This window comes from Pleurodeles waltl, chromosome 7 (assembly GCF_031143425.1).
Source record: "Pleurodeles waltl isolate 20211129_DDA chromosome 7, aPleWal1.hap1.20221129, whole genome shotgun sequence".
Lineage (NCBI taxonomy): Eukaryota > Metazoa > Chordata > Amphibia > Caudata > Salamandridae > Pleurodeles > Pleurodeles waltl.
The window spans coordinates 471,182,097-471,326,275 of NC_090446.1; the positions used below are offsets into that span (position 1 = coordinate 471,182,097).

At 44.9% G+C, this 144,179-nt stretch overlaps 1 protein-coding gene across 2 annotated transcripts; it reads right to left on the reverse strand.

Annotated features, from left to right (window-relative positions):
* Positions 1-22,238: 22,238 nt before the first annotated feature.
* Positions 22,239-64,140, reverse strand: LOC138304209 (adapter molecule crk-like). Of its 2 annotated transcripts, none has more exons than XM_069244075.1 (4): positions 62,837-64,140; positions 62,312-62,542; positions 60,477-61,001; positions 22,239-27,520 (listed from the first exon to the last, which is right to left on the reverse strand). In XM_069244075.1, exons 2-4 carry the CDS (start codon positions 62,471-62,473, stop codon positions 27,386-27,388), a joined length of 822 nt encoding a protein of 273 aa, XP_069100176.1. In that variant the 5' UTR covers positions 62,474-62,542; positions 62,837-64,140; the 3' UTR covers positions 22,239-27,385. The 2 variants fall into 2 exon arrangements, with proteins under 2 accessions (XP_069100176.1, XP_069100177.1); XM_069244076.1 differs by having other exon boundaries at positions 64,013-64,123.
* Between the last annotated feature and the right edge of the window lie 80,039 nt (positions 64,141-144,179).

Here is a 144,179-nt window from a genome sequence, read left to right on the forward strand (position 1 = left end):
TTAAAGAAAGGGTTGTGTACGTAGGAACAAAGTTTAAACCAGAATCTCTTAACCGGAAAATACACTAGAGCCATGAAAGGATTTATGCCCTCACCTTTTATAGATCTTAGCAATGCATTTGACTGCATTAATCATGCTAAACGTTGGCTTATTATGAAGCAAAATGAGGCGGACACAGCTATAATTATTTTGTAATGCTATCTATATTCAAATGCAACTAAGGATGATATGGACGAGATAGTGAGTGTATTACCCCCTTTCGGGGTTAAAAGGAGCGTTAGAAAAGCATGTGTCCTTGCCCAGTTTTTATTCTCACTTTATATAAATGGCTCAGATAAATGTTTGTCTCCACAATGTACTGGTCTACCCCTAGTAAGCAGCACCTAATCTCAATTTTATTGTATGCGGACAATGCAGTCTTAATGGCCAGAAGAGCAAATGATCTCCAAAAACTTAGATGGTGTTACACTATTTATGGGTCAATTGGATCTTAAGACAAACATAAGTAAATCACATATCATGGAGTCCAGATCAGTAGTACACAGCTTTTTGTAGATCTTCAGGAAGATCCCTTGGGATAATGGGTACAGCAGAGAACCTCTATGACACAGCCGTTTTCTAAACTGGAGCTGAGTTCAGATTTTCCACACAGCTGGGATTGAAACCAGTAAAGATGTGTATGATTCATAGTGGTAAATGTGTAATCGGCTGTATGTTATGGGGTCAGAGAGTAGAGATACACTGAATGTGAGATTCTTCAAGAAGTTGAGAATGCCTACTTCAGAAGGTTGCTTGCCGTTCCACAGGTAGTTCAACCTATATAGGTCATCAAGAACTGGAAATGGACTATTTGGAGGACTTTGTTAAATTACCATCTCTTTTGTGAAGGCCTTTTATCTGGACCAAAGACGAGGCATCTTTCAATACAGTAATCATACAGGAATGTTTATCACGTGATCATGGTTTTAATATTATCTGACTGGGCTACATTCTAAATATGTATAGTCTATCTGATGAGTGTACGTACAGAAAAAAAACAATCAGTTATTTCATACTTCAAACTCAACCTTAAAAGCATATTTAATGTTAGGAACAACAAGAGGGTAACATGAGTTTAAAAAGGCAACAAATGGAGTACATTTGTTTATAATTTCTAGGAACGTATTCAACTTTACAGTTTGATGGGACTAGCTTGCATTTAAATGTGATGTATCATATGGTGACTTTTTTAAAGACCTATCAACGGTAAAGGTATTGCCATCCATGTCCTTGTGATGGGTATTCTGAACAAGGCATGTTGCGCTTTATATTGTTTTTGCAAATATGTAGTTTTGCAAAAGCGTTACCTGAAGCTACTTTTGCGTAAAGAAACATTATTACAATGTAGACCAGCTTTAATATATCTTCAGCAGTTGGAGTATTTGCCTGTGCCTTGCAGTCATTAGCTATATCCAGCAAGCTCTTAGACTAAGGAATGTTCTAACTTTATGAATTTTCATGTGTCACTAAGGATAATTTTAATGCTTATTTATTGATATTTAAATGTATATATTGAGACAATTTTACAGATGTCTTTATTGTCTTATCTTTTATGGCTTGCTTTATGGACTGACTAAAGATTAACTGATGGACTTAGCTGAAATCGTACTTTGTCAAAGCCAATACCAATGACGAACCTCATTCCGGTACCAACACACATCAAAATGGCTCCTTTCCATAACACCTAACTGTGAAAAGCAGAGAGGACTAATAAAGAGGTAAAATACTCGACGCGAGGTCCCGGTCACTAACAGGAACAATGCGATACTGCGTACCCATTTGTGGGAACGTGTATTCCTAGGGAGCCATTATCATAATTTGGGACGGGCAACCTTTCGACTAGACTGACCAGATGTGCAGTTGGTATGAGTAAGTGACCGGAGCATATTTGTTAACTTTAATCCCACTAGGGTCCATGCAATTTTCTAAGGAGAAGCTATGTTTTTGGTACTGATGAAGCATCACTGGATCCTTTGTGACCTCTAAGACGTGAAACATGTCGACCTAGCATTAAAGGAGATTGAATAGTGTCCATCTCACTTCGATCACATAAAGTGAGAGTGTGTTTGAGCATTATCTCTATCAGCACTCTCTAACATTTTTAATCTTGGCCTAAACCGAGTTCTGAATTAGTAAATATTATTTTTCTTCTCCCCTGACTACACCTATAGTTTGTGTTCATCCTCGGCATAACTATACTTGGTAAAAGGTCTCCAGTTAAGAGCCCCCCTTTTCTAAGGGGGGCCCGTCAGACATTGCAGTGCCGGTCTGACAAGGAGCTTGCCCAGTGATGAAGCTTGACATCCTATAGGGTGTGTGAGGGCTTTCCTGCTCCTGGCAATAGAGTTCCCCTGTGCCTTATTTGTGTCTCCACTCTTTACATTGCTGGAACAGTGTACTTTATGACTTTAATAGGTTATATTCGTGAGGTTGTACACTGGACCATTAATTTCCCTGTCCCCCACGTTTTCGAGTTACTACTAAATCATTATCATGTTGTCTTACTTTTATCGCCCTTTTAGGAAGCTCCTTTCTGTGACCCTTAAAACCAAGCATTCACCAAAATGCACTGTAACAGGATATAAATGGCAGACCCTAGTTATAAAATCAACATGTATGTTTATTGTAAATGTTCACCTAAATAGCCCAATGAAACACAATGTCCAACTATTTTGTGAATTTTACCCAATTTGTAAGAATCTGATGTACAATAGGAAGATTATCCAAATTGGTGGGCACTCTCGGGCATTTACCGATCACAGCAAGAATGGCACTTGGCTTCACCTCGGGCCTCTAGCTCCACCCTGGAAAACAGCTTCCAGGGAGTGCCCTCTTCTTTGCACAATACTGCTATAATAGTAATTAAGTGCAAACGTAGCTAAAGCAAGATTAACAAACTTGAGACGTTTTCCATTTGTTCTCAACTTGTCCACAAGACTTATGTGCATGCACTTAAGAAGGATGTTGGATCTAGTGAGTTCTCATGCCTCAAAAATGTAGAAGGCCACTATCTTGGGTCGGAGATTCTATATCGGTTTAGAGACAAAATTGTGCCTCACTGCATTTTTATTGTTATAGGTTAAGAGCAGAGGTTGAAGAATCTGCCCTCTTAAATCCAGTGTATAAGAACATAAAAGTATAAAATTAAGCAGCCGCTTGGCCTTCCATCTTGCATGTACACTGGTACAGATTGGCTGAATTATTTACCCATTTTCTAATACAGGCAAGCACTGGCAAGGTAGCCAGTCTAAATTTCAAGTACATGGTTCACCTTTCCACTGTGGCCAAGGTGCTTAAATATGGTTCAGAGGCAAATGACGGAGTAAGTGCAAAAAACGAAAAACATTTGATCAGTGACACCCCTTCAGGAACCACTGTGCTCTGGTAACAGTTCACGTGAAGCTTTGACAATCTTTGTGCTATGCGAGGCCATTAAGTGAGGTTTGGTCCAAGTCAAGCCATCCTGTTTTTAGGGTGGTGTCAACATGGTCCAACCAAGGCAGCTTTGTCAAACCTCAGTTGTAGGAGGCTGGACTGGCTTGTAGTGAGTACCAAGGGGTACTTGCACCTTGCACCAGGCCCAGTTATCCCTTATTAGTGTATAGGGTGTCTAGCAGCTTAGGCTGATAGATAATGGTAGCTTAGCAGAGCAGCTTAGGCTGAACTAGGAGACGTGTGAAGCTACTACAGTACCACTTAGTGTCATATGCACAATATCATAAGAAAACACAATACACAGTTATACTAAAAATAAAGGTACTTTATTTTTATGACAATATGCCAAAGTATCTTAGAGTGTACCCTCAGTGAGAGGATAGGAAATATACACAAGATATATATACACAATAGCAAAAATATGCAGTATAGTCTTAGAAAACAGTGCAAACAATGTATAGTTACAATAGGATGCAATGGGGAAACATAGGAATAGGGGCAACACAAACCATATACTCCAGAAGTGGAATGCGAACCACGAATGGACCCCAAACCTATGTGACCTTGTAGAGGGTCGCTGGGACTATTAGAAAATAGTGAGAGTTAGCAAAATAACCCACCCCAAGACCCTGAAAAGTGAGTGCAAAGTGCACCAAAGTTCCCCTAAGGACAAAATAGTCGTATTAGATGGAGAATGCAAGGAAAACACAAATCAGCAATGCAACAACGATGGATTCCTGACTGAGGGTACCTGTGGAACAAGGGGACCAAGTCCAAAAGTCACAAGCAGCTCGGAGATGGGCAGATGCCCAAGAAATGCCAGCGGTTGGTGCAAAGAAGCTCTTACTAGGCTGAAGAACTGTGAATACTGCAGGAACGACAAGGGCTAGAGACTTCCCCTTTGGAGGATGGATCCCCCACGCCTTGGAGAGTCGTGCAGAAGTGTTTTCCCGCCGGATGGACGCCAACAAGCCTTGCTACACGCAAATCGTGCGTTTGGCGTTTTTGGACGCTGCTGGGGCCCAGGAGGGACCAGGAGGTCGCAAATTGGACCTGCAGAGAGAGGGGACGTCGAGCAAGACAAAGAGCCCTCACTGAAGCAGGTAGCACCCGGAGAAGTGCCAGAAACAGGCACTACGAGGATGCGTGAAACGGTGCTCGCCGAAGTTGCACAAAGGAGTCCCACGTCGCCGGAGACCAACTTAGAAAGTCGTGCAATGCAGGTTAGAGTGCCGTGGACCCAGGCTTGGCTGTGCACACAGGATTTCCGCCGGAAGTGCACAGGGGCCGGAGAAGCTTGCAAAGTCGCGGTTCCCAGCAATGCAGCCCAGCGAGGTGAGGCAAGGACTTACCTCCACCAAACTTGGGCTGAAGAGTCACTGGACTGTGGGGGTCACTTGGACGGTGTCGCTGGATTCGAGGGACCTCGCTCGTCGTGCTGAGAGGAGACCCAAGGGACCGGAGATGCAGCTTTTTGGTGCCTGCGGTTGCAGGGGGAAGATTCCGTCGACCCACGGGAGATTTCTTCGGAGCTTCTGGTGCAGAGAGGAGGCAGACTACCCCCACAGCATGCACAAGCAGGAAAACAGTCGAGAAGGCGGCAGGATCAGCGTTACAGAGTTGCAGTAGTCGTCTTTGCTACTATGTTGCAGGTTTGCAGGCTTCCAGCGCGGTCAGCGGTCGATTCCTTATCAGAAGGTGAAGAGGGAGATGCAGAGGAACTCGGCTGAGCTCATGCATTCGTTATCTAAAGTTTCCCCAGAGACAGAGACCCTAAATAGCCAGAAAAGAGGGTTTGGCTACCTAGGAGAGAGGAAAGGCTACTAACACCTGAAGGAGCCTATCAGCAGGAGTCTCTGACGTCACCTGGTGGCACTGGCCACTCAGAGCAGTCCAGTGTGCCAGCAGCACCTCTGTTTCCAAGATGGCAGAGGTCTGGAGCACACTGGAGGAGCTCTGGACACCTCCCAGGGGAGGTGCAGGTCAGGGGAGTGGTCACTCCCCTTTCCTTTGTCCAGTTTTGCGCCAGAGCAGGGGCTAAGGGGTCCCTGAACCGGTGTAGACTGGCTTATGCAGAATTGGGCACATCTGTGCCCAACAAAGCATTTCCAGAGGCTGGGGGAGGCTACTCCTCCCCTGCCTTCACACCATTTTCCAAAGGGAGAGGGTGTCACACCCTCTCTCAGAGGAAGTTCTTTGTTCTGCCATCCTGGGCCAGGCCTGGCTGGACCCCAGGAGGGCAGCTGCCTGTCTGAGGGGTTGGCAGCAGCAGCAGCTGCAGTGAAACCCCAGGAAGGGCAGTCTGGCAGTACCAGGGTCTGTGCTACAGACCACTGGGATCATGGAATTGTACCAACAATGCCAGGATGGCATAGAGGGGGCAATTCCATGATCATAGACATGTTACATGGCCATATTCGGAGTTACCATGGTGAAGCTACATATAGGTAGTGACCTATATGTAGTGCACGCGTGTAATGGTGTCCCCGCACTCACAAAGTTCAGGGAATTGGCTCTGAACAATGTGGGGGCACCTTGGCTAGTGCCAGAGTGCCCTCACACTAAGTAACTTTGCACCTAACCTTTACCAGGTAAAGGTTAGACATATAGGTGACTTATAAGTTACTTAAGTGCAGTGTAAAATGGCTGTGAAATAACGTGGACGTTATTTCACTCAGGCTGCAGTGGCAGGCCTGTGTAAGAATTGTCAGAGCTCCCTATGGGTGGTAAAAGAAATGCTGCAGCCCATAGGGATCTCCTGGAACCCCAATACCCTGGGTACCTCAGTACCATATACTAGGGAATTATAAGGGTGTTCCAGTAAGCCAATGTAAATTGGTAAAAATGGTCACTAGCCTGTCAGTGACAATTTGGAAGTAATGAGAGAGCATAACCACTGAGGTTCTGGTTAGCAGAGCCTCAGTGAGACAGTTAGGCACCACACAGGGAACATATACATGCACACCTATGAGCACTGGGGCCCTGTGTGACAGGGTCCCAGTGACACATACATATAGGCCACAAACCTATGAGCACTGGGGTCCTGACCAGCAGGATCCCAGTGACACATAACAAACATACTGAAAACATAGTGTTTTCACTATGAGCACTGAGGCCTGGCTATCAGGATCCCAGTGAGACAGTGAAAACAGTGACAAACACCCTGACATACACTCACAAACAGGCCAAAAGTGGGGGTAACAAGGCTAGAAAGAGGCTACCTTATCACACAACCCCCCCCCAAACGAAGGACAATAAGGCTAACCTTGGCCAGTTGAGACTTTATTGTCTAAGTGGTGATAAGTAGAGAGTAGCTCTGCAATAGACTGGTTACTCCCTTTATCATCCACTATATGGTTACTTCCCTGTGGGGATGTAAACCACCCTGTTTGAAGTTGTTTAGCTAACCAACAATGTGAAGATGTATTTTCAGAGTTTCTATCAGTAAGTTTTAGTTTAGAGCAGTGGGAATTATCCACTGAACCTATTTGTAATGATGGAAATGCCAGACAGGGATGCTGTCTCAGTAAAGCCATAGCTGGGCAAAAACTTTGTCCATTTGGCTGGAAGAGAGAACAGGGATGCTGTTTCTCTTGAGTTGGAGCAGGGCAGGGATGCTGTCCTATGAGCTCCACACTAGGGCAGGGATGCTGTCCTAAGTGTTGTGAGGTAGTGCAGGGTTTCTGCACTAACGTTTCTCTGGGAGGGTTGGAGGGATGCTCCATGTTAACTAAAATGGTGCTCTTTTTGTCACCAATGTTAGTTATCCCACAGAGAGGTACTTCCACCTCAGGGAGTCCAGCTTTGCCAGCTGATGATTCCCTTGGAACAGGTGCCACCCCAGGAGAGGTTTCTCCCACCACAGGAATGGTATCCTGAATGGTAGGGTGGTTAGGGGATACTGTGATACCCTTTTTACCTGTTGATGGAGAGGGATCCTGAGTTTTCAGGCCTTCTCTCCTTTGCTTTTTCATTTCACTTGAAATGAGAGGGAACAATTCCTCAGGGATGCCCAGCATGGCTGCATGGGCATAAAACTCTACATCAGCCCAACCTGAGGTCTCTAGGTCATTACCTAAGAGACAGTCTACAGGTAAGCTAGGTGATACCACCACCTGCTTAGGGCCAGTAACTCCACCCCAACTAAACTGAATTATAGCTAAGGGAAGAAACTTAGTGGAGTTATGGACATCAATAATCTTATACTGTTGTCCAATGATGTGTTGTTCAGGAGGCACTAGGTTTTCAGTCACCAAAGTGAAACTGGCACCTGTGTCCCTGTAGGCCAAGGCCTCAACACCATTTATTGAAACTGTCTGCCTGTACTTATCCATTGTAAGGGGACAAGCAGCCAGTGTGGCAAGGCCAATGCCACTAGGTGTGACAGAAACTGTCTTGGGACTGATTACATCAGTTTCCACTATGGACCCATAAGTGAACCCAACTACACCCTTTGCTTGACTGTTGCCAGCAGTCCCACCACTAGTACCACTACTGCTAGGGGCACTAGAGCTTGATGTATTAGTGGTGGTAGGCTCAGGGGGTTTACCTGGACAGGACTTATCCCCTGGCCTATGGCCTCTGTTTTTACACACAAAGCACCAAGGCTTTTTAATGTGTGCAGGTTGAGAAGAAGAGGAAGAATTAGTTTTATTCCCACCCTCTGAAGAGTGTTTAAGATTTGAAGTGGGATCTTTGGTTTTACCCTTATCCCCATGCTTATCTTGAGATTTTTCACCATCTTTCTTCTTATTGCCATCTTTGTCACCCCCTGTATGAACTTTTCTGTTCACCCTTGTTCTGACCCATTTGTCTGCCTTCTTTCCCAATTCTTGGGGAGAGGTCAGATCAGAGTCTACCAGGTACTGGTGCAACAAATCAGACACACAATTATTAAGTATATGCTCTCTCAGGATTGTGTTATACAGGCTTTCATAATCAGTAACTTTACTGCCATGTAACCACCCCTCCAAGGCCTTCACTGAATGGTCAATGAAATCAACCCAGTCTTGTGAAGACTCCTTTTTGGTATCTCTGAACTTTATCCTGTACTGTTCAGTGGTTAAGCCATAACCATCCAGGAGTGCATTCTTAAGAACTTGGAAATTGTTAGCATCATTTTCTTTTACAGTAAGGAGCCTATCCCTACCTTTTCCAGTAAATGATAGCCATAGGATAGCAGCCCACTGCTTTTGAGGGACATCCTGTACAACACAGGCCCTCTCAAGTGCAGCAAACCACTTGTTAATGTCATCCCCCTCCTTGTAAGGGGGAACTATCTTATGCAGATTCCTGGAATCATGCTCTTTTGCAGGATGACTATGGGGAATACTGCTGCTGCCACCATGGGTATCTAAACCCATTTTCTGTCTTTCCCTCTCTATTTCTAAAGACTGTCTATCCAAATCCAGCTGTTGCTTCTTGAGCTTCAGTCTGGTTTGCTCCACTCTCAATCTATTGAGCTCCCTTTCTAACAATCTGTCATCAGGGTGGGTGGGAGGGACATTTCTAGATACAGAGGTATGATGGGAATGAACAGAAGGAGACCTGTCCCTTACAGAGGGCACCCTAACAGCTTGGCTACCAGTATAATGTGAGAGCACATCATCAGTATGATGTGATTCAACCTCTGTACCAACTATGCTAGACTGTCTAGTAATGGGCAGGCTGAGAAGTTTCTTTCCTGAACCTTTTCCTGGGGGAGTCCCTGGATCAGATTGAGAACCATTAGCTACTTTTTCTACAGATTGGGCACTTATGGCCTTATCCTGTACTCTAAGCATATTAATTAACAGTTCTAAGGAAGGATTCTTCCCTACACTCAAACCTCTCTCTATGCAGAGACTCCTTGCTCCTTTCCAGCTAAGGTGATCATATGCAAGTTTGGACAGTTCAACTTTTTGGCCTGTGCCAGACATTTTTTAGAGAGAGTTAAAGTGATAGACAAAGAGAAAAAAGTTTTCAGAACTTTTTGGAAAGACAGAAAAAACTTTTTAAACTTTTAAGAACTTTTTGAAAGTTTAGAAGTACTTTTCAGCACTTAGAAAAGAGTGAAAAGAGGAAATGCAAAACTTTTTGGCTATGTGTATATACACTGACCTTGTTTTGTATATTTTTCTCTTATGAAAAGTACAATGACAAGAGTGGTAAGTAGTCTCAAAGCACTTATCCCACCACTGCACAACCAATGTAGGAGGCTGGACTGGCTTGTAGTGAGTACCAAGGGGTACTTGCACCTTGCACCAGGCCCAGTTATCCCTTATTAGTGTATAGGGTGTCTAGCAGCTTAGGCTGATAGATAATGGTAGCTTAGCAGAGCAGCTTAGGCTGAACTAGGAGACGTGTGAAGCTACTACAGTACCACTTAGTGTCATATGCACAATATCATAAGAAAACACAATACACAGTTATACTAAAAATAAAGGTACTTTATTTTTATGACAATATGCCAAAGTATCTTAGAGTGTACCCTCAGTGAGAGGATAGGAAATATACACAAGATATATATACACAATAGCAAAAATATGCAGTATAGTCTTAGAAAACAGTGCAAACAATGTATAGTTACAATAGGATGCAATGGGGAAACATAGGGATAGGGGCAACACAAACCATATACTCCAGAAGTGGAATGCGAACCACGAATGGACCCCAAACCTATGTGACCTTGTAGAGGGTCGCTGGGACTATTAGAAAATAGTGAGAGTTAGCAAAATAACCCACCCCAAGACCCTGAAAAGTGAGTGCAAAGTGCACCAAAGTTCCCCTAAGGACAAAATAGTCGTATTAGAGGGAGAACGCAAGGAAAACACAAATCAGCAATGCAACAACGATGGATTCCTGACTGAGGGTACCTGTGGAACAAGGGGACCAAGTCCAAAAGTCACAAGCAGCTCGGAGATGGGCAGATGCCCAAGAAATGCCAGCGGTTGGTGCAAAGAAGCTCTTACTAGGCTGAAGAACTGTGAATACTGCAGGAACGACAAGGGCTAGAGACTTCCCCTTTGGAGGATGGATCCCCCACGCCTTGGAGAGTCGTGCAGAAGTGTTTTCCCGCCGGATGGACGCCAACAAGCCTTGCTACACGCAAATCGTGCGTTTGGCGTTTTTGGACGCTGCTGGGGCCCAGGAGGGACCAGGAGGTCGCAAATTGGACCTGCAGAGAGAGGGGACGTCGAGCAAGACAAAGAGCCCTCACTGAAGCAGGTAGCACCCGGAGAAGTGCCAGAAACAGGCACTACGAGGATGCGTGAAACGGTGCTCGCCGAAGTTGCACAAAGGAGTCCCACGTCGCCGGAGACCAACTTAGAAAGTCGTGCAATGCAGGTTAGAGTGCCGTGGACCCAGGCTTGGCTGTGCACACAGGATTTCCGCCGGAAGTGCACAGGGGCCGGAGAAGCTTGCAAAGTCGCGGTTCCCAGCAATGCAGCCCAGCGAGGTGAGGCAAGGACTTACCTCCACCAAACTTGGGCTGAAGAGTCACTGGACTGTGGGGGTCACTTGGACGGTGTCGCTGGATTCGAGGGACCTCGCTCGTCGTGCTGAGAGGAGACCCAAGGGACCGGAGATGCAGCTTTTTGGTGCCTGCGGTTGCAGGGGGAAGATTCCGTCGACCCACGGGAGATTTCTTCGGAGCTTCTGGTGCAGAGAGGAGGCAGACTACCCCCACAGCATGCACAAGCAGGAAAACAGTCGAGAAGGCGGCAGGATCAGCGTTACAGAGTTGCAGTAGTCGTCTTTGCTACTATGTTGCAGGTTTGCAGGCTTCCAGCGCGGTCAGCGGTCGATTCCTTATCAGAAGGTGAAGAGGGAGATGCAGAGGAACTCGGCTGAGCTCATGCATTCGTTATCTAAAGTTTCCCCAGAGACAGAGACCCTAAATAGCCAGAAAAGAGGGTTTGGCTACCTAGGAGAGAGGAAAGGCTACTAACACCTGAAGGAGCCTATCAGCAGGAGTCTCTGACGTCACCTGGTGGCACTGGCCACTCAGAGCAGTCCAGTGTGCCAGCAGCACCTCTGTTTCCAAGATGGCAGAGGTCTGGAGCACACTGGAGGAGCTCTGGACACCTCCCAGGGGAGGTGCAGGTCAGGGGAGTGGTCACTCCCCTTTCCTTTGTCCAGTTTTGCGCCAGAGCAGGGGCTAAGGGGTCCCTGAACCGGTGTAGACTGGCTTATGCAGAATTGGGCACATCTGTGCCCAACAAAGCATTTCCAGAGGCTGGGGGAGGCTACTCCTCCCCTGCCTTCACACCATTTTCCAAAGGGAGAGGGTGTCACACCCTCTCTCAGAGGAAGTTCTTTGTTCTGCCATCCTGGGCCAGGCCTGGCTGGACCCCAGGAGGGCAGCTGCCTGTCTGAGGGGTTGGCAGCAGCAGCAGCTGCAGTGAAACCCCAGGAAGGGCAGTCTGGCAGTACCAGGGTCTGTGCTACAGACCACTGGGATCATGGAATTGTACCAACAATGCCAGGATGGCATAGAGGGGGCAATTCCATGATCATAGACATGTTACATGGCCATATTCGGAGTTACCATGGTGAAGCTACATATAGGTAGTGACCTATATGTAGTGCACGCGTGTAATGGTGTCCCCGCACTCACAAAGTTCAGGGAATTGGCTCTGAACAATGTGGGGGCACCTTGGCTAGTGCCAGAGTGCCCTCACACTAAGTAACTTTGCACCTAACCTTTACCAGGTAAAGGTTAGACATATAGGTGACTTATAAGTTACTTAAGTGCAGTGTAAAATGGCTGTGAAATAACGTGGACGTTATTTCACTCAGGCTGCAGTGGCAGGCCTGTGTAAGAATTGTCAGAGCTCCCTATGGGTGGTAAAAGAAATGCTGCAGCCCATAGGGATCTCCTGGAACCCCAATACCCTGGGTACCTCAGTACCATATACTAGGGAATTATAAGGGTGTTCCAGTAAGCCAATGTAAATTGGTAAAAATGGTCACTAGCCTGTCAGTGACAATTTGGAAGTAATGAGAGAGCATAACCACTGAGGTTCTGGTTAGCAGAGCCTCAGTGAGACAGTTAGGCACCACACAGGGAACATATACATGCACACCTATGAGCACTGGGGCCCTGTGTGACAGGGTCCCAGTGACACATACATATAGGCCACAAACCTATGAGCACTGGGGTCCTGACCAGCAGGATCCCAGTGACACATAACAAACATACTGAAAACATAGTGTTTTCACTATGAGCACTGAGGCCTGGCTATCAGGATCCCAGTGAGACAGTGAAAACAGTGACAAACACCCTGACATACACTCACAAACAGGCCAAAAGTGGGGGTAACAAGGCTAGAAAGAGGCTACCTTCTCACATCAGTTAGCTAGATTATCTGAGAGTGCTGCTCTACAACTTACCCCACTCAAGTTTGGCTCATAGACCAGTTATAAAATGGGATTAATGGAAACTAATGGTTATATCACAGAAAGACCCAACTCAGATTTTAGTACCACGATTGATGTTCTGGGGCCTAAGCTGCCACAGGCATTTATTTTCTTGTATTTTTAAGTTACAGCATGGCATACGCCTCTATAGTTCTGCATAAGAAGCAACCAACAAGGCTTTGGAAGCATGAATAACTGACTCAAGAGATCTTCCTACAAAGTTATTACCAAAACAAATAATTGTGCTGGTACTTTGCCTCATTAAAGCCTGAGGCACCCAAGACAGGTTTTCATCAAATCGTATGGCTAGGTAGGCAAAAAGTTTTGACTCTTTCTAGTTTACCTCCATAAATTCTAGAGGTTGACCTTAGTATCGTGGAGGTTTTTAGTACCATACATCTCCTTTTATCGATATTTGTTAATCTTTTCTTAGTGCAGTGTTTCGCAAAAACCCCAGGACCAGCTGATGCATCAGTTGTTCGGTTTGGAACAAAACCGCATCATCAGCAAATAATATGGGCAATTCAGTGCCCACTTATTTTGGGACCCAGACATGTGAGAATTTTCCCAAGACATTAATAAAGATGTTTTAAGTGTTTTAACTCACTGCCGCCTATTACCTTTAATAGGCAAACCTTGAGCCTTGGCAGTAACCAAGAGCTAAGATGGGGCTCTAAGTAGGGGGTGTTTACTCTCAGATGTCACAAGTTTAGCCGTTCATAAAATAAATCTGGCTTTGAAATTAATATACAGCTTTAATCATTCTCCCTCTTATAGGCACACCAGTAAAAACCTTTAGCAATGCAATGCATATACATTCTACATCCATAGACCAAACCCATACAGCAAAGAGTTTATTTGCATAATGCATCAAACAAAACAAGTTACCCCTAGTTGCTCTGGTAACTTTTTTCCAGATGGGTGTCAGGTGGAGAACTATGTCCGCAAGTTTTACAGCAGGCCTCTGGGATTAAATACTTTGCGTGAAAACTGCCTTAATGGGAGACTGAAAAATACAGGGCGGGATGAATGATAAAAGGATGGGCAGATGGATTTCAAGGAGAGGGATTATGAATTTTGAGACTGCAAAGAAAAGATGCACTCAACCTAAAGTCTACAGCTAGGAAATAATTTAAAGTTAAAAACAGGACCTAAACAAGAACCAACAAGGGTGGGTGAACAGAAAGACAAAACAATTAGGTGAATCAGAAAGGCTTTGATGCACTTACAGGTCATTGTATCATGTACAAAGCCAGTCGGGAATTATGCATCCACTGATTCTAATAACAAGCACTGGCATAGCCAATAGGTTTCGCTTCTGCAAACTCTTGTTTTTGTCAATTCTTTTTAGATCTGTTACATGCAGCACGCCTTAAAGTTAAAAACAACTATTGGATGATTATTAATAAGTGTATTTGAGTAATCCCTACAGACTGTCACAAATGTGCAGCCATTATCAATATTCTCAAATATCAGTAATGTGGAGTATCTGAAAAGCATAGGTAGCTGGGTTGGCTTACATAGTTTCACTGTGCAGACAGCGGAAACAAAGTTAGTTTTGGTATGTTGTTTACCCTTCAAATGAACAGCAATGAATATGAAACCATTTACAAATTTTACCAATAGGAAAATGGTAAACAAGCACTCACAATACAAGCGCTGTGCTGGTGAATCCTAATAAAATGAATGTGTCCTTGTATAATATAATTGGTGCTCATGAAAAGCGCTCAAATACCTCCGGGTCAGTTCACACTATATAAAACTGCTGTGTAGGGGGCCGGGGGCGTGAAGGAAAGGTGGGCAAATCGTACATAAGAGTGCAGGCCCCTCCAGCTTATAAACAGAGTGACATATTCAGTTTACTCAGTCTCTTAATGGAAAGGCAGGTCTGAGGGGGTGAAAATTGAGATTGCTAAAACAAAGAGTGAGAGCAGAGGTTCTAAATCACAGTCAGGGCGCTTATATGTCTTTATATTGTGTAACATTTGTGAGGCCTGTGCAGGAGAAACCTAAAAAGCTGCCTATGCCATGTCAACAGTGAAATCAGAATTAACGAGCAGTAATCAGCTACAACTAATGGTTTGCCCTCCAGAGCAGAACAGTTGTTCACTCGTGGCAACTCTCATTTCAAGACACTAATATGCACAATAAATTAATATTTTTTTTATTTAAAAGCCATAAAATGCGTGTTGAGGGAAGACACCAGTGCAACAGATGGTTACCTAAGGCAGGGGGTTTCTCAATCTGTGCGCCGCGGCACCATGGTGTGCCATCAAAACAAGCCAGGGCCGCCGCACTCAGTTTGGGAACCACTGACAACGCTTTGCTATCAGTAACAAAAGACCACTTTGTGCGTGAATGTACGATTTCCAACAACCATTGTGTTATTTGTGACAGCTCACTACTCAAAGAGGTACTTATTGTGAGTGTAAGAGTAAAATAAACACAGATCAAAAATATGAAACCAATTTAGTTTGCTTCTCACAATGCAGCATTTCCCACACCCAGAGCAGGGATTTTTCGAACCACATGCCTAATTGAACCGTGGTGTGTTCTAGTCTCCCGGTAGTAGCCATGGTTGCTCTCATTTATTGCAATCTAGCGCCCTCTTGCGGCACACTAAGGGAACCGCCTATGGATGCCTTAATTGCACTAAAACTAATATATCTGCGGGCTTCTTACATATTTTGAAGGCCTTCAACCACTTGTTCAATTACTTCAGAAGCAGGTGTCAGAAACTCAAGAGGAGGAAACGCTTGTAAAGCTGGTCCCTAAAATCAAATGTTTTAAAGGACAAACACTACATTAACTGTGATCCTAGGCTCTGAATCAGTGGCTCAGTGAGGGAACACAGCGAACTGGACTTAATGCAGCACAGCGTGGCATGCTCTGTGAGTGTTTCACTATTTTGTCATTTTAACACATTACTAGTTGAGCAACATTTTACCCACTAAGGTGGTATCTGTAAAGATTAATCCTGCCCAGATTATTATCTCTCAAATTAGTAGGAATCTTTTTTTGCAGTTTTATATAGCGCTCACTCCAAGGTGGGGTGATTTACATGAGCAACAGTTACATCACGCATGGGTAGTTTAAGTGATTTGCCCAGAATAACAGGATGTTGATCTGGCGTCTAAGACTTGAACCTGGTTTCCCAGTTCCAAAGTCGGCAGCGCGGACAACCTCTTAAAGCCATATTATTGTAGCTCCCAACTGCTTCATTCAAACAAATAAATGCTTTCATTACATCTTTTATTTGGGGACACAGGAGGCTCAGAAGATCTCTACAACACTTGGAGCTCCCAATCCAGAGGGGTGGATGGGCCTTCACTAGCACGAGATTTGATTACTGGGCTGCTACTTGAAAGAGGCTCGCCACATTGATCAAAGACCAGGACCCCTTCCACCCCATATCTTCCGTCCACCCAGCATGCAGACATGGACCATGACTTGATGGACCATCCATTACTTTGGCAAATGAAAGCATTTGGATAAAGCCTCGAAAACATATCCTCTGATTTGTGGGAACATAGTAATGTGCAGCCGGGATGAGATTACCGTGACCAGCCTCAAGTGTTAAAGCATTCCGGATTATAACTTGTATATGCATTGATTCAGCAATCTGTCTTCTTTGTTTACTTTTGCTGAACCTTTGGCCTGAATAATAATAATAGCAATAATAATAAGTCTGCAAGTAAACGGTGAGCAGCTAAATTTTTACAAACGTCATGCCATTGTGTGGCATTACGATCAACAATTTTTCGTTGTACCTTCTGATATGTTTGTGTTAGAAACACAATTTATGTTGAAATCTGTAAATCATGCAGCAGCTGGTGGGTGGTAAATCTATTATGCCAAAAATTCATTGACCACAGGGTTGGTTCTTTCAGAGGCTCTGGGTATGAGCGACTGAATACATTGGTTTTTGATTTATAAAAATATAGTAGCTAAACAGGGACATAATTACGAATTGGATTCAGTTGGGCCCCGCGCTGCAGTATGTGATCAAGTCACCCCAGGAGAACGAGACAGAGGCCTATTCTGCGTCACACAGAGACACAGCATTGTATACCCTCTCTGTGAGCTTCAAAGGGAACAGTATGCTCTATGCAAGAGGTTTCCTTGGCCCATACTCTACACGATTACAGCTAAATTAAAATGTTATGGTCTAGGATTATAATGTTTTCATCCGCTTCATCAAAATTATTTTCAGGGAGAAAAGTGAAAGTACTACTCCCAAAGCCAGGCTTACATCACCCTACCTGCCATTAAAAAGTAACATAATGGGGAACCACAGCCAATAAGTCCAGGAGCTGCGGGACGAAAACGTTTGGGAACCAATGACCTAAAGTATGCACCATTTCGTAGTATCCCTAAAAGCTAATAACTGAAATTATTTTCTCTCTCCTGCGCATAATTACGGAGTGGCAGCTGGGTCATTAGTGACAGCAAGTACCTTATCGATGGGCTTCATCGTCCTTAGTCCATAAATTATACCAATCGAGCCCTAATGACCGCAATCCTTTCCTTGCTTGATGGCGCTAAATAATAACTCGCGCTGCCTTAATGATCTCCATCTTCTACTGGTTGTTCAAAGCATTAAATGAGTCTATAAACTGCTGGTGCACCCAAAGAAGAGCAGATGAATATTCTGGAAAAGCTGTTCCAATTTAGTTTAGTAAACACAAAAATAAAACCAGGAAAAGAAAATTTGGGTGAAGACAAATGTGAATCTGCATGTATAATTATTCAAAGAAATGGTGTGAAACGGAGCCACTTCAGAACTCAAAGTGACTGATTTTCATTTCTAACAGAATCTCTCTAAAACGGCGTAATTACGCTGCTACACTTAACCCTCCATGTAATAAAAAAAAGAAACTCGCTTTGGAGAAGTGACCTTTAATCATTGGTTTTACAGTGCATTCATTTAGCGTTGCAGATAAAGTGTTGACCGGCTGATGACATACCAATTCTGCTACGTTTCCATGTTTAGGTAATAAATATAGTTGTGCCTGGCACCAAGAAGAAGGGAAACGCTGCTGTACAGAGAACATTTCTATATGAACAGTGCAAAAAATGGAGTACCCATATAGCACACCCTTCTCTATATGTAGAGGATCGCTTGAGACCAGTTACAAAAATGAATGCAACCGAAGGAGCACTGGTAGTAATAGGAAAAAACTATATAGCTACAAAACGACGAGTAGCTAGCCGAAGGACACTGGTCAGTGGCCATTGACAGAGACCAGAAGCTGTACTTTGTCCAGTGTCCATGTGATGGCAAAGCAGAGCAGGAAGTCAAAGCAGATGACCTGCTGTCCAATCAGAAGCCGGTGTATTAGAGTGACGTTGGACTGGGCCAATGGTAAGTAAGGGACGAGGTCTAAGCCTTTTTAAATATTTTTTTGTTAACAAAAGACTTTGCAAGCACAAGCTGTGTAGGCAAAACCTAAAAACACCAGTTTAGATTGGAGACAGAGACTGAGCAATTTATTTTGAGCTAGTGTTTGGTTCTTGTAGAAATACCTTGTTGCTATGCTTGCAAAGATTTCTGACCAACACCTCACCTCTTTCAAACATGGGTCAGAGTGTAAAGGAGTGTGGTATGAGGAAACTGTTACATGAGGAAAGGAAAGCTTGGGACTATTCTAGACTCAAATGGTGTGCATTCTTTTACCACCTCGTCACAGCACACAAAGGCGGCATGTTTTCATAGCGAGTATTTTGGGTGTTGCGCCAAGGGGGTGGGGAGTCAGAATGACTTATGAGGATGACCCAAAGCCTAAAATGCTCCAAGTCATTTTTCACGTGGATTTAACAGGAAATTATATTAGGTGTGACGTGGAAAATGAAAAAAACACATAGTATTTCATGGTGTGCCATGAGTCTAAAACTACTGATGCCCACACACACCACATATACTTATTCTAGACTCACATGCAGGACATCAATTGCTAAGCAGTGATCCCATCTTATGGTGTGATCAGCAAGTTGAGGAAAGCAGTATTGTCTGCTTAGCTCTAGATGCCTGGTGTGGCTGAGAAACCACAAAAAGCTCTGTAAGCAGATGACAAAATTACTGGCTCACATAGTTCGGTCATGAACAATCCCACGGAAAGCTGAGGAAGGTGCATGCCGTGAGCACCACATCTAGCACGGGAATTCTGTAACCTAATGAGTAACAAAACCAAATGAACTTCAGGATCAAAGTGCTACAGTTTTCCATAGAATTGGCGTGGGGTGGTGTGATAGGTTATCTACCATTTTATAGCCTGCAGCTAAAATTAGTGGGCCCTTCCAACATTATTAACAGTCAGCATGTGACATACAAGGTAAGACTTCCTTATGGTTTTAGTACTGTTGATATACCATATAAAAGGGCATATCTGCCATACTAAATATGTAAAATCTCTTTTCGTTTGACTTTGGATCTGCAAACATGAATGGTAACTCGTTTAATAAAGAAGATACCCTCCCCCACCCAGCTTATGAATGAGCTATTACTTGTACGTTTAGTCACTGTATTGAATACACAGTTATTGGAATGCACATAGTGAAGTAATAGTGTAAGGAAATGCCTCCTTGGCATGGTTGCCCCCTGACTTTTTGCCTTTGCTGATGCTATGTTTACAATTGAAAGTGTGCTGAGGCCTGCTAACCAGGCCCCAGCACCAGTGTTCTTTCCCTAACCTGTACTTTTGTATCCACAATTGGCAGACCCTGGCATCCAGATAAGTCCCTTGTAACTGGTACTTCTAGTACCAAGGGCCCTGATGCCAAGGAAGGTCTCTAAGGGCTGCAGCATGTCTTATGCCACCCTGGAGGCCTCTCACTCAGCACAGACACACTGCTTGCCAGCTTGTGTGTGCTAGTGAGGACAAAACGAGTAAGTCGACATGGCACTCCCCTCAGGGTGCCATGCCAGCCTCTCACTGCCTATGCAGTATAGGTAAGACACCCCTCTAGCAGGCCTTACAGCCCTAAGGCAGGGTGCACTATACCATAGGTGAGGGTACCAGTGCATGAGCATGGTACCCCTACAGTGTCTAAACAAAACCTTAGACATTGTAAGTGCAGGGTAGCCATAAGAGTATATGGTCTGGGAGTCTGTCAAACACGAACTCCACAGCACCATAATGGCTACACTGAAAACTGGGAAGTTTGGTATCAAACTTCTCAGCACAATAAATGCACACTGATGCCAGTGTACATTTTATTGTAAAATACACCCCAGAGGGCACCTTAGAGGTGCCCCCTGAAACTTAACCGACTGTCTGTGTAGGCTGACTAGTTCCAGCAGCCTGCCACACCAGAGACATGTTGCTGGCCCCATGGGGAGAGTGCCTTTGTCACTCTGAGGCCAGTAACAAAGCCTGCACTGGGTGGAGATGCTAACACCTCCCCCAGGCAGGAGCTGTGACACCTGGCGGTGAGCCTCAAAGGCTCACCCCTTTGTCACAGCCCAGCAGGGCACTCCAGCTTAGTGGAGTTGCCCGCCCCCTCCGGCCACGGCCCACACTTTTGGCGGCAAGGCTGGAGGGAACAAAGAAAGCAACAAGGAGGAGTCACTGGCCAGTCAGGACAGCCCCTAAGGTGTCCTGAGCTGAAGTGACTCTAACTTTTAGAAATCCTCCATCTTGCAGATGGAGGATTCCCCCAATAGGGTTAGGAATGTGACCCCCTCCCCTTGGGAGGAGGCACAAAGAGGGTGTACCCACCCTCAGGGCTAGTAGCCATTGGCTACTAACCCCCCAGACCTAAACACGCCCTTAAATTTAGTATTTAAGGGCTACCCTGAACCCTAGAAAATTAGATTCCTGCAACTACAAGAAGAAGGACTGCCTAGCTGAAAACCCCTGCAGAGGAAGACCAGAAGACGACAACTGCCTTGGCTCCAGAAACTCACCGGCCTGTCTCCTGCCTTCCAAAGATCCTGCTCCAGCGACGCCTTCCAAAGGGACCAGCGACCTCGACATCCTCTGAGGACTGCCCCTGCTTCGAAAAGACAAGAAACTCCTGAGGACAGCGGACCTGCTCCAAGAAAAGCTGCAACTTTGTTTCCAGCAGCTTTAAAGAACCCTGCAAGCTCCCCGCAAGAAGCGTGAGACTTGCAACACTGCACCCGGCGACCCCGACTCGGCTGGTGGCGATCCAACACCTCAGGAGGGACCCCAGGACTACTCTAAGACTGTGAGTACAAAAACCTGTCCCCCCTGAGCCCCCACAGCGCCGCCTGCAGAGGGAATCCCGAGGCTTCCCCTGACCGCGACTCTTTGAATCCTAAGTCCCGACACCTGGGAGAGACCCTGCACCCGCAGCCCCCAGGACCTGAAGGACCGGACTTTCACTGGAGGAGTGACCCCCAGGAGTCCCTCTCCCTTGACCAAGTGGAGGTTTCCCCGAGGAACCCCCCCCTTGCCTGCCTGCAGCGCTGAAGAGATCCCGAGATCTCTCATAGACTAACATTGCGAACCCGACGCTTGTTTCTACACTGCACCCGGCCGCCCCCGCGCCGCTGAGGGTGAAATTTCTGTGTGGGCTTGTGTCCCCCCCGGTGCCCTACAAAACCCCCCTGGTCTGCCCTCCGAAGACGCGGGTACTTACCTGCAAGCAGACCGGAACCGGGGCACCCCCTTCTCTCCATTCTAGCCTATGCGTTTTGGGCACCACTTTGAACTCTGCACCTGACCGGCCCTGAGCTGCTGGTGTGGTGACTTTGGGGTTGCTCTGAACCCCCAACGGTGGGCTACCTTGGACCAAGAACTAAGCCCTGTAAGTGTCTTACTTACCTGGTTAACCTAACAAATACTTACCTCCCCTAGGAACTGTGAAAATTGCACTGTGTCCACTTTTAAAACAGCTATTTGTGAATAACTTGAAAAGTATACATACAATTTTGATGATTTGAAGTTCCTAAAGTACTTACCTGCAATACCTTTCGAATGAGATATTACATGTAGAATTTGAACCTGTGGTTCTTAAAATAAACTAAGAAAATATATTTTTCTATACAAAACCTATTGGCTGGATTTGTCTCTGAGTGTGTGTACCTCATTTATTGTCTATGTGTATGTACAACAAATGCTTAACACTACTCCTTGGATAAGCCTACTGCTCGACCACACTACCACAAAATAGAGCATTAGTATTATCTATTTGTACCACTATTTTACCTCTAAGGGGAACCCTTGGACTCTGTGCATGCTATTCCTTACTTTGAAATAGCACATACCGAGCCAACTTCCTACAAATAGCAACAAAACAGAAAAAATATCGCACTTCAATGTAAGACGTTTGAGTGAAAATATCTGCAACAATTCAAATGGAGGTTTTATTCGGCAGTTTAACTTCCAAGACAGTGGTAACTATACACATTTTAATCACAAGGAAGGACTGTAAAATTGACATGCAAAAACAATGGAATATCTTTGTCTTAAGCTAGGTGATATAACAACTCAAACTGAATTGGGCTATAAACCACAATGTAAATGAAACAAACAAGATATGTCCGATAGGAAAAAGAGCAGATCTTTCTCCAAGGCACAATATAACGTTTTCTTTCATAAGCACTTCTCATATTTCCAAGAAGACTTCAGGAGCCCAAGTTGCCAAATTAAATGACCCAGAAACTCTGTCTTGCTTGGCTGCAAGGCCGACACGTTATTGAAGAGTGAAAATCCCATCGGGCTGGCTCATGTTGAGTGTTATGAAGATTACACTTACAATTGATTGTCACATTTTATAACTACCTAGGGACTCAGTGGAAACGGGAAAGGTTACCAATCATCCTGAACAATTCATCTTCAGAACCTATGATCTAGTTTGCAGGTACACGGAGACACAGACTATAAAGCATGTTTTGTCTTTTATGTACCATGTATTTGTCAATGTTCTGTACCACTTGGTGATCCAGTTCCAACTAACGGGAAACATTTGCATTTCTGCTGAATCTATGTTCAAAACTGTGTTCTCTTGACATCTTTTGGGCTACTGCATGTGCTTGGTTTTTGAGTAGTCGGTACTAACCGGTTTTCATCTGCCTGGACAGAGTTACTGACTTTGCATATCCCGGATTATTGAGGAAAATCACCACAAATAATGTCGTCTTTTAGGAGTTCTACATCACCTTTACAACCTAGCCTTAAAAAAACGTCATCAATACCAATATAATCATCCAAAGGTAAGGAGGAACAAATGTATTGAACAGTGGCAGCAGATGCCATCTAACTGCTGTCCGCTCTCCAGCTGGTTTTGAGGAGTCTGTGATGATGGTCTCTGCTACATACATCCTTATGGGTTGACATTAATCTCTTCCAAGTACTACAGACCCTGAAACCACTGATCCATTAGCTTCTCCTAAAAGAGATGCATTTGTAGGCAATCCTGGGAACCATAAAATGCAAGAAGCTATCATGGTTAAACTCATTACAGCTCTATTCGAGGCTGACATCTGGTACAGAAGAATTGTATGCCAAATTGCTGGAGTTCCTACCTCTTTTAGAGAGTTTAGACACGCCCCTCAACCCCAAAGTTATCTTCACCTGACTAGGACTCAGGGAGAACATTTGATGAGAGTTTAAAAACTAAGCATTATGCCAATTGAATTTGACTTTTTGCGCTGCACAAGATTAACTGAACTAATTTCCCCTGCACCAAAGGCCATGTGTATGGATGCACATTTACAGATGGTAACCATATAAACTAGAATGCAGCAAACGTACAACAGAACTAATGACCATTTGAAAGCATTCCAAAAAGCCAGGATAGCACAGAAAACTAAGTAGGTAGTTTCCTTAGTTCTAGGTCTAACTAACAGGTGAAAGGTTTAAAATATGGCAGGGATGAATCAGTTTTATATCTTTCTCTGGCTGATTACAAATAAAATAAGAACCAGTGAGATGGGTGGTACCAACATCTAGATGAGTCAAATGGTCATTACATGCTTTCTAGAAAGTGCCATTTTCTTTATAATACTAACTGTAACACCCTCTGAGGCAGGAAAGAGGTCAACCATGGCTTGAAGATAAACATTTGCATTATTAAACAAACCTTAACTGTGGAAAGGAATACAGCAGACATGGAACCATGAAGCATTCCCCAATGATTCTTAAAGCCACTACGAATATTAGAGAAGCATTAAGATGGGTCAGTACAATTAAGCACTTCACTTATTAACTGCCAGAGGAACGTACTTCATAAAACTGAAAAATCAGACAGTTTGCATTGAGTTTTGTATGTTTGTAGTATCTGTATAGCGTGAACCTAGCCAAAAGGCAAAGGAGCTGTCAAAAGCAAACACACAGTGGAGTGATAAGAAAAGTAGCTGGGTTGTGACGGCTGAAAGAACAGCTACTGTACCTTGATGTGCTCTTCAAAGAGGTGGGTCTTCGGCTTTTTCCCCAAATTGGATCAGCATTGGGGCAGAGTCTGCAGAAAACTGAGTTGCTGTTCCATGATGGGCTTTACGCATACATAACCAGTGCTTGCATTTTGGGAGGATTATATATTTAGCAATGTGATGTGCTTCCTCATTAGCAATGAAAAGTTGTGGTAATTTAAGTATCACACCTGGGGACCACCTAATTGATTTAAATTAATTTAATATGAAAAGTAATACATTGAGTCTGTAAATTGATGGAAGTGAGACAATCCTCCCAACTTTTAAACCTTTCACTTGCTTCCAGGGTAGGCTGTGAAACAAGCTTTTGAACGAACAGAAAAAGAATTTCCTTCAGAGATCAATATTTTCCAGCAGATTTATTGTTCATTTTGTAACACGTGTTCCAACCCTCCCGCCCCATTTAACTCTTCCACACTCCACGTTCATTTTGTTCATGGCCCATCTGAAGATGCTCCCGACCACACTTTCTTGCCTGCTTCACCCTCAAAGGGCAATGACAGACACATCAAATGTTAAACTGTGGAAAAAGTGCTATATTAAATCCAACCCCTAATCGCACCCGCAAAAAAAACACACTCACTCCAGAGTACACCTCCCGCCCCACAAACTCCGGAACCATTTAATCAGATTCAATGAACACTCTGTCCTCGTTTCCTGTATTTCACTCAGTCATCTAGCTGGCCTACTGCTGAGGCACATTCACATTAAAGAAATTACCAGGATCTTTCAAAGAGAGGCCAGGGTTTACAGCCCCCTGAAAATCCTTATAGGCGTCACAAGGGTAGCTCCTACGAAAGCAGATAACTAATGCAAAACTAAGTTTGATAATAGGATATCTGACTTCATAAACAAAGGCTCCATATTATGAGACCAGAAGATGCCAAAGGCACCCTAAAAGTCTGTTAGGAACACATGCGAGCTGTGACAAATCATTGCATAAAATATGGCTGCGCACCCTGAAGTGCAAATATACACTAATACTCAGGTGAAAATCGCAATGAGAGGAGAAGCATTAGGAGACACCTTCAAAGTATGACACCTCAAGGATTACTTCAGGGCAGATCACAATTGTCTTCTAGCCTTCTGAACCCAATGCCATGCAAAATTCCCTGTATGACAAACTTGATTTGGCTACTAAAGGGAAAAATTTCCTTTTTTAGGGGCTACTACAATACTAAGTGGCAAGGATCCTTGTATTTTCGCCCACCAAGTTGTTCTCAGGTTGCGTTTACTGCATTTGCAAATATGAAATGCAAGAAAGGTGCCGACAATGAGCCTCTAAGTATAAAACTAGTCTGCCGCCCTACAGATGTGTGCAAGTGCAGCTCCAGATTGCCACAAGGCCCACGAGTAGCCACTTTGGCAAGAACGACTGCACATAGCAATCCAAGGGGGCCTTATGGCTAGAAAATTCACTATGGAGCGAACATTTCGACACCGATTTGGAATATTTATGAGCCAGCTGGTGAAAATCGGTTTCACCTGCAAAGAGGCGGCAGAGTGAAAGGATTCTCAGCAACAAACAGCATAGAGTCCACAAGATGATAGTGACTCAGGCTTGGGAGGCTGGAGAACTGGGAGCTGAGAAACACAGGAGTGTAAGGGAATGATGAGCGAGTGAAGGGAGTAAATCCAATATGCAATTAACTGCTCCAAGAATTATAAGCTGGCGTCCACTCAAAACCAATATGTAAATTTCCCGCTTTCTAAAAAACAATATCACAGATCAGAGCTCAGATCAAGGGACGTAGACAAGGCATTGTGCCAAAATTAGTCATTGCCCATTACTTTGAAACTGTAATAAATCAAGACATCTTTGCAGCAAAAGCCATGCCATGACATTAAGTGGATCTGTGTTCACTTTCAGAAGCATGTTCTGCAAAATGAAGGAAGAGGGAATCAACTACATGAATGATGAGGGAACAAAAGACCTTCAGTGTGCCCTTGGTCAACACAAAAGGAGGTGGACTCAAGTGAAATACTAAAACTCATTTTCTATCCCACTCTACTTCCCCTTTAAAAGAAAACTAACTTCAAACAACAGGCATACATTGAGGGGAGGGTCAAAGTTTAAATGTTTTTAATTGAGAATCATGATTTGGCAAGGAGGCAGGAGATCAGAAAGAGCTGGACTGAACAGCTCCTCAGGGAAAGAGGCCTTTGAAAGATTAGTGAACTTATTATAAGCCCGTGACATGAGCACCGGAAATGGTGGGGCAACAATAAGCAGCTACGGTCAAACACTGAATTGTGAACAAAGGAGCCACGTTTCTTTCTTGCCCCATTAATGAAACCTCAGTGTTTTAAACAAGCATAAGTTCTCATCCCCAAGATAGACAAGGACAGGAATATACATAGTGTGCAAAGGCAAATTCTTAGTGTTACGGTGAATAACAAGGAGGTCCATTGTTAGAGACACTGCGAGCATCAGTCAACAGTTACGCAAAGAACCAACGAATGCCAACTGCTCCTCCCCATTCAAAAAACGTCAGAATTCCCTCTTCTGCTAACATTGAAAAACTTCATCTTAACCGGAGATCAGATCCAGGTCACCATGGTGATAATCCATAACATTCGTTGGTGAACGGCATCCAATATAATTCCTATTCAATCTCACCTTCTACCAGTTCAGAAATAGAGAACAGCTTCTCCAATGCTCCTGTGAAACTCCCTTGAGGATCGAACTGCCCATAGCACTCTCACCTACAGAGCAAGCAAATGGTCTTGCTACAGCCTTATGTCAGTGTGAGTTCTACCATGTAGTACTGTCATGGTACATTCAATCCTCTAGCCTAAGCGGTGTGTGAGCAGTCAACCTACAAGTAGTACAATAGAGATTTTCAAAACAAAGGCATCATTACTGTGCCACCTAAGTCAGGTTCAAAATGCTAGTGTGACCTATCTTTTTTCTGAAGCAAGGCCTGTAGTGCTTGAGGGCTAAAAATGTAGCTGAGGCATGTTGTGGAGAAGAGTAAATGCATCAGCCTCCTCTTTGAGCTACACTGCTGATGTTATGGGTATTTTCCTACCATGAACTCTACCAACTGGGGTCTAATGAAGATGTGTCCAAGCTTGTTTTGCCCCCAAATTGACGGGCACATGCCATCCTCAGCTGTTTTCATCTGGATTCTGGGTGTCAACAATCTTGACGTGGGTAAAAGGAAAGTGGCCAGTACGGCCATTGCTCTCGCCCTCCCACTGCCCATTGATGTTCATCTTGGTGACGCGGATGAGATCGCCGACCTGAGGAAGAAACAGAGAAGCTGTTAGAGAAGTCTCTTCAGGTACATGTGAGAGAGAACAAACATTAGAAAACACGGTCACCGGAACAAAGAAAGCAGGCATTAAGTGTACCAGAGTGCTGCCCCTCAAGGACCAAAGAGAGAAGTTGGGTCAGAAGAGACCAAAATGAGCAACTGTGAATACGGGGCACTTGGAATAATATTAGAAGCATGCGCCCCCTATACAGCAGAACTAAACAACTGGACTGCGAATCTATTCCTCAGGGGAAACATTCTTATTCCACAAAGTACTCTCATAGGCAAGTATGCTTCCAGCTAAAGTGTTCTCCCCAGTAGTAAAGGTGTCTTTTACAAATTACTTTCACAGGGGTGAACATCTCAGGGCTTTGGTGAGACGTCCATCCTCTCTTGAAAAGAAAAGGGCTGGCGCTGTGAACGAGCTCCACCTGTATCATTATTGTAAAGAAATGGCTCCCTGTTGCAGTTACCCCCCACTTTTTGCCTGATACTGATGCTGACTTGACTGAGAAGTGTGCTGGGACCCTGCTAACCAGGCCCCAGCACCAGTGTTCCTTCACCTAAAATGTACCATTGTATCCACAATTGGCACACCCTGGCATTCAGATAAGTCCCTTGTAACTGGTACTTCTAGTACCAAGGGCCCTGATGCCAAGGAAGGTCTCTAAGGGCTGCAGCATGTCTTATGCCACCCTAGAGACCCCTCACTCAGCACAGACACACTGCTTACAAGCCTGTGTGTGCTAGTGAGAACAAAATGAGTAAGTCGACATGGCACTCCCCTCAGGGTGCCATGCCAGCCTCTCACTGCCTATGCAGTATAGGTAAGACACCCCTCTAGCAGGCCTTACAGCCCTAAGGCAGGGGGCACTATACCATAGGTGAGGGTACCAGTGCATGAGCACTGTGCCCCTACAGTGTCTAAACAAAACCTTAGACATTGTAAGTGCAGGGTAGCCATAAGAGTATATGGTCTGGGAGTCTGTTTTACACGAACTCCACAGCACCATAATGGCTACACTGAAAACTGGGAAGTTTGGTATCAAACTTCTCAGCACAATAAATGCACACTGATGCCAGTGTACATTTTAGTGTAAAATACACCACAGAGGGCACCTTAGAGGTGCCCCCTGAAACTTAACCAACTAGCTGTGTAGGCTGACTGGTTCCAGCAGCCTGCCACACTAGAGACATGTTGCTGGCCCCATGGGGAGAGTGCCTTTGTCACTCTGAGGCCAGTAACAAAGCCTGCACTGGGTGGAGATGCTAACACCTCCCCCAGGCAGGAGCTGTGACACCTGGCGGTGAGCCTCAAAGGCTCACCCCTTTGTCACAGCCCAGCAGGGCACTCCAGCTTAGTGGAGTTGCCCGCCCCCTCCGGCCACGGCCCCCACTTTTGGCGGCAAGGCTGGAGGGAACAAAGAAAGCAACAAGGAGGAGTCACTGGCCAGTCAGGACAGCCCCTAAGGTGTCCTGAGCTGAAGTGACTAACTTTTAGAAATCCTCCATCTTGCAGATGGAGGATTCCCCCAATAGGGTTAGGATTGTGACCCCCTCCCCTTGGGAGGAGGCACAAAGAGGGTGTACCCACCCTCAGGGCTAGTAGCCATTGGCTACTAACCCCCCAGACCTAAACACGCCCTTAAATTTAGTATTTAAGGGCTACCCTGAACCCTAGAAAATTAGATTCCTGCAACTACAAGAAGAAGGACTGCCTAGCTGAAAACCCCTGCAGAGGAAGACCAGAAGACGACAACTGCCTTGGCTCCAGAAACTCACCGGCCTGTCTCCTGCCTTCCAAAGATCCTGCTCCAGCGACGCCTTCCAAAGGGACCAGCGACCTCGACATCCTCTGAGGACTGCCCCTGCTTCGAAAAGACAAGAAACTCCCGAGGACAGCGGACCTGCTCCAAGAAAAGCTGCAACTTTGTTTCCAGCAGCTTTAAAGAACCCTGCAAGCTCCCCGCAAAAGGCGTGAGACTTGCAACACTGCACCCGGCGACCCCGACTCGGCTGGTGGCGATCCAACACCTCAGGAGGGACCCCAGGACTACTCTGATACTGTGAGTACCAAAACCTGTCCCCCCTGAGCCCCCACAGCGCCGCCTGCAGAGGGAATCCCGAGGCTTCCCCTGACCGCGACTCTTTGAATCCTAAGTCCCGACACCTGGGAGAGACCCTGCACCCGCAGCCCCCAGGACCTGAAGGACCGGACTTTCACTGGAGGAGTGACCCCCAGGAGTCCCTCTCCCTTGACCAAGTGGAGGTTTCCCCGAGGAACCCCCCCCTTGCCTGCCTGCAGCGCTGAAGAGATCCCGAGATCTCTCATAGACTAACATTGCGAACCCGACGCTTGTTTCTACACTGCACCCGGCCGCCCCCGCGCTGCTGAGGGTGAAATTTCTGTGTGGGCTTGTGTCCCCCCCGGTGCCCTACAAAACCCCCCTGGTCTGCCCCCCGAAGACGCGGGTACTTACCTGCAAGCAGACCGGAACCGGGGCACCCCCTTCTCCCCATTCTAGCCTATGTGTTTTGGGCACCACGTTGAACTCTGCACCTGACCGGCCCTGAGCTGCTGGTGTGGTGACTTTGGGGTTGCTCTGAACCCCCAACGGTGGGCTACCTTGGACCAAGAACTGAACCCTGTAAGTGTCTTACTTACCTGGTAAAACTAACAAAAACTTACCTCCCCCAGGAACTGTGAAAATTGCACTAAGTGTCCACTTTTAAAACAGCTATTTGTCAATAACTTGAAAAGTATACATGCAATTTTGATGATTTGAAGTTCCTAAAGTACTTACCTGCAATACCTTTCGAATGAGATATTACATGTAGAATTTGAACCTGTGGTTCTTAAAATAAACTAAGAAAAGATATTTTTCTATACAAAAACCTATTGGCTGGATTTGTCTCTGAGTGTGTGTACCTCATTTATTGTCTATGTGTATGTACAACAAATGCTTAACACTACTCCTTGGATAAGCCTACTGCTCGACCACACTACCACAAAATAGAGCATTAGTATTATCTATTTTTACCACTATTTTACCTCTAAGGGGAACCCTTGGACTCTGTGCATGCTATTCCTTACTTTGAAATAGCACATACAGAGCCAACTTCCTACATTGGTGGATCAGCGGTGGGGTACAAGACTTTGCATTTGCTGGACTACTCAGCCAATACCTGATCACACGACAAATTCCAAAATTGTCATTAGAAATTCATTTTTGCAATTTGAAATTTTTCTAAATTCTTAAAAGTCCTGCTAGGGCCTTGTGTGTTAAGTCCCTGTTTAGCATTGTCTTTTAGAGTTTAAAAGTTTGTTAAAGGTTTGAAATTAGATTCTAGAAACAGTTTTAGATTCTTTAAAAAGTCTTCCAACTTTTAGCAAAATAATGTCTGATACAGAGATGAATGTGGTGGAACTCGACACCACACCTTACCTCCATCTTAAGATGAGGGAGCTAAGGTCTCTCTGTAATATAAAGAAAATAACCATTGGCTCCAGACCTACCAAAATTCAGCTCCAGGAGCTGTTGGCAGAGTTTGAAAAAGCCAACCCCTCTGAGGATGACTTCACAGAGGAAGAAATTAGTGACTTGGAGGGCAATTCCCCCCTTCCAGTCCTAAATAGGGAGACCAGGGCCTCTCAAGCCCTGTCTCCAAAAATGATAGTCAGAAATGTTGCTTCCCTCACAGGAGGGTCCAGCATTTCTGAAATCACTGAGGATGCTCTCAGTGAGGATGACCCCCTGTTAGCCAGGATGGTCAAAAGATTGGCTTTGGAAAAGCAGCTCCTAGCCATAGAAAGGGAAAGAAAAGAGATGGGCCTAGGTCCCATCAATGGTGGCAGCAACTTAAATAGGGTCAGAGATTCTCCTGACATCCTAAAAATCCCCAAAGGGATTGTAACAAAATATGAAGATGGTGATGACATCACCAAATGGTTCACAGCTTTTGAGAGGGCTTGTGTAACCAGAAAAGTGAACAGATCTCACTGGGGTGCTCTCCTTTGGGAAATGTTCACTGGAAAGTGTAGGGATAGACTCCTCACACTCTCTGGAAAAGATGCAGAATCTTATGACCTCATGAAGGGTACCCTGATTGAGGGCTTTGGATTCTCCACTGAGGAGTATAGAATTAGGTTCAGGGGGGCTCAAAAATCCTCGAGCCAGACCTGGGTTGATTTTGTAGACTACTCAGTAAAAACACTAGATGGTTGGTTAACTGGAAATGAAGTGTGTGACTATGTTGGGCTTTATAATTTGTTTATGAAAGAACACATTTTAAGTAACTGCTTCAATGAAAAGTTGCATCAGTATCTGGTAGACCTAGGTCCAATTTCTCCCCAAGAATTGGGAAAGAAGGCAGACCACTGGGTCAAGACTAGGGTAACCAAAACTTCCACTGGGGGTGACCAAAAGAAAGGGGTTACAAAAACTCCCCAGGAGAAAGTGGGTAACACTAGAAACCAAGAAAAAGAGTCCTCTGTAGGCCCCCAAAAACCAGAACAGGTGGGTGGGCCCCAGGACACAACCCAAAACAAAGGTGGGTACCAGGGTAAGAACTGGGATGCCACTAAGGCATGGTGCCACAACTGTAAACAGTCTGGGCACCACACCAAGGACACTTCTTGTCCCAAAAACAAACCCCAGAACAAAATTCCTGGGGTAACCAGTGTAGCCATGGGAGATGACTCCTCAGATGAGGAGGTCTTCCTAGCCTTCAACTGGAAACAGGGCCCAACAGGTGAGTTGGAGATTCCAGAGGGAAGCAGACACTTCCACCACCTACTGGTGAATGGAATCCCAACCACTGCCCTGAGAGACACTTGTGCCAGTCACACTATTGTGCATGACAGGCTGGTGCTCTCAAACCAGTACATCCCAGGTGAGACTGCCAGGGTAAGAGTTAGCCTAGACAGGGTCACTAAGAGGCCTGTGGCTTTAGTGCCCATAGAAGTGGGTGGCACTCTTAGCTGGAGAAGGGTAGTAGTCAGTACAGACCTCCCCCTTGATTGTCTCCTTGGAAATGACTACCCAGAGGTTAGTCAGAGCTCAAGAGAGGAACTGGTCCAGTGCCAGTCCTCTCCCAAGGATTCTGGAAGTCCTGCCTCTGCAGTAAATGCAAGCAGGCCCCAGAAGAAGAAGAAAAGAAAACAGAGTAGGAAGGGTGGACAACCTTTAGCCAAGGTTACAGCAAGCCAAGGAGATTCTGCTCCAGTAGGGGAGAACTCCAAAAATGGCCCTGATAAAGTCCAACCTGACCCACAAGAAGTCCTGGCTAGTCAGGCAACTGTTAAACCTGAGTGGGTGGCTCCTCAGCTAACAGAAGAAAGAGTGGAAGAAGGGTGTTTACTACAAGATGTGGTAACCCCCCACTCCAATACAGCAGACAGGCAACCTGAACCCAAAGAAGCCTGTAACTTAGCCCCTTCCCTTTTAGGTGAAGAGCTAAAGGTGTGGTTCTGGGCACTGACAGCTGTCAGTGGCCTCTGCTGGGTGTTAGCCTTTGTGGCTGCACTATCCTTGGCATGGTGGTCAGACCCCATGCCAAATAGCAAGTTAGGCCCCCTGACCCTGTTGGTCATGGTGGGGTTACTCCAGCTCTGGGTAACCTCTTTGGGTAAGCTAGGGATGACCCTGGCTAAGATAAGATTAGCAGAGGTGGATACCTCTAAACCCAAAATAAAAAGAATGGGTGGAGACATTGAAGAAGCAGACAAGAGGCAATTCAGACTAGGTCCTATCACTGTGGAAGTGGGTCAGTTCCCCAAAGGGAATGACCTGAACAGAAGGATGTAAGGCAGAGTAGGCCCTGCAACTAACCAGCCTATTTCTCCTACTCTTCCTCGCCTGACAGACTAGGAAGACTCTCCCAGCTTGGGCTGAGTCTCCTGGCCTGTGGGCTGGGGGGGGCTTGTGTAAAGAAATGGCTCCCTGTTGCAGTTACCCCCCACTTTTTGCCTGATACTGATGCTGACTTGACTGAGAAGTGTGCTGGGACCCTGCTAACCAGGCCCCAGCACCAGTGTTCCTTCACCTAAAATGTACCATTGTATCCACAATTGGCACACCCTGGCATTCAGATAAGTCCCTTGTAACTGGTACTTCTAGTACCAAGGGCCCTGATGCCAAGGAAGGTCTCTAAGGGCTGCAGCATGTCTTATGCCACCCTAGAGACCCCTCACTCAGCACAGACACACTGCTTACAAGCCTGTGTGTGCTAGTGAGAACAAAATGAGTAAGTCGACATGGCACTCCCCTCAGGGTGCCATGCCAGCCTCTCACTGCCTATGCAGTATAGGTAAGACACCCCTCTAGCAGGCCTTACAGCCCTAAGGCAGGGGGCACTATACCATAGGTGAGGGTACCAGTGCATGAGCACTGTGCCCCTACAGTGTCTAAACAAAACCTTAGACATTGTAAGTGCAGGGTAGCCATAAGAGTATATGGTCTGGGAGTCTGTTTTACACGAACTCCACAGCACCATAATGGCTACACTGAAAACTGGGAAGTTTGGTATCAAACTTCTCAGCACAATAAATGCACACTGATGCCAGTGTACATTTTAGTGTAAAATACACCACAGAGGGCACCTTAGAGGTGCCCCCTGAAACTTAACCAACTAGCTGTGTAGGCTGACTGGTTCCAGCAGCCTGCCACACTAGAGACATGTTGCTGGCCCCATGGGGAGAGTGCCTTTGTCACTCTGAGGCCAGTAACAAAGCCTGCACTGGGTGGAGATGCTAACACCTCCCCCAGGCAGGAGCTGTGACACCTGGCGGTGAGCCTCAAAGGCTCACCCCTTTGTCACAGCCCAGCAGGGCACTCCAGCTTAGTGGAGTTGCCCGCCCCCTCCGGCCACGGCCCCCACTTTTGGCGGCAAGGCTGGAGGGAACAAAGAAAGCAACAAGGAGGAGTCACTGGCCAGTCAGGACAGCCCCTAAGGTGTCCTGAGCTGAAGTGACTCTAACTTTTAGAAATCCTCCATCTTGCAGATGGAGGATTCCCCCAATAGGGTTAGGATTGTGACCCCCTCCCCTTGGGAGGAGGCACAAAGAGGGTGTACCCACCCTCAGGGCTAGTAGCCATTGGCTACTAACCCCCCAGACCTAAACACGCCCTTAAATTTAGTATTTAAGGGCTACCCTGAACCCTAGAAAATTAGATTCCTGCAACTACAAGAAGAAGGACTGCCTAGCTGAAAACCCCTGCAGAGGAAGACCAGAAGACGACAACTGCCTTGGCTCCAGAAACTCACCGGCCTGTCTCCTGCCTTCCAAAGATCCTGCTCCAGCGACGCCTTCCAAAGGGACCAGCGACCTCGACATCCTCTGAGGACTGCCCCTGCTTCGAAAAGACAAGAAACTCCCGAGGACAGCGGACCTGCTCCAAGAAAAGCTGCAACTTTGTTTCCAGCAGCTTTAAAGAACCCTGCAAGCTCCCCGCAAAAGGCGTGAGACTTGCAACACTGCACCCGGCGACCCCGACTCGGCTGGTGGCGATCCAACACCTCAGGAGGGACCCCAGGACTACTCTGATACTGTGAGTACCAAAACCTGTCCCCCCTGAGCCCCCACAGCGCCGCCTGCAGAGGGAATCCCGAGGCTTCCCCTGACCGCGACTCTTTGAATCCTAAGTCCCGACACCTGGGAGAGACCCTGCACCCGCAGCCCCCAGGACCTGAAGGACCGGACTTTCACTGGAGGAGTGACCCCCAGGAGTCCCTCTCCCTTGACCAAGTGGAGGTTTCCCCGAGGAACCCCCCCCTTGCCTGCCTGCAGCGCTGAAGAGATCCCGAGATCTCTCATAGACTAACATTGCGAACCCGACGCTTGTTTCTACACTGCACCCGGCCGCCCCCGCGCTGCTGAGGGTGAAATTTCTGTGTGGGCTTGTGTCCCCCCCGGTGCCCTACAAAACCCCCCTGGTCTGCCCCCCGAAGACGCGGGTACTTACCTGCAAGCAGACCGGAACCGGGGCACCCCCTTCTCCCCATTCTAGCCTATGTGTTTTGGGCACCACGTTGAACTCTGCACCTGACCGGCCCTGAGCTGCTGGTGTGGTGACTTTGGGGTTGCTCTGAACCCCCAACGGTGGGCTACCTTGGACCAAGAACTGAACCCTGTAAGTGTCTTACTTACCTGGTAAAACTAACAAAAACTTACCTCCCCCAGGAACTGTGAAAATTGCACTAAGTGTCCACTTTTAAAACAGCTATTTGTCAATAACTTGAAAAGTATACATGCAATTTTGATGATTTGAAGTTCCTAAAGTACTTACCTGCAATACCTTTCGAATGAGATATTACATGTAGAATTTGAACCTGTGGTTCTTAAAATAAACTAAGAAAAGATATTTTTCTATACAAAAACCTATTGGCTGGATTTGTCTCTGAGTGTGTGTACCTCATTTATTGTCTATGTGTATGTACAACAAATGCTTAACACTACTCCTTGGATAAGCCTACTGCTCGACCACACTACCACAAAATAGAGCATTAGTATTATCTATTTTTACCACTATTTTACCTCTAAGGGGAACCCTTGGACTCTGTGCATGCTATTCCTTACTTTGAAATAGCACATACAGAGCCAACTTCCTACAATTATTCAATAGAAAATATATGGGGGGTAGACCAAGAGAAGGTAATTAACGGGGAACGAAAGTTCAGGTGTAGCAAGAATAAACAAAAACTTAAGGAGTCCAACCTCTCACACTCATGTGCACCACAGAAAGGAAGGCCATAAGGGAGAAGGACAGCTTTTGCTCTAAGCAGTCACTTTGCCGCCACTAGTAAGTCCTTACAGGAGGAGGATCCTGTCTGAAAGAAAGTTCCTCTAGAGGAATAACTTCTTTCTTACAGTCTTCTCAATCCTACATCTGCCGTAGAAACTATCCACCCCTTCAAAACCCAACATAGATACAGGAGGAACCGATCCATGCCAGATTTTTATGCTGACTGGCTATAAATATAAATTCTATTTGGATTTCTTTTATGTACACATTTTGTTTAAAAACATGATAAGCTGGCATGGACCTAGCTCTACAATGAACAAACCTGTCCTAGATCCACTGCCACTATTGTAGACATTCATATTTTAACTTAACTCGCTGTGTGCAAGTAATCGAATAGTGTTTTGTAGATTTTGTCTGTCTGTTTTGTGTTGATTAGTGTCAAACGACCACCAAATAGAAAAATAACCAGGGTGCACTTTAACACAATCTATTTTCAAGTTGGGAACTACGTAGTTATCTACAATTGGGTTTCAAGGTCAGTGAACATCTATGGTATCCAACCATGGTGAACAATAGGTAATAGCATTAAAATGTTATAACTGCAGTCATTTTAATGTAAGAGGAAAATGGAATGCATTTGGTAAAAACTTAACATTTGTTATTATTTGAGCAATATCCTTTAGGCAAGCGAATTACAGCAGGATGACTTGAAATTCAGCAAGAAAGACTGTGGCAAAATTAACAACATATCATGTGAAGGTGAAAGTCGGATGAAGCTTCCTGAGCTGGCGTATCTTTGAGCACAAACCGCTCATGCCCACAGAGTTCATGACTAGTAACCAGCAGCTTCAAAAGAGATAGTTACCTTTGTTGGAATGGAGATCATATACATCACAAAAAATGAACACATCTGGCTAGCCTCAACATGTTTCATCTAGTCTCAGCAGCCAGCTGTGGTGGTAAGGGTGCTCAAATAGACCACAGAAGATGTCCTACAAGCAGACATCTGCCTAGCAGAGCCTCAGCAAATGGAGTTAAGAATAGAGACTGCTATTGCTCAGCCATCCAGCATAGAAAGGGAACATACACTCAAAAACAAAAAAAACAACAACAAAAAATGACATGAAGATGGCCAGCCCTAGTAGTGAAACTTCAAACTAAAAAGCTCCCCTACATTGTGACTACCACTAATAGAGTGATGGTCCTTAAAGTTTAAGCGAAAACACACTGACAAGTGGGTGAGAGAAACTTTGAAGGGCTAGTTGTTCGATTGGCAAGTGATTAACCTGCAGAGCTGTGCCTCCAGCAATTTGAGTCCCATCCTGCTTTAGTCAACAGAAAAAAAAAAACTTAGTTGATGTGTTGTTTTCAGGATAACCCCCGCCTGAAATTCAAATCTATTTAGAGTTCTGTAGCCCACCCCCACTTAACAGAGGTATCCTTCACCTTCGGAAGCTGGATGGACAATGAGCATTAACAGCAACCCAAATGCTTCAGTACTCTTTGGCCCACCTGTTTCTCCTTGTTCATCTGAATGTCCAAGAAGTAGGGTTTTATGAATATATGAATGGATACCTTAATACAGGTTCCAATTTTGGTTTAAGATCGCCTACCCTACCTTCGGTAACCAAAAATATGGAAGATTTAAAGAACAGACATGTCCTTTTGACTACCAGATTCTTACTGGCACCTGGTACCTTTACGCTTTAAAGGCAAATAAGATATAGGCGGTCACAATAACACACAGAGGAAGGTTGTGAATGTATGTGAGACAACGTGGAATTAGGCTTTAATGTTGAAAGCTCTTTGGGTGACTACGTGCGACTTAAGATTAAGTGGCTGTACTGATGAAGGCAATTCCGCCGAACCTCCCGTACTTCTATCTTTAGCCACCTAGCGAGGGCATACGTGTCATCTCAGTAACCATCTAAGGAACACAAAAGGTCTGCAGCCATTGAAGGATATGTGAAAATAATAGTCAGGTCATTAAAGGAATGTATACGACCAATACCTATTCAAGAAAAAAATAAATTGTAAATAGAGAATTGACCATTTGCCATTATTGTTTTGGTTATTTGGTATATTGTGAGAGCTACATTCTGTACTACACGGCTGATTTGTTTTTATTGAATGTACGTTTGTAATGAATTACAGGGATTGATTGGTTGTGGCAATTAGGTGGTGGTGACAGTGATGGTGAGTATGCTGGAACGGTTTTAGAGAAATTTAGGTAATGGGATATGATCAACAGATTTGTCTAGCATGGATCGTCATTAAGATTGAGATACATTATACAGCATTTTGTCAAAATATGAAATTAATATGATGCAATAAATGTAAAGCAAACTGTATAAAAACCTCTTTATACAAAATGATTTTGAAAAATATGTAATTAAATGTATGCATAAAAATTCGTTCTTTTGAGTGTTGTAAAAATGGTGATTTGACGATTGAAATTGATGAGGGGAAGACGAGGTGTTTTCTTTATTCAATTACATTTTCCCTGCCCAGGTTCCCTATTGATGCAGGCAGTCCTTTTTTGATTATATGAAGAGATAACTATGTGGCAGCCGTACATGTAATTTAACGGCACTTTTGCTAGGAAGGCTAGCGAGGCTCCTTTTTTCCTTGTGGAATGTGCTCTTCTAGGTCTTGTGTCTCGTTGCATGCCTGCCTTCTTGTGGCAGGTTTGAATTGTCTGGACTAGTTTGCGGTGACGCCCTTTGTTATTGGCAAGCTCTTCTTGTGGTTTACCTAGGATACAAAGAATTTACTTCCTTTCCTGAAGTCTATTGTCCCTTTTAAGTAATAAATCACTGCCCTACACACATCAAGTGTATGGCCTCTGCGTTTGGTTCTTGGAAGAACCCGATCAGTTGGGTCGCAGGGTTGACGTAAAACTAATATTACCTTGGTAAGAAGTCTGGGGTTGTTTTCATTAGCACTCTGTCCATGTGCATTTGAAGGTAGGGTTACTGAGAGGTTAGTGCTTGTAGCTCACTTACCCTGCATAGCTAGGTGATTGCAATAAGAAAGGCTGTCTTTAGAGTGAAGAACTTCGATTTTGCCTTGTGCACTTGTTCAAAGGGTTCCCTCAGTTGCGTCAGCACCAAGTTGAGGTCTTACAGTTGTGTGGGTTCTGCTCTGGGTAGAGCTACTCTTTTTGTTCCTTCTACAAACCTCTTGAATATATGCGCAGGAAAAAAATTCTCCCTAGATATCCTATTATGAAGGCTAATATAAATACAGTGTACCTCTAATGAGACATTGATTAAACTCTTGTGGAGTAGGTGTGATCGGCATCTGATCACTCTAGTATCCTGCAACCTGTCGCAGAAGTGTCATCTTTCCTTGTGTTTGGTTGTCCCTTGCTCTCTTTGGCAGCTGTATATGTCAAACTCGATGTCCTCAGGAGCCATGCTGCTAGACTCAGGGTTGTGGTGTTCCATACCCTTTTGCATGGAGATGAGGTCTGAAGTGGCTGGAGATGGCATTATATCCAGATGCACAATTTCTACCAAGTCTGACATCCATGTCGTTCTTATCCCATCACGGTGTAATTAGAATTAGCGTCATGCGTGACTGTTTGCACTCGTTTATCACTGGAGGTTTGAGGGGAATTGATGGTATGGCTTATGCAAATTTCCAATACACATAAAAGATGTGGAGGGGAAAACAATTTTAGTTGTTTCGGGTACGCTCACTTGAGGCTTGACCCAAACACTATTACTGGTTCCACAGGCAATATTATATTGATAGGAACATCAGGAATTACTCCTTTTTGGAAGAGGTGGTCTCACACACTTAATAGCGTTATGTTTCATCATAGACCACCTCTACCCACTCCGGTTGGACAATGCCACCAGGTCAGACTTAACCTCTTAGTTCGGGCCTACAAGAGTGAGTTCTTGTATGAGGTTTTCTGGATAATGCTGTGATCCAGATCACTAAAAATACCTAGTGGACTATAGATAATTTTACCTTTAAACAGTGGTGTCCACTGGTATGGTTAAAAACAAAAGTAGATGGTAAACTTGAGTGTAATGGCTCAGTTAGTCACTAAAATAGCCAACATGTTTCTGCCCGCACTCGGAGCCTGTACTGGTCTGCGGCATTCATCAGGGCTATAGATCTCTATGTCTTAACGGAATCTCACCTAACCTATTTTAGGGGCAGAAACAAATAAAGAGGAACACACAAGTCCTACCCGAGTGGTAATGATCATCTGAGAACCTATTAGGGATAGATCACAAGTCAGAAAACAGGAGGACAAATTATGTCGTAATCTGAGAGAACTATACAGTGAGCATGCAAGGTGAGAAGGACATTGCAAACCACTGCAAACATCAGTGCTTCAATTGGTGTTGAAGGAAAAAAAACATGTGTCCCTATCTTTTACAGACTGGGCATTTACCAAAACACATTTCTAAAAGGTATATTGTGTGCATTGTGACACAGCGCAATACCGCATCGGGCACACCGTGCTAAAGTGAGCTCACTAAGACATCTCTACCCTAATACAATGGGTTAGTGGCCTCTAATCTGGGACGGTGGATGCCGCTTGAAGTCACACACTGATGAGAGAAGGGAGTAATACAGAAAATGCTGTAATTACAGGTACAGCACATGAAAGATTGGAAGATTGAGATACCCAATGAAAAAAAACGTCTGTTGTCATCTATATTGATCATGGGCCGAGCTGTGACTCCAACAGGGCCAATAGGTGCAGGATCATCAGGTGTCTTCCTTTATTAAGTTTAAATAATGTTTTCTAGGTGTTTTGAAACAAGCTGTTAAACTCATATGCAGTGCGAGATAGGGAATGGAGGGGTCGTCTTCGTCACAGCTCCTCTCATACTTGTGTGGCCAGAATATGTGTGTGGGGAACAGAATATACTCTCAAGTGGGGTACCCACTTGCCCTGCTAATTGCTATGGAGTTAAGGTGCTGGTTGTTCATGGGACCTCATTCCACCTGACCCATCCTGGACATCTCGATTCAACCTGTGCGGGCGGAGATCGCCCCGTGGCGATCCCTGTAAACGCTGTACGTCCCACAGGGCTGAAAATGCAAGCAGGGAACAGGATACTGTAATCTAGAAAGGGGCTCCTCTTGCCCCATCGAATGCTGTGGCGCTCGGATGCCAAATGATAATAGTAAAGCTGCATCTGTCGGAATGCCTTGTATATAGTTGGGTCAAACTATGCAAGCAAAGATACGTTCTAGGTATCTGTGTTATTCATGCCCCCCCAATATAAATATCTGATGAGTAATATGCAAGCAGGGAAGGGAATGTGTGTGCAGGAAAGAGTCATAAGATCATGTATTGCTCCTCCCGTTCCACCCTCAGACCATTAGAATGCCAGAATATCAAGCCAAAAGCTTGAAAGTGTCATCCCCCAGGTTGCAAAGGACTTATAACAGATAACAGGGAAGCTCCCCATATGTTTCCCAAATGTACTAACTAGAGAGCTAATTTCCCCAGCGCATAGGAAAAAACATTAGTTATATGTGTAAAGCAGATATCTGCTTCTACACTTAGTTACTGGACGCTATATTAAAACTGAGTGTACAAAGAATGGTGAATATGATCTACTCTCCATGTAGGTTGCTTGTGAGAGTATAATATTGGGAGTGGTTCATGGATGACCCAAGTAACGTATTCCGGATTCATACTAGAACGGTGGGTGGGGTGAGTGTGGGTGGGAGTTTGAGTCAGTCAATGGTTTGACTAGAAATACTTCCTTTCTATGCCCCTTCCTTCATTACTAGGGCATGGCACTAGGATATGCAGTTACACCGTATTTCACATGCAAAAAAATAATAAAAAACAGCACTCTCCTGTGCTCTAACTTTTAGTTGGCTGAATAACACATACTGGGGAAATACTAAAACCTAACTATCAACCCTAGCTCTCTAACAAGGACCAAGTAATCTCATTGCTCAGGCCATTGCAGTTACTGCGTAGTTTCCACACCCACCTTTGTTCATACCACAAATGGATCTGGGTCATATCTTGTCTGGTTTTAGTTTTTCTATCACGCACTATTCCATCTTATTTTATCAGTGCTGTGATTCTTCATAATGAAATGGCTTGAGAGTTTTGTGGAATCACATTTGCACCGGATTGTACTCCTGTGCTCACAGATGCCTGTTCCAACTCTTAGAATAGTCATCCCGATCGCTGGGACACCTGATCACATATATTACATTTTTTGCTATTGCAGTTCTATAGGGATCTCAGTACCCAAGTCCCAGATCAAGGTAGGTGGTGCTCTTCGTGAATCTACAAAAGCTGTATTTTTCCCACACGGTGAATTTCCTGATGGGCGTGGTAGATTCCACAGGGTCGGTTGACTCTCGGTAGTTGGTCTGTTTCTAGACTGAGGATGTGCAAACATATCCTGGATGCTTTTAGCTTTTCTGAAAGCATGCATTAGTTGAGGAAAAGTTAAGCCCACTGAAGGCAGTATCTTCCATTTATCTTTGATGATCTTCTGCACTTCTTTGGAGAGAGGGCTAAAAGTAGATACACAAATCAATCTCTCTTATGCAGGTTTTTCAAAAGACTCAAGTAATTGTTCTGTTATTTCGAGCCCTCTTGGCAGCTCTCCATATCAGATTTTTGGGTTGTTGTTTGCTGCTAGCTTATTCAAGAGTTTTTTTTTTTTCATTCAATGTGTATTCTTCTAAATTCGAGCAGTTGCGTCTCAGGCGCAAGAACTGGCCTATTTGTAAGTTCTCTCTCAAAGCTTGTGGGCAAAAGCTCTTGAATCTCAGTAAGTCGTTCCTATCAGTTGGCTTGTAATATACTTGGGTCTCAAGGAGTCAGCTCTTAGCCTGTCTAAGGAGATCAAGAAAGGTTAGTTCCTTATCTCCTAAGGTGATAGCAAACCATCGGTATGGGTTAACTGGATTCAGCCAGTCAGCGAATACCATGGTCTCGTCCCTTGTACAGTTCCAAATCAATAGTATATCGTCTATGTAGCTCTTCCATGACCTGATTTTTTTCAACCAAGTGGTTGGAGGTGTGTAGAACATAGTTCATTTCCAACAAGTGGACATACAGGCATGGCTCTAAGGTTTTGCCCATCGATGTCCCATGGACCGGTAAGAAGAAGTTGCCTTCAAATTCAAAGTAATTCCTAGTGAGTGCTAGTTGTGCTGCGTCTACATTCCGATTTGGTATTGCTCAAGATCTCGCCTATTACTCCTAACACAGCTTCTTGAGGATGCTGGTATACAAAAAATCTAAGTCTAGACTGATCAGTAACTCCTCGCTGTCAAGTCATTTTTCACCCCCAACTTATTTAGGAAATTTTTTGTATCATACAAGTATGTTGGCATCTATTTGACTACTGACACCTTCAAACTCCTCACCCACGCTCACAAAGCACTGCACAACACCGGACCAGAATACCTCAGACAGCTTCCCTTCTACACCCCGAACCGGCAATTCTGCTTTGACAACCTCGGACTCTCCCTCACAACCGTCCCACACATCCGCAGAACTACAACCGGCGGCAGATCATTCTCGCACCTCGCCGCCACAGGTGAGTAGTGCGATTTACAAATTCCTTGATTGATGGACTAGTGGTCGAAGGAAGGTGTCACAGAATTGTGACAGGAGTTCAAAAGCCGAATCGATCCCAGAGACAACACGTCTTCGTGGGGGGAGGGCTTCTTCCCTTGTGAATCTTAGGGAGTATGTAAAAATATGGTATTTTTGGATTCCTCTGTGTCAAGAAGACTGTCTCGTGTTTGGTAATCTATTGTGACTCCAGGCCTTTACAGACAAGGAAGTTGATCTCTTCATCAACTTCTGGGGTTGGGTCTCTAGTCAAGCACTTGTAGTTACGGGGGTCATTCAGTATACGTAAGCATTCCTCTGCGTACATTTCTGTGGGTATTATCACTATAGCCCAGCCTTTGTCTGCGTGCTTGATGGCAATGATAGTATCGGATGCCAGTTTCTGCAACGGCTCCATCTCTACATTACTTATGTTGTGAAAGACATGTAATTTTTTTTACTACTTAGCTTGTCAATTTCCTTGTTAACGGCCTTTTCAAAAGCCAGTACCTCTGGTAGCATGGGGCACCCAGGTGGTAGAAAAGCAGACTTAGGGCAGAGGCCTGTATTATTTTGTTCCTTACTAATCAGTCATGGGATCTTCTAGAAAAAAAGGTTTTTATTCTGAACTTTCAGTAGGTGCCTGGATGCAAAGTCTCAACATTTTCTCTTTTCAGGTGCTGCGAATAAATCCATTTCTTATACACCCTACTGAAAGAATGACATCTGAAGTGCCTATTTATTTAGTTCCTACTTGTGTGTGAGAGAGAGATGCCTGTCGGCTTCTACGTTTCACACCAGTCAGGTGAATTGCTGCATAGGTATCCTCAGTGGATGACCTTTCTCCAGATTTCCCAAGCAACTTTGACAGTGCATAAGATTTTGCTCCTCCTCGTTTGCTGAGGTAAAACACAGTATTTGTGATGTACGTTTGGACTTGTACATTCATACCCATCTCCTGTGTTTGGAAGGCTTTTATGGCTAGGTAGACCGTCTTGAGCTCCAGGAGATATGCGCTAGACTGCTTCTTGTGCTTTTGATAGTCCCCTGATGTTGAGATTCCTCCATGTGTGCTCCCCATCCCATGTGGGATCAATCTGTGATAATGGTCACAGTTAGGTGTGGCTGCATGAAGGGTCTCCCCACTGTTAATTTGTCTGTGTGCCACCATGTCATCTCTTCCTGTATCTTTTGAGTTACAACCACTAGATCTTTCTAATTCCTCATTGCTTTTGACCATTGGTATTGGACACCCTGGAACTGGTCTTGTGCAGTCTTGCATAAAGTGGGATGCAGGAGGCCATCACATCCATCATTTTACCTTCATTGTCAGGGACTGACCCTTGCAGAAGGTGCAAGCTTACTTGTTAAGCACCTCAATCCTCTTGGGTAACGGGAAGGCTCTTGCCTCCAATGAACTGATCCTTACTCCTAGAAACACTTTTCCTCGCTCCGTTTGTGGTGATGACTTTCCTAGGCTTGTTGTAAACCTTTGAAGTGTGTCCATGAAAATCCTGATGTCCCTCATGCACTTAGAGAGCAAGCTTGCTATCACCAGCCTTTTCGTCTCGGTAGAGATATACATGTTTCCTTTTCTTCTGAAGTGTGCTGCTACACCGGCCAGAAACTTTAAAGACATCCTTTGTACTGATATGATGCAAAAGAAAAGTACTCCGAATTGGTAATGGACCTCTATTACAAGATAGCACAGGTATCTTTTGTGATTGATGGGAACAAGCAAATAAGCATCCTTTCATCTATGGTCGCCATATGGTCCTTTCCTCCCATCAATGGACTAACCTCCTAAAGTGATGTCATTTTGAATCTTTGCATCTTTATGAATTTGTTTGGGAAGCGAAGATCCAAAAAACTGTTGCAGTGATTTGTCGATTTTGGGACAGAAAATATATTGAGTAGTTTCCCTGGTTGACCTCTGCTCAAGACATTTTTTCTATTGCTTGATTTTGTAAGAGTTCTCCTCCAGGGCATTGGAGGTATAGCCTCTCAGTGCTTTTTTTTCTTTTTGTCGTACATCTGGTAGCGGCAGTGTCACTACTATGTAAGAAATTGATGATTACTCAATCTCATCCATTTGGCAGATGTGACTTTCCTCCATTCTCGGAAAAAATTATTCTACTCCCATTGGTGTAATGTGGTTAGAACATTGTTGTAAGGAAATGCCTCCTTGGCATGGTTGCCCCCTGACTTTTTGCCTTTGCTGATGCTATGTTTACAATTGAAAGTGTGCTGAGGCCTGCTAACCAGGCCCCAGCACCAGTGTTCTTTCCCTAACCTGTACTTTTGTATCCACAATTGGCAGACCCTGGCATCCAGATAAGTCCCTTGTAACTGGTACTTCTAGTACCAAGGGCCCTGATGCCAAGGAAGGCCTCTAAGGGCTGCAGCATGTCTTATGCCACCCTGGAGACCTCTCACTCAGCACAGACACACTGCTTGCCAGCTTGTGTGTGCTAGTGAGGACAAAACGAGTAAGTCGACATGGCACTCCCCTCAGGGTGCCATGCCAGCCTCTCACTGCCTATGCAGTATAGGTAAGACACCCCTCTAGCAGGCCTTACAGCCCTAAGGCAGGGTGCACTATACCATAGGTGAGGGTACCAGTGCATGAGCATGGTACCCCTACAGTGTCTAAACAAACCCTTAGACATTGTAAGTGCAGGGTAGCCATAAGAGTATATGGTCTGGGAGTTTGTCAAACACGAACTCCACAGCACCATAATGGCTACACTGAAAACTGGGAAGTTTGGTATCAAACTTCTCAGCACAATAAATGCACACTGATGCCAGTGTACATTTTATTGAGAAATACACCACAGAGGGCACCTTAGAGGTGCCCCCTGAAACTTAACCGACTATCTGTGTAGGCTGACTAGTTTTAGCAGCCTGCCACAAACCGAGACATGTTGCTGGCCCCATGGGGAGAGTGCCTCTGTCACTCTGAGGCCAGTAACAAAGCCTGCACTGGGTGGAGATGCTAACACCTCTCCCAGGCAGGAATTGTCACACCTGGCGGTGAGCCTCAAAGGCTCACCTCCTTTGTGCCAACCCAGCAGGACACTCCAGCTAGTGGAGTTGCCCGCCCCCTCCGGCCAGGCCCCACTTTTGGCGGCAAGGCCGGAGAAAATAATGAGAAAAACAAGGAGGAGTCACTGGCCAGTCAGGACAGCCCCTAAGGTGTCCTGAGCTGAAGTGACTCTAACTTTTAGAAATCCTCCATCTTGCAGATGGAGGATTCCCCCAATAGGTTTAGGATTGTGACCCCCTCCCCTTGGGAGGAGGCACAAAGAGGGTGTACCCACCCTCAGGGCTAGTAGCCATTGGCTACTAACCCCCCAGACCTAAACACGCCCTTAAATTTAGTATTTAAGGGCTACCCTGAACCCTAGAAAATTAGATTCCTGCAACTACAAGAAGAAGGACTGCCCAGCTGAAAACCCCTGCAGCGGAAGACCAGAAGACGACAACTGCCTTGGCCCCAGAAACTCACCGGCCTGTCTCCTGCCTTCCAAAGATCCTGCTCCAGCGACGCCTTCCGAAGGGACCAGCGACCTCGACATCCTCTGAGGACTGCCCCTGCTTCGAAAAGACAAGAAACTCCCGAGGACAGCGGACCTGCTCCAAGAAAAGCTGCAACTTTGTTCCAGCAGCTTTAAAGAACCCTGCAAGCTCCCCGCAAGAAGCGTGAGACTTGCAACACTGCACCCGGCGACCCCGACTCGGCTGGTGGCGATCCAACACCTCAGGAGGGACCCCAGGACTACTCTGATACTGTGAGTACCAAAACCTGCCCCCCCCTGAGCCCCCACAGCGTCGCCTGCAGAGGGAATCCCGAGGCTTCCCCTGACCGCGACTCTCTGAACCTAAAGTCCCGACGCCTGGGAGAGACCCTGCACCCGCAGCCCCCAGGACCTGAAGGACCGGACTTTCACTGGAGAAGTGACCCCCAGGAGTCCCACTCCCTTGCCCAAGTGGAGGTTTCCCCGAGGAACCCCCCCCTTGCCTGCCTGCAGCGCTGAAGAGATCCCGAGATCTCTCATAGACTAACATTGCGAACCCGACGCCTGTTTCTACACTGCACCCGGCCGCCCCCGCGCCGCTGAGGGTGAAATTTCTGCGTGGGCTTGTGTCCCCCCCCCGGTGCCCTACAAAACCCCTCTGGTCTGCCCTCCGAAGACGCGGGTACTTACCTGCCAGCAGACCGGAACCGGGGCACCCCCTTCTCTCCATTCTAGCCTATGTGTTTTGGGCACCACTTTGAACTCTGCACCTGACCGGCCCTGAGCTGCTGGTGTGGTGACTTTGGGGTTGCTCTGAACCCCCAACGGTGGGCTACCTTGGACCAAGAACTAAGCCCTGTAAGTGTCTTACTTACCTGGTTAACCTAACAAATACTTACCTCCCCTAGGAACTGTGAAAATTGCACTAAGTGTCCACTTTTAAAACAGCTATTTGTCAATAACTTGAAAAGTATACATGCAATTTTGATGATTTAAAGTTCCTAAAGTACTTACCTGCAATACCTTTCGAATGAGATATTACATGTAGAATTTGAACCTGTGGTTCTTAAAATAAACTAAGAAAAGATATTTTTCTATACAAAAACCTATTGGCTGGATTTGTCTCTGAGTGTGTGTACCTCATTTATTGTCTATGTGTATGTACAACAAATGCTTAACACTACTCCTTGGATAAGCCTACTGCTCGACCACACTACCACAAAATAGAGCATTAGTATTATCTATTTTTACCACTATTTTACCTCTAAGGGGAACCCTTGGACTCTGTGCATGCTATTCCTTACTTTGAAATAGCACATACAGAGCCAACTTCCTACAATTGTTGTCTTCAGTCACTTGTTTGGGGTGCTTGCTCCTCTGGAAGGTTGCCCCCCTTGTGGTGTCTGTAGTGGGGCTGTGTGCCGATAAGTGGTTTGCTGTGTTGAGCTCCAGAAACTCCCCCTTCTTACTGGTCTTCACGTGAGGGTTACACACAGCAGCCACACAGCCTTTGCTGAGCCATTATCCTTTTTTTAATTTGCTCCAGTGTGTCGTCCACTGTAGGTCCAAAAGCTGCTCTGCTGTGAAAGATGTATCTAACATGCTGCAGGCACCTCATTTTTAATCCAAATACCCGCAACCAGGAGTGCCTTTCTCATGGTTGTCCCTGTGACCAGCTGCCTGCCTGCTGTGCTCACAGCATCTTGCTGAGTTTGGACAACTGTTTTTCCTTCTATATGGGAGGCTACTCTATTTTTGTACTGCATGGAGAGGTGTTTCATGATTTCTCCCACCAACCCCATTGTTGGTGGGCTTAGCGGTTCAGAACTGCATTTGAGTTGGCAATTCTCCAATGAGTTGCTGTTTTCTCCACCATTCGATCTACCATTTTCACTCCTTTGCTCTCCTTCTCCGGAGATGGGCCTATGGATGTTGGAACCTCGGCCCTCTTTCCTGCAGTGGCCACTATGAATCTGCCACTGGATTGCTCCTTATTCACAAAGGACCTTTGGAAGAGTGCTTATATGTTTCTCTATCCTTGGGGTGATAGCCTTGCAGCTTGCCAGTTCCCTGAGCACCTCTCTACCCTGATACAGCAGGCCTGGCAGCATGGGGGGGAAATAGTGTCCTTTGCTCTGTGAAAGTAGTAGGGTCTCTAGTATACAACATGATTGTGTTCCCCTCCTACAACTGCACAGTGTAATTATCTGCAGTCGTTTTGTTCACTGTATTGTACATCACAATGTTGAGGGGTGGAGTTGGCCTGAAGGGGCAAGTGTTGACTGCTTCCTCTAGAAATTCTGTCTCAAGGTCTTGCCATTCTTTGAGGTTTCAGCATGTTTGAAGATCTCTTGACCATCTAGGACCCCGAAGAAAAATCTTGTTCTTAATTTTGCAGCTCAGAGGTTGTGGGTGGTTCAAGTTCTCCCTGCTCTTCTCCACCAGACCCTATGAGGGGATTCAGAATTCTGGGAAGACTGTGTTGAAATCCCTCTCGTTTTGGAGGATGACCTCCATTTGGCCTCTAGGCTCTGCTTTTTTGGTTGCTCAACTTAGCGTGCTCTTTCTTCATGTCAAGTGTGCTCAACTGCCTTTTCTTCAGGGAAGGTGCTACCAGCTTCAGCCCCCAAACTCCTCCACCTCAATCCGCTAATCTTTCGGTGTCAAGAGTTTTTCCAAGGGACATCATCTGTGTCCTTGTGATAGGACCAGAGGGGTGCCTTTTGTTTAGTCATCCCTTCATCACAAGGGTTTCGGCTTGGGCCCAGGATGTTTTCTTATTTATATTTTTTCCTCAAATGACGCCAGAGAAGGCTTTCTATGTTCTACCTCCTTGTGCTTCTTCGCCCATCGGCTCAGTACTACCTCTGCGACCTCTCCTTCAGCATCAGACTCTTCTGTCTGAGCGACCACTATCCAATGTTGCCCTCAACTTCGCTCGATAACCCAAGTTTCCCTCAGCAGCAAGATATTCTTCTGCATTTGCATGGTATTATAGTGTGCCTGCCTCTGCTTCTCCCTGGCCGCTAAGGTCTTCAGCGGAAATTTGTCACACGCTTCACAACCTTCAGCACTGGGGTCTCTAGACATGGAGAGGTTACACACTGTGGCTGTCCCTTTGGATGAACTTCTGATGGGACTTGGGGCACATTCTAAAAGGTGTATATTCTATCCTCTCCCCCTAGCAACTGCTACTCCCTGTCTGTGCATTCTCCGACCCTGCAGTCACCTGCCACATGATCCCCCTACTTTTTAATGATCTTCAGTGTTTTCCAGGTTTTTTTCTCTTCCTTATAACAGTGTACTCTGCAAGTTGTTTTCCCCTCAATTTCTATGATGGTATTCCTCTAAGGTCTATTTTGGCACCTTTGGATTTTCAGATGTTTCTTCGAGACCAAATGGCCTGAAAAAATAATCTGAAGATGCTTATCACACACAGGGTCTTTCGTGGCGCATCTAAAGTCAAATGGGGGCGAACACAGCTCCTAATAATACCAGAAGATGCATGGTGAGGGCTAAGTGGAGTATTCTGGACCCAAGTACTAGCTGGGGCAAATCCAGAACAATTGCTACAAAACTGTGCATCCTGGGAAAACTATGTCAGAATGTTTACCTGTGGGGCACTGCATCACTACCAGAACAACCCCAAAGCAAGGTGTAGGACAGCTAAATGTGATATATTTGCCTTGGTTTCATTGGAGAGTTATTTTGAAGCATGTACTGGAGAGTTCTCTAAGAAACTATCTGTGAACCTGGCCACAGTTACTATGCTAGAAGGACCAAAAACAGCAGATAGCATCAAATGTATGAACTTCTTACAATCAGTTACAATGGGTCAATATTCTACCAGTGAAAGGAGCAAATGCCCATTGACGTCCACCCGACAGGGTGAGTTGGTCCTGGAGCAAGCCTGGAAAAACTGCCACTTTGAGACACTCTTAATGTGTAAAGTTTTCCCCCAGACATTCTCTGAAGTAGATAAGATGGTTGATCACAGCCCAACTGTGATAAACCATGGTTCATTCAGGGAAAATTCTCAAGTAGGATTTACATGAATATTCCACAACCAATAGCGGCATTTAACTGCCAGACCCTTTGTATCCTGGTTTTTCATATGGTGGATATCTGGATAACACAGTTGGGAGAAGTATCTCGTGGCTCCTATAAATTAGGTTCCATATAACAGATTTCCTTGGTGCTGAGGCCACTGTGACTTCAGATCCCACTGCAGGGCACAAGTGCAATCTGATGTGGTCCACGAGAAGGATGCAGGAGTAGGGTGCAGGCCAAGAGGTCTCAGAGTCTGCATCACTGCGACCCAGACTGCAGGTTGGAACATCAGGATGTAACTTCAGCACGTTGATAGTGAAACCCAACAATGTCACCAGGCTGTCCCGTCTTTAGCACCCAGTCAGAGGTATTGGAAGGCTTGCATTCACAATGTCCGCTGATGGGCTTTGACCACTATAATCACCTTTGTGAACACGCCCAGTGCACTGGTGGACCCAAAGGGGAGCACAGAAAATTGGAAGTGCCCTTGACCTTTCTTCCTTTTAAGGGCTGAATGGATTTGGCTCCAAGCAGCCTAGAACCATCAAAAGGTGTGTCCATAATTGATTCTTGGACATCAGTGGAGAACCGTGCAGACCAAATCCAGGTGTGGCGCCTAGACACTGCTTTGGAGTCAACTGCTTTACCCAGAGTCAGTGTCCAAACCTGAAAAGTTTGCAGCATCCAGTATACCCAAAAATCAAACGCGGTAAGATTTTGCAGACTTCATCAGGAACCACCAACAGAACGTCACTTTGACCCTTAAGGAGTGAGAGTATCTACCCCTGAGACGAAGTGTATATACAGACATGAGGGCACAGCTAGTTGAATCCTTATCTGAAGGAGTGGCATGGAAAGTATTCAGGTTTTAACAAATTGTAAATTCCTGAACTGCAAGACTCTCCAGAATAGAGTATTATATAAACTCCTTGTAGTAATATTGTTATTTTCTATTATACTGCAGTTTTATTATTGATTGCTTAGCATTATGTTATGGTGCATTTATGATTGTATGGAACTCAGACCTCACTGGTGACGCTTGAAGAGTTCTGCAACTCTGGCCGCGCAGGTAGTGGTTGGACCATTATTCCAGAGACCGGTCGCCGCTGCTGTGGTCGTGGGTCCCCGTTTGCTTACGGATTAAACTCTTCTTACACCATAACCCTGCTTGGTGTCTCGTTCTACTTTTCCCCTTTTTTCCCCCTTTTTCCCCTGCCATACACAAGCGCCTCTAGCCTGCCACAATTTGGTACCAGGAGTGGGATACGTTATGTTGATACTCTGGAGGGGGAAGGACCCATCGACAACTTTTGTGGTTCCATTGTGAAACCACAGCTTGTTCTTCCTGCTGTGTGTATTGTGGAAACCAGCTTCCCGATATCAGCAGACCTATGAGGTTTTGTTTTCTACATATTTTGACAGACTGGCGTTTTTTTTCTGTCCGCAATCCTGCTTGTTTTCAAGCTTGCATCACGCAATGCGCACACTCCATCTAGTGTGTTGCTTGGGTTACTTTCAAGACGCATTTATGCAGCTATATTGGATTGTCCTTTTGTTTTTATTCTTCCTTCACCAGTACTATATTGGCGCATTACAGCAGCCACATTGGATTGTCCTTTTGTTTTATTTTATTTCTCATTTTACCAGCACTATAATGGAAGAAACTGTTTAGCGACCTGCCTCAGTGGCCTTCAGATTTGCTTCATATTTAACGTGTTAACCATCATGGCAGCCAATCAAGGAATTATTCAACCACCACCATTTTTACAGAAACCTGGGAAGCCTGATATTAAATGGTCTGAGTGGCTACACATTTTTTAGAACTATCTCACTACTATTGATGCGAATGGTTACTCTAACAGGAAGATGGCTTTATTATATAATCATCTTGAGGTTGCCGGTCAACATGTATTTGACAACTCACCTGTGATTTCTTCGCCTGGAGGTGGAGATACGTCATGGGACAGTTACATTGAAGGGAAAGAAAAAATTAAGAGACAGTATTCAGATGACGCTAATGGGTTATTAGAACGGTTTAATTTTGCCATGTGTAAGCAATTGGGTGATGAAACCGTTGAAGAGTATATAGCCAATTTGCGTGTTCTAGCTTCCAAATGCGAAGTTGGTAGTAATGTTGATATTTATATATGCAATCAATTTATTTTCTATTGTTTCCATAAGAAAATTCAGGAGAGACTTTTAGCTTGTCACAATCCCACACAATGAAGTTATTGATATAGCGAAGGGAATCGAAAGATCAATAACTACTTCTAGGGTATTCGGGAACCAAAACACTTCTCTAGATAGTATGAGCAAAGGAGTAGTAGTGTGCAGTAATAAACAAGGAAAACAAAGTAAAGCATGTCGCGGACAAGAAGGAAGGCAATCTAGGATTTGTTTCCGTTGTGGTGCTAAATATCCTCTTGGAAATGATTCCTCTTGTCATGCGATAGGGAAAGGGTACAATCGTTGTAAAAAAACTGCCCATTTTCAAAGTGCATGTTTGGCGCAGTTAAGTAACAAGGGTAGTTATAACAAAGTGAGAATTTGCAATATGTAGGTGAATGAAGATATTGCACATTGTTCTAATCAGCTCTCAAATGTTTTATTAACAGTGGATCTTCCAGATGAATGTTGTGGTAAACCTGAGAAAGTTATTAGAAGTGTGATATGTGATGTGCTCATTGATAACAAAAACATTTCTGTTTTTGCTGACTCAGGGGCTCCCAACACCATTTTAGCTGATCATACGTTCTTGAACTTGTGGAAAGACAGTATCGTCTTACAATCTCACACCAACCCTAACGCGTTTAGGGACCATGACATTGATTTGTTAGGTTATTTTTGGTCCAGTTTGCAATGTTTGGGCATATCCATATCTACCAAAGTATATGTTTCTGTCGAAGGTCGGGACATTATAGGGTGGAAGGATTTGGCTTGTCTTGGAATTATTTTGCACACTGGTCATGATGTTCCAGTAACTTTAGGAGATTTACCTGATTTGGGTTTGAATGACCATGTTTCGAATGTGTCTATGTTTAATGACATTACTGATCACATGGTCACTTTATTCCCTGAAGTCTTTAAAGATCAAGTGGGTACTGTATGTGGCTTTGAGCATCATATTAAACTAAAGACTACTGCGATTCCACTGGTGCACAAGGTCAGGCCAGTACCATTAAGCTTTAGAACGGATTTAAAGAATTTGCTACATAAATTACAATCTGAAGGCATAATTGCTCCAACTGATTCTCAGAATGGGTTGCTCCTCTCCCACCGGGATTACTAAGAAAACGAGCATTTACAATGCAACGGGTCTCGCATTTTCTCGAGTTAGAGCTATTAGCGTTGTAAACTCTTAACCCGACGTTTCTTGCCACAAAAATTAAAAGAAAAAAACGAAGCGCAATCACGACATGTAAAATGCAGCGCAAGCACGCTGAAAGCGAAAACGGAAAAACAGAGCGTGATCGTGCTATGTAAACCCCAGCGTGATCGCGCTGCGTGGAAAATAAAAGGATAAAGTAGTCTGAAAGCCATGCTGAAAACATGGAGCCTCGTATGTTTTCAGTAGTTTCCCGGTGTTGTGTAGGTGGGCTAAACACCAGAAAAGGCATGCCGTATGCATGCCTTTCATGAATGAAAGCAAGCGGATTTTAGAAGGCAAGCCAACGAACCAATGAAAGTGACTGACGCGACATAGGCGTGGTTAGAAGCCAGAGATTACTGCAGGGGACGGAGAGCTTTGCGCTCGGCCCTAAAAAATGTGAGTTAAGATTGTGTGTGGATTTGAGATCGATCAATCAGAACATAGTGGTGGATTGTCATCCCCTTCCGCATATTCATGAAATGATTTCTAATATTGAGCGTTCAAAGTTTTTTTCAACCATTGATCTCCATTCTGCATATCACCAGTCTGCTTTGAGTGAAGATTCCCAAGAGTTAACCACATTTGTAACTCCATTTGGAGCATTCAAATGTTTACGTTTGCCGTTTGGTCTTGCTTCTGTGGCAAGTGTTTTCCAAAAACTAATGGATGAGTTATTGTGTAATTTACCACAGGTAAAGGCTTTCCAAGATGATATATTGATTTTCACAGAAACCCATGAAGAGCACTTAAGAGTTTTAGACAAGGTTTTGAATATTTTAAAAAACAAAGGTATGACGGTTAAACCTAGTAAATGTAAACTGATGGTTACTGAGGTGGAATATTTGGGTCATACTATTTCCCGTGAAGGAATTAAGTCAAAGTTTAGCAATTTAGATGCTGTTAAAAAATGCATGTCCCCCCCCACCCCCCCCACTTGACAAAAATGCTTTAAGAATGTGTTTAGGGCTTTGTGAGTACTATGCCAGGTTTGTTCCTGGTTATGCCATGGCGGTACAGCCACTGAGAAGTCTTCTTTAAAAAGGAGTCAAATTTGAGTGGAGTGATGATTTGAACACTGTTTGAAGATATTAAGAGCTTCAGCTTTACAAGCATTTGATCCATCTGGAAAACCGTTTATTATGGTTGACGCTAGTTTGAAAGGTATAGGTGCAGTTTTTGGGCAATGGGTTGATGGTTGTGACTTTTGCTTCTAGGACTTTGTCTGATGCAGAAGTACATTATAGTACTATCAAGAGAGAAGCTTTGGGGTGTGTGTGTGTGTGTGTTTTTTTTTTGGGGGAGGTGGGGTCAGAAGTTTAAAATGTATATATGGGGCACCATTGGTGAATTATAAACCACTTCTGTTTTTAATGAATGGTAATGGTTTGGACAGGGCTTTGGCACGTTTGCTATCCAAACTTCAGGAGTATAATTTGGTTACCAAATACATACGGAGGGGTGGGGTAACATTTTTCGGGCTGATTGTCTATCCTGCATACCGTTGCCTTATGATGCTTCCTTGGATATTAAATCTGAACAAGAGTGTGTTATAGGGTTGATGGATGTGCTGGCTGTGTCTGACAATCACAACACAGAACATGAGTGGTTGACATCCATGGGGAATTATGAGGTATTAGTAATAGTATTTTTAAGAACGAAATGGCCAGTGGAGAAGAAATTAACAGGTGAACTCAGATGTTTTCAGCAAGTAGTCAAAGAGTTAGCTTGTGTAAATAACATTTAAGGGGTGATCTTGTGGTTTCACCTAAGGAACTTAGGGAACAGAATCATCATTATTGACACTGCCAATGAAATCTCAGCAAACTCTGGGTTATCAAGAAGTATTACAAAACCTTCAAGTGAAGATTTGAGGGGTACTAATAAGTCTGTTTTTGGCAATACTTATGATGAAATCCATGATGCTTCCAGCGGTACTGGTGAATTTGAATCTCAGCATAATACTATGAGCAATGTGGATTACAGTTCCAGTGAGGCCCGATCAGAACCGGTATCTACACGCAGTTCCAGAATTATTAATCTACCTTCAAGATTTTGTGATTATACTCTTGGTTGATTTGTGTTGCTTAGTATTGTTTCTTTCTAGGAAGGAAGGTGATGTAGTAATAGTTATTTTCTATTATATTGTAGTTTTATTATTTATTGCTTAGCCCTATGTTATTGTGGAATTTATGTTTGTATGATTGTATGGAACTCCGACCTCATTGGTGATGCCTGACGGGTTCTGGAACTCAAGTCACATAGGTAGTGGTTGGACTGTTGTTCCAGAGTCTGTTCACCGCGGCTGTGGTCGTAGGTCCTCGTTTGCTTACTGATTAAACTCTTCTTACACCATAACCCCCTGGTGTCTTGTTCTACTTTTTCGCCTGCCATACACAAGCGCCTCTACCTTGCCACACTCCTCCCGAGAATAATAAGGCTTGGATGGGGTAGTGAGTCTAGATTAATGCTGTGGAATGTGTGTCTCAGAATCTGAGACAACAGTTATATTCCCAACCGGCGACTGATCTTACCATTGTCAATCCGTCATGTCAACAACTGTGACGCAGTACCTGCAACCGTTAATGAAGCCAAAGCTGTGTGATCCAGAATCAACTGAACCGGAGCTAAACTTGGAACCTGCATCAGAACGAGGTCAAAGGACACAGCTGGCATCAAGGTCAAGTCCACTGACAGTAAATCAGCTGGAGGGCCTCTAAGATCTGTATAAAAAATTAGCAAAAAGTAATAGCTGTTGAATTACAGTTAAAGCTACGGAACTGCGTCAGTTGGCGCAGTAAGGAACTGACACACCACACAAGCAGGTGATGTATATATACTGGTCAAACCGTCACACCCATGTGGAACGATGCAGCGTGAAGTAGAACGAGGCTGCAGGACGCCACCTGTTGTAGCGTGAGGGAATTACTATGTAAAAGTTTCAGGATCCAGTCTGATGCCTGGAGTTATTCAAAAGGTGAGAAATCTGCGGCTAGAAGTATTGAACTGAAATAAGTAACCAGAAATTCTTAAGTAACCTCCTAGGGCAACAGTTATTTTACCAGAATCTCTTGCTTCAAGAAAAGCATCTACTTTTTTTTACTAGAAATCTTTGCTTTAGCATGCAATGTGAAACAGTGAACTCCGAAGTATCAAATTGACAAGCAAAGCTGTGCAAAACATTCAAGGTGGAAATGTAGCCAAGTGAGCCTCTGAGGGCACTGGCATACAATGTCTCTGCACGTATTGTCTCCAGAATGAAGCCACCTATCAAAACTGCTTTTCTAATGTAGTGACCAAAAAAAACTTGCAGTTGCAATAATTACCCATTCCAAAAACTTCGGTTTAATGTTCTAAGCATGGTCGAGATTTTGAATATCGACCCATAATCAGAACACCCCGCATCAGGTAGCAATTACCTATGGCTTAATTGGGGAGCCCTATATGGGACTATGTTGCTTTGTAGCGTCCACAGATTTTGTGATTTTATGTTTCATTACTTGGTTATGTTCTGAATTAGTACTTACTCTTTAGCACTTGGGAGGGAGATTATTAAAGGATATGCAAGGTGTGGTATAAAATTTAAAAACACAAATGCAATACAACTTGAGTGCAAATCAAAGACAACAGAGTCAGATCGTATTCCTGCATTTCTCTGCCCCGTTATCTCATGCTTTGAAATTCAATTCAGAAGGCTGCTTGGTGCCAGTACGACATCCAAAGACATTAGAACAAACCATGCTGTACTTTAATCAACGTAAAAATGCACCATACCGAACTATCAATTATGTTCCACTTCAGGCATGAAAAGCATGTACTTTGGCCAGACATGTCTTTCCAATAAAGGGCCTGAGGGTGCTTTTTGTAGGAGAATTTCCCTGAGGCAGCCTTTGCTTACACAGCCCTCAATCGGTTGTGTAATAAGTTCACCAACTGGTCTTTTCTTTTTACTGAGCAGTGGGTGACAATTAGGATACATGGGCTCCCTCAAAAGCCCTCATTTGTGACCCTTATGCCTCAGAACCATTGAAGCTGCGATGATGGCAATGTGGCTGAAGAAAAATTGTAAAGGTATCCCTGCACTTACGAGCTCAATCCCCAGAATGGGAAATAATCTTGCAAACCCTTTCCACATGGTGATCCCCAAAATTAGCTCTAAGCATGTGTTATATGAGCAGCCAGGAGACACACCAGGGCTTTTTTTTGGGGGGGGATCTGCTCCCACAGCTCATTCCTGCGTCCAATAAGACGTATGTAAATATGTAAAAGCAGAAATTCGTCAGATAAATATTAGGCCCAGTGTTCCCATACCAGGTAATTCAGCTGCTGGAACACCAAGGCTCACTGAATTGGAACGAGTAGTATTCTTGGAATCCAGCTCCAGCAGACTTGTAATCAGTACACAAGAGGAGAGTGAGCTGAATAGGAGACATGACAAAAATGATTCCTTTGGCAGGGGGATTGCATTTCTTATAACAATTATCTCCACAGAAACTGGATCAACAGGGTTTCACGGAGATTTTCATTCAACTTAATATGTTCTTAAGTGCTTTTCTACCACACGATCTTATATTCATCAAGCACTTCTATTCTACTTGCTTGTGGATTTAAGTTTTTTGCCTGAGGCTGGAAAAAAAAGTTCGATTTTAACCCGATGTTTCTTTACAAGGGAAAACTGTTTTGTTTTTTTTGCAGATAGTCTATTAATCATATACCTATAAGGACCACTGAATTATCTTTTTTGAGTTCTAGTCATTCGAGCGTTCAACAAAAGAATAATTTAGAGCTAAGCACTTGAGTAAGTTTGCACAGGTATTGTAGACCTTTTGTACATGCCTTGTTTTTGAAAAAAATTGACTATTTGAGGGATGAACAAAAAAATTAATTAGCGCTATGCACTTCATCAAGTTTGCAAATGTTTTGCACGTTTTACTGAAAAGTAATGATTTGTTTTAAACTAGCAGATGCTGAGTTTAAAGTCTAATAATCACACGACTTACTATTGGCTACAATCCTGTTAGGCACTGTTACGATTATTTCATGGTATAAACACACTGCACTTTTGGGATTTGCCTTGTCATATAGCACAATAGGGTTTAAATTATGGGGAAAGCTTGGTTGGAATGCCATCAATGTCTTTAGTAATGTATTTTAGGACTAAATTCATTTAAAAATTACACGTACTATGACATAACTTTTCCAAGCATCTATGCCAGTCAAGAATTACTCTGAGTTGTACTTAATAATATGCCCTTTGGCTTGTTTGCACATGTTCAGCGAGTTATTTGCACATGTAAGCTTAATATGGAAAGCAGGTGTCAATTTGGTGATATAGTCTCTCTTTTTATTATAAGCTTAGTTGTTTGTAAGACGGCAGCAAGTTTGCAGGTAAGTTCATATGCCGGTATCAATTACTTCTCTGTTGATAAGTATATTGCATTTTTGTCGTTTTTTTTTTTAAACTAAGGTTTTGTTATATTTACTATTATGCATTAAAAGACTAATGAGTTGAATTAATCAAGCATTAAATCTATACATGCATACCACAGTAAACTGTTGTGCTCTAAGGTCTTGTATTTAAGTAAAAAGAATATACACACGAACATCCACGTTTTAAATCTAAATAAAATAGCCACACCAGTCATCGTTTCTCTGGGACAAAGACACTGTACGCTGCTACTCCAAGCACATACCTCGAAGGCCAGGGCTGTCTTATCGTAAGCATTTGGCACTCTTCGCTGGGTGGCCCGGGCCACAACTGGACCATTTTGCAAGCTTGGGAGCGGATTAACGTTGGGCTGGGCATAAGGGCCCAGGAGGGTGCCCTTGGGCAGAGCTTGTGGCTTGCAGACCTGAACGTAGGGCACAGGTATCATGCCCATGCGACCGTCTGCCCTCTGAGCCGTCCACCACTGCTCCTCCGGCTTGGCCAGCACCTTTAGCACCTCACCCTTTTTAAATGGCAAGTCCTCTTCGTCATTGCCTGCAAAGTCATACAGAGTCCTGACCCACTCTCCTCCATCATCACCTTCAGAGGGGGGTCGCAGAGGCACCCCGGGACCGCCGCGTGGGGGCAAGCTCCTGGAGACAGGCTCAATCAGAGTAGTAGTGTCCAAATAGTGAATTTTGTAGAACTCCAAAAGGGAAGGCAAGCCATCAAACTCCTGGTCTCCAATCTTCAGTCTGCCTGGCACACTGTTAATGATGTAGTGTGATACCTGGTGGGCAGAGAACAGATATGAGTGTAGCCAATATTAAGAGGACAACATCATTAAAAGCATCAAGGTGGCAAGAAAAATGTGGCTAAGTGTTCTTAGTCCTCGGGAAGGAACGGCAGGCTAACGCGTTCACCAAGAGTGATGTTTCTGCGTCAAAAAGAGAGGTGTCAAATCATTTTTCAAGGAAGGTCTGAGTATTTTCAGAATGAGCTAAAGCAGTGTTTCTTAACCTTTCGACCTATGTGGACCCTACTAAATCATTACTAAACTGGGTGCCCCCAGCGAGTCATTATTAGAAGTCGGGATTCCCGGACTAAACATTTTTTAGGATATGAATCTCAAAATACACAAAAATACAAAAACAAGGATACAATAACGAAATTATGAAATATTTTGTTTCATTCACAAGTACGGAAAAGGTTTACACAATGTTCAATTCCGATTGTCTAGTTGCACACACTTTATTGAGTGTTATATTATTTAATTTTGTAATACAGCCACCGCCCCTAAGTAGGTCTTGAGGAGTCCTTGGACCACAAGTTAAGAATAATTTAACTAAAGCTAAAGCTCACGACAAAGGGATATTTTTGGGGGGGCGGGGAGAACCACATATCTTGGGAACCGAAAGAAGGCTGTTTTTTGACCCGCAGTTCGCATAAGATTATCTTCTTTTAACCAGGACCAGAAGTCAAACCATGGAAGTTCTAAACACCATTAAATATAAATTATAAAAGCTGTGTTGTACTTCCAATTATGCCTGCTGATGAGTCCCTTACTTTACAAATCAATAACCGACCTGCAAACCGGAAAAATACCGCCGTGGCAAATACATAAAAAACACACCACGTCTATTTTAGCATACATTAAACGTGCAACGGGCACGTTATGTTCCTTTTTCTGCGACAGCAACGTCACTAATGTTGGTGACTTAATAGGGATGACAAATCTGGACCTACAACTAATAAACAGATGCATGTAAAATATACACAGAACACAATTTATGAGCTACGTTTCGAGTAGGGGAAACAGCTGCCTTTTAAGTTTTTAAAAGTCTCTGCTGCAGATATGTATTAACCTCGATCTATACTAGTATACTAAGACCGAGCACAATGGATTGCAGATTGCGCACAGATTTCTGAAATTGGTGCATTTATCTTTCACACATTTCACAAGAATGCTAACGTATAAATGGGTTATTGAAGAAACCTATGTGCAGACACATCAACCCACACATCTATCTAAACAGAAGTGAGCATTGCTAACATAGTTACGTGAGTCCTACGATGAGCAGTATCCATTAACGAACTCACTTTTTTGTTCTCACTGACGGAAAGAACGAAATCCCCTGGGCATGTGGTGCTGTCCCTCACCAGGAAGGTGCCATGCCGATGCCCTTGCAACAGGGCTACTGCTTCTTGTCGGCTCAGCTGCCCGAAGTACCAGTCATATTGATCTCCGAAACTGGAAGCCATTTCGGCAGCGCCCCTTCACTCGAGTGTGTCCTCCTTGAGAGCAACTGGGCGTGAAGTTTCAACGGCAGTCTGTGAACAAAGTAGACTAGGTTGAAGTTAAAAGGGAAGCTAAATAAAACTCAAAGCCACAGCGACCACACTGGCTTTCGAGTTTGACTGCGCTGGTTACGTTTGAGTAAACTTCTAGTAACTTTTGCCAGTCTCATCTAATACCACTACATTGTACATTCGACCACAGGTCCTAGCCACAGGTCCTACTTCGAGCTTCCCACCAGCACTGCCCGACAAAATGTCTACACTGTGTAGTACGCTTTCTCTCAAACAGCAAGCACGCAACGGTAAGACATAATAAGTTGTAAATACCTGGGAGATTGTATTGAGGATAACCGGCAGGTGCGATGCTTTGGCTTTTTAAGCTCTTGGCACTCATAGAACCATGTTTCTGATGAGGAAAGGGAAACCGCACACACCTACATCAGGGGGTGAAAGCACCGTCTCCCGATCGCGGGCTTTCTGGATCCTACCAGGCCTTTGGGTTCTACCTGCATACCCTTGAGGCAGCGCCACGGAGTTCTGTTTAGACCGTTGAGTGGCAATCTTAATATCCTGGGGAAACGTTTGATTGTACTTTAAACATAAGAGACGTAATGGGGTGACAGGCAAGTTTTTCCAGAAGCCCTCGGTGATCGAATGCTGCCCATAGCCCACTGTAAGCGTTTTCAAGTACTGACAGCACCATGGGGTGTCTCCTAGGACTTCTTGGCACCATTGGGGTGCCTCCTGAAATCTTCTACACGCCTGGACCCTTAACCCTACACGGCTGAGTACACATAGCTTCATTAACTGCACAACGGGGTCGTGCCAGCTTGTTTCTGCAATAAGCCCTCGGCTGTTTAGTGCACCGCACCTTTCTGCTGTATTTAGGTGCCCGTCGCAACTATGGAATATTTTCCACCCAAGTGAGCACACACTGGTGGCGTGTGCCCTTTGACAGGATCTTAACCCTTTAATACATTACGCAGGGAATGGTTTCTCATCACGCTAGAGAGGTGGTGGGTCATCTAATTCCACTGGGCGTGTCCGCAGGTCTTGCCCTCATCGGGAATGTGTTATTTTTTTCCTAAACAGCGAGGAACCCTGCCAAAGCACTGGGGGTGCCTCTGCAGCGCCCTTGGCTGACTTCGTGACCCACCCACCATCCAGGTGTCCTGTCTATCTCTATTAGGCGCCTCCCTCTTTCTCCCAGCCCGTTTCGGCGCTCCCCTAAAATGATTCACAGGAGCACTGATTTCTCCTGTGGCTCCTCCCACTGTCTCCCGAAGTCATTCTTTTCCACATACAGGTTCAGTGCAGCTCTGCTTTCAATACCTTGCAGCCCCGGAGCCCTTGAGGCTCCTTTACCCTAGGTCTCGTTTTTCAAAACCGTTTTGGGTGTCCACCCTCTCTTCCCGGGGGCCTCCCTTATCACGACACTACTTCAACGCCCTCCTTGACTTCACTTCCGACCGACAGGGACGCCACCTACTACAGTGTCACTACCCTCTGCGCCTCCTCAGGTGGTGCCCCTCCAGCGCTCTCTGCTTCCCGCTACCTTCCGCAGCACAAACTTTTCCAGCAATCCCTGCTGCAACAGGGACAAGATGGCGGAGCGGAAGTGACGCGCCTGTGGGCGGGCACCATACTTGCAGCGCACAGGAAGTGAGATTTTAGCGGACAAGGATGGGTATGCGGCCATCTCTATGAGGACAAACCTTCTCATTGTTAAGGAATAGATATTAATAAGCACTCAAGAGGCCGAAAAATAAAGTAGCTCAGAAAGTATAAGCTGCATGAAATATAATACAGGAAGTACTAACTCCACAAATAATAATACATAACTAATAGACGTACTCGAACTTAACAGAAAAACAAGAATAAATAATACAAACATGAAAGGGCAAATCAAAGGCATAACACTAGCTAATAAAGTCAGTCGCTACAAGTAGAGAAATGCATAAACAAACAGTTAAAACAAAAATAAAAAGGGTGACCCTAAGTACTATTTCTAATAGCAAAACACTTAATACAGTAAAATAGAACACAGGATCATGCAAACGACAGAAAAGGAAATTAAAGAAGATCCCACAAAACTGATAAATCAGAATTCACATGAACAAGTAGCAACTTAATATACACTCAAAATATGAAGCACACGTATCAAAGAATAAACTACACTGAAAGCAATACTATAAACACCAACAACAAAATAACACAGATAACACAATAGAGAAACACCAAACCCAAATAAAATTAAAACAACAGAAAATACACAACTACAACACAAAACATAGCAACAATAGCACAAACTGTAAGAAAATGGATTATTATTTAGGGTTGCCGAATGCATACCTCAAGGAATAATCACAACTTTTATTGGGTGAGCCCTCCAAGTCTCTAAATTAACCTGAGCTAAATCCCCTTGTAGCTATGGTACAGAGCAGACAGGCTTAACATGGGCAATGTGTAAAATATTTATGTAATATCAAAACAGTAATAAAATAAAAATGTCAAACAATAAAAATCCCAAACCCAATTTGAACAGAGTAAAAGTTAACAAACAAATAACCTAAAAATGACAAAAAATCAGTTTAATAAACAAATAACACCAGATTGATAAACTTCCAATAAAAGGAACCAGATATATGAATTTTTAAAGCTGTAAGTAGAAATAGCACCAAAAAGCAATATGCATCAATGATAGTCTGTGGTCACTGTAGACCAGGACCTAAGTGGAATTCATGCTGACTGTGATGAAGTGCGGGTTGGATACACTGACCAGAATTTTCTGGCACAAAGAATGTACCTTCTGACTTCGGGCCTAATTTAGAGTTTCAGCGAATAGGGTTACTCTGTCACAAACGTGAGGGAAATCCTGTCCGCCGTATTACAATTCCATTATATCCCATGGAAACCTTAATACGGTGGATGGGATATCATTCACGTTTGTGATGGAGTAACACATCCACCAAAGGCCCTTAGTCTTTTATGTCCTAACTTTTCAGGGTTTCTGAACCAGTTCCTGTGGGTCACTTTGAAGGCTTCCAGGACTTCAGGACAGCACTTAGGAGCCAGGACAGAGGCCCCCAGCAAGGTACTGTTAAGGTTGCCACATGGATGGTTTTATACTGGCATTTTAATGTCTCGGCCGGTTCAAATATAAGAAAAATCACCTAAAGCTGACATTTTTTCCCCTTATCAATACATAGTTTTGATGACAAAAAATAAAATATCATTATTTTGCTTAAATAGCATGTTAATCTGTAAAGCACATTAACTCTAGTATATATGATTTAATCATTATGTACTCAAATTATGTCATGTATTTGCTTTCTGTTATTCACATTTTATAATTAACAGGTTCAACAGTATGCATAAATTCAATTAAATTTAGTTTGCCAGTAAGCATTTAAATTTAGCTAGAGTGGGCCGAGGTGCTCCATACCATTTTGAAATACATTTTGTATTTGTGCTTGTTGTGCAGGATTTTTTGAGATGCCAAAGTCACAATGTGTTCATTTAAAATATTATTCTTTGTTAGCTTACATTTTGAAGGTCACAGGACAGTGATTATTTGATTTAGACCAAAACCTCAGCACCTACAAAGGATGAGAAAGCTATGGAGTTGATAATACTTTATGTGACATCATGAAGATCGCCGTTGGAGAAAGAGTTGGCATTGTATTGTTTTGTGAGAAGGGGGGCGATTCCAGGGACGGAGAGAACACTGGTGTTAGACCTGGCATCCTTGGCATGGTTTCCCCTGACTTTTTGCCTTCTGAGGTCCTGTTTTTCTGACCTCATTTTTGCTGGCTTTAGGATTCTGTGTACTGTACCACTGCTAACTAGTACTAAAGTGCAGGTGCTCTGTACTCTAAAACATGGTGGCATTGGCTGATTGAATTTACTTGTAAGGCCCTAGTAAAGTGCACTACTTGTGTTGAGGGCCTGTAAATTAAATGCTACTAATGGGCCTGGAGCACTTTTTGTGCCACCTACTACAGTAGCCACCTAAACATGTCTCAGGCCTGCTACTACAGAGCTGGTGTCTGCAGGTTTAAACTGCCATTTTGACCTGGAAAGTGTACCCTCTTGCCAGGCCCAAACCTTCCTTTTTATTACATGTAAGTCACCTCTAAGGTTGTCACGACTCACGTGCTGCTTGCGCCTGGAATTTGCAGACCGGGTGGCGTGGATCTTCAATGTTCGGCTTTGGCCCAAAAAGGGGCGACTCTTTCTGGTAGCCACGGTGCTGTAGGCAATGGAGAAGCCAAGAACAGACCGTGCCCCTCAGAAAATAGCGCCAGAGGAAAAAACCCCTTAGGAAAAGGGGAAAAACCTCCAAACAGGAAGATTCCTGGAAAAAACAAGAACAAACAAACTGGAATCCAAAAGGAGCAAAGTCAGGAAACACAGAATGCTGAAATCCAGAACCTACAGGAGAGGAAATCAGGAGCGAAGACACTAACTGAGCAGAAAGTGTTGCAGCGCAAAGAAAGAAGAAAACACAGCCCTTATATACTAAAAAACAGGAAGTGACCCACAGGAAGTAAAAGGACGCCATCTTAGACAGGGAAACAACACATAGAACAGAATAGAACAGGAACCATAGAGAATAGGGAACAAGGAATGCTGGGAAAGAACAGGAATCTGGGAAGGGGGAAAAGACATAAAGAAAGGCACAACAAAAGACTGCAGAAAAGAAGAAAAAGAAGAAAAAAGGGAAAAGAAACGAAAAATAACAGGTAAGAGGGGTCATAGACCCCTAGTATAGTGGAAAGCAGAAGGTAGAACGAGGCCCCATGCAAGTCTGGGGCCTTGAAATGCGCAGGAGAGGCTGGGGGCGCGCCGCGTCCTAGCAACGCGGTGCGCGGCCCGAGCCGAACGCCCGGCTTGAGTCGAGCTCTCGGCGGCGCGACAGTAGGTCCCCCTCCCGAAGGTCCAGGCTTGAGAGGAAATAAGCAGTGAAAGCGTTGAATCAGGAGAGGTGCGTGAACGGAAGATGCATCTTCCCAAGAGCATTCACTGAGAGGATAACCCTTCCAATGAATCAGATACTGAAGGCGTTTGTGAAAAAGACGAGAGTCACAAATCTCCTGTACTTCATATTCAGGAACATCATCCACGAGTACCGGAGGTGGACAAGGAAACTGACGTGAGTAAGGGTCAGGCACATAAGGTTTAAGCTGAGAAACATGAAAGACCGGATGAATCTTCCATGTATGAGGTAAGTGAAGACGGACAGTGACAGGATTGACCAACTGAAGAATACGGAAAGGCCCATAGTAACGAGGTGTGAACTTATTATGAGAAAGACGTGAGGGTAAGAATTTGGAGGAGAGCCAAACTTTATCTTGCGGATGATAGTCTGGATTGGTTGCACGTCTCTTGTCTGCAGCCTTCTTCATATATCTCTTGGTATGTAACAAATTAGATCGAATTAGTCTATGGATTTGGAGAAGGCCTTTGGAGAAATAGGTAATAGCGGGTAGAGGAGAGTTGGATTGTGTAGAAGTAGGAAAAGAGGTAGGATGAAAACCATAAGAACAGAAAAAGGGAGTGACCTTGGAGGCACTATGGACTGAGTTATTGTAGGAAAATTCAGCTATAGAGAGGTAAGTGTTCCAGTTACTTTGGGTAGAATTGCAAAAGCATCGAAGATATTGCTCTAGTCCTTGGTTCAGACGCTCGGTCTGGCCGTTGGTCTGAGGATGGAACCCTGAAGACAGGGCTCTATTAATATTTAGTGTTTTACAAAAATGCCTCCAAAACCAGGAAATGTACTGAGGTCCTCTATCAGATATTATGGTATGTGGAAGTCCATGGAGACGGAAGATATGATCAATGAATATTTGACTTAGTTCTTGAGAAGTAGGTAGCCTTTTCAGGGCAGTGAAATGAGCCATCTTCGTGAAAGAATCCACAGTGACCATGATAACCCGGTTTCCTGCTGATGGTGGGAGTGAACACATAAAATCAGTAGAGATGGTATGCCATGGGGCCGGTGGAACAGGCAAAGGCTGTAGTAATCCTGCAGGTCTGGTATGGGGTATCTTGATTTGGGCACATATGGGACAGGCCTGAACGTATCTTTCCACATCCAGCTTCCAGGTAGGCCACCAGAAAAATCGTGAAATAAGTTCTTGTGTGGCCTTGATGCCTCTATGACCAGCCACAGGTGAATCATGGCACATTTGTAATGCTTTTTCTTGCACCTTGTTAGTAGGGAGGAATATCAGGTTTTGATAATAAAAATATCCTTGTTTCTTATGTAATAATGGTCTTAGTTCTTCTATATCGTGGTCCGATAGGTTGACGTATTCCAGTTGTACTTCTTCCAGGAAAGACTGAGTCACTCCAATGATCTTACTGGGTTCCAGAAGATACTGAGATGAGGAAGGAGTACACTCTGGATATCGGCGAGACAGAGCATCAGCCAGAATGTTTTGAGATCCAGGAATATATGTGATGAAAAAATCGTACTGACTGAAGAAAAAGGCCCAGCGGGCCTGACGACTATTCTGGCATACAAAATTTCGTAAACATTGTAGGTTACGGTGGTCTGTCCTCACCTCAAATGGTTCCTTGGAACCCATCAGAAACTGTCTCCACTCAAGGCAGGCTGTTTTCAGCGCCAATAATTCCCTTTCCAGTACAGAATAGTGTTGTTCAGCTGTGGAAAGGATATGAGACAAGTAGAAAACAGGATGTTCAAGACCATCATCCTCTTGTCGTTGGAGTAAGACAGCTCCGATGGCTCTCTCAGAAGCATCAGTTACGACTATAAATTGTTTGGTGGTATCTGGATGTCTCAAGATGGGGGCTTGGGTGAAGGCTCTCTTTAATTCTTGAAAGGCTGCTTCAGCCGCCTCAGTCCAGACAAACCCTTTCTTTAAATTTTCCTTTTTTAAGGTGTGAGTTATGTGGCTAGTCTGTCTGGCAAAGTCTAGAATGAATTGTCGATAGAAGTTTGCTAACCCTAGGAAACATTGTGTTTCTTTTATGGAAGAAGGAGAAGGCCACTCTAGGATAGCTTGTACCTTTTCTTGATCCATAGCTATGCCGGTGGGACTTAAATGATAGCCCAGATATTTGACTTCCGTCATGTCGAACTCACATTTTTCTGGTTTGCAAAATAGTTGATGAGCACGAAGTCTTTGAAGAACTTGTTTCACATGGGAAGAATGGAGTTCCGGATTTCTAGAATAAATAAGAATATCATCTAGGTAGATCACGACTGTCTGATTCAGAAGGTCTGAAAACACTGAGTCCATAAATCTCTGGAAGATTGCGGGGGCGTTAGTGAGACCAAACGGCATAACCCTATATTCAAAATGGCCAAATGGAGTCCTGAAAGCTGTCTTCCATTCGTCTCCTTCTTTTATGCGTAAAAGGTGGTAAGCTCCTCGTAAATCTAATTTAGTAAAACGTTGAGCCCCTCTGATAGCTTCTAGTATGTCCCTGATGAGAGGCAAAGGATAACGGTCTTTAATTGTTATTTTATTCAGACCTCGAAAATCCAGGCAAGGACGAAGATCCTTTGTCTTCTTGGGCACAAAAAAGAGAGGAGCCCCAGCCGGAGACGACGATGGAACAATAAGACCACTCTGTATATTTTCGTCCAGATACTCTTTTAGAACTTCCTTTTCAGGTTCCGTGAGAGAGTACATCCTCCCAAAAGGAACAATTGTGCCGGGTTCCAATGGAATAGCACAATCATATTCTCGATGTGGAGGTAGCACAGGTTTCAACGGTTTTTGGAAAACATCCTGAAACTCCAAATAGTGGTCTGGGACCCCTTGGACCGTATTAATGGACATACCAGTGGCACCTTCAGTATCTAAGGATCTTTTCGGAGACCAATACTTGTCGGAAGTAAAACAGTTCTCATGACAAAATTGCGAAGACAAAGAAACTGTCCGGGTTACCCAATTTATATACGGGTTATGTCTGATAAACCACGGAATTCCAAGAATGATGGTATGGTTGAGGGACGTGATAAGATCGAAGGAGATGTGTTCTTGATGGTTTCCCACCTGTAGACTTAACATCAGGGTAGTGGTGTCTACAGGACCAGAGGATATCAAGGATCCATCCACGGTGTGTACCTGTTCGGGTACTTCCTTAGCTTGTGTAGGAACTTGGTGAGCAGCAGCCCACGTCTTGTCCATGTATATACCACTAGCACCACAATCTAGTAATGCCATAGTCCTTTCTTGACGACCGTCAGGAAGTTGTAACAGGACAGGAAAAATGAACAAGGCGGTTGTATTGTCATTAAAGGAGCTGATGGAAGGTATAGCTGTAGATCCCGTCCCCTCCCTTCTTACAGAGGACGGGAGGTGGCATTTCCCGAAGGCCTGGGCGGACGTACAGGACAGGTACGAAGCATGTGACCAGCAGAACCACAGTACAGGCACAACCCTCTCTTGCGTCTGTCCTCTCGTTCACTAGCAGAGAGCGGACCTCGGGTAGTATCCACCTGCATGGGTTCCCCTTCGATGTCTCTAGCAGGAGTGCGAGGTTCCTCGGAACGCTGCAGGCAAGCTCGTGAGCTACTTGGCTGGGAAAACCCTCTACTCCTTTTCTTTTCTGATCTCCGTTCCTGAAGACGATATTCGATGGACAGTGCTTGATCCATCAGGCCACGAAGATCTTCCGCTCTGGTAGAATGTACTAGTTCATCCTTTATTTCTTCTTTGAGTCCTCTACGAAATAAAGTTACCAGAGTACGTTCCACCCAAGTGGTCTCTGCCGCCAGCTGACGAAAACGGGTTATATATTGCAAGACGTCTTGCGAGCCTTGTTGGATATCACATAAGGCTTCTTCGGCAGAGGCTTCCAATCCAGGACGGCTAAACATCTGTTTGAAGCGACTCACAAAGGTGGAATAGTCCGACAATACAGGGTCGTTGGAGGACACCATCGGGGTTGCCCAGGCCAAGGCTGGACCGGATAAGGCACTGATAAGATAACCCACCTTGGTCCTGTCGTGGGAGAATTGGGTAGGTCGGAAGGCGAAGTACACTGTTAATGCATCCAGGAACTCGCAAAGCTTGGTTGGTTCACCAGAGAAACAAGGGGTAGAAGCGGAGATAGTTGGAACATCACTGGTGCGGAGAGCCAAAGCCTGTCGTAACGCAGCATTTTCATTGCGTAGTTGTTGCAATTCCTGAGCTTGTTGCTGAATCGTGGTCAAAAGAGATTGTTCCGGATCTGCAGCAGCCGCCACTGTGTCATCCATGGTGTTTGAGGACGTCGGAATGGTTTGGCGCTGCAATCTGTCACGACTCACGTGCTGCTTGCGCCTGGAATTTGCAGACCGGGTGGCGTGGATCTTCAATGTTCGGCTTTGGCCCAAAAAGGGGCGACTCTTTCTGGTAGCCACGGTGCTGTAGGCAATGGAGACGCCAAGAACAGACCGTGCCCCTCAGAAAATAGCGCCAGAGGAAAAAACCCCTTAGGAAAAGGGGAAAAACCTCCAAACAGGAAGATTCCTGGAAAAAACAAGAACAAACAAACTGGAATCCAAAAGGAGCAAAGTCAGGAAACACAGAATGCTGAAATCCAGAACCTACAGGAGAGGAAATCAGGAGCGAAGACACTAACTGAGCAGAAAGTGTTGCAGCGCAAAGAAAGAAGAAAACACAGCCCTTATATACTAAAAAACAGGAAGTGACCCACAGGAAGTAAAAGGACGCCATCTTAGACAGGGAAACAACACATAGAACAGAATAGAACAGGAACCATAGAGAATAGGGAACAAGGAATGCTGGGAAAGAACAGGAATCTGGGAAGGGGGAAAAGACATAAAGAAAGGCACAACAAAAGATTGCAGAAAAGAAGAAAAAGAAGAAAAAAGGGAAAAGAAACGAAAAATAACAGGTAAGAGGGGTCATAGACCCCTGGTATAGTGGAAAGCAGAAGGTAGAACGAGGCCCCATGCAAGTCTGGGGCCTCGAAATGCGCAGGAGAGGCTGGGGGCGCGCTGCGTCCTAGCAACGCGGTGCGCGGCCCGAGCCGAACGCCCGGCTTGAGTCGAGCTCTCGGCTCGCGCCGCACCGCGCGGCGCGACAAAGGTAGGCCCTAGCTAGCTTAAAGGGCAGGGTGCAGTGTATTTAAAACATCGGACATGTACTTTTAAGTTTAACATATCCTGGTAGTGAAAAATATTGAATTTGTTTTTCACTACTGTAAATCCTATCTTTCCCATAGGTGAACATTGGGTTTATCCCAAAGAAGCCTTTAAGTGTAACTTCCAATTAGAATAAAATATAAATTTGGAGTTTGGTGTCTCTGGACTCACAATTCAAAATCACAACTTATGGTGAAGTCCGATTTTAAATTGTAAGTCTGAAAATACCACTTTTAGAAAGTTGGCATTTTCTTACTCAAACTATTCCAACCCTCTGCCTGTCTCTGAATACACATCTGGGGTGGATGAAAGCTGGGTTTTGAGAATTCCCCCTTGACAGTCACACACAAAGGGAGCTGGGGTGTGACATTTACATCCTGATGGCCCATCGCCAGGTTGATGGGCCTTACTGGTCTAGATGGGTGGGAAGAACTGACACACCTGAATAGGGCTGTGCCGGTCCCCACACAAAGAGCTGCATAACCCCCTGTAGTTTGGAGTCAAGGAAGAAAGTGCAGGGACTTTGTGCACTTCAAAAGCCTCTCTTTGAAGTCTCCCCCACTTCAAAAGTTCAATTGGGTATAAGTGTTGGACCCCAAACCCTACCATATCAGCAAACATCTGGATCCGAGGACATTTTGCCAGGAAGGATGACTGGTGTGCTACCAGGAGGGACTGCCACTCTGCTGAACAGCTTTGCTGTGTTGGTCTGCTGCCTGCTGACTGGCAGTGAAAAGATCTGGACTTAACTCACAAGAATCAAGGGACTCCAAGGACTTGCTAACCTGTCTTCTGTTCTGATGTCTCAGGTCCATCAAAGACTTTCCCCACCTCTGCTGCAGCTGCTGGATGCTGCCAACTGTGAGTGCTGTCCCGCCAAGAGATGCTGGTCCAGTCCCGGGATTTCAGAGGGGACTCTGCAGCAGTTTTTCTGCAAAAGCTGATGCATCAACACTGTTGCACCAATCAGAACTGCTGAATCCTCCCTTGATGCCTGCGCATCATTGCTGCCGCTGAGGTCGAGGACTTTGCATCACCTTTGCTGTGTGGCTCGACGATGACACATCGACTCTAACGCAGAGGGCTCGATGCTGCACTTCAGTGACACCACTTTGATGACTGCTCGGCTCAACAACAATGCAGTACCTCCTCGAAGCCGCACAGCCCTCCATCCAAGGTACTTTTTAGTGGGCCCTACGTGTGTCCTGTTCTGACCTGCTCTCTATTGCGGTCTGCTGAACTTTATATTTACCCTGGTCTAGTGTGACCTCAAGTAACCTTTTAGTGCTATTGACTTCTAAGCACTGCATTGCAGTTTATTCTTTAAAATTTCATATCTTGAGTTCTATTTATTGGATTTGATTTTTGTCATATTGGTCTTGTTTTCCTCAGATACATGTTGTCTATTTTTCTAAAATGGTGTGGAGTCTTTTTGTAGTGTTTTCACTGTGTTTCTGTAATTTAAGTGTTGCACAAATACTTTACACATTGCCTCTCAAGTTAAACCCAACTGCTCTGTGCCAAGCTACCAGAGGGTGAACACAGGTTAATTTAGGGTGTGTATATGACTTACCCTGACTGGGATTGTGGTCCCTACTTTGACAGGGTGCATACTTCTGCAACTGGAGACCCAATTTCTAACAACTGGGTTTTGATATGTCATAGTCTGGTGGGAGACCTGAAGATTGTAACATTTGATTGAAGTGTTTTGTTTTTAACTGTGCAATTGTTTTTAGTTAGTACTTGCTCCTGTCCACCTTTGCAGGCGGACGTCACTTCTCCTGAGACTAACGCTTCTTATATTCCTGCTCGCAGAGATAATCTCAAGAGTAAATGCCTTTCTTCTGACTCTAATTGTAACCTTTATCTGGTTCCTCTTTCCATTCTATACTTTCTGATTCCATCTGCTTTTGAAATTTTATCTTGCAAGCTTGCTGCAAGTATGTTCTGCTCATAACAAGTCAGCCACCTGTTGATTATTTGCTGTGTTCTTGTTCTGGTCAAAAGAATTACGACCGAAGGTGGGACATATACATTTAAAGTATGGCTCTTGATAATCCCTTCACTTTGTTCAGTGACAATGCAAACAGCTGCAACCAATTTCAAACTATCTGGAAAACTTACAGATACTTGATCCAATACAGCAGAAAGATAGGCCACTGGACACATTAAACCTCCACATTTCTTTGTAAGAATCAAAAGTGTACATCCACATCTCTCTTGACACAACAGAAGAAGCGTACAATTGTAATAAGGCATCCTAAGTATGAGCTCATGACACAAACTCTCTTTCAATTTCTTAAATGCATCAAAGTATTCATTATCAAAGGGTACCGGATCTTGGACATCACTACATGTCAAATACTAAAGGTTTTACAATCAAGAAAAAGTTTGGAATTCACTGATGACAGTTTCCAACAATTCCAAGAAACAGCTGTACCTCCCTCTAGGTGGTCAGCTGACTCATTTTGTTAATTGCAAAAACACACTCTTTTCAGACTTTCCTCACACCTTTTTCAATATGGTGTCCAAGATAGATGACTTCCTTCTTACAATATCACATTTTAGTTAACCTTATGTCCATTCTCAGCTAGATGTTTAACCCGGCAATTGTATCCAGTTTACAGTCTTCTTTTGTCTTAGATGCTTCCAGTAGGTCATCAATATACTGCACTAAGATTGAATTACATGGGGAACCTCAAACATCTCTAAATTTGTTTTCAGGATTTGACTAAAAATCGAAGGACTTTTTGTATACCCTTGTCGGAATCTATGCCACATGAGAAATTTATTAAAAAAATAATTGTGTAAGGAACTGTGATTCCTCATGCAACGGAATTGAAAAGAACACTTGGCATAAGTCGATGACTGTATACCATTTTGCTTCTGATGGAATCTGAAACAAAATCACTGTTGGGTTTGTTACCACTAGACAACACAGAACAACAATTTGTTAATCTTGCAGAGATCTTGAGCAATTCTCCACTTACTGTTCATATTTTTAATTCCCACCACTGTATTGTTGCAAAGACTACAAAATACTTCCCAAAGAATTCCTTGCCCAGTCATCTTTTCAATCACTGGTTTAATTCACTCTTCTGCCTCTTTTGTAAGTGTGTATTGTCTTATTGTAGGAACTATTGCTTCTGGTTTAAGTTTTATTTTGACTGGCTTTGCTCTTTTAATCAATCCAATCTCTATTCCAGTAAAGTTCCATACCTTATCTTTGACAATATGTCTTAAAGCCAGAGACAGGTCTTCTTTGGTCAAAACTGGAAACGGCTCTACTCTTGAATCAGATGAATTTATCTTGAACACAGAACTCTCATCTTGTCTTTTAATTGCAACACCACAGTGTGTGCAATAAATCACACAATTCATTTTGCAGAGCCAGTCCCTTCCCAATAGGTTTACAGGACTTTAATCACACAAAATAAACTTGGGCTTGTTTTCCATCTGACCAATTTTAACAGGAACATGTGTTGTAAACTGATTAGCAGTTTGTCTATTACAAATCCCTACAACATGGACTTCTCTTCCTGAGAGGGATAGGTTTGGGACTTCCACAGAATAAACTGTAGAAAGGGTGGCCCCATATTGATAAACAAATGAAACAGGATGGCCATTGGCTTCTCTGTCACTGGTTGGGTCACTTTGGTCTACATCAAGACTGCTCAAAGTAAGGAAACCTCCCACCTCAAGCACAGTCAGTGTGAACTACTCCCTGTCAACTCATCATTCAGAATCAATGGATCCTGCTGACACTCTGCCCTATTGGGCATCTTGTTCTTCATATTTTGCAGTATCACTGCAGCTCAAGGCATTGACACTCGAAATTACTTCTGAGTCTGCATACCCTGTTCAGAATTTTACATATTCGGGACCATCACTTTATTTTTCTGCATGTGTGAAAGTTGTTCTACATTTCCCTGAATCCTGTTTGGATTCTGATGACACCCCCTTCCAGTGCATGATCGTCCTATTAAAGTGACAAGCTGCATTCGTTTTCATAATTTCAGCATTCATATTGTTACCACCACATTGCGTCTGGATTTGATTCATTCCATTCATCCCAGACTGAACAAAATTCATATTTGAACCCATTTGATTTTGAGACCCATCCTCAAACCACTATGTCTGGGCAATCATCAGCTTCCCCTCAAGCCTTTTCTGCATTGTCTCAAAATAATCACTACTGTTTTTCGCCAGCGTCAAGATCTCATCTATACTGTTTGTCTGCCAATGCATTTCATCCTGTTGAATGTGATTACTACTCTCTGATCTTAGCCCAACACAAAAGAAGCTACAAATCAACTGACCCCATTTTCTTTAAGGTTTTTTGATTCCACTGTATCCCTGTTAGATATGTATAAGCTTTACATATAAAAATACATGAACTCTTTCGACTCTTGTGGAGTCCCAAAATTCTTTTTCCAATTTATATTCTTTTCAGGAATTTTACCAAATTCCGTTTTTAAAATGTCAGTGTTAACTGCTTTAAGAACCTGTTCAACTACCACTGTTCCTACAGGTGTGGCAGCTTGAGTCTGTACTCCTAATTGTTTATCTCCTCTTGTGCGAGACACAGCAGTCATCACTGTTTCTGTTGGGAGCTTGGTACCACTGCAGTAGTAATAGAACTCTGCAACTGTATTACCATCTCCCTTGCTCGTGTCGGGTCCTGAGTTAGTCCAACTTGCCCTTGCTGATCTTGCTGTGTATGGTGGAGGGCTAGTATTCTCTAACTCATTTACACATGTATCATCATCTTCAGAATCATTTGTCTACTTCTCCTTTCATTTATTTTGTTTGCCATCCTTTTCAATTATAGCAGGAATATTTTTACACACTGCATCATATCCTCCCGCCAACTGTTTTATTTCTGATCCATTTCACTCTCAAGCCAATGCTTAAATTAACTTTTCAATCACTTTTTTGTTTACTTTCTTTTTTTCTCTGTCACCATACAAGCCCCTTACTAAGCATCTCAAACTGTGTAGGTCTAAGCATCGGCTTCATATTATACATGGCTTGTCTCAAGAAATCTAGCTTTCTAAGTTTAAAGGTGCCTTCTAGCCAAAATTGTAAAACTTCATAATGTGCAGTGTATTTATTCCAATCTGAAATCCATGTACACATATAATAGCCAATCTCTTTCATCATCTCGTAGGCTGGCATTTCTTCTGCCAGTAATTTCTGACCCCCGAGGTGACACAATAGCCTTTAGCTTTACAATCAAATTTCCTATTTTTTGTGCTAAAAAAAAATCAGAACAAACTCAGAATCACAATCACAGCGTCGCTCTATCAATGGCCAACCTACCACAGCATGGCGTTGTCAGCAACCAACAATTCAGAACACTGCTTTGTGGTGGTGTCTCACCAGTTCCAGCACAGCTTCCTGGTTGACTAACCAATCACAGCACGACTTATCCATGAACAAGAAATAATTACAAAACCTCTTTTAAACCGATAAACTAAGTAGACCATTGTCTGTTTACCCTACAAAGGAAATGAGAGTCAGTAAATCAGGTAAGACAATGAAATCAAATGGTTTGTGACTGAGTCAAAATCAAGAACTAGAAATGGAAAGTCCTGTTAAACTACAATTTACACTAGGTAGCCCCCCTGTCCAGCAGCAATCTACCCTAGGCAGTGCTTTTGCTACAGTGCACTCCAGAGCAAGAATCATCAACTCAAATTAAGTACTCAACCTAGAAAAGGTAAACTCGTTACTTCAGAGTCCCTACTAATATATATATATATATATATAGTGCCCCTCTCTACATACCACTATTACAGACAAGTAAACCAATATATCTTGAGACCTTGGATTTCAACGAATCAGATAACCAAACCAAATCAACTAATAGAACTTCAGATGTGATTACAAATATGAATAATACATCGGTAGAACAGTAATAAATGGAGCAATTGAACCAGCAGTCATAATCACATGACCAAACAACTCACAACAAAAAGAGAAATCCACTCCTCAAACACTTACTTCAACATATATCACAAATGTGCACACCCCATCACACAAATCGATTCACTCTATTCATACTAACACTCCAAGTCATTCAGGAATTCAGAGCCAGTTACATCTCTAGAGTCTCCGGTGCCGGAAATATTGGCAGGGATCCAAAACTCCCTTCTCCCTCGGACTGGGCATTAAGGCCCAGAAAATAACAGGAAATCTTTGTACTACCCTAGGGGGCCCCCATAAAAGAGGGCAAGCTCCTATGCAACCATCCTCTGATACTTATTTTGTGGAAGATGAGCACCAATATTGTAATGCACCCCAATATTTCAAATCCCAGAAAAGTTACCTCAGAAGTTTGGCTCCTCCATTCGTGATCTTACAGTAAAAGTCACTACCCTCCTCAACATCAGGCTCAAGAAAAATAGCCAAGTAAAAAGAAAACTGGGACCACTCAATAACTGAGTTCCACATCAGTAAAAAGTTAAAGGATTTAATGACAAAAATCTGAAATTGAACATTACAAAGAAATTTAGAATATGCCACAAAGGCGCAGGGTAAGGAAATGCCTCCTTGTAATGGTTACCCCCTAACCTTTTGCCTTTGTTGATGCTAAGTTTTGATTGAAAGGGTGCTGGGACCCTGCTAACCAAGCCCCAACACCAGTGTTCTTTCTCTAAACTGTACCTTTGCTTCCACAATTGGCACAGCCCTGGCACTCAGATAAGGCCCTTGTAACTGGTACCCCTGGTACTGAGGGCCCTGATACCAGGGAAGGTCTCTAAGGGCTGCAGCATGTCTTATGCCACCCTAGGGACCCCTCACTCATCCCATGCACACTGCCTCTCAGCTTGTGTGTGCTGGTGAGGAGAACAAGACTAAGTCGACATGGCACTCCCCTCAGAGTGCCATGCCAACCTCACACTGCCTGTGGCATAGGTAAGTCACCCCTCTTGCAGGCCTTACCTCTAAGGCAGGGTGCACTATACCACAGGTGAGGGCATATGTGCATGAGCACTATGCCCCTACAGTGTCTAAGCAAAACCTTAGACATTGTAAGTGCAGGGTAGCCATAAAAGTATATGGGGGGAGTTTGTCAAACACGAACTCCACAGTCCCATAATGGCTACACTGAAAACTGGGAAGTTTGGTGTCAAACTTCTCAGCACAATAAATGCACGCTGATGCCAGTGTGCAATGTATTGTAAGATACACCCAGAGGGCATCTTAGAGATGCCCCCTGAATACCAATCTGACTTCTAGTGTAGGCTGACCAGTTTCTGCCAGCCTGCCACACACCAGACATGTTGCTGGTCACGTGGGGAGAGTGCCTTTGTCACTTTGTGGCCAGGAACAAAGCCTGTACTGGGTGGAGGTGCTTCACACCTCCCCCTGCAGGAACTGTAACACCTCGCGGTGAGCCTCAAAGGCTCACCCCTTTTGTTACAGCACCCCAGGGCATCCCAGCTAGTGGGGATGCCCGCCCCTCCGGCCACTGCCCCCACTTCTGGTCGCAAGGCTGGAGGAGATAATGAGAAAAACAAGGAGGAGTCACCCACCAACCAGGACAGCCCCTAAGGTGTCCTGAGCTGAGGTGACCCCTGCCTTTAGAAATCCTACATCTTAGTTTTGGAGGATTCCCCCAATATGATTAGGGATGTGCCTCCCTCCCCACAGGGAGGAGGCACAAAGAGGGTGTAGCCACCCACCAGGACAGTAGCCATTGGCTACTGCCCTCCCAGACCTAAAACACACCCCTACATTTAGTATTTAGGGGCACCCCAGATCCCAGGAAATCAGATTCCTGCAACCTGAAGAAACAAGAAAGACTGCTGACCTACAAGCCTGCAGAGAAGACAGATGAAGACAACTTATTTGGCCCCAGCCCTACTGGCCTGTCTCCAGCTTCGAAAAGCTGCAACCAGCGACGCATCCGACAGGGACCAGCGACCTCTGAAGTGACAGAGGACTGCCCTGGACTAAAGGACCAAGAAACTCCCGTGAGCAGCGGCTCTGCTCAAAACCAGCAACAAAGAAGCAACTTTCAAAGACTGCACGATTCCCGCCAGAAGCGTGAGACTTCACACTCTGCACCCGGTGCCCCCGGCTCGAGATCGAAAGAACAAACACCGCATGGAGGACTCCCCGGCGACTGCGAACCCGTGAGTAGCCAGAGATGACCCCCCCGGAGCCCCCACAGCAACGCCTGCAGAGAGAATCCAGAGGCACCGCCTGACCGCGACTGCCTGTAACATGGGACCGGACGCCTGGAACCAGCACTGCACCCGAAGCCCGCAGCCCCCAGGACCTGAAGGAACCGAACCTCAGCGCAGGAGTGACCCCCAGGCCATCCTCTGCCTAGCCCAGGTGGTGGCTGTCCCGAGATGCCCCTGTGTCTGCCTGCACAGCTAGAGTGACCCCGAGGTCCCTCCATTGATCTCTATCTGAAACCCTACGCCTGCTTTGCACACTCACCCGTCTGCCCCTTTGCCGCTAAGGGTGTGTTTTGTGTGCCTACTTGTGTCCCCCCAGTGCTCTACAAAACCCCCCTGGTCTGCCCCCAAAGACGCAGGTACTTACCTTTTGGCAGACTGGAACCAGAGCACCCCTGTTCTCCATAGGCGCCTATGTGTTTTGGGCACCTCTTTGACCTCTGCACCTGACCGGCCCTGAGTGTACAGGCTGGCAATACAATCAGCCATATTATGACCACGGCGGTAGCGCCGCTGTCGCACCGCCGGGACCGGCAGTTTCCCGCCATGGGTTTCCCAGCGGTTTCAATCCGCCAGGGGATTATGACTCCACTTCGTGGGTCCCCTGGGGGCCCCTGCACTGCCCATACATTTGTTCGGCCGCATTACAAAATCCCCGCTGGGCCGCCCGCCGGCCCAGCGGGGATGTCGGCCGCAACACCGCCGGCTTCATTAGGAGCCGGCTCCAATGTTATGGCCGACATCCCCGCTGGGCCGGCGGGTGGCCCAGCGGGGATTTTGTAATGCGGCCGGCGGGATTGCGGCTGCATAGGCGGCCGCTCGGCGGTCCAACCTTGGCAGGCGGCCTCCGCCGCCCGCCAAGGTTGTAATGAGGGCCAGTGTGTCCCCAGCTAAGCTGCAGTATTGTTGGAGTGAAGTTTTGTATCTAAGACATCACATTGAAAAAGGAGCAAGAAAAGTGTCTCAGAAGAGAATTTCTGTCATATTGCAGATGAACTTTACTAAAATGTAGAGAGAAGTAAGGATGTTTCTGGGAATGGTGGGCTAATATTGCTAGTGGATTCCCACCTTTTCCCTGGTGGCCAAGCCAGTATAAAGGCTTACACATGACGATGTGACAGATCCGCTAAGACCAAACAACGATTGTGAAAAAATTGTCCTCGAGCTGAGAGATAGTCTTTGCCACGCCCCAGCTCTAGGAAAGCTGTATCTTTTACTCTTAACTGTTCTGAGATGGGAGGTTGCTCCCTGTCAGTAGTGACTCAGATGCAATGAAACTCAAAACGTCATACCGCTTATTTTTCAGCCATTCTTGATCCAGTAGCCACAGCGTTGCCCTTTGCCTAAAGGCGGTGACCGAAACCTGTGTCAGCATTCAACAATGTGAAAGATTTGTGATAGGGTATCCTTTTACAGTCATTGTTCCTCACTTTCAAACCCAACATATGACGCTCAATGGGCTGACCAAACATGAGCAACTAATCTTTGCTGATGAAAATGTGATGTGGAAGAGCTGTTCATGTCTTAATCCTGTTACACTGTTACCATTGCCATGGAGGGATGAAAATTATGATGGGGTAGATCATAACTGCTCTGCTGTTACAGAACTGTGTACCAAAGAAGAAGCCCCTCTGGATTGTGTGTTATTTGTGGACAGTTCTTGTCTGAGAGATGACAGTGTGATTTGGAAAGCAGCATATTCTGTTTGCACCTTAGAAGATGTAGTGGACGCCTCTTGTTTGTGCAATGTAGAACCTGTTGTGTCGCTGACAATTTAGGAGTCACTATTTACACTGAACGGGTTTGGTGTGGATCATGAATTTGGACAGCTGTGGTCCCAGTGACATTTCATGACCTCGCCTGGCTCTCCGATACGAAATGGGCAGTATGTTAGGGAGCTCATTGAGGTGGTGTAGAAGCCAGCTAAAGTAGACTTGGCAAAGTGTACAGGGCAAATTAGTGGAAATGGTTTTGTCACTGCAGGAAATTGGTATGCTGGCGTTATTGCCAGATATTGCACTCTCATATCTTGCACCTTCAATGGAGAATTTTCAAATGAATCAGAGTATGAATTTTTTTTAACCTGTTTCTTGCCACTGATGATAGGTGTGCAGAAGTGAAGCGTTTTTAGGAAGAAGCACCTGAGTGTAAACAGAAGAGGTGCATCAGAGCAGGGTGTACTAAGAATGAGGATGAAGTTTGAGTCTCTGTTGATGGTCGTCCTCTGTTGCCTGATTCGATTTTACCCCCAATGCATGTTATGTTCCTGGTACTACACATATAGGTCAAGACGTTATAGTCCGTCTGTTTTGTGCATATTGGTTCAACCCCAGGTTTCGTGTAGTTGCAGCTCAATTGTGTCATCGGTGTGTTACACGTCAACAGTTGAACGCAGGCAGAAAACCTCCAATTCTCCTTAGTCACATAGGAAGATCAGGTGGCTCTTTCAATCGCATGGAGCTCGATTTTGTTGAGATACTTATCTTTAATGGGCTCTGTTACATTTTGGTGATGGTCTGTCTCTTCCCCCGTTGAGTTGAGGCATGCCCCACCACAGATAAGGACACTCTTACTGTGTCCAAATTGCTGTTGAGAGAGTTGATCCCTCGTTTGTGGATTCTGGTTTCTCTTGAATCAGACCATGGTAGCCATTCTAAAAATGAGCTGATGAAACGGTTATGCACAGCATTGCATGTGGATCAGCAGTTTTACAGCATTTACTGTCCTGAGGCTTCAGGAATCTTGGAATAGATTAGTGAGACATTGAAGTCCCATCTTGCTAAATTGTATGTATTCACATCTCTCAAATGGCCAGATGCTTTTCCTTCTGTACTGATGAGCTTGAGAAGGTTTCCGGATCAGAGGACATGACTGTACCCTTGGAGATCTTTATTGGAAGGGCCATTAGATTATTTGCTGTACCTGCAACTGCATACTACAGAGGACATTGTTCTTGACTACTGCAAAAGTCTGGTGATTTGGTGCATTGTGTCACACATTAGGTTGAATTGGTGACTCTACTCCCCAGGCAGGAGCAGAGCCATGACTTAAATCCTGACAATTGGGTTTTGGTGACCCCTCCAGTTTATTTTGGTCACTAATACAGCTATTAATTTGGAGATCTGCCAAAATGGATACATGCATCCTACACTTAGAGAGTGAATCAGGCTGGAGAAAAGGTAGAGACAGCCACTGCTGATGCACAAAGGCCAAACCCAGTGGAACCCGAGAGTGCACAGGGAGAAGACAAAAAGTGCAGAGAAGTGCCTCAAAAGGAGTCTGAGACAGGTGCATGGCCTGTGGTGATTGAGCCACAAGTGTCACAGAGACCCCAACTTCAGGAGCTGTGAGTGCAGGTTCTGAACCTGGAGATGGTACGCGTGGTGGGACTTTAGGGGGGATCAAGAAACGAGAACTGGCCAAAGAAGGGCAAAAGACAAGTAATTTCGGTGTCCTGAGAATGCATATCGAAGACAAAGTGGATGGCTAGTTGAAGGTACTCAGCTCTTGAGTAAGCATACTTTGGAGGCAGTGAAACTGACTTGATTGAACATACTTCTGGTTGTTAATCCTCTAATTTATTTTGACGAACCTCTGTGATTAAAGCTGCCACATTTGATTTTGACTGAATATGCTTGTTGATTATATCGAAGTCAACTGACATTTCTGAATGACCTAACTTCTGAAATGATCCCTGTAACAACATTTAGGGCAAAGGCTCCAGTAGGGGTATCCTTTTAGAGGAAGATTGGCTTAGGGTCAGGGTCTGACTTTGAAGCAATTGAACCTGAATTCATTATGAAAAAGTCATCATAGATTTGCTTTGATTCATGTTGTTCTCCTAATTCACAAGAAATCATGGTAACCCTTTCACAAAATAAGCATACAGTAATAGAGGTCACTGTATCAATCATGTCGTTTATTCTGATAATATACTTACTAATAAGTTTGAGTTCTGCTCCAGAGCAAATTACCCATATAGCTAAACCTACCCCTGTTTCTGTAGCAAAGCAACCTAGTTTAGAGTAGAAATTCATACACAAAAATAGTTCTGGGAGAAACTTTACTACTAATGCCATTTTTAAAATCTTTTGAGTGAGTATACTCATGTAATGCATGCAAATGACTCTTACATCTGTACCCAGCTGCCTTCATATCATCATATTCTTCTAATCTATAGTGTTAGCTGTAGTTTAATTTTGAGCCTGCTGTATCATCAAGGACAGTATAAGTATAACTCCTCAAACTTTAATGTGTTTTTTCAGAGGTGCCCATGCTTTAAGCATTTATACTCTCATGCTAACTGTTAAAAAGATGTAAGGATCACTCAGACGTTTTAACTGTCCTTATTTGGCATGTGCTATACGACCTCCAATGTCACCTCCCAGGCTCAATTGAGAGAAAAGGTTCTAATAGTCAGTGACAAAGGAACAGATCATCAAGGGAGGGAAGGGAAGGGTTGCAGGGTTGTGGAAGAGACTACTTCTGTGAAGAAGGAAAATAGGAATACAATAAAATATCAGGAATAAATAACAGTCACAGTCCACTTTTACGAGAGTAATTATATGCCTAATATACATTATAATACATCTCCTTCCTATGCAAAATTCAGCACATTCTAATTTCCCATAACCGTCAAGAAAACTACAACAAATCTGTAATATACGTTTTCTATACATACATTTAATTTCATGAAATAAGCACAGAAATAGATGCCTGACAAGCAATTAAAAGTTACTCAGTTTTGTAAACCTTGCGCCATAGAGGTACCCTCTCAGTTCTATATGGAAACCTCTTCTTAATTGTCTCACCACTGACATTATCAGACCCTGTCTGACTGAATTGCCTTACTTGAACGGTATAACACCTGGACAATCTGTTCATGCCCCACGTCCTACCATCTTCAAGGACTACAACATTTCTATGTACTTGAGTTATTTGCATAGGTTTGGGGCAACTGTTGTTCTTGCCTTTACAGGGATTGGATAGTTTGAAAGTTACAAGATCTCCTACTCCTCAATCCTTTCTCAAGACCCCATGTTTATTGTTGTTGGAAATGGCCTTTCCGCAGGGTCACCCCCAAACGGTTTGCCTTCCTCCTTCTCTTTTTCTGACCTCATTTTTGCTGGCTTTAGGACTCTGCACACTTTACCACTGCCAACCAGTGCTAAAGTGCAATAGTTCTCTCCCTTAACACATGTTTATATTGGTTTATACCCATTTGGCTTATTTAATCTACCTGTAAGACCCCAGTAAAGTGCACTACATGTGCCCAGGGCCTGTAGATTACATGCTACTAGTGGACCTGCAGCACTGATTGTGCCACCCACATAAGTAGCCTCTTAACCATGCCTCAGGCCTGCCATTGCAAGGCCCGTGTGTGCAGGTTCACTGCCACTTTGACTTGGCATTTAAAAGTACTTACCAAGCCTTAAACTGCCCCTTTTCTACATATAAGTTACCCCTAAGATAGGCCCTAGGTGGCCCATAGGGCAGTGTGCTATGTAGGTAAAAGGCAAGACATGAACAAGTGTGTTCTATATGTCCTGGTAGTGTAAAACTCCGAAATTCATTTTGCACTGCTGTGAGGCCTGCTCCATTCATAGGATAGCATTAGGGCTACCCTCATATACTGTTTGAGTGGTAGATCCTGACCTGAAAGGAGTATCCAGGACATATTTAGTATGGCCAGAATGGTGATACAAAATCCTGCTTAATGGTGAAGTTGGATTTTATATTACTATTTTAGAAATGCTACTTTTAGAAAGTGAGCATTTCTCTACACTTAAATCCTTCTGTGCCTTCTAATCCACGTCTGGCTAGGTTTAGTTGACAGCGCCCTTGTGCTTTCACTCAGACAAACCCCAAACATGGGATGCTCAGTCACACTTGCATACATCTGCATATTGAATGGGTCTTCCTGGGCTGGGAGGGTGGAGGGCCTGACACTTACGTGTCAAAGGACAGTAGCCTGCTTTCACACAAAGGACTGCCACACCCCCTACTGGGACCCTGGCAGACAGGATGGAACTGAAAGGAGACCTTGTGCACTTCTAAGCCACTCTTTCAAGTCTCCCCCACTTCAAAGGCACATTTGGGTATTTAAGCAGGGTCTCTGACCCTACCAACTCAGACACTTCTACTTCAACAGACGCTTCTGGACAAGATACTGGCGAAGAAATCCTGAAGCAGAACCTGCAACCTGCCAAGAGGAACTGCCTGGCTCCCCAAAGGACTCACCTGTCTGCTTTTCTGCAAAGGACTGTTGCCCTGCTGTTGAGCTGCTGCCTTGCTGTTCTCTGCTGAGAAGTGCTCTCCAAGAGCTTGGATAGAGCTTGCCTCCTGTTCCCTGAAATCTCAGGACCAAAAAGACTTAGGTGGTCATTACAACCCTGGCGGACGGTGTTAAAGGTGCGGTAATCCCGCAAACAGGCCGGCGGACAAAAAAAGGGAATTATGACCCTGGCGGAAACCGCCAACAAAGACAGCCACTTTAACACACCGCCCGCCACGGCGGTACAGACAAGCAGCGCGGCGGTTACCGCCAACAGACAGGCGGGAGACAATGTACCACCCACACTATTACAACCCGCCAATCCGCCACCTTTTCCAGGGCGGAATCACCGTGGATAAAAACACGGCGGAAACAGCTTTTGCAATGGGAAAATGCTCACCTTAGCACATCCCACGAGGAAGGAGGACACCATGGAGCCGGAATTACAAATCCTACCTGCCCTTGTTTTTCTGCTCCTTTACGACCAACAGCTACGTAGGCGCAGAAGATACCGGTGAGTACTGCACCTACGACACGGGGGAGGGGGGAGGCAAAAGTTAGGGTGACACCCACCAAACACCCCTACCCCCACCCTCGCATATCACAACATACACACCAATGCAGTCACAAAAATCACAGTAACAACCCACAATCCCCCCGGAAGAATGCAAAGGCAATGCGAAATTCGGGCAAACATTGTAATGTGCCAATATACATGTCATACAAAAATATACTGATATATATCTCAAAATCACTCTTATTTACACATACAATCCGAGAAGTAGTGCAGATATGTACAAAACAATGTCCGTGCACCAACAGTCCAAAAATGCATTTGCGAGGCCCACAATAGATACCTGACCAAAATCGGAGAGAACACTGCCGGGGCATCAGATAGAAACACTACAGGCACCTCAGGGGGAAGGGAAGGGGGGGCACCTCAGCCTGATGAATGCGAAGCCAGATCCACGACGGGGCTCCATGCCCATTTATGTATCCTGGGGAGTGCAAAGCCACAGTCTCTCAAGTCTCTACAGTGGGTGGTTTGCCCACTGTGCCATCCTGGGGAGTGCAAAGCCACAGTCTCTCAAGTAGATGCAGGTCTCCTTCTGGAGGGGGACTGTTGCCCAGACTGGATGAGTCTCCCCGTGAAAGTACCTGTCCTGTCACTGTCCCAGCTGCACATGGGATAAGGATGCCTGATGTGGCGGTCCATTCATTCCTACACGGTGCATGCCCTGTTCAGCGGTGCTTTGCCATGGCGGTCTATGGACTGTTCAGCGGTGCTTTGCCATGGCGGTCTTTGCCCTGTTCAGCGGTGCTTTGCCATGGCGGTCTATGGACTGTTCAGCTGTGCTTTGCCATGGTGGTCTTTGCCCTGTTCAGCGGTGCTTTGACATGGCGGTTCTGATACGGACATTGGTGTGTGGCATGACGATCTCTACACTGGGCATTGGTATGTGGCATGATGATCTCTACAATGGGCATTGGTGTGTGGCATGACAATCTCTACAATGGGCATTGGTGTGTGGCATGACGTTCCATCATTGCCCAGCGGGGCTGTGGCATCCTGGCCCCTCCTGGGCTGTGACTCTGGCGGTGGTTTCTGGAGAAGTGACGATACTTGGGCCCTCCTGGGCTGTGACTCTGGCGGTGGTTTCTGGACCAGTGACGATACTTGGGCCCTCCTGGGCTGTGACTCCGGCGTGGTTTCTGGACCAGTGACGATATTTGGGCCCTCCTGGGCTGTGACTCTGGTGGTGGTTTCTGGACCAGTGACGATACTTGGGCCCTCCTGGGCTGCGACTCCGGCGGTGGTTTCTGGACCAGTGACAATTCTTGGGCCCTCCTGGGCTGTGACTCCGGCGGTGGTTTCTGGACCAGTGACGATACTTGGGCCTCCTGGGCTGTGACTCCGGCGGTGGTTTCTGGACCAGTGACGATACTTGGCCCTCCTGGCCTGTGACTCTGGCGGTGGTTTCTGGACCAGTGACGATACTTGGGCCCTCCTGGCCTGTGACTCTGGCGGTGGTTTCTGGACCAGTGACGATGGTGCTGGCGGTTGTGTCTGGACCGCCGGAAATGATGGCGCACTTCTCCGCCGTGACACTCACAACAGGCTGGGCAGACTTCCTCTGGACCTTCCCCACCTTTTTTGGAGTTACAGCTGACTCACTAATCGCCTTCGATCCCATGTCACTTGTTGTCCCACCAGGAGTCTTAAGACGGTCCCGTCGTCCACTCTCCAATTTCTGAGCCTTTACAGGGGGTGGTCTGCCAGTGCCTCGGCTCCGGGTCCTACTGCCTGCCCTGGTGGCCGGTGCACTCCAAAAACCTGGAACACGCACCACTGGTACTGGAGGCTTTTTGGCTGAGGCGCTATGACAGGACTGATGAATTGGAGGTGGGGGGTGGGGGCAAAAAGGTCAATTTGACATAGGGACAGTTTCTGATGGACACTGGGATGGGTAGCTAGAGGGGGTCTGGGAGTGGAGGAAGAGGAGGTGGTTGTAGGAGGTGTCACTTTAGGTGTTTTGGGTGCAGGTGCAGGTACTGGAGGCTGTCGTGAGGTGGATGGATGTTGGGTGAGTGATTGCCAGCGTTTGTGTACTTTGGGAGGGGGCGTCACAGACACACTGGGAGAGGACACAGGGGACGTGTAAATGGGAGTGGAGGTGGTGAATGCAGGTGAGGGGCTTGTGGTGCTGGGTGTTCTGGTGCGAGTCCTAGTGCCTGTAGATGTGGTGCATGCAGGTGTGTGTGTAGATGAGACTGGGAGGGAGGAGGGAGAAGAGGAGGAGGGGGACACAGTGGAGACAGTGGATGTTGCTGTGTCTGTATGTGGGTGAGGCTTGCGTGAGTGCCTGTGGTGTGTGTGGTGCCTATGTTTGCTTGAGCTACTTGTGTGTGTTGACTTGTGTGCATGCTGGTCTGTAGGTGTGCTTGGGATGGGCTGGGGTACAGGAGATTGGGTCTGGGTGGAGGAGGTTGGAGGGGGGAGGCTGGACACAGGGACAATGGCTGCCATCAGTGCTGAGGCCAGAGATTGCAGGGTTCGCTGAAGGACAGCCTGACCAGAATGAATGCCCTCCAGGAATGCATTACCGTGTTGCAACTGCCTTTCTACACCCTGGATGGCATTCACAATGGTAGACTGCCCAACAGTAAGTCACCTGAGGAGGTCAATGGCCTCCTCACTGAGGGCAGCAGGGGTGACTGGGGCAGGGCCTGAGGTGCCTGGGGCGAAGGTGATGCCCACCCTCCTGGGTGAGCGGGCACGGGGCGAACGCTGAGGGGTTGCTGGGAGGGCGGTGCTGGTAGGGGAGGTGGCGGCTGTACCTGTAGAAGTGGGGGGCACAGATGGTGCCGCCACCACAAGGGAGCTCCCATCGGCGGACGAGTCCGTGTCGCTGGTTGGTGATCCGGTGGCCGACGTGAAGCTCCCCTCTCCCTCCGTCCCACTGGTGCATTCAGAGTCTGTGGTGTGGCCCTCCATGGCCATGTGGGATGCAGCTCCCTCGTGCTCCGGTGCCACTGTACCTCCGCCTGATGATGCTGATGTACAAAAGGACAGGGAGAGCAGGAAAAGGGGGGGAGACAGAACAAAGAGAGTTTTAGTGCATGGCATGCCGCTACCGTTGGTGGACAAGACAGATGCAGTAGCCCCCTGCATAACGCCGTGCTCCTGACCTCTGCACATGCAATTTCTGGAACATGGCCTACATGGCAATGGTGGAAATCTGCGCACATGGATGCCACAGGGGCAACTATACCTCAACTTGGCACTCTGCTGAGGTGGGGTTGAGTGCCACATGGCCTACATTACGGAGGGGCCTTGCCTACCTAACTCGCCCTGGCCTAGGGACACCCACAGCCCACCTCCCCCACCCAGACACCTCCACTGCACGCAAAGTCTGCAGAATGAGGTTGTACTCACCCCCTTGTGTCTGCTGTGATGTCCTCAAGCGCCCATCCAACTCCGGGTAGGCCACCACCAGGATCCGGAACATCAGGGGGGTCATGGTGCGACGGGCACCCCTCCCACGTTGGGAGGCCATCCCCAGCTGAGCCTCCACCGTCTTCTTGCTGCAGCAGCGAATGTCCTCCCATCTCTTACGGCAGTGGGTGCCCCGTCTCTGGTGGGCCCCCAGGGTCCGGACCTCCTTGGCGATGGCACGCCAAATGTCCCTCTTCTGGTGGGCGCTGACCTACATGACGTGCACAAGGAAAGAGGAACAGTCATTACCAACTGCACCGTCAATGTGAGTGGCCCCCTCCCTACTCTGGCCATGTGGCCCATTCATTCCCATGCATAACTGTTCTATGTACTCTGCCCCCTTCCCTCTTCCACACAGGCCTAGCCCATACAACGTGCTCCCTGTGTACTAACCTGTTGGTCTGGAGGACCATAGAGTAGCGTGTACTGGGGGAGGACCCCATCCACAAGTTTCTCCAACTCCTGTGCAGTGAAGGCAGGGGCCCTTTCCCCAGATGCAGCAGCCATCGTCGCTTCCAGACCGAGTTCACAGCAGCACTAGCAGTGTAGGTCCTCTCCTGTCGAAGGCCAGATATCTAGTGAGTGAACAGATAGAAAATGGCGGTCACGTCCGCGGCGGTGACGTCCGCGGCGGTGCGCATCATCACCGCCGGCGCACCTGTTCATTGGCTCCTGGGACCCATAGGTTCCAACGTTAACCAATGCAGCATTGCGCTGCGGTCTACGACCGCCTACCGCAACGGTGTGCAACGCCAGCGCAGTTACCCCACAATCCCATTGTCCCAGTTTAGAGGTCAGGCAGCCGCCATTTCAGGGGCCCACATGGCTTAATTTACTACTGCGTCACGCATAGCTAGGCCTATACTTAACACACATACAGGAAGGGTTTTTTGTCTGGTGTAGTCTTGTGTGTAACTGTGGGTACATACCTGGAGGAATAGTGACTGGTTCTTCGCTGTTGTCCTTCTTAGGCACCGTCAGCTGGGACATATGAGAAGATGGCGGAATCCTCCGGTGTACCGACCGCTGGTGGACCTGTTGACAATGGAAGAAAGACATATCATCGTCACCTACAGGTTTGACCGTGCCACAATCCAGGAACTATGTACCCAGTTGGATCCAGACCTGATGTCACCAATCCGCCAGCGACTGGAATCCCCCCTGACGTGCAGGTGCTGTCAGTGCTCCATTTCCTTGCAAGTGGGTCTTTTCAGACAACTGTGGCCATGGCATCAGGGATGTCCCAGCCTATGTTTTCCAACGTCTTGTCCAGAGTGTTGTCTGCTCTGCTGAAACACGTAAGGAGATACATAATTTTCCCTGAGGTGGGGGATTTGCCTACAGTTAAAGGTGACTTCTATGCCCTTGGACATATCCCGAACGTCATAGGTGCCATTGATGGGACCCATGTAGCGCTGGTCCCCCCGCAGGAGTGAACAGGTATACAGGAACAGGAAGAATTATCGTTCGATGAATGTCCAGATGGTCTGTTTGGCAGACCAGTACATCTCTGAGGTAAATGCAATGTTCCCTGGCTCTGTGCATGATGCCTACATCCTGCGGAATAGCAGCATCCCTGATAGGATGGGTCAACTCCAGAGGCACCGTGTATGGCTATTGGGGGACTCTGGTTACCCTAACCTTTCCTGGCTATTGACCCCAGTGAGGAATCCCAGGACCAGGGCAGAGGAACGGTACAATGATGCCCATGGGCGGACTAGGAGGGTGATCGGACGCACCTTCGGCCTTCTTAAGGCCAGGTTCAGGTGCCTCCATATGACAGGTGGATCCCTATTCTACTCACCGACGAAGGTGTGCGACATCATCTTGTCACGACTCACGTGCTGCTTGCGCCTGGAGTTTGCAGATCTTGAGGCGTGGATCTTGAGGGTTCGGCTTTGGCCCAAAAAGGGGCGACTCTTTCTGGTAGCCACGGTGCTGTAGGCAATGGAACGCCAAGAACAGACCGTGACCTGAAGAAAGTAGCGCCAGAGGGAAAAAACCCCTTCAGAAGAAGGGGAAAAAACCTCCAAGAGAAGATTCACAGAGGATTCCTGAAAACAAGAACAGAGGAACAGGAATCAAAAAGAACTGACGTAAATAACACAGAAATGGCGAATTCCAGAACCAAAGGCTAGGAAATCAGGAGCGAGGACACCATCTGAACAGAGAGTGTTGCAGCGCAATGAAGAGAAGAAAAAACCACCCTTAAATACCACAAAACAGGAAGTGACCCACAGGAAGAAAAAGGACACCATCTTGGATAGGGAAAAGTAGATAGAATAGAATAGAATTGAAACCATAGAGAATAGGGAAGGAGGAATGCTGGGAAGACAAGAGTAACCTGGGAAGGGGAAAAGACATAAAGGAAAGTGCAAAAAACAGACCCAAAAAGAAAGAAGACAGAAGAAAGAAGAAAGAAGCCACAACAGGTAAGTGGGGTCAGGAGACACTAACAGAAACGGAGGGAGAGAACAGAGCGAGGCCCCAAGTAAGCTCTGGGGCCTCGTAGGGTGCAGGAAAGGCTCGGGGCGCGCCGCGTCTTAAGGATGCGAAGCGCGGCCCGAGCTGAACGCACGGCTTGTGCCGAACGCTCGGCTCGCGCCGCGCGGTGCGGCGCGACAGTAGGCCCCCCTCCCAAAGGCCCTGGTTTGAAAGGAAATAAACGGTGAAAGCGCTGAATCAGAAGAGGAGCATGAACAGAAGATGCATCTTCCCAAGAACATTCACTGAGAGGATAACCCTTCCAATGAATCAGATACTGCAGACGTTTGTGAAAAAGTCGGGAGTCACAAATTTCCTGAACCTCATATTCAGGAACATCATCCACTAAGACAGGAGGAGGACAGGAAAACTGACGAGAATAAGGATCAGGCACATAAGGTTTGAGTTGGGAGACATGGAAGACTGGATGAATCTTCCACGTGTGAGGCAAGTGAAGACGGACAGTGACAGGATTAAGCAACTGGAGAATACGGAAAGGGCCGTAGTAGCGAGGTGTGAACTTGTTCTGAGAGAGACGTGAGGGTAAGAATTTAGAAGAAAGCCAAACTTTATCTTGTGGATGGTAGTCCGGAGTGGTCCTACGTTTCTTGTCTGCTACTTTCTTCATATATCGTTTGGTGTGTAAAAGATTGGATCGAATCAGTCTATGGATTTGTAGAAGGCGTTTGGAAAAATAAGTAATAGCGGGCAAGGGAGTGGGAGACCGAGAAAAAATAGGAAAAGAGGTAGGATGAAAACCATAAGAACAGAAAAAAGGAGTGGACTTGGAGGCACTATGGATTGAATTATTGTAAGAGAATTCAGCAATAGGAAGATAAGTGTTCCTATTGCTTTGAGTAGAGTTGCAAAAACAACGAAGGTATTGTTCAAGGCCTTGATTCAGACGCTCTGTCTGTCCATTGGTCTGAGGATGGAAGCCCGATGACAGAGCTCTATTGATATTAAGTGTCTTACAAAAATACCTCCAAAACCGGGAAATGTACTGAGGTCCTCTATCAGATATAATGGTATGAGGAAGTCCATGAAGACGGAAAATGTGGTCGATGAATATCTGGCTTAGTTCTTGGGATGTAGGAAGCTTTTTCAGAGCAGTGAAATGAGCCATCTTAGTAAAAGAGTCCACAGTGACCATGATTACCCGGTTTCCTGCTGAAGGTGGTAACGAACACATAAAATCAGTAGAGATGGTGTGCCATGGAGTTGGCGGAACCGGCAAGGGCTGGAGTAATACTGCAGGTCTGGTTCGGGAAATCTTGACTTGAGCGCATGTGGGACACGCCTGAACGTATGTTTCAATATCCAGTTTCCAAGTAGGCCACCAGAAAAATCGTGATAGCAGTTCTTGTGTGGCCTTGATGCCTCTATGACCAGCAACCGGTGAATCATGACACATTTGTAATGCTTTTTCTCTAACTCTGTTATTAGGGATGTATAACAGATCTTGATAATAATAGTATCCTTGTCTCTTATGTAATAGAGGCCTTAAGTTCTCTACTTCGTCATCAGATAGATTGGAGTATTCTAGTTGTACCTCCTCCAGAAAAGACTGAGCTACCCCAATGATCTTATTAGGTTCCAGTAGATGTTGAGCTGGGGCAGGAGTACAATCTGGATAACGACGCGACAGAGCATCAGCCAGAATGTTTTGGGAGCCAGGAATATGTGTAATGTAGAAATCATACTGGCTGAAGAAGAAGGCCCAACTAGCTTGACGACTATTTTGGCATACGAAATTTCGTAAGCATTGTAAGTTTCGATGGTCTGTTCTCACTTCAAAGGGCTCCTTGGAACCCATCAGAAATTGTCTCCATTCTATACAAGCTGTTTTCAGAGCCAACAATTCTCTTTCTAGTACTGAGTAATGTTGTTCTGCAATAGAGAGTATATGAGACAGATAGAAAACAGGATGTTCAAGACCATCATCCTCCTGTTGTTGGAGTAGGACGGCTCCAATGGCCTTTTCAGAAGCATCGGTGACGACAATAAATTGTTTGTTGGTATCTGGATGTCTTAAAATGGGAGCTTGCGTGAATGCTTTCTTTAAATCCTGAAAGGCTGTTTCGGCAGCTTTAGTCCAGACAAACCCTTTAGTTAGACTTTCCTTCTTTAAAGTGTGAGTTATATGGCTAGTTTGTTTTGCAAAGTCTGCGATGAATTGCCGATAGAAATTCGCTAATCCTAGAAAACATTGTGTTTCTTTAATAGAAGATGGAGAAGGCCAATCTAGAATAGCTTGTACTTTTTCTTGATCCATAGCTACACCTGTGGGACTTAAATGATAACCCAGATATTTGACTTCCGTCTTGTCAAACTCACACTTCTCGGGTTTGCAAAATAGTTGATGTGCCCGGAGTCGTTGAAGGACTTGTTTCACATGGAAAGAATGGAGTTCGGTATTTCTAGAATAAATAAGAATATCATCTAGGTAGATGACAACTGTCTGATTCAGGAGATCAGAAAACACTGAGTCCATAAATCTCTGAAAGATTGCGGGGGCATTAGTAAGACCAAAGGGCATTACTCTGTATTCAAAGTGACCAAATGGAGTCCTAAAGGCCGTTTTCCACTCATCTCCTTCTTTAATGCGTAAAAGGTGGTAGGCTCCCCGTAGATCTAGTTTTGTAAACCGTTGGGCCCCTCTGACTGCCTCTAAAATGTCCCTAATGAGAGGCAAAGGATATCGATCCTTAATAGTTATCTTATTCAGACCTCTAAAATCCAGGCAAGGGCGAAGATCCTTTGTCTTCTTGGGTACGAAAAAGAGAGGAGCCCCGGCCGGAGAAGACGATGGAACAATAAGACCACTTTGAATATGTTCTTCCAAGTACTCCTTTAGTACTTCCTTTTCAGTTTCCGTGAGGGAATACATCCTTCCAAAAGGAACGATAGTGCCAGGTTCCAAGGGAATAGCACAATCATAATCTCGATGTGGAGGTAACACTAGTCTGGAGGGTTTTTGGAATATGTCTTGAAACTCCAAATAGTGTTCAGGAACTCCTTGGACTGTATTAATGGTCGAACCGGTAGTACCTTCCGTGATTATTGATCTCTTGGGTGACCAATACTTGTCAGAAGCAAAACAGTGCTCGTGACAGAACTGTGAGGAAAAGGAAACCGTCCGGGTAGCCCAGTTCACATATGGATTATGTCTGATGAACCACGGGATTCCAAGAATGATGGTATGATTGGGGGAAGTTATAAGGTCAAAGGAGATGTGTTCCTGATGGTTACCGATCTGTAAACTCAGCATCAGGGTAGTAGTATCAACTGGACCCGATGATATCAAGGATCCGTCCACCGTGTGTACTTGTTCGGGAATCTCCTTAGGTTGTATAGGAATTTGTTGAGTAGTGGCCCACTTCTTATCCATATAAATTCCACTAGCTCCACAATCTAGTAGTGCCATAGTTTTCTCTTGACGGCCATCAGGTAATTGTAACATGACTGGTACAATGAACAAGGATGTAGTATTGTCATTAAAGGAACTGATGGAAGGTATAGCTGCTAATCCCGTCCCCTCCCTTCTTACAGAGGACGGGAAGTGGCGTTTCCCGATGGCCTTGAAGGACGTACTGGACAGGTACGAAGCATGTGGCCGGCAGAACCGCAGTACAAACACAACCCCTTCTTTCGTCTATCTTCTCGTTCGCTAGCGGAGAGAGGGCCTCGAGTTGTATCCACCTGCATGGGTTCTCCTTCGATGTCTCTGACAGGAGGGCGAGGTTCCTCAGAACGATGCGGAAAAACTCGTGAAGTGCTTGGTTGGAAAGACCCTCTACTCTTTCTCTTCTCTGCTCTCCGTTCCTGAAGGCGATACTCAATGGAAAGGGCTTGATCCATCAGGCCACGAAGATCTTCCACTCTGGTGGAATGTACTAGTTCATCCTTTATTTCTTCTTTGAGTCCTCTACGAAACAAAGTCACCAAAGTACGTTCCACCCAGGTGGTCTCTGCCGCTAGCTGACGAAAGCGTGTTATGTATTGAAGGACATCTTGTGAGCCTTGATGAATATCGCATAAGGCTTCTTCCGCTGAAGCCTCCAATCCTGGATGACTAAACATCTGCTTGAAGCGATTCACGAAGGCCGAATAGTCCGATAATACCGGATCGTTAGATGATACCATCGGGGTTGCCCAGGCCAAGGCAGGACCGGATAAGGCACTGATGAGATAACCCACTTTTGTTCTGTCTTGGGAGAACTGGGTGGGTCGGAAGGCGAAGTAAACTGTTAAGGAATCAAGGAACTCACGCAGTTGGGTTGGCTCCCCAGAAAAACGATGGGTAGAGGCGGAGAGCGTCGGAACGTCACCACTACGGAAAGCCAAAGCCTGTCGCAATGCAGCATTCTCACTACGTAGTTGTTGTAATTCTTGAGCTTGTTGTTGAATTGTCGTCAGGAGAGATTGATCCGGATCTGCAGCTGCTACCACAGTGTCTTCCATGGTGTTAGAAGACGTCGGAATGGTTTGGCGCTGCAATCTGTCACGACTCACGTGCTGCTTGCGCCTGGAGTTTGCAGATCTTGAGGCGTGGATCTTGAGGGTTCGGCTTTGGCCCAAAAAGGGGCGACTCTTTCTGGTAGCCACGGTGCTGTAGGCAATGGAACGCCAAGAACAGACCGTGACCTGAAGAAAGTAGCGCCAGAGGGAAAAAACCCCTTCAGAAGAAGGGGAAAAAACCTCCAAGAGAAGATTCACAGAGGATTCCTGAAAACAAGAACAGAGGAACAGGAATCAAAAAGAACTGACGTAAATAACACAGAAATGGCGAATTCCAGAACCAAAGGCTAGGAAATCAGGAGCGAGGACACCATCTGAACAGAGAGTGTTGCAGCGCAATGAAGAGAAGAAAAAACCACCCTTAAATACCACAAAACAGGAAGTGACCCACAGGAAGAAAAAGGACACCATCTTGGATAGGGAAAAGTAGATAGAATAGAATAGAATAGAAACCATAGAGAATAGGGAAGGAGGAATGCTGGGAAGACAAGGGTAACCTGGGAAGGGGAAAAGACATAAAGGAAAGTGCAAAAAACAGACCCAAAAAGAAAGAAGACAGAAGAAAGAAGAAAGAAGCCACAACAGGTAAGAGGGGTCAGGAGACACTAACAGAAACGGAGGGAGAGAACAGAGCGAGGCCCCAAGTAAGCTCTGGGGCCTCGTAGGGTGCAGGAAAGGCTCGGGGCGCGCCGCGTCTTAAGGACGCGAAGCGCGGCCCGAGCTGAACGCGCAGCTTGTGCCGAACGCTCGGCTCGCGCCGCGCGGTGCGGCGCGACACATCTTCGCCTGCTCCATGCTCCCTAATTTGGCATTGCGACGCCAGGTGCCTTTTCTGCAGGAGGATGATCCAGATGACGGTGTTGTGGCAGCTGTGGAGCCTGTGGAGCCAGTGGACAGTGATGAGGATGAAGCTGAGGATGAAGAAAACGACAACAGGGAGTCAGTCATACAGCAATATTTCCAGTGAGACACAGGTGAGAACATTTTCTGGTTTAACATTACATTAACTTTCACACGTCTACCTCTATCCTGTACCTATATTTCACTCACTATTTGTTAATTGAGTGTACCCTTCCATTTCAGTTTCACAAGTGTGGTAAACTACGTGTCAACTGCTTGCATCCTTCAAGGGCTTGTGATGTGTGACATTGGTATGTTAGCCTTACAATGGGTAACCCATTATGACACTGTAATTGATAATACAAAGTTCCAAATCATAGACTGACTCCAGATTTATTTGGCTTTCAAGGGTGTTTATTTAAGTGCTAAAAAATCAAGGAAGGTTGTAAAATGGTGATGGGTGATGGTGGAGGAATGTCCATGTCAGAGTCCAGTCTATTAGTCTCACAGGTGCACTGCCCATCTGGGCATTGGAGGTGGAGCTGGGGCAGTTCCAATCTGGACAGGGTGACAATGTGGGACAGTGGGGGGACAATCAGGGTGGTCTTATTTCCTGGCGGGGGTCTTGCCATCTTGCTCTGTCCTGTTCCTGGATCTCAGGGCCCGCTTGCGTGGTGGTTGTCCGTCTGCAGGGGGTGGGGTGCTGGTGTGGTGGTCCTGTGGCGGGGCGTCCTGTCCACTAGTGCCGGCGGAAGTGGTGGGCAGTTCGTCGTCCTGGCTAGTGTCAGGGGCCCCTTGGAGTGCCACGGTGTCCCTCAAGGTCTTTTGAATGTCCGTCAGCACCCCTACGATGGTGCCCAGGGCGGAGCTGATGGTCCTGAGCTCCTCCCTGAACCCCAAATAGAGTTCGTCCTGCAGACGCAGGGTCTCCTGCAACTTGTCCAGGACCGTCGCCATTGTCTCCTGGGAGTGGTGGTATGCTCCCATGATGGAGGATAGGGCCTCGTGGAGAGTTGGTTCCCTTGGCATGTCCTCCCTCTGTCGCACAGCAGCCCTCCCAGTTCCCCGGTGTTCCTGTGGCTCCGTCCCCTGGACCGTGTGCCCACTACCACTGCCCCAGGTCCCTGTTGTTGTTGGGGTGGTGGGTTACCCTGGGTGCCCTGTAGTGGTGGACACACCACTGATTGACCTGTCCTGGGTAGGGAGGTTTGGGCCCGCTGGGTGGGTGCTGTGCCAGTGTTACCAGAGGGTGGCAGCTCGGTGTTGGGCTGTGGCTGGGCAAGGGGAACCGACTGTCCTGAGGCCCACGATGGTCTGGGCTGGTCATCAGGATCCAGTAGGGCAGAGCTGCTGTCGTCACTGTGGGCCTCTTCTGGGGGTGGAGTGGTGTTGTCTGGACCCTCTGGTGTGGTGACGTTCTTTCAGGTTCCTGCAGGGGTATAAGAACATGATTATTGCATGTGTGTGTTTCATGGTGTGAAATGGTTGGGTGTGCGTGATCCTCAGTGCAGGCATTCCTGTGTGGGGGCTTGTGTGGTGATGGTTGGGGGGGTGTTCTGTGGTTCTAAAAATTCTGGACCCATGTAATTTACTTTGCCACAGCAGTACGATTTTAGTATCAAAAGACCGATAATGACTAGTACACTAAGCATGAGCATTTTCGCTCAATTCCAGCAGCGTTTTCACCTCGAAATCGCCATTTTCGTCCTGCACTCGTGGCTCCCATTTTAAACACAGCAGCCATTTTTAAAAGTTGCCCTTACATAGGCTTATAATACAGTCAGATTTGATTCCAAGGACACGTACACCTTGATTGACTTTTCTCTGACCTGGGCAAGCTGGAACCATTGCCTCAGGCCAAACCTGTTTGGTCAGTCCCTCTCCCAGTGGCCGAATCAGATAGCATCAAGGCACACCAGGCCATAAAACCCTTATTATCGCTCACACACCCTGCCTAACTTGCTCACACCTGCACCTGCTCTTTTCTTCTTCTTACTTTACGAGGGGGAGGTGCCCGTTTTTATTAGGGGTCCACACTTATCTGATGTAAAATACTAGGCCTTGCCGGGTAATTTATTATGGGTTGGATGACATGAAATATGAGGTTTCATCATGACACTGTTTTTTCCTTTGTAGTGAAAACATGTGAATGACCAACCAAAATGTCAAGAATGTTTGCCTGAAGCTTAAAAAACTGTATATAAGGAAACCTGACTTTGCATTGAAACACAGTCTCCTGAGAACATACAAATCGTGCTGTTGTACTTCTAGGACACTTGTCAATTGGTTGCAGCCAATAAATTTGATCTTTGACTTCACCTAGAAGACTCTGAGTTTCTGTAGTCTGAATCAGGAAAGTACCTGAGGTCTTTGGGTGTACCCTGGCACCGCTGGGTTACCGGATCAGTACCGGTTCTGAAAAACCCAGTACCTCAGTTGGCGCCCAACGTGGGGCGATACCAGCGGTACCGGTCCAAGCCTGAGGTCCGTGGGGAGCTTCGTGTGAAAATCCTGGAGGAAGGCCGCCACTTCATCGACCCCTGCATGTCGACGTGGTCCGAAAGTCTTTGTTGCGAGGTTCCCCGCTTCCCGACGGCTATGAAGGACTGCTGCCCTGGCTATCGCCCTGATTTGGACCCTTGATTTTTGGTAGAGCGAAACGATAAGACGAGTCTTCTGGTGACGTCATTGATATTTTCAGTTAAGTATAAGTGGAGCGTCTCCCAGTCCTTAGTTGGACACTTGGTTTGGTCCTTAGTTGGACACTTGGTTTGGTCCTTAGTTGGACATTTGGTTTGGTATCCCTTTGGGATCACTTTGATTTGGAACTTGCAAGTACCAAAGCCGAAGGACTCGTGTATTCACGAGACTATCGTAAACGATAATCCTTTGAAGTTTGAAGCTAGACTAGTGAGCGAAGATGCCTGGTCTTAGCAGACTTGGAAATTTGTTTTGTCTTGGTTGTAAAAGGGACTCCCGGTTGGAGGACTCATGTCCGGTTCCTCCGATTGGAACTCCAACCTTTGAACTATATGTGAAGCACGGAGTAGGCCCCATCACGTTTAATAAAGTATGGGTCCGCTATTCTTGGAAAGAAATGTCTGTGAGGCTGTTGTTGCAGTTTTTTGGAAACACTATTGAGAAAAGTTTTCTTTTCTCTTGTAAATATGACTTACAACTAGGATCTGCAAACGGTTCTGTAAGTAAATTGCGACGGCGCTATTTATGAAAAATGGCTAAAGCGCGCTGTATTGTGTGTCCTGAGTGTTTTCTGTTTATATCTGAAATGAGCTCAATGTGTGTTTGTGGGTCTTCTTGATGTTTTCAGTTTGTTAAGTAAAATGTTGGTTAATTAATATTAAGTAGAAACTTAGAAAAAATCCAGAAATGAACCATGTGATGTGCTAACATAGCTATATGTTGCTCTTTAATTTATAGAATGAGCAATTGTGCACATATACAAAACTGCCGTTAAATGCTTAATAAATTAGAAAACACATTCAATAGATATAAATAGGCCCCCCCCCAAAAGAAAAACGAAATTATCTATTTTCAATTCAGCCAGCACTTTCCCAGTTAAACATGGGTGGAATTTTGCATAACCTTCCTTTTAAATGAAAGTGGCGCAAAAATGTGACGCATTTCAAGTTAGGCTTATGCGCTTAGGCTTGTGAGTTAATGTATCCCAAATAATAGGCAAGGGATGCAGCTTGCTTTTATATGTGGAATTATCACAAAAAAAAGAATAATTGGGTTTTTATTTTTTTTGAAAGAAAATTATTAATTATGGAAAAATTATTTAAAAAAATAAGTGCCTTTCAAAATCGTTTTTTAATATTTATAAAGCTTAATACCTATACTATGACCTCCTAACGTTAAAATTTAATTTAAGTTATGTTGCACCGCTAAAATGACATTTGTATGTGCAATTTTACCTTGGCGCAGGAGCAAACAAGCTCATTTCTATAAAGTATAAGTTAATATTTTCAATGACTGACTCATGGATTGTGTAATAGACATTCTGGTAATGCATATTATGCAAGAAAATTGTAGGATATTGATTTTTTAATGCCTAAAATATCAAAGTCGATTTTGGGCAAAAGCACTGTTTAAACTGCATTTTCTTTCATTCAGAGTACTTTTTAAAGTGTCTCAGGCTTCAGTAAATGCATACATTTAGGTTTGATATATATTTGCAGGTTGTGCCTTCTTATGATTCAATGAGTCAATGTGCCAGTACAAAGGCTTGTTTTAATATCAAGGTTGAAGGTTCTAACTTCAGCTGGGCCTACTGAGACGTTCATTCATTCGAGGTTGATGAAATATGTACCATTGCATGGGATTGCAACAAGCATTTATTCTAACAACTGGTATGTGTGTTATTAAGGTTTGTGAATTATTCACAGTAAATGTAGTTTAATAATCTGGAAATAGAGATAATTTTTTTAGCGCCTAAAAAGGAATTAATTTTTTTTTTTTTTTTAAATAGAGTGAATTATTGCAGGTTAGAAGGAAAATAGGAAGGCCTACTGTCTTTGACAGATTCAGAGTGGCAGAAGCTAGGAGAGCTACAGAGGCTTTCTCAAGTCACGCTGCTGAGATGCTATCTTTAGTTTTCCCATAAACAATGGAGGAGGCTGTCATGTTGACACCTGTGACCTTTTAACTTAGGGCCTTGTCTCTGTGAAATGCAGAATGACCCTACGGGCCTCTAAAAGTGGGATTTCTGGTTTCTCCAAAAGAACATCAATACAATTAAAGAACTTAATTCCAAAGGGAAAATATAAAAAAAAGGGGTTTCTTCGAATGTCCCAACATCATGTTAAATGCTCTGCAGAACTGATACATTTGTGTCTCCACTCTAAAAAAATAAAATGATGCCTGCTAGTTGCTTTTATTTGACAGAAAACGAAGTGTTGCATTAAGTCTTAGACAGAAAATAAGATGCAGCCCTTTTTTAAAAAAATTTTTTGAAGGCTACATGCCTTAATGAGAACGATTTGCCAATTAAGACTTATTTTTCACAGTGGAAATTGTAGGTGCCAAATTAATATGGAGTGTCAGTGTAACAATTTTTACTTTTAGAAAGGTAAAACTAAGGTGGCTTGATGTTACGAAGTAACTGACAAGAGGGTAACAGTTAAGTAATGGAAATTTATTTTCATGTATTTGGTCCTATCATGAATTGTTCTTGCTGGTCCTGTATGTTAGAAGAGAAACAGTAAAGTTATATTTGACAGCAGATTTCCATTGCCTGGTGATCTACTGTCAAAAGGAGGGTAAGGATTTTAAACCTGACAAATTAAACAGGCCCAAATATTGGGTTTTGGGCTGCAGGTTTACAGTGCATAAAGTACATGACATGGTGTTGTGTGTCCCCGCTTATTCACACATGCTATTGTTTTGTCTATGCTTTTTGTGCTTGATACACAGCAAGTATATCTGATGGCTTGACGTTTTGTGCGTTTTTATTATTTTTGTTATTTGTTTTTTGCATGTTTGTTGCTGCTTTTGATACTATTACAAGCTCCCCTGTGTTGTGAGGGGATGGTCATGACGATGCCCATCGCTACGCAACAGTTGGTTGAACTTGTTCTGGTTACTAAATTCCACAGATAATGATATTTCATGCTGTGAACATAAAAGACAACACTTCACCAGTGAATGTCTATTTGGCTATAATGGTATTGAAGGAAAATAAAAAGAGATATACAGGATCAAAGTGTGTCACCTGCAGTTAGTCACGTTACTGCCCCTTCCCTTAAAGGAACAGGCAGCCCTACATTTATGTATCCTTGATTGGACCTAAGGATGAAATTATAGATCTGTGACTCAAGGTGGCCTAATTTCTATATTACATTAGTTAATGATGTTCTGTTTCCTAAGTAGCATATAGCTTTCGTTCCTTAAAAGAAAACCAGGTTTTCATTTTTTCCTGAAGAAGGAACTGAAACATTACCTAGGAGTACCGTATATGGTGTAGTCGCCAACGGTAGAGTTAAAATTTGTGTAACTTTGGCCTTTGTGTATCACCCGTACTCTCGGTGTTGTGTCACCACATGCCTGACTATCACCCAAATAATTTTTTTTGTTCTTCCTATAGATTTTTTATTTTGTTACTTCCCCTGACCAATGTCGCATCATGCTTAGTTATTGAGATTTTAGCTATGTCCTAGTCCCATTTCTCTTTTTCAAATTCCTTTCACCAGTCAGACCTTTTATTATTATTGATGTATTGTTCAGGTTCACATTTCCAGACTGCAGTGATGTACCAGGGACCCCCATGTTATGTATAATTCCCTTTGGTATGACGAGACTGGTTTTCAAGAATTTGCCTTAGGCCTGCTTCAATGTTTTCCAGCCTGACTGTCAGAGTAGCGATAGACTGGTTAACTGACTCAATATTACAGTATAGTAAGACAAGTTTTCCATCTCAATAGGAGATATCTTATGTTTACCTTTTTGAACATGACGAATTTTCAATGTCTATTTTAATTTGGTTTTCGGTTCCCTTCTGTTCCTGCTACTTTAATTTTTGGTGGGATCAGATGTGTCCTAATCATGCAAATATCAGGACCCTCTAGTTCTTGTCTTTTTGTTTGCACATTTGACTATTAGCCTGTGTATTGCATAGTGCACCTGATGCACAGTTTTTAAAGGAAGGTTTGTACATGTCCCTGATAATCGGTATCATGTGATTTCTCTATTGAGATGTTCTAAGGTAAGGAGGAACACCTAGACTTAATCATTGAGAAAAATATGTGTTTACCCCATTAGACAATGCCACTGTGTGAGGAAATCCATTCAGATAGAATTCTCATGTAGCTATAGATGGCAGAGAATTATGGAGAGAACCCAATTAAAGATGCTAGAGACCCTGTTTTGCCCTTCTGCCTTTGTCTTTGTATTTTATGCCCATGGTGTATGGCTACTCCTTTGAAGATTGCAGACCACCTGCTTGCAGTCCCCTTGTTAAAAACCATGAACTGTTTTTTTTTACTAAATTGAAGGAAACTAACAACTGTGGCACATTTCCTACGTCACTGGATTCTGCGGGTATCAAGTCATAATAACCTGCAGGACATTGATTTAAGCCTAATTCCCATCAGTGACAGCTACAGATGAAAGACGGACGTCTTGGCCCTACAGTCTCAGCACCCAGAAAGTAGCAAAGCTGGACAGCGATCGCCAGCGCATGGTATCGTACTTGCTCCATCAGACGGCGTTGGACATCACAAAACCAAAGTTTCAGTGTAAAAGAGCTAAAGAGAAGGATTCCTGTTGTTGATGGCAGAGCTGTTTTGAGGTTTCATTTCTCTACCTGTCATGTGCTGGTAACCTCTGACAGTGTGCAATCCCTTGAGCCCCTTGGCCTGAGTTTTGGCCACACACCCCCTCTTCTTTGCTCCAACGGAAGAAGGGCAGTGCACCGGAGATTTCAAGTTTGGAAAAAGGCACTATATTGTGGTGCCCATGAAACAGCAGCTTGAGCGTCCTCTGACACTAAATAATGAGTGTTGGAGTCTGAAAGTGCTGCTGAGCTTGAGCTATTTCCCAATTAATGGTGCTTGCGTCTGCACGAGATGATTTGTGCCCTTGATCAATGAAGAGCACATTGTTTGTAGTGTCTGCCACAGAGGAGAGACACTGGTGCATTGCTTTAAGACATTGAGACTTTCGAGTGAGCTGTGGGTGTTTGCCAGGAGGGCACTCCAACTAAGCAGTACTTTTCTCACGAAGAGGCCTGAATTGAGAGGCCCATGCGAAAGAAAACAACAAAAGAAAAGTTGATGGACAATAGATGCCTGCCAGAGAGGCTTTTTGAACGGACTCTGGGCATAGTTGGTTTCACAAGAGGTTTCCGTGTGATTGTATAGACTAGGTGTTAGGAGACTGATTGTTTTGCTGGCATTGTTTTAAAGTACTATTCTGTTTAGTAAAAGCAGAATAAAGTCAATTTTCTGTGGAAAGAGTACCCCCTTTTCACCCTAGAGCATTGATGAGAGTCACCACTGTTCCACCTGAACATACAAAAATTACTGAAATGCAGAGGAGCCCTAAAAATGTTACTAGATAATTTTAGGATTTGCTTTTTGGTTAGGGTTGTGAAAAATTATTATTTCATTTGTAAATAGTGGTCACTACTTTCTCCCGTTGTCTATATGTTCTCAATAACGTGTTTTCTAGTGTCTTTTAAACATGACGTTGTCATTTATGGGTGGGATTGTTTTTCTCTACTCAATTGACTTCTGCACCCACTTCCCAACCTATGTCTTTTCCTACTATTGTTTCTTTGCACTCTTTTCACCCTTTTCCTGAACATGAGCAGGTTAGAAGATCAGAATTCGTAAGCAATTCTTTTGTACAGCTTCTGCATCAACACTAGTTAGTAGTGAACATCACTAATTGTTGGGTGTGTGATCTTATGCCACCTACTGCAGATAGAGGTATTCCTTATTTTGTCCTGCCATATGTGGCCTTTTGTGCTACTTCATGTTCAAGGAGACCTGTCCTGAGAGAGTTACCAAGTACTAGAATTTTGCTCCAGCAACATCTCCATGGCCTTATAAACATAGACCTGGACTCAGATTAGCATGAGAATAGGTTTATTGCCTATGTAAGGGCAAAAGGAGGGTTTGTGTTTCTAAAAATTCTGGACCCATGTAATTTACTTTGCCACAGCAGTACGATTTTAGTATCAAAAGACCGATAATGACTAGTACACTAAGCATGAGCATTTTCGCTCAATTCCAGCAGCGTTTTCACCTCGAAATCGCCATTTTCGTCCTGCACTCGTGGCTCCCATTTTATACACGGCAGCCATTTTTAAAAGTTGCCCTCACATAGGCTTATAATACAGTCAGATTTGATTCCAAGGACACGTACACCTTGATTGACTTTTCTCTGACCTGGGCAAGCTGGAACCATTGCCTCAGGCCAAACCTGTTTGGTCAGTCCCTCTCCCAGTGGCCGAATCAGATAGCATCAAGGCACACCAGGCCATAAAACCCTTATTATCGCTCACACACCCTGCCTAACTTGCTCACACCTGCACCTGCTCTTTTCTTCTTCTTACTTTACGAGGGGGAGGTGCCCGTTTTTATTAGGGGTTCACACTTATCTGATGTAAAATACTAGGCCTTGCCGGGTAATTTATTATGGGTTGGATGACATGAAATATGAGGTTTCATCATGACACTGTTTTTTCCTTTGTAGTGAAAACATGTGAATGACCAACCAAAATGTCAAGAATGTTTGCCTGAAGCTTAAAAAACTGTATATAAGGAAACCTGACTTTGCATTGAAACACAGTCTCCTGAGAACATACAAATCGTGCTGTTGTACTTCTAGGACACTTGTCAATTGGTTGCAGCCAATAAATTCGATCTTTGACTTCACCTAGAAGACTCTGAGTTTCTGTAGTCTGAATCAGGAAAGTACCCGAGGTCTTTGGGTGTACCCTGGCACCGCTGGGTTACCGGATCAGTACCGGTTCTGAAAAACCCAGTACCTCAGTTCTGGGTATGTGCAGTGGGCATGCTTTAGTGAGGGGTGTCCATGCTTAGTTGTGTCATGCAGGGCTTGGTGTTGGGATGGGTGGTTGGTGTCATGGGTAGATTAGTGGGGATTTGGGGTGATATGGGAGGGTGTGAGGGTGGGGGTGTGTGATACCATGCAGGTAGGGTGTGGGATATGATAGATGAGATTTGACTTACCAGTGTCCCATCCTCCACCGACTCCTCCGAGGCCCTCAGGATGCAAGATGGTCAGGACTTGCTCCTCCCATGTTGTTAGTTGTGGGGGAGGAGGTGGGGGTCCGCCGCCAGTCCGCTGCACCGCGATGTTGTGCCTGGATACCGTTGAACGCTCCTTCCCCCGTAGGTCGTTCCACCTCTTCCTGATGTCCTCCCTATTTCTTGGGTGCTGTCCCACGGCGTTGACCCTGTCGACTATTCTGCGCCATAGCTCCATCTTCCTGGCTATTGATGTGTGCTGTACCTGTGAGCCAAATAGCTGTGGCTCTACCCGTAGGATTTCCTCCACCATGACCCTGAGCTCTTCCTTGGAGAAGCGGGGGTGTCTTTGGCGTGACATGGGGTGTTGTGTGTGATGTGTGGGGTGGTGTATGTGTTGATGAGTGTGGTGAGTGTAGTGGTATGTGTTGTTTTGTGCGTGGATGTAGTGTGGGTGATGGTGTAATGTGCTTCTGTGTGATGGGGTTGTCAATAGCTGTGCTGTCTCTGGACTTCTCTCAGAAATTCTGGTTGTAGGGGTTTGTGGGTGATGTGGGTTTGTGTTTTATATTGTATTGGGTGGGTGGGAGTGGTGTGTGTATGTGTATCAGGTGTGTGTATTTGTAATTGTTCAATGTGGCGGTGTTTTGGAGCTGTGTGTGTATTTTGAGCGCGGCGGTGTGTACCGCCAATGGAATACCGCGGTTGAAAGACCGCTGTGTGGATTTGTGTGTCGTAATAGCATGGCCGTGTTTCTGTTGGCGTGGAGGTGGAGGATTTGTTTCCGCCAGTTTATCGCTGACCTTTGGTGTGGCGGTGTTGTGTGGGTGTCTGAATTTCGGCGGATTCCGTGATGTGTGTCATAATAGCTGTGGCGGTCTACCGCGGCCGTGTAATGGCGGTCTTCTGCACGGCGGTAAGCGCCTTATACCGCCAATGTTGTAATGACCCCCTTAATCTCTGCAAAGGAACTCCTTGTGCTGGGAAAATCGACGCACAGCCTGGAAAAAATGGCGTACAGCCTGCCTTGCGGTGAGAAAATCACCACACGCTGAACTGGAATGACGCAGCCTGACTTCCCGACTAGAAGATTGATGCAGCACCAGCGTTGCGACCGGAAATTCGATGCACGGTCCACTGGATCGACGAAAAGCCGAACCCGAATGACGCAGTCCGACTTCCTGAGAGGAATTGACGCAGCGCCTGCCGTGCGGCAGAAATTTCCACGCAACACCCACCGGATCGACGCAACCCCTGTGACTTTGTATTGCATGCCCAGGATTACAATGCATTGTCCTCGGGGAATCCGAAAACCCCGCAACCCGAAGAGGTTCACAGTCTCCGTGCCGGAAATCGATGCAAAGCCTGCCCTGTGTGAAAACTCAACAACGCACGTCTGTGTGCACTGGAAAAATCGACGCACACCTCCCCGTTTTTCATGCAACTGCTCCTCTGCGGTCCCTTGCAGTGAATTTGAACGCAAACCAGGTACTTTGTGTTTGCAAGAGGCATTTGTTGCTTTTAAAAAATGAAAGACTCTTTGTATCATTTTCAAAGTGATAGTTCAAAGTGTACTTATTGAATCTTAAGCGTTTTGACCTGCATATAACAGATAAACATTATATATTTTTCTAAACACTGTGTGGTATATGTTTGTGGTGTTATACTGTGTTATTGCATGATTTATTGCACAAATACTTTGCACACACTGCCTTCTAAAGTTAAGCCTAACTGCTCAGTGCCAAGCTACCAGAGGGTGGGCACAGGATAATTTGGATTGTGTGTGACATACCCTGACTACAGAGAGGGTCCTTGCTTGGACAGGGGTAACCTGACTGCCAATCAAAGACCCCATTTCTAACAATTGTTATATTGTATCTTATAGTTTTTTGTTATTGTTTGCTACATTCACCGGCCTCTTCTCTCTACACTCACAGTGGTCTTCCCCGTCCAACCAGGAAGGGGATAACTTAGTGCCTGGTTGTTGTCCTTTAAGTGAAACCAATAGAGACACCCCTATAACTGCATTAGGTGCAGTGTGGCAAGACCATAGCATATTTTGAAGAGATTTGCCTATCGGTTCTTTGTAAATGCTAGACAATTGCACACATTCCTTGATGATTCTATTTATAAGTTCAACCAGTCCATTAGCCCTTGGAAATATAAGGCTGTTCTGTAATGTTTGCTAGACATATATGTCAGGAATCCCTTCATCTCATCAGAGGTAAATTGTAGTCCATTAACTGTTACCAAAGTACTAGAAATGCCTTCTGTAAACAAGTATTGGTCAAAAACTCAATTCGTATTCTCATAGTACTGGAGTTCACTACCTTCGTCACAATCCAGTGGGAGTGATAATCTAGAATGTATTTGCTCTCCCATGTAGTTGTTTGAAAGGTCTTACAATATCTAATGCTAATTTTCCCACAGCTTGCAGGGAATGCTTATAGATGATAACGGGACCTTCCTGGAGTTTTTTGCTTTGCCACTCAAAGCACAATTCAAGCAGTCTCTTACTTTATTTTCTAGTAAGGAATCCATACCAGTGTAGGGGATCCTATTTAGTTTAAATAGGAATCAGGAATTTAGCTTAGCCTTCTGGCTTGCAGGCCTATGCCCCGTCACCCAGTGACTTTTAACCTACTTAGCTTGCTCAGTTTTAGCACATGTATTTAATTATTTCTCACAAGATGGCTACCACGTTTATAGTTAGGAACATGTTTTAGTTTCACATTATCAGTGCCACCCTGTAAAGACGTCCCAATCAGCGTCAAATATAAATGAGATCCATAGGTATTCACATCATGTACTTTCCCACTTTCGTGTAACAGTAACATAATGTACCTTTTCAGGGAATTGTTTACATAATTGCCGCCCTAAGCATGCCTTCCTATCTATTGTTTGGGAACATACCTGCATCAGGGGTCCTACAAGATCTGTATAAATAGATCTCACACAGATAAGATTATCAGAGGAATTCCTACGAGATGCCACCCACGTCATTTTTGCAGCATGAAGCCTTGATGTACACCCAGCCTTCGTGTCTCCACGGAGTCTGATCTAGAGACCTCATTCCAAGGTAACAAGGGTTGGGGGCTCTTCTCATGGACATGGTACTGGCAGATTAGGTTAAACTCACCTAGCTCTCTTTAGTTTAGAGATTAGGTTCATCATGCTAGGGTTTTAGGGTTTATTTCACACCCGCTTTACATCTCATGTTATTGCAAGATGGTGGGGGTCTTTGTATTCATGACTCTCATTTTTACTGTTCTGTTTCTTGCATTGTTCATTATCCTAATCATTGCATTCAATGCAATTTACAGTAGCTTGCAGTCTTGTTAATAAAACCTATTGAACACTTCACTGCATCTTTTTCATTGTCTGTGTGTAACTGAGACTTGTTGCTCATGTGAGAAAAGGGTAATCCCCGTTTAACCACGACTCCCCTGAGATGTTGCACTCTTGAGTCCATTCATAAAGGCTGCCACAAATCACCTTTTGCTGTTTGGGTTTTTGGTGAGGTACTCCTTGTGAGCTGGGAGCGTTGGGCCAACAGCTGAGGTTTGTTGTAGGATTGGCCTAGCTGCGTAAAAACTAAAGTGCTGTCATCCCTAAACCAGCAGTCTTGCCTACAGCAAGAGTCCAACTACAGCATGGTGCCACCAACAGTGGTGTTTAGGCACTAATTTACAGATGCTGTGAGTATCACTGTCTCACACACAACAGGTACCCTAAGTACCATTAAAAAAGAGTCATCCATGGCCCTGGGGATAATCACCCTCAGCTGAACATGGAGCACCTAACTAGGCTGTAGATTGTTCGAGCTCGAACTATTAAAAGGACTTTCTCCCCACTGGGTGTTCCATCTCTTTACCCATTACACAATATGGCTAACGCCAGAAACATTCCTGACAATGCCAGACAAGCATTAACCGAAAGGAGATATAATCTCAGAAATAGAGAAAATATAAAAACTCCTGACAGATATACTGATTCACGTCCTGCTCATTCCTCTCTGGACACGCTGGATAGACGTAGCGAGAGAGTGGGCCCGTCAGAGCGACTTCCTGACTAAGTGAAACAGAAGAAAGACTCACCACAGTCTTCAGACAAAAAAGAAGATAAGTCCCCACAACAAAAGCCACAGTTTAAAAAGAAAAAGGTGGCAGCAATGTCAATACAAAATGCCAGTAAATTTGAGAACATTGCTGAAAAACAAGATGTGGGCAGTGACGCTGCTACACAGTGCAGTAGAAGTCACGCTATGTCACCAGAGTCTGAAAGATCATCTGGATATAAGATCAACTAACGACTATATTGGAGTCGAGATTGTGGATGGGCATGTTCTCCCACCCAATAGGGTTTATGATTTAAATATCCAAATTGAGGGAGACATAGAGTGCACCATTAGTGTGACATTCTGGGATGAATTTAGTTGTGATATTCTGCTGGCCTGAGAGGGACTGGCCACCGAGGCACATTCATCTGCTCCCACATGGGGAAGTGTTATGCCATTAATGGAGTTTGACCAATGACTTTGTGTTTCACCACTGCGCATATTAGTTGCTCAATGTTCACCAGTAGCACATGGTATGTTTTGTTCAGTTTAGCCGCCTATGGGCTTTGACATTGCATTAGCCATTACATTCTGTATTCTGCCTATTGGCTTTGACATGCTGTATTCAGTCTAGCTGCCTATTGGCTTTGACATGCTATTAGATATTACATGCTGTAGTCAGTTCAGCTGCCTATTGGCTTTGACATGATATTATACATTGGATTTTGTATTCAGCTCAGCTGCCTATTGGCTTTGACTTGATATTATACATTGCATTTTGTATTCAGCTCAGCTGCCTATTGGCTTTGACATGACATTAGACATTGCATTTGATATTTAGGTTAGCTGCCTATTGCCTTTAACGTGAAGTTAGACATTGCAGTTGAGAATCCAAGCTGTAGTTTTCCAAGCTGTGTTTTTGCACAAGATGAACCACGCTGTTTTCTTCTCACAGTAGACTAGACCTGATAAGAGAGGGTACATTGGGTATTTTTCTCTGCTCGAGCCTGGGAAGAGGAGCAGTCTAGGAGATCTGGCCAATCTCCAAAGGCTTGCGTAGTTTTCCCGAGTCTGAGAGGAGGGGGCACACCTTTGTAACGGATGTCACAGGCTTCAGAGAATTAGATTCGAATCTGCCTGACTTCGTGCTGGAACTAGGCGCCAGTTGCCAGCATCCCGTGTGGGTAGATAAATCTCTTTCTCGCAGCTGACAGGGAGTCATCAGCTTGCAGACCCTAGAAAGATGAAGCTGTAAATAGTTTCCCACACGGTGAAGTATTTGTTTTGCTTTGCATTCAATATCTTATAAATATAACCTGCTGTGTATATTGCAAACTGATATATTTTGTTTTCATTAACGTGTGCTTGAAATCTACTAATTCGTCATTCATAAAAATTGCGGTTGGGGAAGAATTAACAACAATAAAAGTCTTCTTTGAACTCAGAAGTGCATTCTTGATATGTTATGTAAGTGCTAAAAACTAGATAAGAGCAAAAGCACTACATTTGGTACCAGGAGTGGGGTGTTGACGAATTAATAGATTTCTACGTGCACACTTTAAAAGTGTAATTGTTTTTGTTGTTTGGAGAATTACAGAAATTGTTTTCTGTTGTTTAGAGAATCACAGAAGCACGGCAGACCATGTTTGAAAATGCATGTGTTGTTAAACTGCCCGATGGTGCTATGAAAAACTGTGAATTGATTTCTGTTTGGGGAATTACAGAAGCACGGCAGACCATGTTTGAAAATGCATGTGTAGCTAAACTGCCTGATAGTGCTTTGAGAAATAGTTTTTATTGTGATAAAGCATATTTAGAAAATGTGTCTTTTGGAAGTAATGATGACAGAAAGGTTTGGATACCTTTATCTGCTTACAGAGAAATGCAGGAGAAATGTAGGCAGTTGGAACATGAAAATGAGAATTTACGTGAGCAAATTAGCCAGAATACATTAATTCAAGATAATGCTGAAAGTTATAAAAATGCTGTTTTAGAAGAATCTTTCTTTTCCCATTCCAGTAATGAGGGGGTTAAGACAGCTTCGAGCTGCTCTGAGCCTTTGTGTGAGCCAGGGTTTTTGGCAGTGAAAGCGCATTGCTTAACTGATAACACGGATGAGAACGACCAAGCTCAGAATGTGATTTACGAGTTACAGTTGCAAAATGCACAAGTAAAACTAAAGATTTTAGAGCAAGAGACACCGAGTTTCATTAGCTTGTTTGATTTTTGGAAACAGAATAGCCCTCATTTGAGTGAAATCCTAACACTTTTGTATATGGTCCCTGTGAAAAATTATATGCAGCTGCGCGCTTGTGATTTGGCAAATGAAATAATTCAGACTTTAGGTTTCTGCGCAGTGCAAGAGGAAAATACTGATGTGCATGTAAATCATGAACAGGGAAAGAAAATAGTGCCCCTAGCTAGGATCATACACTGGATCTGGTACTTGCAAGACAGGGCTAGAGTACCACAGGTAAAAGAGTCACTAGTGAAGTTGTGTGCACCATTTGAACTCGTGTCCACTGAGGATAAAAAGCATGTTTGTTTGACTAATGATTCATTGACTGAAATGTTATTTTCTGGCACAGGAGAAGGAACAGCGTTGTACAATGTGTGTCAGATTTTAAAGCAAGAGCTACGTGAGATGTGTCATTTTTACACTGATTCTTGGTTCATTGCCAATGGTTTAGCAGTTTGTTTTTCCACATGGCTTGCACCTAACTGGTTCAATTACCTTGCAGATGTTAAAGAGAAAAATTCAGAGAGAGAAGTGTACACCCAGAATTCTGCCTTAGTGGGGATGGCTAAGTGGGTGCCCCAGAAATGTGAACAGCTGGGAGAAAAAGCCACTTACAGGTGGGCAGAGATGAGAGGGATGCACATTCCCCTAGATTTGATCAAAACTGTGCAGCACGCACAAAAGCAATCTGTCATGCAAGCAGTCACAGAGCAGTTGGGGAGAGGAAAGTTACCAGGACAGAAATGGCAAATTGATCAGGTTTTAGGGGGAGTGATTGCTGCAAATTACCAAGGAGAAATCAAAATTATGCTGATAACTAGAAAAGAATCTGATTCAGTCATACAAATTGGAGACAGAATGGCCCAAATTGTCAAAAGTGCAGTCAATGGAGGTTTGGTAAAGAAGGAGTCTGCCCCAGCCCTTCTGACAGTGCAAGAAAAGGGAAGCTGTGGCGTAGCAGATAAAAACCTCAGTGCTGATGTGTGGGCTGAAGCCCCAAGTGACCCTCCAGAACCTGCAGAAAATATAACAAAGGGCCCCAAAAACGTCCTGCTGATTATAAAACAGGGAAAGAAAGAGGAAGGGTGCAGTTTAAATGAAAAATGTTATTTGCAAGAAAAGTCATACTTGTTTCTTTTGCAGATCCTACCACGTTTCGCCACTGTCCCTGAGTGTGCTGTGTGGTCCCCCTTCGGGTGTGTGCGTGAGGGGTCGGGGAAGGGACCGAACCCCCAACCTGAACCTGGCTGAATAAAGTGCCAGCACCATGGATCCATTTTGCTCAAATGGCGCCTTCAGTTCAAGTTCAACTTGTTTGATTGCATTCTTCCACTGGAACTAAGCTGTGTTTTTTTTTTTTCCCCTTCTCGTATGGAACTCTGACTTTTGCTTATCTTCCAGAAAACCTTTCAGATGGACCGTGCACCTTTACATAAGTAGAACTCATGCCACATCAAATTGCTAGCACTGTTGAATTAGAGACACTATAATCTCATGCAGAGTATAAAAATTGCTCAGTCTTTTTTGTGTAGACGTATCTGATGTGAAAGGTTATGAGATCAATGTGTTAATTCACTTTCATTGCTTTACAGGGATTGTTTTGATCATTCAAATCTGACTTGCTGATAATGTTTTTTTTTTTTTGTGCTGATGTTTTTTGTTGTTGTTTGAAACAAGAGATATGTGAAACAAAAATTCATTGGTCAAAGGATGGAATGTTATGCCATTAATGGAGTTTGACCAATGACTTTGTGTTTCACCACTGCGCATATTAGTTGCTCAATGTTCACCAGTAGCACATGGTATGTTTTGTTCAGTTTAGCCGCCTATGGGCTTTGACATTGCATTAGCCATTACATTCTGTATTCTGCCTATTGGCTTTGACATGCTGTATTCAGTCTAGCTGCCTATTGGCTTTGACATGCTATTAGATATTACATGCTGTATTCAGTTCAGCTGCCTATTGGCTTTGACATGATATTATACATTGCATTTTGTATTCAGCTCAGCTGCCTATTGGCTTTGACATGATATTATACATTGCATTTTGTATTCAGCTCAGCTGCCTATTGGCTTTGACATGACATTAGACATTGCATTTGATATTTAGGTTAGCTGCCTATTGCCTTTAACGTGAAGTTAGACATTGCAGTTGAGAATCCAAGCTGTAGTTTTCCAAGCTGTGTTTTTGCACAAAATGAACCAAGCTGTTTTCTTCTCACAGTAGACTAGACCTGATAAGAGAGGGTACATTGGGTGTTTTTCTCTGCTCAAGCCTGGGAAGAGGAGCAGTCTAGGAGATCTGGCCAATCTCCAAAGGCTTGCGTAGTTTTCCCGAGTCTGAGAGGAGGGGGCACACCTTTGTAACGGATGTCACAGGCTTCAGAGAATTAGATTTGAATCTGCCTGACTTCGTGCTGGAACTAGGCGCCAGTTGCCAGCATCCCGTGTGGGTAGATAAATCTCTTTCTCGCAGCTGACAGGGAGTCATCAGCTTGCAGACCCTAGAAAGATGAAGCTGTAAATAGTTTCCCACACGGTGAAGTATTTGTTTTGCTTTGCATTCAATATCTTATAAATATAACCTGCTGTGTATATTGCAAACTGATATATTTTGTTTTCATTAACGTGTGCTTGAAATCTACTAATTCGTCATTCATAAAAATTGCGGTTGGGGAAGAATTAACAACAATAAAAGTCTTCTTTGAACTCAGAAGTGCATTCTTGATATGTTATGTAAGTGCTAAAAACTAGATAAGAGCAAAAGCACTACAGGAAGATATCATTTTGCCTTCTTTCTCTGATCTTGTTCTAGAGGTGGTAAAACAAGCCTACGCTGTCAATTGGGTTTAGCACAGCCACCTGCACTAAACCGTAACCATGTGGGATGGGACAAGGACTCTCTTTGCCATGTATTACCTGATAGGTCTACACCTCAGCCACAATATCCTGTCAAACACAAAGCCAAAGCTCCTTTAAGGCAGATCCTCACTCAGCTCAAGTACCAGGGGATAATTGAGCCCTGTGTCTCTGCAATGAATAACCCGTTATTCCTTGTTGCAAAACCCGACAATTCATACAGAATAGTCTTAGATTACAGACACTTAAACAGTTATACACGCAGAAACGCAATACAAAATTCACACAGCACAGCAATATTTAACAATATAGTGCGTAAAAAATATAAAACAACTTTGGATAGCTCCAATGTTTTTTCTGCCAAAATGTAGCACAAGAAAGACGCGACCTGAGTCGATTCTCATTTGGCTCACAAAAACGCTTCTGTTGTTTGCCCCAAGGCTACAAGAACAGCCCAGGGCTGTTCTCAGCCCATGTAACATCAATATTGTATGATATTGATCCTGAGGCATTGTCTTATGTGGATGACATCTATCTCACAGATGACGACCTCAACATTCATCTTGCCATGGTCGATCCGATCGTTCTAGTATTAGCAGCCCTTGGTTACAAGTTTAATTTTAGAAAAACTAAAATAGCCTTTTTCAGCATATTGTTTCTGGTATATGAGCTATCAAACGAGGGCAAGAGCCTGGCCCGCACGTTCTAGAAAAATGTGCTCAGCTCCAGCCACCCAATACTATCAAGAAACTTGTCAGAACTAGGGTGGTGCACTGTCTAGGGCCCGCTCCAACCAATGCGTTACAAGTTCTTCAACGTACATGTTTGAGACATTGGTGCGGTAAGGCACATGAGGCTGCACCCAGGGCACGTTGGTGGTGGCATTGTCATTGCATGTGTTAGAGAGTCTGGAGAATCAGTCGAGTATATCTAGTATTCTGCAAATAATCTGCGCTGGATGCATAATATTCCCTTTTGCATGAGCCTATGCTTGTTGATTGTCCTTGACATTATTATTACACAGACTTGTGCTTATTTTACCATTTGAATGAGCCTATGCTTGTTGTCTGCAAATAACCTGAGCTGTATGCATAACATTACCTTTTGCAAGAGCCTATGCTTGTTGATTGTCCTTGACATTATTATTGCACGGATTTGTGCTTGTTTTTCTATGCTCTCTGTAGAGGTTTCCATAGCAGCCAGGTTGGGTGTGTCCAGATTATAGAGCCTGCCACACCCAGTACCCAGGTGCTCACTATTCCTCCAGAGCTTTCTGGTTTGGTCCTTCGTCTGGCTGTGGCAGAACTTATCCCTCTCGGCTTTGAGACATTGCTTTCTGGAGGTTGATTTAAAAGTTTTTTGAAGAGCAGGCCGCTCTTAGCGGTGAAATTTTATCTTAAGTAGATAAATAAAGGCATTACCTGGAGTTTGCCGGCAGTCTGCCATATGCAATATTTATTGCTCTTTTCCTGTTTCTAAAGATATGAAGTTACGTAACTAAAGGAGCATCATGAATAGAACAATGTGTTTGCTTTTATTTGTGTATCTGTCAGTGCTTAATTTGTAAATAAAAACGTGCCGGTGCCCAAAGCTCTCCTCTTAAACACGCAGCTGCTGTAACTAAATGTGAGAACACGGAATACTGAGGCAGCGTAATCCTGAAGCCATCTCGGGCCTCTTCAATCTATTTAAAGCTACTCTCTGCCATTTCAGCTCACTTTTGCAGCTTTCTGCTTTCTTCCTTTGTGACGCTTTTTCGTTTTTCTCTTCCTCCGTCTTTCCCATATGTGTCTTTTGCTTGCAGTAAATGCTTGAGGCAGAAGAATAAGCGCCGGCCCTCAAAAATAAGTGCTGGTTCTCAGCACCGGAAACAACAAGCACAAATTAAGCACTGCTATCTGTATTACAAGGAAAATTCAGGGGAAATTATTTGTTCCATGTAAAGGCTATTTTTTGTTTTGCAAAGAGGATACTAACTTAAATGTTTTTGGAAGATTACTCTTTATTTATGACGGGATATTTTAGAAATGCAGAATATTGCTGAATTGTCTAATGAATATCAGCTTTAACAACATATTTAGAACACTTAGCTTTGGGGGTATTTTTTGTTTCATTTTAGTTTTTTGTCATCATATTCTTGGTGTGATATTCAGTACATTTTGGTGAGTTTGTGAGAAAAAACAAACTCATGATTGAGAGATTATAACAGGTATAGTTAGTTATAAGATTACATTGCTGTGTGTATTGCTATTTCTTTTTGCAGGTCTCCTTCCCTGCAGTCCACTTCCTAATTCCCTTTCCCTTGCCTGGCACTCTAATACTCTGTGCTATAAAGGTTTCCAGAGTTGGATATGCCTGGAGGTGGGCCTAACCTGTCATCTCGTATAAATCCTGAGGAATGGGAGCTTCACTCTGACAAAACTACAGTCTTTACTTGGGTTTCTTAACTTTGGCAGAACTTACATTCCTGACTATGCACAACTCATCAAGCCACTCTATGACGTAATACGCTCTGATGTTTCTAGCAGACACTGGACAGCAGAACACACACACCTTCTTAGATGACTGCAACAGGACGTGCTCGAAGCAAAACACTTACACACTTGAGACAACAAAACAAATGTGGTCATCAGAATAATTGCTGGTGCCACTGGGTTCACTTATGTCACCTTTAACAAGGGTGACACGGTGCCGATAGCATATAAATCACATTTATATTCCAATGCAGAATGCCTCACACTCACAGAAAAATGTTAATGGCAGTACAGATGGCTGTCATTAAGGAGAGACCACTTGCCCAAGGGAAACACATTATTGTCATTACCCCGGTGCCAGCCTTAAAGGCCGTCACTAAAGCAAGTGTTCCTAAAGGTAAAGCATTACATCCATGTTAGATTCAATGAGAAACCTCCTTGAGTGCCACCTATGTTGATTATATCTTTGATCCAAAACTTCAGACACAAGAATTCCTCCAATACGAACAGGAGTGCCCCGCACCTCTAGACATTTTGCCTCTTGACAAATATATACTGTCATTTACACTGATTGTTCAGCACAACTAGCTGTAGGTACCAAACATCAATACTCAGCCGCTTGTGCAGCTGTGAGCGAAGTGATGCAGGATGGTGTATTCCACCCTCACAATACCTACACGCTGACCCTGGGGGACCTCACAGCTCAGCTGGCTGAACTTCAAGCCCTTATCTTAGCACTAGAACATACAGATCCAGGACAACCCACTTTCATTGTCTGTGATTCGTACTACTGTGTCCAGTCCTACAATGATTATCTTAATCATTGGCGATTACTCAAAATACTTAAAAGGAACACCATAAAACACAGAACCCTATGGGGGAGGGTGGCTGACCTGAAGGATAAGCTACAGAGTGCTCATGTAGTCCATACAGTTGGCCACCAACGTGTAGGAGTACACGTTATTGGCAACACTTTGACTGATGAAGTGGCCAAGTCAGCAGTAGCTAGGGCTTTTGTTGCAGCAGTGACTTGTTCCCAGACGAGATTGGATAATTACATTTTGCTTGCCATGAAAGCTTCGGCTGAAGGCAAGCCTCTCCCAAAAGCATACCCTAAAAAATATTCATACCACATCAGTGCACAGAATGTTGCTTAGGTAACACTTCCTGGGGTTGGAGATCGATTGATCCCCAATAAAGACCAGAGATTAGATCTAATTAAAGCAGCACATGAGGGTGTCGCCTATGCACATGCTGGTATTGCGGCCACAATAACACTCTTACAGAAACGCTTCTGGTGGCTGGGTCTAGTCAAACAGACTAAGCAATATGTCCTATGTTGTGACATCTACCAGTAGATAAAGGGCTCAAACATTAAACGCCCAACACAGACAATTGTCAAGACGGGCCACTCACCTGAAAAGCAGGCTGTCTGCAGGGGCGATGGGATGCCCCCGACCTCCTGGAACACCTCTCGACACTTCCTGGTTGTGAGAAAACAGGGCTGATTGCAGAGGCCCCATAACTTCTTGCCCCCATTTTCCTCTTTTTGCTGGTGTTTTCCTGACTTTGATGGTGCCCTGGGTACTGCTAACCAGTCCCAGGGCCTGTGCTCTGAGTAAAATGGATATGCAAATTAGGCTAATTATAATTGGCTAAGTTAACCTACCTATAAGTCCCTAGTATATGGTAGGGCATGTAGGTTTAGGGACCACAGCATAGGTGGTGCACACCTAGGTGCACTGCTGAGGTGCCCAGTGTCATTTTAAAAGCAAGCCTGCCTTGCTGGCTGCTTTTAAATTAAAGTTATATGCAAATTCGACTTTGGAATTAAAGGTACTTCCAAAGTCTTAAACTACCTTATTTGTACATATAAGTCACCCCTAAGGTGTGCCCTATGTGCCCCTAGGGCTGGGTGCCATGTAACTATAAGCAGGGACTTTGATAAAAATAGATTTATAAGCCCTGGTGAGGTAAAAACTGCCAAATTCGTTTTTCCCTCATTGAAGTAAATGGCCTTCATAGGCTAGAATGGGCAGACTTTATTTTAAATTTTAAAGTCTCCTTAAATGTTACATACCAAGAATTTGGTATCAAATTGATTGTTGTAATAAATCCCACAACTTCCAGTTGTGGGATTTAATATAACTAGTTCAGGTAAAAAGTTTAGACTTTACCTAAAAAGTTGCCAATTTCAGCTCTGCATTGTTTTTGCTGCTGTGCTCTGATTGGCCAGCCTGCAGCAGCTTCTGCCAGGCTACCTTGATGAGGTGTGAAGTGGCCTGACTTCACACAAAGGAATGTGCTTGGGGGAGAGAATCTCCCCTCCGCAGATGGTGAGGCAGGAAGGGGGAGGGCTGCCAAACTGGTCTTCAAAGGCAGAGAAGGACATTTGCAGCACCCAGCAACACCCCCACATCCTGCAACCCCAGACAATTAGGTGCCCCCTTGATTAGATTAGGAGAGGGCAGGAGAGGGGTGTGTTTATGATTTTTAGCCACACCAGTGGGTGGGCTCAGCCAGATGTAACCTCCAAAAATCAGATTCATCCATGTTGGATGTTTAGAGACTGTTGCCTTCTGGGATGGATTTTTGCCACACTTCCCAGGAAGTGGTCATCACAGGGGGACGACCCTGTCCCTGATTGGAGAACCAGGGCCCCCCTGCTTTTCACCCAGGAGCAAGGATAAAACTGGCAGACCTGCACCCACGCCTCAGATCCCTACCAGATTTCAACAAGAAAGGAACTAAAGAAGAAGAAGGACTGCCCTGCTGGACCCCTGGCCTGCACCTGGACCCTGCACTCAGAAGGACTGCACCAGCTGCACACTTGGGCTTCACCACAAGAAGGACTTTGCCTGGCTTCAACTGGTTCAAGGAGGGACTCCCTGTTTGCTACAGGTGAAAAATTGCTAAACCAGAGTCCCCTGCACCAACTCCTGAAGAAAGCGACCAGCTGACCACTGTCCAGTGGCCAAAAAGGAGTTTGCACCAGGTGCATTCTGGGAGTTGAAGTCCGCACCCCCCAAGGACCATCACAGAACTTCTGGACCCTTGGGGTGAGCTGTGGACCCCAAAAGAACCTTAAAAGAACATCTGGGTGAAGCCCCAGAAGTTTGGAAAAGATTTGAGAATTTTTGGAAAAAAGTTCCAGAGAGGGACCGACCCGCCGCGGAAATTCTAGCCGGCTTGCCTCAACCGCGACCCGGCCTGACTTCGTGGTTCGTCCCGGTAAAGAAAAACATCCAAAAAAGAGACTAAGTCCGAACGTAAAAAGTTGACCGGGACCTCCCAGCCATCGTATCCGAGAAGGGCTCCATGGACGTCGGATCAAGATCCAGGTTTACCCCGGTCGAAGGATTTTCATCTCGAAAAAACGACTAAGTCCGAAGGTAAAAGTCTCCACCGAGGAAACCCACATCGCGTATCCGGACAAGGGCTCCAGGAGGTCGGATTCAACTGGCAGGTTCGTCCCGGTGAAGAAAAACTTCAAAATAAAGACTAAGTCAGAAGGTAACTTTTTAACCGAGGCCTCCCGCGACCTGTAGCCGAGCAGGGCTCCATCGCGGTCGGCCTGAAAGTTTGACTTTGCCCCGGTCGAGGTGCAAGCAGATGACCCGATTGGCGCTTTTTGTTTCTAAGCGCTAGAAAAGTAATAATTCTTAAAAAATTCATATCTCCGGTTCCCCTGAACCGATTTTAATCGTTTTTGTGTCATTTTAAAGATAACAATATAAACTATTTTTATAAATTGGTTTTGGATTTTTAAACTGTTTCCTGTGTTTTATTTAATTACTGTTTTGTGATATTTGAATGCTTTACACTTTGTCTCCTAAGTTAAGCCTTGACGCTCGTTGCCAAGCTACCAAGGGTTGAGCTGGGATTAATTTACTGAGACCTAACTGTACCTATGTGGAGGTTAGTGGCTTGTTGCTAGGTGTAGGTACCTACCTGCCCTACCAATAACCCATTTTCCAACATAATTGGAAGCAGCGACGGGATCCTGTACTTGTGTTCAATATCACGTTACAGTTTTAGGTAAAACAAATTAAAAATCCTTTAAATTGTCCTAGTGCAAAAATTGTTTTTAATTTTTTATTTGGATTAATTTCAATTATTACATTTTTGTAATTTTTCTAAATTCTTGTTTCCAATTTTTGCAAAAAGTTTTTGTTGACACAAAACTAGGGAACCATGGAGCTTGATCTGGCTAGCCTACCCACACTGACAGTAGTCCAGCTTAGGGGGTTGTGTATTGAAAGAGGGTTGCCTGCAACCACAGATCTCAGGAAGCAAATCCTGATTAAATCCCTGACAGCATGGGCTGAGGCCCAAGAGGTAGAGACAGAGGAGGCTCCAGAGGAGGAAGAAAAAGGGGAAGATGCTAGCTCTAACCACTCAGGGGAGGGAAGGCATCTGAGCCTAAGTGAGGATGAGGAAGAACGGTCCTCAGTAGATACAGTCACTAGGGGCAGATCCAAAGCTAGTGGTGGGAAGAGGGTCCTTTCAGGAGGAGAGAACCCATCCATCAGAGAAAGAGAGCTGGAAGCCCAGCTAGCATACATAGCTTTGGAAGCAGAGAAGCTGGCCCTAGAAAAGAAAAAGTGGACATACAAAGAGAAAAGAGATGGAGGCAGCGATAAAGAAGCTGAGGTGTCCATGGGTGGGGGAGTTTGCCCCAGATTACCCAAGGGGGTAGTTCCTGCTTATGTAGAGGGGGATGACATAGATAAGTGGCTGGGGGCCTTTGAGAGGGCACTCCAAATGAGAAGGGTTAGGCCTCAATACTGGGGTTCCCTTTTGTGGGAGTTGGTCCCCAACTCAGGGAGGGATAGGCTTCTGACCTTAAGGGGGGAGGAGGCAGATTCATACCCTAGTATGAAGAGGTGCTTAGCCAAGAAGTTTGGTCTGACCCCAGAGCAATATAGAATGAAGTTCAGGGACACCCAGAAGGTCAGTACCCAGTCTTGGGTTGACTTTGTGGACATTTCACTAAAGGCACTAGAGGGCTGGATTATTGGTAACAAAGTAGATACTTATGAGGGGTTATACAATCTGATCATGAGAGAGCACATCTTGACCAATTGTATCCAAGAAAGGTTACGCCAGCATCTAGTGGACTCTAAGCAGACCAACCCTAGAGAGCTAGGGGAGGCAGCTGATGAGTGGTTGAGAACCAGGGTGGTTGTCAAGTCCCAGGGGGGAGACTCCAAGAAGGGGGGGACAGGTCTCCAAAAACCTAAGGAGGGAGGTGGTAAGCCCACCACAGAGACTCCCTCTGTACCCCAGAACCCTAAGAAGGAGGAGAGTAAATCCCACTCTGACCAGCAGAGACAGTTAGACCCAGGGTTAAAAAAGCTCTTGGACAGTAGGGCTTGCTTTGACTGTCAGCAGACAGGTCACTTCAGAGGAGATGCAGCCTGTCCAAAGAAGGTGGTTAGCACTGGGCTGTCCAGTGTAGCCATAGAGGAGGATTCCTCAGATGATGAAGTCCTCCTAGCATTGAGCTGGGAGACAGGACCAGATGGTAAGCTGGTGATCCCTGAGGGTGGGAGTAGGCACTTCCACCACATTCAAGTGAATGGGATCCCTACCACTGGCCTGAGAGACACCTGTGCCAGTCACACTATAGTGAGTGACCGGTTAGTGACCCCAGACATGTATGTCCCAGGAAAGACAAAGAAAGTCAGGATAGCCACAGGGGAGGTCACCTCCAAACCTGTAGCCATAGTGCCCCTAGAGAGGGAGGGTATCCTTGACTGGATTAGGGTGGTAGTCAGTGCTGACCTTCCCCTAGATTGTATCCTGGGCAATGACCTCCCAGAGGTGAGTCTGGTCACAGATGGGGTGGTCGCTCAGGGCGCCCCCCCAACCCAAAGTCCTGGGGAGTCAGTCCCTACAGTTAGGAGACAGGGGTCCCCAAGAAAAGGAAAGAAGAAAAGGAAGGGTAGGCCACTCTTAAAGAGAGTTCCAGGGAGCCAAAGGCCTTCTGCCCCAGTAGGGGGGAAGCCCAGAGTTGGCACTGGTGAGGCCTCACCTGACCCCAAGGAAGTCCTGAGTAGTCAGGCAGCTGTCCAGATGCAAGGTGTTGCCCCTGCACTGACAGAAGGGAGAGTGGAAGGAGGGTGTCTGCCACAGGAGGTGGTAGCCCCCCACTCTAGACAGCAAGAGGGGTGCCAGGACCCCAAAGATGCCCCTAAAGCAGCTCAGCCACCTGTCAGTGGAGAGCTTAGGGTGTGGTTCTGGGTACTGACAGCTGTCAGTAGCCTCTGCTGGGTGCTAGCCTTCCTGGCAGCACTGTACTTGGCCTGGGAGGCAGACCCCAGGGCCAATAGCAAAGTAGGCCCCCTGACCCTATTGGTCATGGTGGGGTTGCTCAAGTGTTGGGTGACCTCTTTGGGTAAGCTAGGTGTTGCCCTAGCAAAGTTTGGAGTAGGGGAGGTGGGCACCTCACTACCCAAGTTGGCAGAGAGAAAGGAGGAAGACCCCCCTAGAGGAAAGTTTCAGTTTGAGTTGGGTCCTTTTACTGTTGGGATGGCTTCACTACCCATAGGGAGTGACCCTGACAGGAGGATATAAGGCAGAGTAGGCCCTGCAAAGGGACAGCCAGTTTTCTTCACTGTCTTCCTCGCCTAACAAGCCAGGAAGACTCTCCCAGGGTTGGGCTGAGTCTCGTGGGCGTGTGGGCTGGGGGGGGGGTTGTGTGAGAAAACAGGGCTGATTGCAGAGGCCCCATAACTTTTTGCCCCCATTTTCCTCTTTTTGCTGGTGTTTTCCTGACTTTGATGGTGCCCTGGGTACTGCTAACCAGTCCCAGGGCCTGTGCTCTGAGTAAAATGGATATGCAAATTAGGCTAATTATAATTGGCTAAGTTAACCTACCTATAAGTCCCTAGTATATGGTAGGGCATGTAGGTTTAGGGACCACAGCATAGGTGGTGCACACCTAGGTGCACTGCTGAGGTGCCCAGTGTCATTTTAAAAGCAAGCCTGCCTTGCTGGCTGCTTTTAAATTAAAGTTATATGCAAATTCGACTTTGGAATTAAAGGTACTTCCAAAGTCTTAAACTACCTTATTTTTACATATAAGTCACCCCTAAGGTGTGCCTTATGTGCCCCTAGGGCTGGGTGCCATGTAACTATAAGCAGGGACTTTATAAAAATAGATTTATAAGCCCTGGTGAGGTAAAAACAGCCAAATTCGTTTTTCCCTCATTGAAGTAAATGGCCTTCATAGGCTAGAATGGGCAGACTTTATTTTAAATTTTAAAGTCTCCTTAAATGTTACATACCAAGAATTTGGTATCAAATTGATTGTTGTAATAAATCCCACAACTCCCAGTTGTTGGATTTAATATAACTAGTTCAGGTAAAAAGTTTAGACTTTACCTAAAAAGTTGCCAATTTCAGCTCTGCATTGTTTTTGCTGCTGTGCTCTGATTGGCCAGCCTGCAGCAGCTTCTGCCAGGCTACCTTGATGAGGTGTGAAGTGGCCTGACTTCACACAAAGGAATGTGCTTGGGGGAGAGAATCTCCCCTCAGCAGATGGTGAGGCAGGAAGGGGGAGGGCTGCCAAACTGGTCTTCAAAGGCAGAGAAGGACATTTGCAGCACCCAGCAACACCCCCACATCCTGCAACCCCAGACAATTAGGTGCCCCCTTGATTAGATTAGGAGAGGGCAGGAGAGGGGTGTGTTTATGATTTTTAGCCACACCAGTGGGTGGGCTCAGCCAGATGTAACCTCCAAAAATCAGATTCATCCATGTTGGATTTTTAGAGACTGTTGCCTTCTGGGATGGATTTTTGCCACACTTCCCAGGAAGTGGTCATCACAGGGGGACGACCCTGTCCCTGATTGGAGAACCAGGGCCCCCTTGCTTTTCACCCAGGAGCAAGGATAAAACTGGCAGACCTGCACCCACGCCTCAGATCCCTACCAGATTTCAACAAGAAAGGAACTAAAGAAGAAGAAGGACTGCCCTGCTGGACCCCTGGCCTGCACCTGGACCCTGCACTCAGAAGGACTGCACCAGCTGCACACTTGGGCTTCACCACAAGAAGGACTTTGCCTGGCTTCAACTGGTTCAAGGAGGGACTCCCTGTTTGCTACAGGTGAAAAATTGCTAAACCAGAGTCCCCTGCACCAACTCCTGAAGAAAGCGACCAGTTGACCACTGTCCAGTGGCCAAAAAGGAGTTTGCGCCAGGTGCATTCTGGGAGTTGAAGTCCGTACCCCCCAAGGACCATCACAGAACTTCTGGACCCTTGGGGTGAGCTATGGACCCCAAAAGAACCTTAAAAGAACATCTGGGTGAAGCCCCAGAAGTTGGAAAAGATTTGAGAATTTTTGGAAAAAAGCTCCAGAGAGGGACCGACCCGCCGCGGAAATTCTAGCCGGCTTGCCTCAACCGCAACCCGGCCTGACTTCGTGGTTCGTCCCGGTAAAGAAAAACATCCAAAAAAGAGACTAAGTCCGAACGTAAAAAGTTGACCGGGACCTCCCAGCCATCGTATCCGAGAAGGGCTCCATGGACGTCGGATCAAGATCCAGGTTTACCCCGGTCGAAGGATTTTCATCTCGAAAAAACGACTAAGTCCGAAGGTAAAAGTCTCCACCGAGGAAACCCACATCGCGTATCCGGACAAGGGCTCCAGGAGGTCGGATTCAACTGGCAGGTTCGTCCCGGTGAAGAAAAACTTCAAAATAAAGACTAAGGGCCTGATTCTAACTTTGGAGGACGGTGTTAAACCGTCCCAAAAGTGGCGGATATACCACCTACCGTATTACGAGTCCATTATATCCTATGGAACTCGTAATACGGTAGGTGGTATATCCGCCACTTTTGGGACAGTTTAACACCGTCCTCCAAAGTTAGAATCAGGCCCTAAGTCAGAAGTTAACTTTTTAACCGAGGCCTCCCGCGACCTGTAGCCGAGCAGGGCTCCATCGTGGTCGGCCTGAAAGTTTGACTTTGCCCCGGTCGAGGTGCAACCAGATGACCCGATTGGCGCTTTTTGTTTCTAAGCGCTAGAAAAGTAATAATTCTTTAAAAATTCATATCTCCGGTTCCCCTGAACCGATTTTAATCGTTTTTGTGTCATTTTAAAGATAAAAATATAAACTATTTTTATAAATTGGTTTTGGATTTTTAAACTGTTTCCTGTGTTTTATTTAATTACTGTTTTGTGATATTTGAATGCTTTACACTTTGTCTCCTAAGTTAAGCCTTGACGCTCGTTGCCAAGCTACCAAGGGTTGAGCTGGGATTAATTTACTGAGACCTAACTGTACCTATGTGGAGGTTAGTGGCTTGTTGCTAGGTGTAGGTACCTACCTGCCCTACCAATAACCCATTTTCCAACACTGGTGGACACAGAAACCCCGTCAGGTGTCCCAAAAGGAAAGGGGGAGTGGAAGACAAAGAGACAAAACACTGCCACATCTTGCTGGTCCTGCCAGGCACCCTGTATCTTAGGGGGGGTAGGTTTTTGTTGACAGAGTGGTAGTAGAGTTAGTGCACTCAACTTCCTTGAACTGAATCTCTCTTTCTGATATGGGCACAAGAGCGGTAGAAGAACACAGGGATACTCCAGCACTTTTCTTGGATAATAATAACTGTTGGCACAATTACTAACACTGCATTACCAAAAACCCAAACTGAGTACCATAACAATAAGTACTGCAACACTAGAGCTGGCTTCCCAGAGATTCACTGTTGCACACTACAATTAGAAGTGTGGTTGCACTTATCATGCACAAGAAAGACAAACAAGGGCATTAATTATCCCACATTTAATTTTCCTGCATGCATAGGGTTAAATTAGAAGGAACGAAAACAATCCAAGAAATACAAATGTCCACTCTGGGTTTAAACAGTTAGGGGGGCACAGTTTGGTTTGGTTTCAATGTGTGTGTGAAAAACCCTTCAAAAGCAAATTCCTCAAAGCTGAAACACAGGCGTGAATGACACAATTTAAATCCAAGAGTTATGCTATTAGAGAAAGAAAAGTCACGTAAATGCTCTTTTAAAATTGTTACTGTCACTTTTTGTAGTACTTGAGCTCAAGCAGATTTCCTGAAGCACATTTAGGCAAGTAACTACAATAGTAATGTAGAATGTTCAGAAATGCATTAGTCGCTTCAAGATAAGCACTCTGCCAAAATACGAGGTCTGAAATACACCAGCTGTTCTAGGAAAGCGTGGCGCTCAAAGAACAAACTCCCTGGAGAATACTAGTCACTTAGCTGCAGTCTTTTCCAGAGTGCTGGAGGAATGCCTGGTGTTAGCTGGTACAGGAACAAAGAAAAGAATTGCCTCAAAAGTCCTGAATACGAGGATGACAACAGGGCTGGACTGCCAAATCAGATGCTGAGATCAGGAAGCAAAACAAAGCCAAACAGTGAGGCATGCTTCACTCTGCTATTTATAGCCAATCAGGAAAGCAGTTGAGTTTCCACATGTGGATGAGTCACCACACCCAATTAGAAACACATGTCAACACCATACCCAATTAAAACCACATGTCTACACCTGCTCACATTAGCAAACAAGCATTGGTAAAACAAGTATTGATAAAACCAATTGTGTAACACAGCACATTATGTTTACTTGGAAACATGAAGGTTTAAGCAAGATCAGAGATATGATTTAACCCTAATCCCCTGGGGGTGCTGACAGACAACGCAGGAGGCACCTTGGGGATTCCTGACAACCATTGTGGTCCCCTACAACCTTATGGTGCATACAAAGACATCTAAGTCACTGTAGATTCTTGTTCTAGATTTCTGTGGGTGTGGCCTCAGCAGTCGGCTGATGTTTGAACTGTTATAAAAGAGTTGCTGATCTTTATCAGTACATATGTGGTTGCAGCATTCCATTCAGGCCACGGCCCTGCCTTTACCTTTAAGGCCTTCAGGAACACTATGAGGGCGATGGGTGTTGAACTCCATTACTCCTCACCCTACAATACTGAGGGAAATTTGGTTGTGGAGAGGAGGAATCAAGATCCAAAGCAGTCCTTAACAGCTAGAGTATTAGATTCTGGCCGCAGCTGGCTTCATCACTTATATGGGGTTCAGAGAGCACGGAATAATCTGCCAAGAATGTCCTTGGGAGGATGCACTCCTTATGAGGTTCTCTTTGGGATATCCATGTATGTCCCAGATATAGATGGCCCTGGTTTCGTTGCAGCAGATACACCTTTTGACATAAATGAACGTGGCAATGTCTTACAGGAGCTTCAGCAATTTCGTGATGATAAATCACCCGCCAGTGCTGCCATTTTAGGAATAAGGGATTTGCGAACAACTTCTACTGCCTCGATTCCTAAAGTCGGGGATGTGGTTCGTGAGAAAATTGCTGTGAAGAAGGAATTCAGCACCAGTCCAAGTCCTGGGAATACAAGGTACCAGAACTGTCATCCTTACACCGCTGCATGGTTCCAAAGCAAACAGATTAGTCTCCATTGATAACATCAAACTACATCATGTGGCCGATCCTACATAGTAGACCCAGAGGTCCGTTGGGTAGTTCCCGGTCCCCGCTCACTACCCAACAGGACATACCTCTTCAAAGAAGAAACAACAACACTTCTGACTACAACAGCATATACAACAATGCTAAGAATACCTCCTAGAGCATGGGGAGGGCGGAAAATTAGCTTTTGCTGATTCCTGTTACCACTTCAACAACAACACCTGTTCAAAATGTGGCTGTCTTCTACTCCAACACAACACAAACTGACAACATTGTCTACTATGAGCCGCCAAGCAAAGTGGATACATCCACCAGTAATGCGCCAGCTCCTGTATTTCCAGAGACTGCTTCTGGTTATTTAATCGACCTCGATGACTTCTCTTCGACTTCATCCGCATCTGCACCTGAAACTGTTTCAAAGACACATAAGCTGTACATATGGCTTAAAAATAAATATTTAATTTATCCATGGAACTATCTGTAGATATTTCTGACATTGCGTGCATTTTTATTATGGATTGGTTTTGTGACTGTTTTCTTTCTCCTTATAAATGGTCATTACCTTCCTGAATGCTCCTCTGTTGAGCCGGTGGATGAAGTCCTAACACCATATCTTTCCTCGCATAAGGTCAGAAGAGACTTGCCACTTGTGAACATTTCAGCAGTACCAATTCCTGATGGGATTGTGTGGGATACAGTTCCATTTGATATATACGGGCCTACTGAGGCCATTTAAATTCCACATGTCTTTAAAATTTCAATGACTGATGTAATTACACCTGGTGTTGCTTAAGATGACTGGGATGTTCAAACAGTTGATTCCATGTTAGCTAAATTAGAGGATTACACAATATTTGAAAGTGATGATGTGTACACTAACACAAAGAATTATGGGGAAATGTTCTGTTATAACAACTGAGGACATTACTACCTGCATCAAGCAATTAGACATAGATCAGTATTCAATTACACACAGTGGGAACACTGTTCAACTCCACCTTTGTGGAGCCCAAAACAGTATTCAAATAAATTCACATATTTTTCCTGGCATGATTTTAAAAATGCAGAGTCATATTATTTCAAGTTACTACCTTCTAAAATTAGGAAAATGTTGCTAACAATCACAAAATTGATTTATTCAGATTCCTTTGTTTCCCAACTTGCATTTGAAGGCTAAGAATACTGGAAAAATACTATTGATGTAAAGAGTGAATGGGGAACACAAGATTGGCAGATTCAGGGTGATCAGTGTAGGGAAAGGTGCGGAAGACATTGTAACGCGAAGGGTTAATTAGCTTGAACAGTGTAGATAAGCGTGATGCCTGCCGAAGCCAGACCAACGTGGAAGAAATTCACGATGTTCGCTTTCAAGCTTGTTTTCTTTTGACATTCCGTAGATAAACTTATTCGCAGCTGCATGTGTGAGAAACAGGCTGTAAAGGAGAGTCAGTCTCAACCTTGAGAACGAGACCACAGTAAAAGATGGAATGAAAACAATGGCCAGGGAATTGCAAGGCAGCCAAGAGACATATACTGATAACATAGCTAGAAAACACTGGAAGGGGGTAGAATCCAAGCTTCAGGTTATTTAAACACTGAAAGGTGGGTGAGGGAATTTTGAAGCTCGCAGATGGAGTTATGAAACTATCATCTTCAGGCCCAGAGCTGCCTCCCTGTTTTGCTGTTCCAAGACTGTGACGCTCGAGGGGGAGAGAGGTCCAAGCGGGCGGTAGAGGGCTTCCCAGCATTCGTGGACTAAGTTAAGTTTCACCCAGGGATGAAAGGCTTTTTGTTTCTCTGCTCTATTATTATGATTGATTATTATACTTGCACTGTGTTTATAATATGAGAAATTCAGCTTGTTTATAGTTTTTTCCTGCCTTACTAAACATCGTAGTGTGAGTCTGCCACAGTAATTGAAATATGCATTTTAGTGTGCAGTAAATCAAAGCTTATCTGAAGTATTCAACTCGTTAATATTCTGCTCCCTGAACATCGTAGTGTATCACATGTTGGTATACAGTTATTCCAAGTTTATATCTGTCAATGAACTCTTTACTCAGATGTATACATAGAGGCTCTTTGTAGTGTACTTACATATATACTTATATATAGATGCTTTTTTTTATATTTGCTATTCTTACTCTGTCAATGAACTCTTTGCTCATTCGTATACATAGATACTATCTGTAGTGTACATATATATGAATAGATGCTTTTCATTGCTATTCTTATTCCACTATTGTTAATGTGCTAAATGCCTGCATTTACCTGAAATTCTAGTAAAGCTAAATTGTATTCATAATTGGCGTGTGGTCCTTCATTGAGCGTCCTTATTGACTTATACCGAACAGGTGTCAACCAGCCACCTGGATAAGACACAGGGTAGGGAAGAGTTATTTAGCGCATTCCTTATTCCTGTGCAAATTATCTTTTTGAATGACACAATTCAACAAACATCCTGTCTAGGGATAGCAAAAATAAAGGAAATGAATGCACCCAGCATCCCCACAGTGGTAAAATTCACCAATTGGCAGTCCTTCCTGAATGTCACCGAGGAAAAATTAGGTGCAAAGGTTCAGACCGGTACCTATAATTCTTCACTTTCCTGTCCCGGCGGGTGGTTATTGTGGCCAATAGACACAAATGGGTGTTAGGCCCGTTTTGTGAATTCCTCAGGGGATTTCAAGATATGCGGCTGGACCCTTGCTTTGTCACAAGTCACCACTCGGGTACAGTTACTACATACATTGTGGGTAAAATGTGCCAACAGTGGTTACAGACTAACACCTTAGCAACAGTTTGGGAACATTTTAATACTCTTTCTGAAGATATAGACTTGCAGGACTTCTTGTTAGGTCCAAGAAAGCCATGCTCTAAAAGATTAATCTATGCCATATACAATAAGATCTGGAAGCTTTCTCATATGGAAGCAGCTGCGCGTTTAAGGCAGATAGATAAAGAAAACTTGGAAAAGGCTTTAGCTGTTGTCGATAATGGCATGAACACTCTATCCAAAAGGATGTATTCCCTTAATAACAGTGTCATCTGTAATAGACATTGTTAGAAATGGGGTCTCTAGTTGGCAGTCGGTTTGGACCCTGTCCAAGTAGGGATCCTCACTCTAGTCAGGATAAGGGAGATACCCGCTCAGATAACCCCTGCTCACCACCTTGGTAGCTTGGCACGAGCAGTCAGGCTTATCTCAGAAGCAATGTGTAAAGCATTTGCACATAACACACAGAAATAACAAGCGGTGTCCACAGGCCACGGTGCAGGGAGCGGCGCCGGTGTCAGCAGGAGCGGCGGTGTCATAGATGCCCAGGCTGCGGTGTGAGCAGGCGATTCCGGAGTGCGGGGCCCACAGGTCGCGGTGCAAGCAGCGGCTCAGTGAAGTCATCCGATGACGGCGTCGGGGAGACCAGGGTCAAGGTGTGAAGTGGGCAATGCGACTCCGTGTGGCGTCGGCAGGTCACAGTGGTTTCTCCTCTTGAACAGCACAAAACACACAGTTCCCAGTGCTGCAGGTCGAGGAAACTGAAGTCTTTGGTGTCTCTGAGACGTCAACAGGAGGCAAGCTCTACTCCAAGCCCTTGGAGAATTTTCTCAAGCAGGACACACAGCAAGGTTCATCCTTTGCACTCTTTTCAGGCAGAAGCAGCAACTGCAGGCCAGTCCAGCAAAGCAACACAGCAAAGGGACAGTACCCCTCCTTCAGCTCTTCTCCTGGGCAGAGGTTCCTCTTGATTCCAGAAAGATTCTAAAAGTCTGGGGTTTTGGGTCTTCTTCTTATACCCAGTTCTGCCTTTGAAGTTGGTGAACTTCAAAGCAAAGTCTCAAGTGTTTGCAAGATCCTTCCTTGTCCAGGCCAGGCCCCAGACACTCACCAGGGGGTCGGAGACAGCATTGTGTAAGGGCAGGCACAGTCCTTTCAGGTGTGAGTGACCACTCCTCCCCTCCAGCACAGATGGCTAATCAGGATATGGATGCTACACCCCAGCCCCCTTTGTGTCACTGTCTAGAAGAGAGGTGTGAACAGCCCAACTGTCAAACTGACCCAGACAGACAATACACAAACAGGCAGAGTCACAGAATGGTATAAGCAAGAAAATGCCTACTTTCTAAAAGTGGCATTTTCAAACAGACAATTCAAAAAACAACTTCACTAAAAGATGTATTTTTAAGTTGTGAGTTCAGAGACCCTAAACTCCACATTTTTATCTGCTCTCAAAGGGAATCTGCGCTTTAGGCATATTTAAAGGCAGCCCCCATGTTAACCTATGAGAGAGATAGGCTGTGCACAGTGAAAACCGAATTTGGCAGTATTTCACTTTTAGGACATATACAACACACTAGTATATGTCCTACCTTAAACATACACTGCACCCTGCCCATGGGGCTACCTAGGGCATAACTTAGGGGTGCCTTACATGTACTAAAAGGGACGGTTGAGGCCTGGCAAGTGGGTACACTTGCCAAGTCGAATTGGCAGTTTAAAACTGCACACACAGACACTGCAGTGGCAGGTCTGAGCCAAGTTTACAGAGTAACTAATGTGGGTGGCATAACCAGTGCTGCAGACCCACTAGTAGCATTTGATTTACAGGCCCTGGGCACCTCTAGTGCACTTGACCAGTAAATCAAATATGCCAATCATGGATAAACCAATCAACAGTACAAGTTCTATAGGGAGCACTTGCACTTTAGCACTGATTAGCAGTGGTAAAGTGCGCAGAGACAATAAACCAGCACAAACAGACCTAAAAAATAGGAGAAAGAAGGCAAAAAGTTTCGGGATAACCCTGCAAAAAGGGCCATTTCCAACAGACATAATTCAGAACGACATGTCCTTTTTACACCATGGACAAAGTCAGCTGCATTCCATAATGCAGTTAGGTTGGACCCTACAGATTTTTTTAAATGGCCGTGTTCCATGGAAATACATTAACAGTAGTGACCTGTTTGCTACTTTTAACTTATCCAGGTAACAACAGACAATGGCTATAAGGGAAGCAAGTTTCACCATGCTTCACATAGAAAAGCTAGAAAAGTCGCCTTTCACAGTTGAAGAAAGTCCATCAACAAAATGGCTTATGTATGGCGTTATAAATCTGCCCACTTCCACCTTCCCTTTTTCAAAATGCTTAAAACATCTTGCCATGGGCAGATACGAGTGGCTAGGGGATAACTATATTAAAGAAGAGTGAGAGTTGCCCTTTGAATAGAAATGTCTGAATGTCAAAACAGAGGTTTTTCTCAGCGGTAGCAAATGTGAGACTACTGCTAGTCATTCAATGATTTGCAAACAGGTGTCCCTTCATGGCCTTTGTAATGCAGGGGTCGCAAACTTTGCCTGATTTCTGAAGGGTACTCCCGTCCCTTTGATTCGTCCAGCATTTCATATACTTTCGAATGGAAGTTATGTGGTCGTGAACGAACAAAGCTTTTGCGGTATGAGACCAGGATTTGCCTACACAATTTCAGTCTCTAAGATTGTAATGTGTTGCGGACATGTTTTATTTCCCCCCACACAAGAGATAAGAGTAGCAGAAATGCCTCACTTGATACTACTAAGGTAAATTCTGACAAGCTGGGCAGACTAAAGGCGCTACTGTTCCAGAAACAAGTTGCATTGAAATCGGCTGGAGAGACATATACACTCCAGCTAGCAAGATCATCAGTCAAAATACAATCCCTATTAAATACCAACTTCCCCAAGCACTTTGGAGATCTAGTATCCAGAATATTCAATGCTTCAAGCACTGCGGGGATTGTGCATAGCGCAAAAGTGCACTGACGTCATCAGACACCATGGAGGGGCAACAGGGGGGCAGGGGTGGAAGGGGAAGCAATTCCCCTTCCATCTCTGCCCAGGAGAGGGGGTGCTCGGCCTAGCGCTCCCCCCCGGGGGCCCAGAGCAGGACGAGCTGGTCTCGTCCTTGGCACCGTGCAACCGGTGCTGAGGGTGAGACCAGCTCGTCCGAGGCACCCAAGGGGTTAAGGCTGCAGGGTCTGGATTTGTGTCCATCTTCCAGACTGTCTTCAGAGTCATTCCTTCAGCCATCCATTCACACTTTTCAAGTGTGTTTGGTGGCTTTCCTGTGACTTTGGAATTGATGGGCAGGATCCTGATGCTGTTGTTTCTGATACGCAGTGGTTTGGCCTTCCCAGCTAAGCAGAGAGATGGAGCTACTACTACCAGCCCACCTGTCCCGTGATCGCATGGTACTGTTCTTTGGTGCTCCGATGCTGGAAGAATTGGAGCATGATTGGTCACTGTCATTCCGACCAGTCCTTTGGTGTGTGCAACCAGTCATTCACTGCACCTGGTACCTCTTCGAACATTCACCTTCGGTGTGCCTTACTGTTCCCCCAGTGCCTCCTGTGGACAAAGAACTGCTGATGTTCCCGATGAGGGTTCATACACGGTCCTGCCCTATGAGACTGGGCTGGTTCGCGAGGCCACTTACAAGTCGTCCTTGGTGGACTGTCTAGCTCCTTTGGGCACTTTGGATAGTGCTGCTTTTGCCGGAGATCCTGCACCTGAGGCTGCTGTGTACTACTGCTCAGTGGATCCGTCGACCAATCCTGTCATCGATCTGACGATGTGGCTTCCTTCCTGAATGCCTTTCTTTTTGATGGCTTCAAAGCCATTTTTCAAGATCATGATTCCTGTTAAATAGATTTGACTAACTGCCTATTCTAAAGTTTCAAAGTTTGACAACATTGCCTTTGACTTTGGCCTGCTGTGCTTGTCATGGTTGACATTGTGTCTCTTTGTATGTTTTAGCTATTTTTAACAAGTGTTTAATTCGATTTTAGTTATGTCTTAGTATGATTTTAGCTTGTTTTTAGTCCAGATTTTTTTTTTACTTGGGTTCCTTTACTTTCTCTGGCATCATCATTATGGTGTCATACTTGTTCCTGAAATGGGGAGGGTGTAGTTGATCCTATTTAGTTTTCATGGGTATCAGGAGTTTAGCTTAGCCTTCTGGCTTGCAGGCCTGCACTCCCGTCACCTAGTGACTTTTAACCTGCTTAGCTTGTTCTGTTTTAGCACATTTATTACATTTTTCTTCCAAGATGGCTACCATATTTATGGTTATAAAGATGTTTTAGTTTCACGTTATCAGTGCCACTCTGTAAAGGTGTCACTATCAGCGTCAAAGATAAATGAGATATGTAGGTATTCACATAATGTACTTTCCCACTTTTTTGTGACAGTAACATAGTGTACCTTTTCAGGGAATTGTTCATATAATTTCCGCCCCAAGCATGCCTTCCTATCTATTGTTTGAGAACATACCTGTGTCAGGGGTCCTACAAGATCTGTATAAATACATCTCACAAAGACTAGATTATCAGAGGGATTTCTACCAGATGCCATACACGCAATATTTGCTGCATGTCGCCTTGATGCAGACCCAGCCTTCGTGTCACCACGGAGTCTGATCTAGAGACCTCATTCCAAGGTAACAAGGGTTGGGGGTCTTTTCTCATGAACAGGGTACTGGCAGTTTAGGTTTAACACACTTAGCTCTCTTTAGGTTAAAGATTAGGTTCATTATGCTAGGGTATTAGGGTTTCTTTCACACCTGAATTCCATATCATATTGTAAGGTGGTGGGGGTCTTTGTATTCATGACTCTCGTTTTTACAATTCTGTTTCTTGCATTGTTTATTTTCCTAAACATTGCAGCCCATGCAATTTACAGTAGATTGCAGTCTTGTTAATAAAACCTAGTGAAAACTTCACTGCATCTCTTTCATTGCCTGTGTGTAACTGAGACTTATTGTTCATGTGAGAAAAGAGTAATCTCCATTTAACCACGACTCCCCTGAGATGTCGCACTGTTTAATCCTGCGTAAAGGCTGCCACAAATCTCCTTTCACTGTTTGGGTTTTTGGTGAGGTAGTGCTTGTGAGCCGGTATGGCTGGGCCGACAGTTGCAACTTGTTGTAGGATTGGCCTAGTCGCCTACAAACAAAAGTGCTGTCATCCCTAAACCAGCAGTCTTGCCTAGAGCAAGAGTCCAACTATGACACCAGGAAACCAGAAAATAGCCCTCCCTTCGGTTTTTGTGATATTTCTTCCTGGATTACCCTCATGAGCATGATTAGCTATTCTATCCAATAGATCTCTCAGGTGAATCAACCTGTCCCCTCTCCTTGCCAGATCTCCCTCAATGCTTAATAAATGTCTTATTCCACAGTAACTCTGAATTTCCTAAGGTAGGTTCAGATTGTTTATTTGGCCACCCCTGGACTATCTTTTCTTTAACCAGGTGTAAGGTGTCATCTTTACTCATTCCTCTCTCACATTTCTCTCTTGTTATGCCTGGTATACTAACTGAGAGCACTGGTTCTTCAGTGTTGCTTTGCTGATTCTTGTTTGTCTCGGGGGAATCCTAGAAAGACAGTCTGCCACCACAGTCTTGTTTTCTGGGAAAGATTCAATTTTAAAATTGTATCCCTCAAGACCCAGTACCCATTTAGATATGCAAGGTATTCTATTCATTTGGATGAAAAAAAGAATGTCAGTGGTTTCTGGTCTGTTCATAAGGTGAATGGTAAACTCTATCAAAATAATTTAAAATGAAGTATCACCTAATAGCAAGCTAAGGCATTCCTCTCCACTGTAGAATAGTTGGATTCCGAATCCTTTAAGGCACAGGATGCGAAAGCCACTATACTCTCTTTATTGTCTACTATCTGTGTTAAAGTGGTTCCTATTCCTTGGTGCTTGAATCAGTGGTCAAAATGGTTTTACGCCTGTCATCAAAGGTTCCCAGTGTAGGTGTTGTAGAAATTGATTATTAGTCAAAGGTATTCTGGTAGCCTTTGTTCCATTAAAAATAGCATCCCTTCTTTAGTAGTTCTCATAAGGGAGATACTTTGTCTGCAAAATTTCTTACAAATTTGGACATATACTCAACCAAGCCCAGAAATGATTTAAGTTCCTCTTTGGATGTTGGTAGAGAAGCTTTGACTGTCTCTGCTTGATACAACTTCGGTGTTATACCATATTTAGAAATAGTATGACTCAGGTAATTAACCGATACTACTCCAATTTGATATTTGTCCAGGTTAAGGGTTAACCCTGATTTCCTCAAGGCAGAAAACACCTTCCTCAATGTGTCATTGTGTTAATTTTCTGAACTACCATACACTAGGATATTGCCCTGAAAGCACAGAGCTTTTTGTTCACCTACTCAAGACTTGCTGTGTGATCCTTTGAAACATTGCAACAGAGGACACCAGCCCAAATGGCATTCTGCAGTACCTGAATGCACCAAAAAAGATGTATAAGACCTTGAAACAGGATGGAGCTCCACCTGCTGGTATGCTGAAGATAGATCAATCACACTAAAACAGCTAGCATCCCCATCAGGCATAGCATCTTGTTAATCCTGGGAAGATGGAACCTGTCTATCCAGATGTTGGCGTTCAGGTCCCTCAGATCTACACATAGATGTATCCCTTTGCCCCCTGCCTTGTTGGTTAATACTATGGGGGCAAGCCATTTTGACCTCTCTATCGGCTCAATAACCCCTTCTTCTTCTAGATTCTTAATTTCCTCCTTTAATGGCTCTTACATCAGGTGGGGAATATATCTAACTTTGTGTACTACGGGTGTTGCCTTGTTTATTAATTTTTGTTGTTGTTGAAAGTCTTGTAAGAGCCCATGTTTGTTTTCAAGAAGGTCTGGGAATTCCTTACACACTTCTTGACCTATATAAGACCTTTCACAAAGAAGAACTAGTTCAGTGTTGTTCGGATCTAACTTCCTTCCTAATTCTTTTTGATGTCTCTATCTCAATAAATTGTATCCTGCTCTGTGACATATATTTTCCCCATTGAGGAACAATTTTTAAAGGCTATGCACATTGTTATCATACCAATAAGATGAATAAGCTCTCTGTTATACTCACTCGGGTTAACATCAGCTACTTACAAACTGTATACTTTTTCTGCAAATGTTTAAAAAATACACTTTTCTTTACAAGGGTGTAAGGAGAGCATGAATCCGTAAGACTTTTACTTCTTCACCATCTACGGTTACAACGCATGTGGTATATATTATTAATACCCCTTTCTTGTGGATCAATTTGAAAGATGTATTTTCCATTGTTCTCTTACCTATTTACTATGGTATGTACTTGTGTTTTGTGTAAATTCTTACATACTCTTGCATAATGCCCTCTTTTATTGCATTTTCTTCATACACACAGCCAGACACGACAATTGGTGTTATTAGCTATGTGGTTCCCAACGCCACAGCAATAATACTTTGACTTGGAATTTTCAGTTTTCACATTGGGTATGTTTCTGGTCTTTATCCCCAGTTGTCTCCTATTCACTTCCATAACCTTCTCTTCTTCACCCTTGTTCTCTTGGCATACTTGAATTTCTTGCACCTCCTCTTCTTTTACTGAATATATTTGTATGCACCATTAGGCTGTAAGGGACCACAATGGTCCAGGTACACACACTGTAGTGGCCTATTGGACACTAAGAGGGATGTCTGCGGTGGGCGTTTGATATTAGAGCCCTTTATCTGCTACCAAATTTCACAGCAAAGGACATATTTCTTTGCCCATCTGCATAGACCAGGCCACCAGAAGCGTTTCTGTAAGAGTGTTATCGTGGCCGATATACCAGCATGTGCAGAAGGGACACCCTCATGCGCTGCTTTTACTAGATCTAATCTCTGGTCTTCATTGGGGATCACTCGATCTCCAACCCCAGGAATTGTTGAGTAGGCAACATTCTGTGCACTGATATGGTAAGAATAGTTTATAGGGTATCCCTTTGGAAGGGGCTTGCCTGCAGCCGAAGCTTTCACGGCAGTCAGTATTTCATTATCCAATCTTGTTTGTGAATGAGTCACTGCAGCCACAGAAGCCGTAGCCACTGCTGCTTTGGCCGCTTCATCAGCCAATGTGTTGCCAGTAACATGTATTCCTACAAGTTGGTGGCCCAAAGTATGTACTACATGGACACACAGGGGGTGATTCTAACTTCGGCGGGCGGCGGAGGCCGCCCGCCGAAGTTCCCCCACCAAAATACCGCTCCGCGGTCGAAAGACCGCTGAGGGTATTTTGGGATTTGCCCTGGGCTGGCGGGCGGCCGCCAAAAGGCCGCCCGCCAGCCCGCCAGCCCAGGGCAAATCAGCCTTCCCACGAGGAGGCCGGCTCAGAATTGAGCCGGCGTAGTGGGAAGATGCGACGGGTGCAGTGGCACCCGTCGCGTATTTCAGTGTCTGCATAGCAGACACTGAAATACTTTGTGGGGCCCTCTTACGGGGGCCCCGCGGCACCCCCTACCGCCATCCTGTTCCTGGCGGGAGTCCCGCCAGGAACAGGATGGCGGTTGGGGGTGTCAGAATCCCCATGGCGGCGGAGCGCGCTCCGCCGCCATGGAGGATTCTGCAGGGCAGCGGGAAACCGGCGGGAAACCGGCGGGAGACCGCCGGATCTCCCGAATCTGACCGCGGCCGAACCGCCGCGGTCAGAATGCCCTGCGGGGCACCGCCGGTCTGTCGGCGGTGCTCCCGCCGACCCTGGCCCCGGCGGTCTCTGACCGCCGGGGTCAGAATGACCCCCACAGTAGCTTATCCTTAAGATCAGCCACCCTACCCCACAATATTTTGTGTTTAATGGTGTTCCCTTTTGAATCTCTAAACCCTTTCAACTTCCAATGATTAAGATAATCATTGTATGACTGAATACAGTAGTAAGAGTCACAGACTATTAAAGTCAGGCTTCCTGACTCAGTATGTTCGAGCGCTAGTATAAGAGCTTTATGTTCAGCCAACTGAGCTGTGCAGTCCCCTAAGGTCTGTGTGTAGGTATTGTGAGGGTGGAAGACTCCATCTTCCATCACTCCGCTCACGGCTGCGCAAGCTGCTTAGTATTGATGTTTAGTACCTACTGCCGGTTGTGCTGAACCATCAGTGTATATGACAGTATGGTATCTGTCTAGTGGCAAGATATTTAGAGGAGCGGGGTATTCTTGTTCATACTGGAGAAACTCTTGTGTCTAAAGTTTTGGATAAAAAATTTAATCGACATCAGTGGCGGTCAGAGACATTGCCCATTGAATCCAACGTGGATGTAATGCTTTAGCGTTGGGAACGCTTGCTTTGGTGACAGCCTTTAAGGCCGGCACCGGGAAAAAATAAAAAATAATACCTTTACCCTGGGCAAGTGGCCTCTCTTTTATGACGGCCATCTGAACTGCCGTCAGAATCTTTTCTGTAGGTGCAAAACACTATTCTGCATTAGAGTATAAATGTGATCTATATGCTATGGGTACCGTGTCACCTTTGTTGAAGGGGACATAAGTAAATCCAATGGCACCAGCAATTATTCTGATGGCCAA

Excerpts from the sequence above, each read along its gene's own strand:
- LOC138304209 (XM_069244075.1), bottom strand. The coding sequence starts at position 62,473 with ATGGCTTCCAGTTTCGGAGATCAATATGACTGGTACTTCGGGCAGCTG. Across the intron at positions 61,002-62,311 it reads CCGTCAGTGAGAACAAAAAA|GTATCACACTACATCATTAA; the intron begins GTGAGTTCGTTA and ends TCTGCCCACCAG. Across the intron at positions 27,521-60,476 it reads AGACAGCCCTGGCCTTCGAG|GTCGGCGATCTCATCCGCGT; the intron begins GTATGTGCTTGG and ends TTTCTTCCTCAG.